General features: G+C 52.1%; 6 protein-coding genes across 19 annotated transcripts; 2 read left to right on the top strand and 4 right to left on the bottom strand.

Moving 5' to 3' along the window:
* Window positions 1-5,389: 5,389 nt before the first annotated feature.
* Window positions 5,390-10,650, bottom strand: HEXIM2 (HEXIM P-TEFb complex subunit 2). 4 transcript variants are annotated; one of them, XM_055408084.2, is made up of 3 exons: window positions 10,494-10,650; window positions 9,681-9,775; window positions 5,390-6,367 (listed from the first exon to the last, which is right to left on the bottom strand). In XM_055408084.2, the coding sequence occupies exons 2-3, from the start codon at window positions 9,750-9,752 to the stop codon at window positions 5,588-5,590; spliced, it is 852 nt and encodes a 283-aa protein (XP_055264059.2). In that variant the 5' UTR covers window positions 9,753-9,775; window positions 10,494-10,650; the 3' UTR covers window positions 5,390-5,587. The 4 variants fall into 4 exon arrangements, with proteins under 4 accessions (XP_055264059.2, XP_055264060.2, XP_055264061.2 ...); XM_055408085.2 differs by having other exon boundaries at window positions 9,681-9,778; window positions 10,494-10,642; XM_055408086.2 differs by lacking the exon at window positions 10,494-10,650 and adding an exon at window positions 10,239-10,378.
* Window positions 10,651-17,749: 7,099 nt separating this feature from the next.
* On the bottom strand, window positions 17,750-19,757 carry HEXIM1 (HEXIM P-TEFb complex subunit 1). Its single transcript, XM_055408078.2, has one exon. The coding sequence runs from the start codon at window positions 19,085-19,087 to the stop codon at window positions 18,125-18,127; it is 963 nt and encodes a 320-aa protein (XP_055264053.2). The 5' UTR covers window positions 19,088-19,757; the 3' UTR covers window positions 17,750-18,124.
* A 3,669-nt stretch (window positions 19,758-23,426) lies between these two features.
* On the bottom strand, window positions 23,427-30,541 carry ACBD4 (acyl-CoA binding domain containing 4). Of its 7 annotated transcripts, XM_088829171.1 has the most exons (11): window positions 30,403-30,541; window positions 30,200-30,298; window positions 29,905-30,024; window positions 29,500-29,620; window positions 29,333-29,417; window positions 28,941-29,061; window positions 28,631-28,717; window positions 28,253-28,389; window positions 28,076-28,151; window positions 27,253-27,392; window positions 23,427-24,173 (listed from the first exon to the last, which is right to left on the bottom strand). In XM_088829171.1, exons 3-11 carry the CDS (start codon window positions 29,990-29,992, stop codon window positions 24,048-24,050), a joined length of 981 nt encoding a protein of 326 aa, XP_088685297.1. In that variant the 5' UTR covers window positions 29,993-30,024; window positions 30,200-30,298; window positions 30,403-30,541; the 3' UTR covers window positions 23,427-24,047. The 7 variants fall into 7 exon arrangements, with proteins under 7 accessions (XP_088685297.1, XP_088685294.1, XP_055264054.1 ...); XM_088829168.1 differs by lacking the exon at window positions 28,631-28,717 and having other exon boundaries at window positions 28,253-28,323; window positions 29,905-30,038; window positions 30,403-30,540; XM_055408079.2 differs by lacking the exon at window positions 28,631-28,717 and having other exon boundaries at window positions 28,253-28,323; window positions 30,403-30,540.
* A 1,403-nt stretch (window positions 30,542-31,944) lies between these two features.
* PLCD3 (phospholipase C delta 3) lies at window positions 31,945-53,170 on the top strand. Of its 3 annotated transcripts, XM_055408073.2 has the most exons (15): window positions 31,948-32,210; window positions 43,954-44,115; window positions 44,232-44,460; window positions 44,826-44,955; window positions 45,795-46,023; window positions 46,498-46,699; window positions 46,869-47,013; window positions 47,818-47,970; window positions 49,227-49,370; window positions 49,518-49,668; window positions 50,428-50,544; window positions 51,402-51,568; window positions 51,715-51,850; window positions 51,963-52,112; window positions 52,311-53,163. In XM_055408073.2, the coding sequence occupies exons 1-15, from the start codon at window positions 32,060-32,062 to the stop codon at window positions 52,394-52,396; spliced, it is 2,352 nt and encodes a 783-aa protein (XP_055264048.2). In that variant the 5' UTR covers window positions 31,948-32,059; the 3' UTR covers window positions 52,397-53,163. The 3 variants fall into 3 exon arrangements, with proteins under 3 accessions (XP_055264050.2, XP_055264049.2, XP_055264048.2); XM_055408074.2 differs by lacking the exon at window positions 51,963-52,112 and having other exon boundaries at window positions 31,947-32,210; window positions 52,311-53,170; XM_055408075.2 differs by lacking the exons at window positions 51,963-52,112; window positions 52,311-53,163 and having other exon boundaries at window positions 31,945-32,210; window positions 51,419-51,568.
* A 4,981-nt stretch (window positions 53,171-58,151) lies between these two features.
* On the bottom strand, window positions 58,152-88,628 carry NMT1 (N-myristoyltransferase 1). The gene is made up of 12 exons (XM_055408076.2): window positions 88,466-88,628; window positions 76,929-77,037; window positions 74,192-74,336; window positions 67,511-67,629; window positions 66,842-66,933; window positions 65,869-65,985; window positions 64,934-65,104; window positions 64,059-64,167; window positions 61,079-61,249; window positions 60,331-60,498; window positions 59,204-59,341; window positions 58,152-58,508 (listed from the first exon to the last, which is right to left on the bottom strand). The coding sequence occupies exons 1-12, from the start codon at window positions 88,594-88,596 to the stop codon at window positions 58,488-58,490; spliced, it is 1,491 nt and encodes a 496-aa protein (XP_055264051.1). The 5' UTR covers window positions 88,597-88,628; the 3' UTR covers window positions 58,152-58,487.
* Window positions 88,629-88,812: 184 nt separating this feature from the next.
* On the top strand, window positions 88,813-116,403 carry DCAKD (dephospho-CoA kinase domain containing). Of its 3 annotated transcripts, none has more exons than XM_088829172.1 (5): window positions 88,813-89,018; window positions 107,496-107,718; window positions 108,354-108,557; window positions 112,672-112,759; window positions 113,314-115,961. In XM_088829172.1, coding segments are annotated over exons 1-5 (618 nt in total). In that variant the 5' UTR covers window positions 88,813-88,916; the 3' UTR covers window positions 113,315-115,961. The 3 variants fall into 3 exon arrangements, with proteins under 3 accessions (XP_088685298.1, XP_055264046.1, XP_055264047.1); XM_055408071.2 differs by lacking the exons at window positions 88,813-89,018; window positions 113,314-115,961 and adding exons at window positions 96,963-97,092; window positions 115,968-116,403; XM_055408072.2 differs by lacking the exons at window positions 88,813-89,018; window positions 113,314-115,961 and adding exons at window positions 97,016-97,092; window positions 115,968-116,403 and having other exon boundaries at window positions 107,603-107,718.
* Window positions 116,404-121,896: the final 5,493 nt, after the last annotated feature.

Genomic DNA, 121,896 nt, shown 5'->3' with positions numbered 1-121,896 from the left:
CAGGACACAGCGGCCAACTGGGGAACCAGCTGCTCAATCTGGCCCCTGCCAGGTCAGCCCTGTGCAGTCCTTTCCTTCCCCTAGATCCACAAGCTCCTTTCTCTTTGAGGGGGCAGGGATGGAGGTTCAACCAGGGAGAAATAGGTGAACTGAGCTCCATGGAAGGCAACAATCATATCTCCCTCACTGGGGGAGGCAGAAGACAGGCTTCTCACACCCACCTGCCTTAAAGACTCGGGGTCCAGACAACCCCTTGGTCCCGATAGGAGTTGTCATCCTAGGGAAGCCACTGGAGGACAAAGATGAGGTGGGGGGGGGTGCGGAGAGAGGAACTCCCAGGAACCACCTTGGTTTATGTGGTTTAGTGGCTAAATCATGTCTGACTCTTGGTGACACCATGGACTGTAGCCTGCCAGGCTCCTCTGTCCATGGGATTTCCCAGGCAAGAATACTGGAGTAGGTTGCCATTTCCTCCTCCAGGGGATCTTCCCCACCCAGGGATCGAACCAGGGTCTCCTGCATTGCAGGTGGATTTTTCACCAAGAATTTACCAAGAATCACCTTGGATTGGAGCTATTCACTTCAGGATTACACAGTGTTCCACAATGTAGTAAAATTTGTAGCTGCTTCCATTTGAGAGCACCTCCCACACAGCTGGCATTTTGCTAAGCCCTTAACTTACATTATCTCTTTGAAAACAGGAGGACACTGTGGTCAAGAGTTCCAATACAATCAGACTGAACCAGCTGCCACTCCAGTGCAGCAGGAGTTGTGTGGCCTTGGGCAAGTTTCTCAACCTCTCTGAGCTGAAGTTTCCTCATCGCATGCCTCTGACCCCAAACTCTGCGGTATTACACCGTCCCCTGGGGCCATCTTCACTGCCTGGGCCTGGCAGGAGGGAGCCAAGAGGATCAAAGAGGAATATTTTTCAGGTCAGGCTCCACAATCCCAGACAGAAGCCTCCAGACAAGGGTATGATCTGAAGGCTGAGGATACTAGACTGGCCTGAAGTCCCCCAGCCCTGTGAACAGGGGAGGGGAGGCCCCTGAATTAGAAGCAGAACTGGGATCTATCACACACCTCAGGGGGTTTCCCAGGTGGCTCAATGGTAAAGAATCTGCCTGCCAATGCAGGATACACAAGCGATGTGGGTTCAATCCCTGGATGGGGACGATACCCTGGAGGAGGAAATGGCAATCCACACCAGTATTCTTGCCTGGAAAATCCCAGGGACAGAGGAGCCTGGCGGGCTACAGTCCACAAAAAGTCAGACACGACTGAACATGCACACAGGCCTTGGGACTCCTGGTCCAGTGCTCCCTCGACAATAGGCCCTCAGAGAATCTGTTTTTGACATACAGGCCCCAGGCGACTAGGTTTTTCCTCTTTTCTCTACCCCAGAATACCTAGAATAAGTAAATCCATAGAGTCAGAAGGCAGATAGGTGGTTGTCTGGGCTGGAGAAAGGCGGGAATGGGTATGGGGCTTCCTTTGGGGTTGATGATGTTTAGAACTATTGCAGATGGAGGTGGCAGTTGTATACACTGGGAAGATACTAAGTGCCACTGAATTGTTCTCTTTAAAATGGTTGATTCTATGTTAGGTGAATTTCACCTCAATTAAAAATAAGGGTGCCTGGGTTTCCCTGGTGGTCCAGTGGTTGAAAATCCATCTGCCAATGCAGGGGAAACGGGTTCGATCCCTGCTCCAGGAAGATTCCACATGCCCAGGGGCAACAAAGCCCGTGCTCCACAACTACTGAGCCCATACACCTAGCGCCCATGCTCTGCAACAAGAGAAGCCGCCACAGTGAAAAGCCTATGCCCTGCAGCTGGCAAGTAGCCCCGTTCGCTGCAACTAAGGAAAGCCCTTGTGAAGCAACGAAGACCCATTGCAGCTAAAATAAAATTAATTAGTTAATTTTTAAAAAAGGGTACCTGGGGAATTCCGCAGTGCTCCAGTGGTTAGGACTCTGCACTTTCACTGCTAAGGGTGCAGGTTCGATCCCTGGTCAGGGAACTAAGATCCCGCAAGCCACTAAGGTGCAGGCAATAAATAAATATAATAAAATTTAAAACCATAAGGGTTCCTATAGGTACGAGATTACAGGAAGAGCAGGCAAGTGCCAAGGGGGGAAGGGAAGGTGAAGGAGGGCCTGAGCTGTGAGGGAGGGAGAAGGATGTTGGAGAGTTGCTGTGGGGGAAAGTCTTGAGGGAGGGGGCTTTCCTAGGCTGCCGGGTAGGGGGGCCTGGAGGATGTAGGTGGTTGAGGAAGCAGAGCTGGATCCTGTCAACTTGGGAGCCACTGCCCTTTAGAGGAAGGAGGGAGAACCAGGAGAGGGAGTGCGGCAGGCGCTTTGAGCATTTGCTTCCTCTCAGACTTTAGACTGGAAGCTCCTGGGGGTGGGGGCAGGGACCTCATCTTCACTGTTTTTAATTTTCTGAGCAGAACGTCATCAAGGTAGGCAATTCCTTTAGAAACCCTGACACCAATGGAATGAAATCAAACACGTTAAGCAACAGGAAGATCACCCACCGCTCGCCCACACCCTCACCGGGGAAGTGAGGCTGGCACTGGGCTGAGTGCGGGTGCTACCTCCGAGCAGCAGGGGGGCTCCTGAGACTTCCCAGGGCCAAGAGGCTACCCCTCACCCTTGCAGGCCCCAGAGCCCCCAGAGGGCAGCACCCACCGAGGGTCTGGGATGGGGGAACAGGGCTGGCTGAGCACCTTGGGCTCCTTTGTCAGACCCAGGAAGGAGAGTGGGGGCAGCTACAGGAAGCAGGGGGGTGAGGAGCTCCCTCCGGAATCTATCCCCCCACTTCCCTCCCCTCCGGCTTTGCACAGCTCCTGCACATGCTCAGTGTGCCCTTGAATTGGGTTGGCTGGGGGAGGGCATTGACTGGCACCCCCACTTAAAGGGCCAGTGCCATCCTTGCCTGTGCCCAATGGGGCAATGGGACCTGGCCACCCTCTTCACTCACACTGAACGACTTCACCTGGACCCCCATCCCCCTTTCCTGGCAAGCTCCTCCTGCCCTGTCACCTCTTATTCCCTGACCCCACCGCAGGCAGGGACTGTCCATTGGACACAAGGGTGTCCACCTTGGGTGGGGAAGAAAGAAGGATCCCAGGCAAGAGATGCAGTCTCTCCTGGGAACTACCTGCCCCTCTGGGCCTCCCTCCCCCAGCCCAGGAAACAGAGAAGGTCCTGGAAAGCAAATGAGCTGGAGGGAATGAGGCCCTCAGCATCTGCTCTAGAAAGGCCTGGGGAGGAGAGAGGAGGGTCCAGGCCCAGTTTGCCCAGCAAACAGAGTGATGGGGGCTGTAACCTGGAGTTTCTTCACCGAAGTGGGCTCCTGGGAGAGGGAAAAGCAGCAAGGCAAAAAGAAACCACAGCACAGAGCTGGCTCCACCCAGTGCTGAGGGTTAGGGGCACTGAGGTCAGGGACCCAGATGGGAGTAGGGAGTGATACTGACTCGTCACCAATCCTTCTCAGCCCCTCCTGACACTCTCCCAGCTCACACCCTTCTCCTGTTTTTTCTGTTTTCTTGCCCAATCCTGGGCCCCACTAGCCTTGGAGAAATTATCCACCTCGGTGTGACCCTGACCCAGAGCCCTTCAACCATTGTGTATGTGTGTGTATATCTGTGTGTTGGCATTATGGCAGCTTTTCGGGTCTCCAGGCTCCTCAGCTCCTTGGCCGAGAAAGGCCAAACTCTTCACCTGTCCCCTCCCCCAAGTGCAACTCCTGCCTGCTCAGGGACACGCTGGCCCAAGCTGCCTCCTGGACACACCCCCAGCACCCTCTCCCTCGACACTGCACCCACACCCCTCCCCCTACACTCTCACAGTCCTCTGGAATCTTCTCTCCCCTCCTAGTTACTTTTACACACACACACACTCACACACACACAGGCCTCCTGGTGGGTAAACAACTCTGTCCTGGCCCTGGCCCTCCCCTTTCCCTCTGGCTCCGTGCTGAGGAATGCAGCCACTGGGAGGCTGTCTGCGCCCTGCCCAGGGGCCTTCAGGTCCTTGGCGAGCACCCCCACAGAGGAAGGCCAACCTACGGCCAGCTTTCCTGGAACCCAAAAGTGGCTTCCTCTCTGAGCCTAGGGCTTTCCGTCTGCAAAGTGGAAACGATCATTCCTCCAGCCCTTTCCTGACAGAGCTGTCTGGGATCAGAGGGGAGAGGGCTAAGACTCTCAGCCAGGGCTGGGTCGGGGGAGACCCCAAAGATGGGAGATTCTGCCCTCATAAAAACCCATCCTTTCCTAGAATCTGTTCTGGCCTCGCTTCTGGTAGAAGACGCTGGCGAGAGCTGGGTGTGGCAGGGTAGAAATGAAAGTTATCCTGGCAACACACGGGGTTTGTCAACATTTCCATCCCAGTAGCTCCCAGGCCTGAGCCCTTCTCTCCCCCAGTGTGGCCTGTCAAGATGAGTTTTCCTGAAACGGAGGTTAGGCTGGGCCAGCCAGGCTTCCACCGCTCCCTGAGCATGGTGGCAGAGCCAACACACGCTGGTTGACTAACTTCCCCTCCACCACCGCAGCCTGACACTCTGCAGCCACAAGAACAAGAGACGAGGTGCCTGGGGAAGGGTGGGTCTGAGTGTGAGGGGGTGTGTGAGCTCACTTTGGAGCCCATACTGCTGCTGTGTTGGTGACATATCCGGGCTGACTCAGCTCTCTATCAGACAGACAGGTGAGGGGCTCACCTCCGAGGGAATTAACCACACAGGTGATTAGGCTAAAGGAGCAGGGATGCACAGGTGCACAGCAGGCCTCCAGCTCTGCTAAGGATCAATCCCCTGTCCAACTGGCCTTGGGGTTATTTTCCATCAGGAGAAAATCTCCCTTGAGCGCTTACGCCTAAGTGCCCTTCTCGGAGGTCAGAGGGCAAACCTGACAACTCACCTCCTGCCCAAGCCCCAGCTAAGAGATGTGGGGGGTGGTGAGGGAGACTGTTAAGACAAGGAGACACAAGGTCCCCAGACCTTGTCTAGCCCAGCCCTTTACACTGTGGAGAGAATAGGGAAAACACAGGGAGCCTGGGAAGAAACCCTGAAGAAACCCCTGGCCTTGAGCCCAGGCCTTTCTCCTCCAGGGAAACTCCCAGTTCCTCAAGGCAATCGGGCATCTTAAGTCAGGCTCTGGCTGAACCTGGTGGTTCCCTCCCTCCTCTGCCTTCCCCTCTCTAAAACCTTCAGAGCAGTTGATGGTTCCCAGACACACAGAGCAGATTTCAGGCAACCAAGACACCGAGAGGCCCCCAAGGCAGGGGTCTCCCAGGCCTGAGGCAGCCCCAGGCCTCTCTGGGAAGAACGGGCTTTGATTCTTTCTCACAGCAGCCCTAGTGAAACCAAGTCAAAACCTAGTCATTCCCATGTGATCTCACCAAAATCATTTAATTCCTTTGTAAAAAGTAACATGACAACCAAGAAAATTGTGGACAGGACAGGGTAGAAGCCTGAGACTGTATTGGCTGTTCTCAGGGAAAGCAGAGGGACTGAGACCCGTTTCCCTGAGGCTCAGCTGGCCTGAGGGTACACTCCTTGAGTCAGCCCGGCTGGGGCAGGGGGCACTCCTAGCTGCCCGGCTGTCCACCACGGCGGCCGCCTTCTTGGTTCCACATCTCATTCTCCTGCCGAAGTCGCTGATTCTCCGTCTGGAGCCTCTCCACCTCGGCAGCCAGTTCCTCCACCTGGCAACAGGGGCGCCAGCTGCTGCATCCCCGCAGCTGCCGCAGCCTCCTCATCTCCTCCTCGGCCTGGGACAGCCGCCTCTCCAGATCCAGGTACTCTCGCACCAGTTCCTCCTTGCTGCGGCCCTGCAGGCTCTCGGCGTGATACCGCTCGTAGGCCTCGGAGAAATCCTTCTGCTGGAACTCCCCACGAGCGCGGCCCTGCCCATCACTGTCCCCGGCCTCACTCTCCCCGCTGGAGCCTGGGTGGGAGGCCCCCTGGGGCACATCCAGGTTGGGCTCCTCAGGGTCTCGGTCGTTCATCAGGAACTGGGTGGTGTTGTAGGGTGCCACGGGCTGGCCTTTGGCGAACATCTCCTCTCGGACTCGGGAGGCCCGCTGGCTCTGCCTCTCATCCCGCTGTTGCTTCTCAGCCCAGCTGAGCTCCACGTAGGGCCGCCAGTGCCGCTTGCGCTTTGAAGGCCGACGGCGGTGCTTCTTCCGGGCCAGCATGGCCTCTGGGCTCTGGGCCTGGGGACTCCCACCATTCCAGCCCAGACCACCACCAGCCCCAGGAGGGTCTTCCTCCTCTGAGTGGCTCTCCATCCGAGGGGTCAGGGGCCGGGAACCTCCAGGGTCATGAGGCTCAGGGGATGTTCGGGGGCTCCCACAAGTGCCAGAGATCTAAAGAGAGAGGACAAAGGAGGAGGAATCACAGATGGCCTCTCCCCCATGGTGGAATCCTTCTCTGTTCACCCAGCCTCAATCCAACCTGCACGCACCCAGCTCACTTGGTCCCTCTCTAGCCTCACACCTTCTACAACCATCTGTCAGTTTATGGGCTTACCTGTCTACTGTCTGTCCTCTAACCCTCCCCAAGCAAACTCATGCGGAGAGCCAGAATCTTGCCTGCCTATCTCATTCTGTAATTTCAATATCTGCAACAGTATCTGGCACAGAGTAAACATTCAATAATCTGAAACAGGATGGAAAGTCGCTCATGATGTATTTGCTTGATCAGAAGCCCAAACAGCACTTGCTCTTCCCTCTTTAGAAAGCTTCTCTTACATGGATGGACCCAGAAATTATTATACTGACTGAAGTAAGTCAGAGGAGAAATATCATATGACACCCCTTATATGTGCAATCTAGAAAGAAATGATACAAGTGAGCTTACCTAGAAAACAGAAACAGACTCACAGAAAAAGAACTTTTGGTTGCTGGGGGAAGGATGGTAGGGAGGGATAGTTAGGAGTTTGGAATGGACATGTATACACAGCTATATTTAAAATGGATAACCAATAAGGACTTACTGTCCAGCACATGGAATTCTGCTCAACGTTATGTGGAGCTTGGATGCAAGGGTAATTTGGGGGAGAATGGATACATGCGTACAAATGCCTTGTGTGTGCTGAGTTGCTCAGTTATGCCCAACTCTCTGCAACCCCATGGACTGTAGTCCGCCAGACTCCTCTGTCCATAGGATTTTTCAGGCAAGAATACTGGAGTGGGTTGCCACTTCTTTCTCCAGATTTTCCCGATCCAAGGATCGAACCCATGCCTCCTGTGTCTCCTGCACTGCAAGTGGGTTCTTTACCGCTGAAGCCCAGGTGACGCAGAAGGTAAAAAACAATAAATCTGCCTGCCAATGCAGGAGGCATAAGAGACATGGGTTCTATCCCTGGGTCAGGAAGATCCCCTGAAGGAGGGCCTGTATTCCATCCAAGCCAGTATTCTTGCCTGAAAAATCCCATGGATGGAGGAGTTATAGCGTCACTAACAGCTGAACACGGCTGAAGTGACTTAGCACAGCACACACACATGTATTGCCAAGTCCCTTTGCTATTCACCTGAAGCTATCACAACAGTTAATCAGCTATATTCCAAAACAAAATAAAAAAAAAATTAAGAAGAAAACAAAAACTTACCTTTCAGGCAAAGCTAGTTTCCTGGTAAATGACCTGTACTGTCCCACAGAACCCCCCATTCAGAAAGGCCCCAAGCTTAGCGCTTTGCTTAATCTCTGCTGTCATTGTCTTGAACTTCTTAGTAATTTTGAATTAGAAGCCCCACAATCCATGTGGCCAATCCCGCTTCCAGCTATCTGCATAGCTGATTCTTTCTCGTCCCTTAAGGTTTAGTTCCAATGTTAGGTCTTCAGAGGCCCTCCCTGACCACCCTATCTATGTGGCCCCGTCCTCCCCTTCCTAGTGACTCCCTGATACGTGACAGTTAGTGTCCCACTTAGCATTAGCACATTACCATTTACCATCTTTCTCTCCCCTAGAAGAATGGGTCCTGTCTGTTCAGTTCACCACTGTGTCACTATGCATGCCTCAAGGTGAGTGTTCAATAAATATATATTTAATGACATAACCCCAGAAGAAGGGGGTGGGGGAACCTAAAAGATATCAGAACACGAGACTCTCTTTTCTGTCATTCCAGGGTGAATGGAGTGTATTTATTCCAGGCAGAAGTTGGTATCACTCTTCTACAGGAGGGCCAGGAAGCACTAGGGAGAGGAAGGGCCAATCTCCAGTCTGTAGCCCAGAGAATTCTAGAACTTATCTAAGAGGTGGAAAGGATTCTGTCTAGAGTGTGTGTGTTCAGGGCATCTGTTTATCTCTGTCATGGTGAGGGTGGGAGTACTGAGTGTGGGGGGAGGGGAATGAATTGTTAGAAGTTTGTGGTTTGGGGAACTAATAATAACTACTAGCATTAGAACAGTGTTTTATAATGTTTAACACATTATATGTTATGTTCAGGGATATCTGAGCATGGGTCTATACAAGCATAGGGTTTGTCCTGGGAGGTGGACACGGTCCTCTAAGAACTGGAGGTGTTAACATGCATTTGGGAGACCCCGAAGTCCTCTTCGTAATTTGGGATGGGGTATTTTAGGGGCGTGTGTGTGTTGTTGGTTGTGTTGTATTATTACTCTACCTGCAGAGAGAATATCAATCAAGAGTGACAGGCTGTGTCCCCACCAGTGTCTTGGGCCAATTGAGAAGAGCTTCTGCTCCATCCAGGAAGAGGCAAGGCTACTGGGAAGTCTGAGGTGGGGGGCTCACTTGTGTGTGCACAGTCATGCACCTGTTCCCAGCCCTCAGCAAATGTCCTGCAGGAGCTCACCCCCACCCAAGCCAGCCCTGCCCTCAGCCCCACATGCCGCCTCCCTCCTAAAGGCCTGTCCCTCTGCCACCATTACCACTACTGCAGGTAAGCTGTGTGATCTGGATGAGTCATTTGCCCTCTCTGAACCTGACATGCCATGAACTCCAAGTTAAATAAATCCAGAAAATAGACTGGAGGTAGCTAGGTATGGAGGGTCAGAGGGCAAGCATTCCCTCCTTACCTATAGGTGGCTGTGGACTAGGGAAAAGAATGGGCAAGGTGGGGACAGTGAGACAGCACATAGGTTGGGAGGCTTTGGGCTCCTGCTGTTGATCAGAAGGTGATGTTCTCTGAGGGCCTGATACAGTCTGACTCTCCCCTCTCTCCTGGGTGATTTTCTACCCCCTAAACCCAACCTAAGTTATGAACCAATGGCTCAAACTCTTCTCCCTGCTTCAGACTTGGTTCTCAGCCTAGACAAAAATGCAAGGCAGGGTTCTGTTGTTTAAGGCCCTAAGCTTAAATCCTAGGTCTTCTGCTTGCTGGCTCCATGATTCTAGAAAAGGCACTTCAGGGGACTTCCCTCGCAGTCCATGCTTCCACTGCAGGAGGAAGGGTTTTGATCCCTGGATCCTTGGTGGGGGAACTAAGAGCAAAGGCTGCCTGGCCTGGGCAAGAGGAGGGGAGGTGTGGGAGTGGGTAAGCATTGACAGAAAAGTGTTTTCTGAGATAGCATCTGGCATGTTGCTCAGTGCACAGTAGGGACTCATTTAAAAAATACTGGTTTCCCAAATCCACCACCACATCTGAGACAAGAAGCCACAATCCTAGTTGGCAGGATCCACCTTCAGGGCACTAAGGTGGTTGGGAGAATGGGGCTTACCTTAACCTCCTCCCGGGCAGCTGGTGGCGGTTGGTTTGGAGAAGCCACCTTCTTCTGTTCCCAGTCTTTCATCAGAGGCCTTTAACTAGTGACACCTGCTTTAAATAACACAAACTTAAGTCCAGAAGGAGAATTTTCAGGGAAACTCTGGCTGCTCAGCAAATTTTTACCAAGGCAGCGGCAGCCATTTTGTAGCATCAGATCTACACACCCTCATTTTCAAATAAAGGGCCGGAAGGCTGCCTCCACCCTGGTTTTCACACCTCCAAGCAGGGAGTGGGTCAAATGGGGATCAGGGAACCACCTTTCCAGCCCTGTTCCTTAGGTCCCAGGCCAGGGCTTACATCTTATTCTCCTGAAAGTCACCGAGGCCAAAGCAAGCAGCTAGGCAGCTACAGAGGAGAACCAAAGAGGGAGAAAAGACAGCCTGGGGAGGCGAATATACAGCAATGATCTGGAGAGGCAGGGAGTGGAGTGGGTCAGTGGCTCTGACAAGCCTGAGGAGGAGTCCTTTCCCCACTGCCTCCAGAGGCCCCCATCTTGACTGCAGCCCCCCACCTCCATTCCGCGCTGGGCTCCAAAAGTCAACGCCCCAAGAGACATCACTCAGACCTGGGCCCAGTCTGGGACTGAGGCCCTTTCATCTACAGGGTTTGGCCGGCTTCCCTCCTCCTTCTCAATGGGAAACAGAAGAAAGGGGAAGTGATGTCTTCGCGCTAGACAGCTGGGAGGGAAAGCCAACTGGGATAAGGATGGATTCCTTGGAAAAGGGGAAATGATCCGGGAAGAAGATTTTGCAAAGGCAGAACTGACCTATTTGCTGTCAGGGGCTATGCACAGGACTACGTCTGTGTGTCTTTCTGTGCGACCGCCTGTCTGTGCAATTCCCAACGCCTCAGCCCTACCCACTGCTGCAGCTCGGGTGAAGCCGCTCAGGCACTGAAGTTGGGGGAAGGGGCTCTTCCCCGGGGCACCTCCCCCCACGGCCCCGCCCGGCAGCGCGGTGCCTGCTGGGGACTGTAGTTCTTCTAGCTGGGGAAGGGGGATCAAGAGACTGTCACGTCAACAAGCACACAGAAAACTCAAAACCCATCTACCCTTTCGCGAGCGGCATCCCGCGTTCATCGATGCCTCCTTTGATTGGTCCATTCACCTGTCAATATTCTCCCGTTCGTCAACGATTCGCTGTGCGGAAGCACAATCAGACCCGCCTTCCCAACTCAATTAAAGAGTTCATTGATGGCGTTAATCTTTACCGGGCAGAAAATAGATCCGGCTGAAGGGGGAGGGGCTTGGGCGCGGAGGTATCCTCGGCCCTAGAGGAAGGCGACGAGAAGGATCGGTGGCCGCCGCCGCCATTTTGGGCTGGGAGGAGGCAGCGGAGGGACTCGCTGCGCAGTGAGAGCACCCCTTGGGGGGTGGTCCGGGCGCGGGGAGAGGCCGGGCCGAGTGGGCTGCCTGAAGTGGCGGCGCCGGGAGACGGCGGGGAGTGGGACCGGGGGCCGAGGGGGTGAAGGCTTGAGTCTCTCCGGCCGGGCCCGGTCCTCAAACCGTCCCGGCAGCCCCGCAACCTCGCTTCTCACAGAGGGCGGGGTTCTTGGGTAATTACCCCAAATTTCCCGAGACCCCAACTGGGGAGAGACCGGGTGAAACGACCAGCCTTTGCCCCTACCACCGGGGCTCTGATCCTGAGGCCGAACTCCGCTAAGTTCTTTCCCCACCCCCATGCGGCCTGGGTATGGCGGCGAGGCCCGGTGTAGCGGGACCCCCACTTCGATGGGCATGGTGGGGGCGACGCCACATTCCAAAGACTGGCGCCGCGGGGGCGGGTGGAGGTTGCAGCCCAGGCCGCGCGTCTCTTTGGCGTGGCAGTCAGCTGGAGGCTCCGAGGGCGGAGAGCCAGGCGCACCCACCATCTCCCCCATTGCACCAAGGCCACCCCGCGTCCAGGGCTGTGAAAAGGAACAGCCTTCTTCCTACTGTAGCAACCACTAATTCTCCCCAGGGACCAGCTAGATCGCGGCACGTGCAAATCTCTGAGAGCTCTTGCCCTCGAGATTCCTTCTGTCCAGCCCCGATTCTCAGAACGACCTGACCTCGCACGTCGTCAGCCGCTTTGGGAAACTCCAGAAGTGTGCTGTTCTACTTCTTTTGAAAGTTTAAACCAAAGGGGGATGGGGTTTTGCCCTTTGCAGAGTTGGGACACAAAGTAACTTGGGAGTCGCCATGGTTCTGGGAATAAAAGTGGAGTGGCCCATTTCAGTTGCTTCAGGAACATCTGTTTGCATTTTGAAATCTGAGCCATAACTTTTACCAAAACCTTTGGAGAAATGGCCGCCCTCCTAAAGGAAAAAAAGAACTAATTCCAATATAATTTTTATACTACAGATTCTTTTCAATTTAAAGAACTTTTCTCCCACAAAGGAAACAAAATGGAATATCTTGCCATTAATGCATTGTTAATAGGGAGCCTCTGTTTTGAAAGTCCAAGTAATTGAAAGTCACTTCTGTGGATCCCAGATGACCCCCAAAATAGAAATTGCAGTTTTGAGCTACTTCATATGTGTGGTGTTTGAGGGAGTAGGGGAAACCTGCTTTGAAAAAATAAACCACCTTTTATTACAGTAGTAGCAGCTTCTTAAGGGTTGAAGATTAATGTGAAGTTCTTTTCTTGAATTGGAGAAGAAACAATTTTGTTTCTTACTGCTTGAAATCTAAATTCAGAAAGATTCATAGCTCAGGGGTTGCTTAATGTTGTTGCCATAAAGTCAGTTAAAATTATGCCCAGGTAGACTGAAGTAGAGATAGTGACTGGGCAGTGAACTTTTATCTGAGCGTATCTTGCGGTGAAGCTCATGGTTGATTACAGATGGTCAAATCGTTCCTAAGTATTTGGCCTTCATAGCAAAGTTTTTTTAGAACTGAAGTCCTGTTCCTCCTATTAGTAATTTTTTAAGTTGTCAGAGTGACAACTCCAGAGCTTTAAAAATAACTATGTTCTGTTTTTCCCCCTGGATGTTTTTAGAGAAAGTCTTAGAACTGGATTGCCAAAAATTACGATCAACTTTGATACATTCTTAATCTAAAATATGGGCCCCTTATCCTAAATAAAGATTCAGTACACTTGATTCATGCTGTAGGTTGACTTGGCCTACCTCATATTCACTTTACAAACTCTTCAAATCAGGAGAAGATACCAGTTTGGAAAAGCTGACACTTCAGTTGGTAGGAACAGTCATAGCTGAAAGGGGCTTTAAAGCTTATCTTTGTGGTGCAGTTGTCAAGAATGTAATGATGGAGGATCTCAGACTTGTGATTCATCCTCCATTGTGAAGTAATCTAGTTAAACATTTGGAAGCTACTGTGCCAGGTGCAGAAATTTTACTCATAAAGGGGAAAGCTTATAGTCTTTTAAGTATGACCCATACGCTTTTCCATCCCTTGATTAAAAAAGTTGGGAATAAAATAAGTTTGTTAATGGTCCCTTGGTTACCTACTGAGCAAAACACAGGACTGGAAGTTAGGAACTCCCAAGTTGTAGTTCTGTGTGTGCTACCACAGACTTGGTTCACTTGGCCAGGAGCCAAATCCTGAAGATGAGGCCAAACTGGTCATTTTGTTGCTGAGTCTATTGTTTCTCTAATGTTCAACCAGACCTTCAACTTCCTTCTCAGCTCTCCTGTTTCAGATGAGTTGCTTTGTGGTTTATGACAAATTTGACAAACTTTATATGCCTCAGTTTCTTAATTTGAAATTGGTATCAATGCAGCCTCCATCATAAATACCTTGAATAACTACTCTAGTGGCTGTGTAAACATTTACTTGTTATAACTTAGTTATTTGGGAACCTTAGAACTTCTGCTTCAAAGGATATTTGGAGCATTTGGGAGGCCTGCTTTCCCAAAGTGTGGCTTTGGTTGCCATATTCCATCCAAATAGTTTGAGTAAGGGTCAGTCTCTCAGGGTACCAAGCAGTTGTTACCTTGAGTCCCGAATGGCTTACATTTGCCTAATGGCCAGCTCCTGGGACTATTGACTGTGTATGAACAGGATTCATTGACAGGAGTGATTCTTTACAGCAGCCCTGTTCGGGATGAAAATTCTTACTTCTGAACTATTTGATTTCCACATTTTTTAACTTCGTGTTTAGTCCTCATCATCCTCTTCTCTCTCTCTTCTCTTTTTAAGTTAAAATGTTTGCTGTTTTAAATACACTTTCAGTAAGCCCTAGAGTGGAAGGTAACTGACCTCTTTGACATGTCCTTCCATCTTCTGGTTTGGTCCTCTGCCTGAAAGTTGTCCTGGGGTTATCCAGGTATGCAGAAGTGCGTGCTTAAAGCAGACTTCAGAACTTCAAATTAATCTTTTCTGACACTCTGGAGGCTAGGACAAGTTCTACTGAGTAGCTTGCAAGAGCAGTAATGCTATCGTTTTCTCAAATTGTTGTGCATGGAACACTCTAGAGCTCTCACATTTTCCTTCAGGAATATCATCTTTGCTTACCGTTGACCCAGAGTTGTTTTTTAACACTTCACAGTCAGTGGATGTATCAAATAGATCTGTCTTCAGATGAGAGTTTACAATACTTTTCAAGTTTTTGTTATTTTTGGAAATTTTTAAGCCAACTATAAGTGTTCTTGGTGCTGTGTTGAGGGAAAGAATCACACTAGCTATTTCAGAAGACTTACCAGCCGTCTCTGGTAGCAGCCCAACCATTTGAAAGAATTTCGAGGTGTGTAAAGATTTGTTGGTAAACTACTTGGATTATCCCTGCTGTTACCAGTGTTATATCATTTGTCATAATTGGATTGCCTCTCAGTAAAGCCCAGGAAAAACTTTATTCAGGAGGATTTGCGAGAGCTATGTTATTTATCTGCCTTTGTTTTTTCAACAAGAAATGAAATGAAGTTGTAAGCTTTCCAACATTCAAAGACAACTGGCAGGAATTGGCAAAATATTGAATCTTTGCTTTCTAGACCATATATTCTGTCTTACACAGTGTGACTTGCCCTTTGGTCAGCAGATCCCACTATTCAGGGCCTGAATTTGACATTTTCTTTTAGAAATCACTTTTCATTTCTAACAACAGCCCATTACACTTTACATGAGAGAAGATAGTAAAGTGGAATTTTATTACAATCTTGCTTGAGAAATGGAGAAAATAATTTTTGAAAACCCACAAACTCAGGTGTACATAGGTACAAATATAGTACTCTTACTCTTGCCAGCTTTTCCATCACACTGTTACGAATATTTGTTCCTAGCTGTTGGTGTAAGTGGCCGGGGACACCTATAGTACATTATCAAATATTTGGCTGAACATTGGTTTTCTGAAGTAGACTATTGTGCATTTTGCTTATTTCCGTAGATTTCTTTGATTTCTCTTTTGAATTCACCAGGATAAAGTATATTTATTTGCATTTCCCCAAGCAAAGGAGTTTTATTTTACTCTGAACAAAGTGAAAGTTAAAATACTGATCAAGTGGGCAATTGCTCTGGTCTTAAGAAGAACCACTGATAATATCAATGGTACCTTACTCTTGTATAGACTATTTTCATGCTGTCTCTAATCCTTGCAGTTGTGTAATGTAGGCATGGCCCCATTTTGCTGATGAAGAATGAGGCTCTGAGGGTGTTAAGGCTATAACTGCTAGTATATATCAAAGGTAGATCTAGGAGCCTGGTTTTTTGACTCTTTAGTCTGGTGTAATTTTATGTTTCCTCTCTTTAGAAAAACCTTGTCTATTTTTCAGAACTAAACCAATCTGAAAGTCCCTGGCTTTCCCACTCAAGCAGAAATCAGGGATCTATCTTCTGAGGGCCACTTTAGGTTATAGGTTAGCCCAAGAAAAGTTTTCCTTAGCTCAAAGGAGGATTAAGCTGCCCAGTCAGCTGTCTCCAAAGTTTGGGAAGTGCTTTGCCCTTGCTGGACACCCAGACCTCAGTAAAAGAGAATGACTGAAATTGCTAATGTGTAAGCATGATCTTTTGAACAGCTTATTTAAGTTCTTTAGCAGAAATACCTTTAGTGAATGGCTGGAGTGGACTTGAGGATCGTTTCTCATGATCCTGATAGTATAGGGAATTCATTTTCCTCTGCCCCGGCAGCAGTATGCTAGTTAAGTGTTTCAGTTAGAAAGTGTTGATAGAAAATTGAAATTTTGCACAAACAGCATCATTCTAAGAACATTAAATGCAATAAATACAATAAAATGCAGGTGCCTTTGAAAGCAAAATTCAGAGTTGCATATCTCAAGGTAAATCAAAGTAAATTATGACAATTACTTTAAATTTGTATAATTTTAGAGACTGGATTGAATTTGTCTCCTAAAACTTAAAACACTTTTTTTTTTTCCTGATGATCAATGCCCTACAAGTCTTTCTAAGACTAATAGGAAAACAAGATCTTTATACTTAAACCTATCTTGCTAAGAAGAGGTTCTGAAATCCAGAGGCCATCAATGCTGCATCCCATGTAGTGCAGTCAAAATGAGGCTCCTGCTTGTGCACCGTAAAGCCAGAGGGCAGTGTTGCTGCTTTTCCAAGCAGCCGTTTCTGGGACTCCTGTATGACGTCATGGCAGAAGGAAAATTAAAAACGCAAAAACTATTTCAAAATAGACTTTTAATGTAGTTTTTAGGCCAGAGAAAAAGCTATCATACATTGTCTCCAGTGGGCCCTCTGCCAGAATAGGGCCACCTCAATCCAGCTTTGAAGGCCCTGAGTCAGTCTTAACCGCCATAATTTCCCTTGATTCATGGATTCATGTATGCTTCTCACGCATCATAAGGCACATTTCACTCTTGAAGTTCCCACCACCTCCACTATTTCATTTAGGTGGGAAAGCAAGCTTCCCAATGGGAGTCCCCCCCCCCACCCAGGGGTTCTTAACCTTCAAGAAGTTTGAGAATTTCATGATTCTCTAGAACCCTCTCTCCAGAAGTATCTACACGTAATACAAGTCTACATACAATTCCATGGGGCTCATGGACCCCTATGTTTCTAAGGCCCCCTGTGTTTCTAAGGAACCAGGTGAAAGAAGCCTTGTGCTAGTGATTTGAGCAATGCATCTGGTCTAGGGAAACACAGAGGGCAGGTAAAGATGGGCTGGGTAATCGTAACAGGAGGGAACAGTCTTACAGTTTCTATTTTGACTTGGGGGCAGAAACGAGTTCCCAGGGCTTCCTGCACTTTGAAGAGTAGAACTACTCAAGGACTAAGCAGCTATCAGTACAGTTTAGAAGACTGAGAATAGAGACTGTATAGGGATGGTGCAGGGCTCCCACTTGGCCCCCCAAGGACTTAACTTAGCTCAGCCAGAAGCTTTATATTTTATTTGCAGTGAGGGGGCATTTCTAATTTTAGTTTGAGTTTCATGGAAAGGTGGACAGCTCCTATTCCTTTTCTTGGTATAGGGAGCACCTAAGTATTGGGCGTTTAGGGTTAAGTCCTTGGAATGCCCCAAATGGTCATTTTCTCTATAAATGCAATATTCACTACCTCTGAATATTTTAACATAAAGAGCTGCCTCACTGTTTATTCAACCATTGCTTGCACCAAGAAAGCAAGATAAGTGCCTTTCCCAGGCATCCAAGAACTTCCAGCCTTACTGGGAGGAGGAGGGGGAATTACTAAAAACCCACTTGTAGGAGTGAAATGAGGCTGTCAGTTGTCCAACCTGACAAATGGCCAAATTAGGTTTACATTTTTGTTAATAGACTTCTGAATGGCTATTGAGAAGCAGAATTAAATTTTAAGCTGCTGATCATAGTTACTTCCTACTCCCGAAACACCCAACACTGGTTTATTTTTCCAGCATCAAGAAAGAAAATGAAGGCACTAGAAAACAACACACTTAAGTATTGAAGATAATTAAATCTTTATATTTTGCTGGAACTGTATATTGTAGCACACTAAAACCCATTCAAGGGAAAACTGGGCAAACTGAAAATTCTCCCCTTAAGGTTTGTTTTTGAAAATGGACAAATTAAATGCTTCCTTTACCCCTCCCCCCAGTGCAGTCACATAAATTAGTATTTGAATTAGCTCTAGAAATCACACAAACTATGTTACATTTACAAATATTTATTATAACTAGAATGAATTTAATGGTTCTCAGATTTGGCCACCTTATAGCTCCATTTAAGGAGATTTTTAACAGAAAACTGCATTATAACCTGGTCAAGTTACTTACACATTAAAAAAGAAAACTCCTAAAAAGGAAAACAAGGAAAGCAACCCTTCAGTTTCACATAATTAAAGAACAGGAGAAAGCACACAAGCTACATCATAGCTAAATTGACCGAACCAACCAAAGCCAAGGGGATTTCTTTTCTGATTATGTGTCATAAAAAGGTCCACTGTCTTATATACACATGTATATAATGTTACATTCCATCACTGTAAAAAGTCCCCTTTGCCCCCTCCCCCGGAAAAGTTTCAGTCTAGTCTCCAAAGTTGGACAGCGGCGCTCGCTCCTGCTGCCGGTGCAGTTCGTTCTCCGTCAGCAGCTGGAGGTTCTCCGCGCGCAGCCGGTCCAGCTCCAGCTCCAGCTCCCGTACACGCGCGTCGTCGCCGTCCAGCCGCTGGCTTTCCAGCCGCAGCCGATTATTCTCGTCCTCCATACGCGAGAGGCACTTCTCCAGCTCTAGGTACTCTTTGATGAGCTCCTGCTTGCTCATGTTCTGCAGGCTCTCCGCGTGGTACCGCTCATAGGTCTCCGAGAAGTCCCGCTGCAGAAACTCGCTGCCGTCTCCTCCCATCCCGTCGCTGCCCCCATCCTCCTCGCCTGCTTCTTCCATAAAGTCCTCATCGCTGGTGTCGTCGGATTTGGCAGCGGCCCGTTTGGGATAGAGGCCGGTTTTAAGATCCGGCTCCTCCTGGTCGTGGTCATCCATGAGGAACTGCGTGGTGTTATAGGGAGCAACTGGCTGGCCCTTCGCGAACATCTCGGCTCGAATCCTCGAAGCTCGCAGGCTCTGTTTCTCATCGAACTTTTTCTTCTCCTCCCAGGTCAGCGTATAGTATGGTTTCCAAAGTCGCTTCTTCTTGGAGGGGCGTCTCCTATGTTTTTTCTTGCCCACCTGTCTCTGCTGCGGGGGAGCTCCGCCAGCGGACAAGTCGTCCCCATTCTGGCCCTTCTCACCCGCTTCCGGACAGCTGGATTCTGGGCAGACCTGGGTCTTAAGGGGAGACGGCTGGGGTTCCAGGCTCCCTTCCCCCCCCTGCCCTGGAGAGCCACCCGACTGGGGGGACGCTCTCGATTGCCACCTACTGTCTTCCTCCGGCACCCGCTCCTCCGCGCCTGGGGGTCGATCAGGGTTCCGTTCTTCATGGACAGCAACAGCACCTGTACAGTTGCTAGTTTGAGGCTGGTGCTGATACTCTGACAAGAGTGGCTCGGCCATTGCTAATAGAATCTTCTTCTCGAAGTTTGAAGAATGTTGGCTGTAAGTCCTTAAGGAAAAAAAGGTTTGCTTTTCTTTGCAAAAATGTCCAACACAGTCCTCTTCGGTCTGTAATTCCTGCAGTGATGCCTTTAGCCAGTCCTTCTGTCAGCAAACTCCAATTGCGATTTGGGGGCGCTCAAGTCAGTAAAGGGTTAAGCGCCCAGAGCGCGGCCAGATAGCGGGTCCAAGGGGGTACAGCAGCAGGAACAGTACGTAATGTGCAGAGGGGGTGGGCTTCAAGCCTTCCCGCAGACTGCCCCCGCGATCGAGAAGTTGGTGGGCAAGAAGATTAGGTTAAATCCAATGGGTTAAACCCAGCCCCGAAGGGGTTAAAACTACCCGATGACGCTGACTCCGAGGGGCCGGATCCACAAAGGGTTAAATCCCCTGCCGCAGAGTCCACAAGGGGTTAAAGTCCCAAAGCCACCTCCTCCCACTTCCACGGGTGTCGCTCCAAGCGGAGCTCCCCGTTCCCTAGGCCCGGCCGGAGCCTCAGCCGAGGACAGACAAACTCATCTCCCCTTTGGCTCGATGCTCTGCTCAGCTCAGTTCTCCTCCGCCTCCTCCTCCTTTTTCCTCCCTCCTCCCCCTTCCGATAGCTCCTCTTCCGCCTCCTCCCCCAACTTCCCCTCCCAACCTGCCTCTCCACCTGCCAACTTCCAACTGCTGCCTCCCAGCCCTCTGCGCCCCTTTTATATAGAAGCCGGTCCGCCCCGCCCATGCGCATGCGTGACTGAGTCCCCATCACAGGAAACTGGGAGTCGTAGTTCCCATCTCTCAGGCCCGCCGTCTTCGAGCGCCGTGCGACGTAGCCAATCCCAGGGCGCGTAGGGGGCGTTTTCCAGGCCGCCTCCTTCCATCGCTGATCCCCCGCTAGAGAAACGTGAGCGCCCATTGGTCAAAAGGCACACGTCTCGCCGAGGAAGGGAGGCCAATCGCAGAGAAGATGGGGCGGGTTCTGGACCATACCATTCTGCTTCAGGAATACAAGAAGATTCGATGGCCTGTGAGGGCCTGCACAGAATATTTTTATGAAAAGGTGCGTCTTAAAGGTTATTATCCTATTCTGTTCTCAGCGGAAAGGTTCTGAAGATCCTAAACATTTGTTAATTTAAGCGAGAATGGTTTATTCCTAAAAAGTAGTCCCTAAAGTGTAAACGAGCATTTAATTATGTAAAGAGAGATGTTGGCCCATGGCTACTAATTCTCGATTCTTAAGATTACAAGAATGGCTTCAAGGTGTTGATTAGTGACTGGGATTGACGACTGCGGAAGGATATTGTGAACACTTTTTTTTTGGTAAAAAAAAAAGCGCATGAAGAGGTAAACAAATGAATAAAAAGTGCCGCCTTAAAGGGACAGCGTGACTGCTTTACGGCAGCAACCTCTGACTAGGCCTCGGAAGATGAGAAAGCAGGTTCGAGTCCCGGGTGACGTCCACCCCCGGACTACGCTGGGACCCTTAACGGAAAGTGGCGGAGTCCCAGCCCCAGCGTAGTCTTTCATGGCCGCCCCCGCCCAGGGGCTGGTGCAAAATGGTGGGCCGTGACTGATTTCTCTCGCCGGCGCCGGAAAGTGCTGGGTGTGCGCCCTGGGATCCCCCGAGACCCCGGGATGTAAGGCCTTTCTTCCCCTCTCCCTCACCGGGCCTCAGCTTCTATCTAAGAAAATGGCCTCCTGGGGCCCTCTTGGTCTGTTCAGTTGGGAATCGACCATGAAATTTTCCTGAGCCTGGATGGGAGTCCAGGGCAGCGGATGAACCTCTTTGTTGGGGGAGGGGTTCGAAATTAATACTGAGTTGAAATAATCAACCCCGGCTACTCCAGAGAGAAGCCACAGACTGGAAAGAATTATCTACTGAGGCTCTTCCTCGTCAGTGGACGCTGGGCAACACCGGCAGGGAAGCAGAGCCAGAGGCTTCTCCGAGGAGGAAACCTTGCCCAGAAATGGGGGCAGAGGGATTCTGGCCCAGAACTGTGGGACAGATTCATGGGAGGCGGGAAGGCGGCGCGCGACGTAACTCTCCTTGTGAAAATTCTCCAGATTCCAGGCTTCCGCCCAAAGGACAGGGGCTGAGGGCCAGGAGTAGCCGAAACCCTCCACTCAAACCACTTAGGTCTAAAATCTTTCACGCTGCAGTCCATGGGGTCGCAAAGAGTCGGACACTACTGAGCGACCGAACTGAACTGAAAATCTTGTAATCTCAGTTTTTCCCATTTGCCACACACCGTGACTCTTCTGTTTCTTCATCAACAGCCCTGTCTTATATTCGAACCGCTTTTCCCCGCACAGCGTTCCTTTGCACACAGAACCATTTGCCCCTCCGCAGCCCACTGAGTTAGGCAGGGTAGGGATTCTTGTCTCCATTTTAGAGATAAGAAATCTCTAAAGCTCAGAAATTAAGTGACTTGTCCAAGGTCACATGCCAATTAAGTGACACTTTAAGCTAAAGCGAAGGTCTCTGTGACTCCGTGCTGTTTTTCTATCACAAACACAAAAGTCCCTTTTTTGTAAGAACTCTGGATTTAGTTCCTTTCCATCTGCAACACTTTCAGCAAACTTCTGGCCCTTCTTTCTCTTTCCTTCTCTTTTTTTTTTTTCCTCACCTGGAGGCATGTGGGATCTTACTTTCCACGAAGGAAAGAACCCGGCTCCCTACAATGGAAACACCGAGTCTTAACCAGTGGACCGTCAGGTTAATCTCACATTGGATAAGAAGGCACAATGATGAGTAAAATTTCATCCCCGCTACTCAAGGACTGTGTAGAGGCCATCAAACCTACGGTAAGCCAAAATAGCAGGTGATGAAAATCCTGGTAGGAGCTTGTGAGCCAAGTTGCTTAGGAGTTGAGAATTGTGTACAGGTGTCATGGAGGAGGTGACTTCGTGGCTGTCTAAAACATGAAGCATTTTCAGGCAGAGTGTCATGAGCAGGACATTTATGACGAGTAGGCGTCTTGTCCCAAGACAGGACTTGTCAGGGGATTCAGGAGTGGTTTTGTGGGAAGTTGTCATGGGCATGCCCAGAGGGAGAGGCAAGCAAGAGTGACCCTGAGGCACATCCAGATGTTTTGAGATAGAACATCCTAGCCTGTTTTCCCTGAGAACTCAGGTCTTTCTGAAAAGCCTGCCCCTCCCCTGTGCTGCTTCATCAGTCATGCAAGAAGTTTCGCAGGAGCAAGAGCTCCTCAACAGTGAGAGCTCCCTGAGGAAAAGTTTTTGGAGAGAACTCGACTGGGAGTCAGAGCCCTCCAAATTGTTACATTTTTAGACTCCAAGGACTCCTGGGTACCCTCAGTCGGGATTTGGAAGGTACAACTGAGCCCCTCAGTCTGTTGGGCTCGGTTGTATGGGCTTATTTGTTCTATTAGGGGAGGAGTGGTCAGACTGACAGGTTGTGGAATTCCAGAATTCTATAACAAGAGGCCACGCACCTTGAACTAGCTAGGCATTTTGTCATTAATGTCTTGGTCATTAATCCCCAGGACTGCCTTATGGTGAAAAGGTCTTCATCGCTATTTCACAAACAAGGCAACCCAGGATTAAAGCAAAGAATCCTGCCGAAGTCACACTGCTAGTAAGCGCAAGTGGTGGCGCTGGCTTCCGCTTGCATCCCCAGCACCAGTTTGGCCCCTCTTCCATTGCCCTCCAGTTGTTCATCCTTAACACAGGGATTAACTCAAAGTTTCGTAGCCCCAGCAGCCAGCGGCTCCCAGAGTTCTCTGCTCAGTTTGGCACTGGACCCACCCCGACGGGAGCCGCGGGGACCACGTTCCCGCCGTCCTTGGCCTTCCAGAAGGTTCCCCGGGAAAGCCCAAGCGCAGAGGTCACGGAGAGAGCAGCTGAGGAGGGGGAAGCGGGCAGTGGGCACTTCCGGGGCCCGGATCTCGGCCCGCGACCCTACGCCTGGCGCGCGGAGCAGGGAGTAGCCGCCCTTCCCTTCGGGCGGGAAGGGAGCCTGGGCCCGAGCCCGCCGGACTCCTCCCGCCGCCCCTTACTCGCAGCTTTCCCCCGCAATCCCCACCCGCGACGGGGCAGGGGGCGGGGCCATGGCCCCACCCCCGGCGGCTGCTGGGGCCCCGCCCAGAGCGCCCCCAGCAGCCGCTCCGCCTCCCGTGCAGACCCGGGGCCGTTCCCTCCACTAGCCCCGGGACGGGGAAATGCTCCCCCTGGAACGTCGGCCGCTGGCGTCTCGGGGCCGTCCACGGCAGCAGTGGGGAGGGGGATCACAGAAGGGACCTGAACCTCGCGCGTCCCGGACGCGCTTTCCGCCTCACTCCGTGGCAGCCCAGACGGCAGAAGATGAAGGTTTTATTTAGTGAAACACTCTTTTGTAAGTGCATCTTTAGTGAGGACGTCCAGAGTATTTCTGCGGGTAGGGCGGCCAGCCAAAAGGAGCTGACTGCCCTCCCCCGGGGCCAGCTCTCTCCGCCTTTCCCCAACTCGGTCTAGCCTCCTGGCCTCCCTCCCACAGCCCGCCAGCCAATCACTCTTCCAGGGGCCCGGCCGAAGTCCCAACTTGCCCAAGAGCTGAGCCTCCTCCTCGGGGAGACGCTGGGTTGGGAGAGGAGTCAGGTGACTCAGAGGGTGGGGAGGGCAGAGGCTGAGACCCGGTAGCTCCACCCCTGGATCACCCACCCACCCCAAACCCGGGACTTGCTCCACAAGGGCAGTCTCCCCAGGGAGCCTGAGGTGGTCGAAGGGGAGAGGAGGGACAGTCCCTGTGGAGCTGCATGAAGAGTAGGGTCTTATCTGGCCCCGACACGAGGAAAGGGGTGTCAAGGCGAACACTATTTCGGGCGGGAAGCGGGGTGAGAACGGGGGTTAATGCTGTTCTCCTAAACCCTAGGAAGGTTCAGGGCACAGCAAAACACAGGGCTCATAGCCCCCTGTTGGCTGCAGACTCCTCCACCGAGAGTCACCTCTTCTGGGTCCGAAACTGTCGGAAGAGCCACTGGACGATGAAGGGCCACAGGAGGAAGAAGATCAGCGTGGGGCCAGAAAGCCTGAGGGGCCAAGGCCTGGCACTGGGTGGGGGCATCTGCTGCCAAGAGGAGAGAGTCAGGGGCCAGCCCAGGCCTCAGCTCAGGCTAGGCCCTCCTTAGGGACCTGCTTACAGAACTCAAGTGGGAGCTGCTACCTCCCTCTCCCCAGTCTGAAGATTGGGGCTCCCGGGTTTGTCCCTGAAACATTGAGCCCCAACTCCCTCCCCTATCTTCCTCCTACGGCAATTCAAGGTGCCAAAAAGAGTGGAGGAACTGACTCAGAGGTCATCTCCTCTGGGCCACGAAGCCTGATATGGCCTGAAGACCCCATATTGTAAAGGATGTGCCACATTTCTAATGAAGACCCAGGGTGTTCAGATTTTAGTTTCCAAATCCCATTATCTGTTGAAAGGAAGCAAGGCTCCTTGGAGAAGTGGTAGATTTCAGGTCTGGAGCAGGGAAGGTGGAATTGAATGTGGGATGTCTTATACTGCTGCTACTGCTGCTAAGTCACTTCAGTCGTGTCCGACTGTGTGTGACCCCATAGACGGAAGCCCACCAGGCTCCCCCATCCCTGGGATTCTCCAGGCAAGAACACTGGAGTGGGTTGCCATTTCCTTCTCCAATGTGTGAAAGTGAAAAGTGAAAGTGAAGTCGCTCAGTCGTGTCCAACCCTTAGCGACCCCACGGACTGCAGCCTACCAGGCTTCTCCATCCGTGGGATTTTCTAGGCAATAGTACTGGAGTGGCTTGCCATTGCCTTCTCCGACTACCAGTTGCCAACTCAGCCCCTAGGAAGTAAGAAAGCTGTTCAGGATTAATGAGATCATATTACAAGAGTGTAGGACCCAGCTAGAAAGGGAAAGTGAAGTCACTCAGTCAAGTCCGACTCTTTGCGACCCTGTGGACTGTAGCCTACCAGGCTCCTCTGTCCATGTGATTTTCCAGGCAAGAGTACTGGAGTGGGTTGTCATTTCCTTCTCCAGAGGATATCCCCGTCCCAGGGATCGAACCCAGGTCTCCCGCATTGTAAGCGAGACGCTTTACCATCTGAGCCACCAGGGAAGTCCTAGAAAGTGAGGGTCTTACCAAAGTTCTGACAGTCTGGGCATCAAAAAGAATGATATGATTGCAGTTGACTGAAATACTGAGTCTTTAAAGTCCATAAATTCATAAAAGAGTAAGTTGGAAATTTATCACCATTGAGGTGGCTGTTAAATCAACTCCTTACTTTAAAAACAGATAATTAAAGAGAAAGAATTAAGCACTTATTCTGCCCTTCCATAAGGTACCATATTTCAGGGAAATACTAGATGGTCAGGGAAACTACAGAAAAATGCCAGCTAATAAATGTTAAAGGAATCATAGAAAAGTCCACATTTTTGCAACCATTAACTAAATTATTGATCCAAGCAAGGATTATCTATCACTTGTCAAAAGCTGTGTGTCAAATGGGGCTGATGGGGAACTGGGACATTCCCTGGCTCCAAGTGGTGGAATCAGACTGTCACCCCTTCATCCCTGCTGTGATCCTCACTAGGAATATGCGTGGTAGGACATCCAGTTATGTGTCTCTTGATGTGAAGAAAGAATATCACCTCTGATGTAATCTGGTCATGTAATCTAGCCACTCCAGAAGTGGTATAGTCTACAGGACTACTGTCCAGTCTCCATCAAGTCAGTAGCAAGGATGAGGGACTGGTCTAGACTAACAGTCTTAAGGACAGAGGCTCCTGGCCTGGACAGACAGAGAAGCTGGAAAAGGCGATTTGAATCTGGACTGTGTATTTGACTGTTGGCTCAGACGGTAAAGTGTCTGCCTACAATGCAGGAGACCTGGGTTCGATCTCTGGGTCGGGAAGATCCCCTGGAGAAGGAAATGGCAACCCACTCCAGTATTCTTGCCTGGAAAATCCCATGGATGGAGGAGCCTGGTCTATGGGGTTGCAAAGAGTCAGACACGACTGAGCAACTTCACTTTGTGTTTTTGATGATATGAAGGAATTGTGGTGTGAGATAAAATGTTTTTGCTAGGCAGCAGAGTGTTCTTATTTTCAGAGATGCAGAACCAGGTATCTCAGGGTGGAAATATTCAGCAGATAAAATTAGTAAAAGGTAAACAAAAAATATTAGTAAAACCTCGGCGAGGCAGGGGTGAGTGTTGAAATGTTAGCCACTGTGGATCTGAGGAAATTCCTACCAATTCCTCTGTGCCAAGGGGACAAAGGGTCACCTGAGTGATTCCTTCATATCCAGGACTTCAGCCGTCCCCTGCCCCCACTGCTCCAGGCTTCACAAGAACAGACTTATTCAGAGTTGATGGTGGATGCCAGCTTTGGAGGGAGATACAAGTGGGGCCACTCCCAGCTCCATCACTTAATAATAATGCTAATAGTAACAGCGAGCCCCATTCGGAAGCATCTACATGCATTATCTCATCTAATCCTCACAGCAGCTCTGTGGGGTTCTTCCAGGCTGTGTGAGTTACTTCCAGGCCCTGAGGTAAGTTATTCAACCTCTCAGAGCTTTAGTTTCCTCATTTGTAAAAGGAGAATGAAAAGAAAACCTATTTCATTGTTGTGTGTGTGTGTGTGTGTGTGTAAAATGAGGTAATGCAGGTAATATGTCTGGCACACAGCCGGAGCTCCAGAAATGGCTGCTCTTATTTATTTTGCAGAAGTAGAGGTGTCAAGGGGCAAGCAGATCTAGAAGTCGGGAGGAGGGAGTGAGGGGTGCAAGGGCTGAATGTGAGGGGAGGGGAAGACAGTAAGTCTGGGAACAGAAGTCCTGACGGAGGGGCAATAGGGACCCCCTCCAAGCCCCAGTGCAAAGAGCAGACAGGTTCTGGCCTCTCCAACTGTTGGGATTCCCTCTGTCCTCAGTTGGTTTCCCTTCTGGCATGGGGTGGGGGTATGAGCAGGAAAGGAGGGCTTCTCCCACTCTGCCTTCCAGGCTGGAAGCACTTTAGACCCCCTGACTTCCTGGCCTGACCCATAAGCCACACCATTCTCTGGAGAAGGCAGAAGTGTGGGCAGATAGAGGGGGGTACAAAGATAGAAGTGGCTGGCTGAGGAGTCCAGCATAGAGACCCTCAAAATTCTGCCCCAGTCTTGCCCTGGACCTTTGGAGGGGGCTCACCTGCTCGGGGGGCATAGGCATGCTCTCCAGGCTCTGCAGCCTCCCCTGGACGTCCCGCATACTCTCCTGCAGCGCACGGACTGTCCCCACCAGCCACGAGTCCAATTCCTGGGGCCCCAGCAGGGGGCCTTCCAATCTCCCTGCAGAGCACAGACACACAGGGAAGGGGATGCAGGAAGCAACTCAGCTCAGGGCAGGGCCAGGGAAGAGTCAGTAGAATGCCATCCCTTGTGCCCAGTGTGAGCCTTATAAAGTCCATGCATGCAGCTAACGGACTGCCAGGGGTTCAAACCCCAGCACCACCACTTAGCTCTGTGGTTCTGGGCAAGTCAGTAACTTCTCTAAGCCTCATTTGTCATCTGAAAATCATGTCCTCTCCCTCACAGGGCTGCTCGCTCTGAGGAATAAAGGAGATAATATTTATGAAAGTGCCTCTTACCAGACGTGGCACACTGGAAGTTCTAGGAAGAGATAAGGCAGAACTCAACTCATCGTCCTCAGAGAGTCCCATATGGGAGACCCCGAGAGAAAGGATGCCTCCCAAGGCCATGCAGGTGTAGATGTGAGAACTGGTCTAGGAGTTCTACCCCAGCTGCTCTGACTCAGTGCCAGCCAAGGGCACAGACTCCTGGTGGCCCTTGGAGAGGAGGCCAGGCAGGGACTTTGTTCCTCCTGGCCAGTGTCTGGCTTTTGGCAACCCTTCCTGGGCAGAGGCTGCTCTCTCTAGTGCCCAGAGCTGGACTTTCTCCTCTGCCCATGAAGGCAGTCAGGGGAAGGCCCCAGGCACTGGAACCACGGGGCAAAGGGTCAGATAGGGCCTCACCTTTCTCTGCAGGAGGCTCGGGGCTGTTTCTGGTGTCAATTTCTCCTCCCAGGGCGCCTCTTTGCTCTTCCCCAACCTGCAGAGAAGAGTCACAGAGTCCACGGAGAGGCGGGTGGTGGTGGGAGCAGCCAGGGCCCAGTGGGGTGGGGAGAGGGAGGGGATGGGAGTGGGTCTTACCAGCTCAGGCTCCAGCTGCTCCACAGAATCACAGAAAACTTCGGAGTCCTGGTCCCTGGGTGGCTGGGACTCTGAGGAGGAGGGAAGTAGGGCGAGTGGTAGGAGGGAAGCCATGGAAGGAGGGGAAGGGTGTGTACCTGGGCAGAGGCACCTGTTCAGGGGACCCTCAAGATGCTACCACAAGAGGCACAGATGGGTCCCTGAGAGGACAGGGATCCAAGAACCTACCTCTGGCCTTTGGGAGCACAGGGGGTCTCAGTGTCTGTGGGCATGAGGTGTGACAGGCACAGCGCAGCATCTAGCCTGCTCCCCTCCATGCTGCCTGGAGGTCCTCCCACCTCTGGCCTGGCCCTCTGCCCCTCCCGCCCAGACACGGACCTGGGCTTGGGGGTGCTGCTTCCCTGGGGAGGCAGGAAGGCTCTGGGGCAGCCTCAGCCTCCCCATTCAGTACCTGCCCTTCCCAACCTGCGGAGACAGCACGCAGAGGTGGGGCTGGAAGAGATCAGGCCCCTGCTCCCCAGCCCCATCGAGCCAGGGACTCTGTCTGAGACCTACCCCATCGGGGCGCTAGCTGGGGTCCTTACAGGAACATCTCTAGAGCCCTCTGCCTCCAAGCTCCCCTCCAATTGAGCAGCCCCCTAAGACAGTTCCATCAGCTTTTGTGGAGCTCCCAGCCTGGGGGCCTGACCTGTGACCCTTCTCAGGAATGTCTCCGGGGGCCTCGGCATGTCAGGGATCACCTGGTACAGGGGCTCGAAGTAACCAAACATGTCCTCTGCCACCTCGCCCAGGGGCACTGTGTCGATCACCTGTGCGGGAAGGGGTCTAATGGGGAAAGGCTGGCCCCTCCCACCACTGCCCTCCTACCCCCTTGAGCTGGGCCACCTCCGCCCTGCTGCTGCCATCATATCCCTCCACCTTGTGCCCAGTCAGGAACCAGAGTCAGGCAGGGGCAGGGGAACAACATGAAGGTGGAATTCCCATAGGTGTATCAATGTGCAGGAAACATAATGGGGGAAGGGGGGCAGGTCACCTGGCTGAGAGCTTGGGCACAGGGAGGAGCCTGCAGCCTCTCCCTACCTTCTGTGCCACCAGCTTCATCTCGGTAATGTAGGCGGACATGGCCTCCTCCCTGCTCATCTGGCCCAGGCTGTTCCAGGCTTCCCTGGGGGTGGGGGTGGGGGCAGAGGGCTGTGAAAGGCTGATTGACAGCTGGGGCTTGTTTGCCCAGCTGATGGGAAGCTCACCATTTGTAACGTCCGATAGGGTCCCAGAACCCAGGCTGGGGTATGAGGCAGGGCCCCATGGTAGCCTGCTTGTAGTAGCTGTAGAACCGCAGCATCTCTTCGTAGGAGGGGCGGTAAGAGCCTGGGCAGGAGTTGAGAAGTGGAGGGGGACAGTATCACTCCGAGCTCCGGGAGGATAGAGGCGGGAGGAGAACCACCCCTGGCAGGGTGGTGGAGGGTCTCTCTTGGTGGGGGCAGAGATGGTGAAGGGTCTCACTCAGGAAAGACAGACAGGGGCAGGTGGCGGAGGGGAACCCCAGGACAACACATGCAGAGACTTGTCTGCAAAAGTTGCCAGGATCAGAGTCTCCGGGGAGGCAGACGCTGGTCATCTGAACCCCCAAATGCGGGTCCCCGTGCCCTCACCGTTCTTAGGCAGGTTCTGAATGACGCTGACTGCGGCCTGGAACTGTTTCTGACAGTCCGGTTCTGGACTTTCATTTTCGATACCCATCTCCAGCCCTGGGACCCTACTTATGGGCGACTCTGCAAGAACAAGGCTGTGGGTGAACAGTTTCCAGGCTCCTCCACCCTCCTCCCTGGCACACGCCTCTGTAAGCCACTGGTCCACTTTCCAGAGGGGAAAACTAAGCTCTTTAGAGGCCTGAGTGAGATGCCCCGGGAGGTCAGGAGCTGCGACTGAGGAGACTCCTTTCCCTACCCCAAGGCAGCGTGGGTGTGACCAGGGTGACTGAGAGGGCCTCGGTGTGTGGGTCAGGTGGCAAGGGTCGTGGTGTCTCTAGATGCACATCTTCGACTCCTAGACAGGCGAACGGGCAAGCCGAGAGGAGTCAGGGCGGGGCGAGCAGTCTCCCACCCCAGCCTCCCATACCCCGGCTCAGCCTCTCGGCGCCCAGCACTCACCCTCAGGGCCCACTGCCCGGACACCTAGGTTCCCTTTCGTCACTAGTCGGAGGCTTCCTACCGACCTCCGGGCCGGGATGGGGACGCGAGGCAAGAGAGAAAACTTACGCCAATCAGAGAGCCCGTTTCAAATTTCTTCTATACCACAACCACTCAGCGCGGCCCTTTCAAGATTATGCAAATAGTTTAGTGGTGCCTCTCCAGATCAGGCGGGGCGAATCCGCGGGTTGGCTCCCCGATCCTGGACGGCCAGAGGCGGGAGAAAGCGCCCCCTGGTGGACGTCGTGAAATGACGCTGTCTCTTGCGCCCCCTGGTGGAAACCGCGTAGTCAGGTGAACCCAGGCCCCGCAGATTCAGCCCTTCATTTACCAGACCCTGGGGATAAAACGGGAATCAGCTCTTGAGATCAAGGGTTCTGCAGATGGGACATTGGAGCAGAGTTTTGGAAGGCCTAACAGTAAGCCAGGAGAAGAACGAGGAAGGTCATTCCTGGAGGAAGGAATTGCAAGATCAAAAGTACAGAGGAGAAGACTAGATATTCAGAAGGAATATCCAGAGAGGATATTCTTGGAGACGCAAGCCAGTACGGACGCAATGTATCTGAAAATGGAGTAAAGCAGTAGGTGGCAAATCGAAGTCCTGATAAACTTGCTTTATCTTTGGGATGACATGCTCCCGGACGCCGCCGAGTGGCGGTGTGCACCCAGCTCTCCGTCCCCGACCCAGGGCACTTGCTGCAGAAGAGGCAGATCACAGCACACCCCTTGCGCACAAATACGCTGGTGCTTTCTTATGTAGTAAGTGCACGCGTGACACGGTCACCAGAACCCGTGCTCGACGCTAACCCACGCACTGATGTCAAGGACACCCACCCGACGTGCGGTGGCTGTCCCGGGACGATCAAACGCCCGGTGGGGGGTGTCGACCGACCCAAGCGTCCATCGGGGACTCATCCCCGGTAGAACCAGTCAGCTTCGAGTCTTCTACCCCTTTGGGGGCGGCAACTGGCGGGGAGCGGAGAGGGTTAACCCTATGACGTCATAGCCAGAGCCTTCTTCCTTCCCTACCTTCGGTCAGTTCCCGCCCCCGCTCCCCGCTTAACCCTCCGGTTCCGGCTTGCCTGCCTCCCAGCTCTGCTCCTAAGCCCAGGACTAGCCGACCCTCGGACCCGATCCCCGCTGAGACCTCGGGCAGGACGGGGAGGGGGAAGCGAAAGGGGTCCTGAGCCCAGGCCCGGGGAAAGGAGAGGGTGTCTTGGCGAGACGGCTGCTCTCGCCCCCTCCGAAACCTCCCCCAGCACCAAGGGGGCTCCGCCTAGGGCCGGGATCCCAGGACCGCTCGGAAAACAGGGAGGACTCGGGAGCAGAGGGCGAACGCGGAGACTCGGGGGCGCGGGCCAGGCCGCCTCCCGACTCGTGCGCCGGTGCCCCGCTCCCCACGAGGGTCACCGCCCCCTTAACCGCCGCCTCGCACCGCCCCCGCGCCGTCCTCGGCCCCGCCCTCTCGCTCCAGGTCCCTCCTTCCTTGAGCCTCGTCCCTCCCTTTCTCCCTCCTCCCGACACCTCCTCCTCCAGACTCGCTCCCGGCGCCGCTAAGTTTCTCCGCTCCGTACCGCGCGCTGACCCCGGGCCCAGCCCCGGCCCCGGTCCCCCGACCATGCTGTGCGGTAGCTGGAGGAGCCGCCGGCGGCAGCCCGAGGAGCCCCCGGGCCCGGCCCAGGTCGCAACGCCCGTAGGGCTCCCGTCCCCGCCCGCACCCCACGACGGCAGCATCAAGAGGCCCGGACTGCGGGCGCTGAAGAAGATGGGTCAGTGAGCGGCCGGGGTGGCTCCGGGTGGGCGCGGGCGCGCCTCGGGGGCGCATCTTGGGAAGACCGGGGTTTTCCGGCGAGCCCTTCGTGGGCTTCCCAGTAGGGATGTGGGGAGTTTGGCGAGAGAAGGAAGGCCAGCGCCGTTCCAGCGTGGAGCGGGGTGGAGTGTCACACCTGGGGTCACCCGAAGTCCCGGGTCTGAGCGAGGCTCCCAGGACGACTTCTGGGAGTATGGAGTGGGAATCTGGACGAGGGCTGCGGACTGGTCCGAGAAGGTTGGGAGAGTAGAAAGGGAGAGACAGGCTTAGGATGCCCGTCACCCTCTCCCGGACACCCTGTGCCTTCTAGGGTCTTCGAGTGCTCAGGGCATCCTGGATTCTTGGGCCCCTTAGGACATGAGAGTTGTAGAAGAGGCTGGCATCTCATGCCGACCTTCCAACCCTTCAGTCCCCACTGGGATTAGAGCAGCCGCACAGCACTGGTAGGACTGGTCTAACTGGTGAGAACACTGACCTTTGGGTCAGAAAGCCAAAGTTGTCTTCTTAGATTTGAGGGAAGTCATGGGGGAACGGAATGCAACTGTGGTTTATCAAGCATCTCCCAGATGCAGGCCAGCACTGGGTGGTTAGGGATGTGGTGCCCATCAGTCTTCCTCACCTTCCTGAGAGGTAGGTGGTATAATCCCCATTCCACAGATGAGGAAGAAAAAGTAAGGAATTTGCCGGTGATGTAGAGCCAGTAGAGGGCAAAGGTTGGCGTGTACCCCACACTGCCCCTGGCACCCTCTCAGAATCTGGGCAAAGCGGGACTGAGTCGGGGTTGGCTTGAATGAGGGGGCGTGTGTGTGAAAGTAGTTTTTTTTTTTAAATTTTTTATTAGAAAACTGAAATTTACAATGTGTTTATATCACTCACTGAGTACATGGCATTTAAAAACAACATCATTAAAGAAAGATAACAAAAATACAAAGTCTTAAAACCTACGGGATATGGAAAACATTATCCACTGAGGCCTTAAATGTAGTAGACTTTACATAAAAAGGAAAAGCAATGAGTATACAAGTATACAGCCAGTTTAAGAAGTTAGCAAGATAAGCAGAATAATCATAAAGAAAAGAAAGCACCTAATACATACCAACTTTTTAGTATTTATTTTTATTTATCTTATTATTTATTTGGCAGCACCAAGCCTTAGTTTGTGGCACGCAGGCTCTTTAGTTGTGCCATATGAAATCTTTAGTTGTGACACGTGGGATCTAGTTCTCTGACCAGAGATCAAACCCTAGAGTCTTACAGAGTCATACCACTGGACCATCAGGGATGTCCCTGTGGGAGTATTTTACAGTGTAAAGTACTGTAAAATTGAAGTGGTGTAGGAGAACTGTGGTCAGTAGAATAGTTAATGATGGAAAGGCTAGAGGTGGGACTGAGGGAATAGAAGGACAGGGTTGCCTGAAGACCTGTGTGAATCTTTGGGTAAAATGCAGAGGTCTTGCTTGCCAGTCTTACTTTCTCTTACAGCCACAGGGCATGTAAGATCTAGTTCCCAGACCAGGAGTTGAACCCATGCCCCCTGCACTGGAGGTGTGGAGTCTTAACCACTGGACCACCAGGGCAGTCCTTCTGGTCTTACTTTCTCTGTCCTCCATTGTTTGTGTTCTTATTTCTACCTCCTTTCATTTGACCTGAATTTGTTGAGCGCTATGTTCTGATCACTGTGACTGGCACTCTCCTTAATAAACACAGAAGACATGCTCTCTGCCCTACACTTCATCAATCACACATGCGTTCAACCAGTGTTTATTGAGTGCCTATAGTATGCTCTGCCCTAGGGGTTCAGCAACAAACAAGACAGACAATAGCCCTGGCCCTCAGAGAGCTGAAGCGCCAGCAAGGGTGTCAGACAACGAAACCAAGAAACAAGGCTCTGAAGGATAGAGCAAGAGGCTGGGGAGCCCTGACTGCACCCCGGAGCTGGAGGGAGACTGGATGAGGCCAAAGGGGAGAGGCAGGGGGAGGCTGGATCCTTGAGGCCCCTCTTTCTCCGGAGGGTGTCAGGAGCTCAGGAAAGGTCTTAGACAAGAGGAGAGCAGGAACTGTGTAGGGTAAGGGTGGGTTGGATGAACACAGGGGTAAAACAGAGAGCCCCACTGGAGGGAGCAGAGGGGTCAGTTGGGTAAAGTGGTGGGGGGAGGCTCAGATGTGAGCTGTGGAACCAGAACAGATTCCAGGACTATAGGGAGGTGGACTGAGCTGGACTCTGCTGTCGGTGGGATCTGGTAGATGTCTCTCATGGGTGGCGGTGTCATCCTCTGGTTTACAGGAGGGTGGTGGAGAGAACGATGCCCATGGGGAGCTGAGGTGCTGCGGAGACAGCCAAGGGCTGGCGTTAGGCCAGAGAAGCAGCCCTGGGAGTCAGCCGCCCTCGAGGGTTACGTTTTGCCATGGGAGGGTCGAGGTGACAATCCTGCCCACCTGCCTGTCTCCTCATTCCGCACACATTTGCCAAGCCCCATGGCTCAGATCATAAGGAGTCTGCTTGCAATGCGGGAGACCCAAGTTCAATCCCTGGGTTGGGAAGATCCCCTGGAGAAGGAAATGGCAACCCACTCAAGTATTCTGACCTGGAAGATCCCATGGATGGAGGAGCCTGGCAGGCTATACAGTTCATGAGGTCGCAAAGAGTTGGACACGACTGAGTGACTTCACATCCGGGTGCTAGGGTGTTGTGCCAGGGCTGGGGCTTCAGAGATGGAGAATACCTAGCCCTGGAGGAGTGGACAGTCTAGGAAACATTTGTAGACAAGTAATTAGTGCTGAGCCCAAGACTCAGTGCCCTGTGGCTGAGTAAGTCTGCACTGGAGTTCCGGGCACCCTGTGACAATGACACTGTTGGGAACTATGTGAGTGTCAGAATGTCACCTGGGCACCCTCCCTCCCCGCAGCTGCTGCACCATCCTGCTGAGTGACTGCCTTCTGAGAGAGGAATGTCAACTCCATGGGGAATGCCCCTTCCCCAGACCTCGCTGAGTCCAGGAACAGGGTGGAGGCGAAACCCAGGTGTCCTGGGGCCCAGCTGCTCAGGCCCACAAGGCCAAGGCCTATGTCTACCACCCACGTGGCTTTCAATGCGACCCCTGTGGCTGCTGCCTCTCCCAGAAGGATCCTCAGGGCTGCGCCTGGTCACTGCCTTCGCCACAGCCCTTCGTGGTGGTTGGGTCGCTCAGACATATCCGACTCTTGCGACACCATGGACTGTAGCCCATCAGGAGCCTCTGGCCATGGAATTTCCCAGGCAGGAATATTGGAGTGGTTTGCCGTTTTCTTCTCCAGGGAATCTTCATGACCCAGGGATAAAACCTGAGTCTCCTGCATCATAGGCGGCCTCTTGACAGCAGTAGATTCTTTATCAGCTGAGCCACCAGGGAAGCCCCACCCCTTAGTCCAACAGAACAGATTTTCTTTCAAATCAGGTCAAGAGGCCAGGGCAGGGAGTGGCTCAGAGTCAAAGGCTCAGAGGGACTCAAGGAAAAGAAAGGGCTTGGAGGGCCATACTGGGGGGAACTAAGATGAAGGGGGAGGGAGCCAGCCCCCATATGAGTGGAAGTCATTTGTGGAGCACGGGATCCAGCCTGCTCCAGCCCCCTGGCCCTGGGCTGGGCTGCTGGCCCGACCTGTTCCTGGGAAGCCAGGGAAGAGTTGAGCCGAAGAGGAGCCAGGAGCACAGCGCAGTGCTGAGCACACAGCAGCCCCGATCCTGTTTAATCCTCTCCATCCCCGGGGAAGGTGCTAAGCTGTCCCCATGTGACAGAGGAGAGGCTCGAGGTGGAGGGGGAGAAGTCACCCACCCAAGGCCATACGGCTAAGAGGCAGCAGTGTCTGTCTGCTGCCAAAGTCATCATTGAATGATGGCTCTTTATTGCCTGGGTTCCTCTGGTGGCTCAGATGATAAAGAATCTACTTGCAATACAGGAGACCCAGGTTTGATCCCTGGGTTGGGAAGATCCCCTGGAGAAGGAATTCAGGGAATTCTTGCCTGGAGAGTGCCATGGACAGAGGAGCCTGGTGGGCTACAGTCCATGGGGTCACAAAGAGTCAGACACAACTGAGCAACTAACACATACATATACATACAATTAACACCTTTGTAACTGTGCTATTGCTTTTCACATACTAGCTCATTTAATGTCACAACCATATGAAGTAGGTGGAACCATTAGCTTCATTTTATTTTAAAATGTTTATTTATTTACACCAGGTATTAATTGCGGCATGCAGAATCTTTAGTTGTGCCATGAGATCTCTTAGTTTTGCCATGTGGGGTCTAGTTCCCTGACCAGTGATCGAACCCACACCCCCTGCATTGGAAGCACAAAGTCTTAGCCACTGGACCACTGGGGAAATCCCTAACCTCATTTTTCAGGTGAGGAATCTGAGATAGAGGTTCAGTAACTTGGCCTGGGATTCAGAGCTCGGAAGTATTTATAGCTAAGAGAGGATTTGAGGATTTGAACCCAGGAAGTCGGCCCAGAGTCGAAGCTCCTAACACAATGAATGGATGAGTGATTTAAGCCTGGTGGAGAGAGACCCGCTACAGCCCTCCCCCATATTGGCTCTTCCAACCTCCAGGGGGTGTGCTCATAGGGCTGCCCCCCAACATACAGGATGCCCAGTTAAATGCACTTTTCAGATAAACCACACATAATTTGGGACATACTGATACTAAATTGTTATTTGTTGTTTTCTGAAATCCCCATTTAACTGGGCATACCGAGTTTTGCCTGGCAGCCCTACCACCCCAGAGCCCCAGTTGCTCCACCCCCCATGCCTAATCCCCTAGAGCAGAGCACTGAGTGGGCAGAAGTTGCTCGCTTCCCTCTCCAGTCTGCACACACCACCAAATGCCACGGGGCAAGCGTGCTCTCCCCACGGCCTGCCCAGAACATGTCCTGCAGGGTGAGTGGGGCTCCCAGGACGGAGGTTGGCAGCTGGTGGGGGGGTCTTCCGAGAAGCCCCTGGTCCAGGCAGATGCCTGGCCTGGGTGGTGGGGAGGGCTGGGGTGTGCCAGGCAGGGCCGAGGGGCTGGCTCTTTCCTGCATTGTGGCCCCCTCACCTCTTCTCCTTCTTCAGCTCTGGGGAGCCCCTCTCTACCATCTCAGCCCCCAAACAGCCTTCACCCTTGGTCTGGCCCTGCCGAGAAAGGTGATGCCACCTTCACGGCACTGTGTCCGCCTGGAGCAGGGGCGCACCGCCACCCTTCCCTGACTTAGTTGATGTTTCAGGGAGCATTATGGATTCTGACGCTGAGCTCCACTGAGTTCTGGGCTTGGGTGTGGCAGCCAGCCTGGGTGAGGGGGACTCGCTTGGTGCCCAAGGTGTGGGGCTGCCTGCTGGCTAGGGGATTTGGGTTGGAAGGTGTTTGAGACCCCTCACTGCCGCCTGTCCCCTCCCAGTCACCAGGAAAGCTGCTCTCCTCCTGCCCCCGTTGGCATGAAGCTGACGGCTGTCTGTCACTCTTGCCTGCATGTCTCACATTCCTGCTGGAGTCCCGTGTGCCCTTCCTGAGTGTGCGCTGGTGCGCATGCGCGCACACACATGCACGCGCACACAAACACACACACACCCTAGTTTCCATACCAAGCGAATCACCTTCCTCCCACCCACCGACCGCCCCCCAGCACACACACACAGGCACACACGCCACATATGCATACACCACCCTACACACACCTTCAGTCCTTACACACCCTGGCCTCTGCATATACACCCCAGTGACCACACAGTACCTCCCACCCCGCCCCCTACACAGTCCTTACATCCACCCCTGCCTTGGGCCACCCACACTGTTCAGCATACATGGCTTGTCCCCTTTGACCATCAACAGCCCATCTATGAGAAGGGTGGAATTTTTTTTTTAACATTAAACAAAATTTTTTTTTTTTTAATGTATTTGTTTTTGGCTGTACTGGGTCTTCATTGCTGTGCGAGGGCTTTCTCTAGATGTGACGAGAAGGGGCTACTCTAGTTGCGGTGTGCAGGCTTCTCGTTGCAGTGTCATCTCTTGTTTCGGAGCATGGGCTCTAGGGCGTGTGGGCTCAGCAGTTGCAGCTCCTGGGCTCCAGAGCACAGGCTCAGTAGTTTTGTGGCACAGGGGCTTAGTTGCTCTGCTGAGTGTGGGATCTTCCCAGATCAGGGATTGAACCTGTGTCTCCTGCATTGGCAGGCGGATTCTATTCCACCGAGCCAGCAGGGAAGTCCAGAAGGGTGGGATTCAAGGGCCAGAGATGAACTCAGCCTCCCACAGCTTCTTCCAACTCTGTCGCTGAGGCAGATTCCTGCCCCACCCCCAGCCTTGGCCACAGAACCCTTCTGGGCCCCCCGACCTGAACTGAACTGCCCAGGCCGAAGGTGGTCACTGGGAAAATGTGGGGCTGTCCGTTTCCCACCACCTTCCGGGCCCTCTCTGGGGGCAGAGGTGAGCCTTCAGCTCAGGGAAGCTGTCTGGGCCCGAGCCGATGACAGTGGGCTGAGCAGGAGACAGAACCAGCTGGAGGCCATGAGACTGAGGAGCAGGTGTGGAGCAAACTACCCATCTTCCTTCCCAGGCACTGCCTCAGTTTCCTTCTTCTTTATCATTTATTTCAGGCTCCCTGTGGACAGGCCCCAGGTGGATTAGGGTTCAGCCCCGTAGAGCCCTTTGGGTGAGCTCCCTCCCCAATTCTCAACACACTCCAGCTCCACCACTTACTGACCCTGCAACCCTGAACAAATTTATTAGCTGCCTCTCTAACAGCTTTATTGAGAATTAATTCAGCCATTTAAAGTGTATGGTGGTTTCTGGCATGCGTGCTCAGTCGCTTCAGTCGTGTCTGACTCTTTGCAATCCCATGGACTATAGCCTGCCAGGCTCCTCTGTCCATGGGGTTCTCCAAACAAGAAAACTTGAGTGGGTTTCCATGCCCTCCTCCAGGGGATCTTCTCTACCCAGGAACTGAACCTGCATCTCCTGCACTGCAGGTGGATTCTTTACACACTGAGCCACCTGGGAAGCCCCTCCTGGCGTATTCCATTATTATTATTATCATTATTTTTGGCTGTGCCATGTGACCTGTGAGATCTTAGTTTCCCCACTAGGTACCGAACTCGTACCCCCTGCATTGGGAGCACGGAATTCTAACCACTGGACCACCAGGGAAGTCCCTTTATTTCTAAAAATTGTTCTAAAATATATATAACATAAAGTTGGCCATGTAAACCATTTTGAAGCATATAATTGAGTGGCATTAATTACATTGACAATGTTGTGCTCTTTCCAAAACTTTCCCATCACCCTACACAGAAGCTCTGTAACCATTGGGCCATAATTCCCTGTCTGTCCCTTTCAGAAATCCCTGGTAACCTCTAATTTGCTTTCTGTCTCTGAATTTTTTTAATTGAGGTATAATGATATAAAATGTTTCCATGGATTTGACTGTTCTAGGTACCTCATGTAAATGGAATCGTGTGTTTGTCCTTCTGGGTCTGGCTTATTTCACTTAGCATAATGTTGTCAAAGTTCATCCATGTCGTACTTTGCAGAGATCAGACTTCACTCTTTATGTGGCTGAATAATATCCCACCAAATGGATAGACCACATTTCACTTATCCATTTATCTGCTGATAGACACTTGGGTTGTTTCCATCTTTTGGCTACTAATTGGCCTCATTTTTACTACTATTATTTCATGATTGGTCCCCAACCTGCTCGGTCGAGGTGGCCATGGTGCTGGCCCATCCCCACTCCAGAAATGGATAGATAGGCAGAAATGGATAGATAAAGAACCCACGGAAACGGCAGGAGGTGGGCCCCTTGAACCTGCTCCAAGCGAGTAGGAATGAGGGCCAGGAAACATCTGTGGGTTTGGGTCTGGCAGGGCTGAAAAATGTGTACTGGACGGCTCGGCGGAGGGCCAGGCCCCTCCCAGGGTCACTGCCCAGGGCTTGGGCCCTCCTCCCGATCTCCCCCCCTTATCCCTGCCCCCCTTGCCTGACAGCCCATACTTCTCACTATCCCGGGGTTCAGCAGCTCAAGCGATGGAGAAACAGAGCGACCACCCAGGTGCCCAGCACCCGGCCCAGCCTGGCGCTGTACCCTCATTCTGTGAACTCTTCCCGCTGGCAGTGTGGTCCGAGGGGCAGCGTGATCTGGGGGCCCTTGCTGGTAGGCCGGGCAGAATGGAATGTCACCCCTTCCCGAAACAGGTTCTTGGGGAGCTGGGGTGAGGGCCAGGAGCCGGGCCCCCCTCGACGTGGGAGTCTGTCCCCCTGGGGGGCCGGTCAGGAGCCCAGGCTGCCTTTCTCCACGTTCTGTTTGCAGAAAACTCTGGACAAAACAGGCCCTGGGTGACGGTGACTCACCTCCATTTCCGGCCTTAGTCATTCACCAGCCCCCCTCCTCTCCGCCCCCCAACTCTGGGCTTGGCATCCCAGGGCTGGCCGGGTCAGGGGAGGTGGCTCCAGCTACAGAGCTTAGTTGTCATGGAAATGAGAAGTCCCCTTTCCCATAGCTGAGAAGGTGGAGCAGGGGTGGGCTCAGCCCCGGTGGCACTGCAGGGCCCCCTGACTGCCCTGCCCCCCACCCTCAGAAAGAGAGAATGCAGAGGTTGCCCAGATATGAGAATAGGGCCTGAGGGTCTGGTGAGTCTCTTGGCCTGGCACACGCCATGTTCTAGCTCTTTGTCTGGAAGCAGGAGGGTTCCACCTCCCCTTCCTGGCTAGGTGGCACTGAGTGGGCATTGACCCTTCCGGAAGGCCACAGTCCCGAGGACAATGGGCCTCTCTTCCTTTCTTTATTTTAAAGGGAGACCCCTTGGAGCCATTAGAGTCACAGATTGGCCCCAAGGGGGACCACAGACTCTTTTTATCTATTTTTTATATATTTATTCAGCTGCATCAGGTCTTCGTGATGGCATGGGGGAATGTTGTTGCATCATTCTGATCTCTCCTGGCCACACACAGACTCTAGTTGCAGCACAAGGGCTTCGAAGTTGCAGTTAGCTGCTCCAGAGTGCACGGGCTCCATAGCATGTGGGATCTTAGTTCCACGGCCAGGGATCGAACCTGAGCCCCCTGCATTGCAAGGCGGATTCTTAGCCACTGGACCACCAGGGAAGTCCCCATAACCTCTCAAGGATGGCAGGTTTCTCCTCCTGCCTCTGAGTCCATGATTCTCTATCACAGTCTCTCTCAAAGTCAGAAGGTAGATTTTTTTTTCCCCCGGCTGCGCTGGGTCTTCGTTGCTGTGCGGACTTTCTCTAGTTGCTGCAAGAAAGGGCTACTCTTCATTGCGGTTAGCGGGCTTCACGTTGCAGTGGCTTCTCCTGTTGTAGAGCAGGGGCTCTAGGGTGCAGGGGCTTCAGTAGTTGCAGCACATGGGCTCAGTCTTGAGCGTGCAGACTTAGTTGCCCCGCAGCATGTGGAATCTTCCCAGACCAGGGCTCGAACTTGTGTCCCCTGCATTGGCAGATGGATTCTTAACCACTGGACCATGAGGAAAGTCCCACAAGGTAGGACAGATACCCAATATACCGATACCCAATCCCCAACCTGCACCTGTTGAACGAGAATCTCTGGGTCATGGGTTTCACAACCTCTCCAGGTGATTCTGACGCACAGCCAGGGTTGAGAAACCCTGACCCACAAGGCTGCTGCTCAGAAGTCAGGACAGATGGCTCAGGGCTGGGACTAGAATGCACTTAGTCCCCCAGCTGTCTCTCCATCTGCCTCACCTTTCAGAAAGCACCGACTGCAAGCCTGGCTCTGGGACAAGCCCTAGGGTGAGGACGTCCCAGTGCTTCAGTTTATTAAAAATCCATTGAAATTACAATCTAGGTGGGGTGATTTAATTAAAGTAAAAAGTGTCGTTGGTGGTCAGGAAAGGGGAACTCCCATTTGAGGATAAATCAGAGAAGGCTTCCTAGAGGAGGTGGTATCTGAGCTGGTTCTTGAAGGACTCTGATAAGAAGAAGAGATGGAGAAGGATCCTACAAAGCTCCCAGAGAGAGGGAGAGGCAGTCGCAGGGATTTAGACTTTATTCCTCAGGTCAGAGTTTGCAATCAGGCAAGCAGGGTCCTTGAGGGATGGACAAAGCCTGAAACCAAGCCCAGTGCTGGGAGCTTGTTAAAATAAAAGGAGGAAGAGAGGCCCACTGTCCTGTTTCCTTTGGCACACACAGTGGTGTTTTGGGGGTTTTATTTCAATTTGATTTAATTGCCAACACTGAAAAATTTGGAGGCATCACATGCAAATTCAGATTCCAGTTCTCTGGAATCTCTGGGCCCACATCCACCCCTGGCTGGCCCTGTCCTTTCCAAAGGGCGTGGACCCTACAGTTTGACTGGTTCCCACCCATTCTGTTGTCCCCTGGCTCACAAACTTTGTTTTTGACCCCTGCTGAGACACATCCAAGCAAAGGGTGTGGCCCCTCGGAGCAGGCAGCAGCTTGACTGAATTTGGGATTTTGCGGCAGCTACTATCGTGGTCGCCACTTTATGAATGGAGAACTGGAGGCTTAGAGCAGTCACAGGGTAGTGCCACCATGGCCGTCTAAGTGTCAGAAGTGACAGAGCTTGGATTTGACTCCCTGAATCCGGCTCTGTCCTAGGTCCCCAGGCCCAGGGTGGTTGCAGGGAGGGGCAAAGAGGATAGAAGAAGGAGCAGAGGGGTCAGTGTGCTGGCCAAGGGTGAAGATGCTGGAGCCTGACCTTTAGGGTTTAAAGCCTGTTTCCACCACTCCCCAGCCATGGAATTCTGGAAGTTTCTGAAGCATCTCTGCACTTGTTTTCCCCTGTATTAATACATGAGTGGGGTCTGGCATGTAAGCAGAAGTGGGGTCTGGCACAAGTGGGGTGCCTTATAAGCATTTTGTCATATTAAGGAAGAGGGATGCTATGACCAGAGAGCACATGGGGTTGTGACAGTGTCTGGACAAAGGGGATACCCAGTGTCTGGACAAAGGGGATTCAGGAGATCATGCTTTCTGCTGGGCCTCACCAGGGCATCTGGAGGTCAGCCCCAAGCTGGCCAAGCAGGGCTGGGCCTGGCCTGCTTGGTCTGAGACCCTGGAGCCAGAGTGACCTCCTTGTCCTTGAGAAAGCAGAGGTGAGGAGCTTGGGTTGCAATGAGAAAGATTTAGGTTGGATAGTGAGACTACCCTCTTGATGATGGTTGGACGGAATGAGTCAGAAAATTCCAGGAGATGGTGAAGGACAGGAAAGCCTGGCATATGCTGCAGTCCCTGGGGTCGCAAAGAGTCGGACACGGTTGAGCAACCGAACAAAAACAACCCTCTTGATGGTCAGAGTTTTGTCTCAAGGAAAAAGGCTCTTGATGGCTGATTCTGGGCTTGAAGCCTGGAGGGCAGTGGCAGAAAAGGTGACCTTTAACAGGCCAGAGCCCCAGGCCGTGCCTTGAGCAATAGCTCTGTTCTGAGGCCTCCAGGGGAGGCTTGGGAGGAGGGCCAGCCTGTTACTGGCACCCCTTCCAGGGGGCCCTGGGTGGGACACACCGGGCACAGGCCTTGGGGCCAAAAAGCCTACAGCCAAAGCCAGTTCCGTGACCTGTTACCTGGAGAGGAATAGCCACCTGGGGAAGCCCGCCCAGACTTGGGGGAGGATGCTTCTCCCTGCTGGGCAGCGGGTTGAGGGAGAACGTGAGGGCCGGGCCAGAGACCAGGGTGCCCATGGCCTCCCATCCCCACAGGCCTGTCGGAGGATGAGGACGTGTGGGCCATGCTGCGGGGCTCCCGTTTCTGCAAGATCCGCTCGCGGACGTGGCAGAAGGAGCGGCTGTACCGGCTGCAGGAGGACGGCCTGAGCGTGTGGTTCCAGCGGCGCATCCCACGTGCGCCTTCGCAGCACATCTGTGAGGCGGGACAGGGGAGGGCCTGGGCAGGCTGGGGGACAGTGGTGGCCTGGGGACAGTGGCGGCCTGGCCTCATCGCCCTGACCCGGCTGCGCGCGGCCTATTCCTCTCCACAGTCTTCGTCCAGCACATCGAGGCCATCCGCGAGGGCCACCAGTCTGAGGGCCTGCGGCACTTCGGGGGCGCCTTCGAGCCGGCACGCTGTCTCACCATCGCCTTCAAGGGGCGCCGCAAGAACTTGGACCTGGCGGCGCCCACGGCCGAGGAGGCGCAGCGTTGGGTGCGTGGTCTGGCCAAGCTGCGCGCACGCCTCGATGCCATGAGCCAACGCGAGCGCCTTGACCAATATCCTCCCGGGGGAATGTGGCAGGAGGGAACGGAGGGGGGCCAGCCCGGTGCCGGGAGGACTCCCAGCTCCAGGGGAGGCGTGGCTCCGCTCTTAGGGGCCCTGAGATTTGAGACTGAGCCCTTGTCTTCAGAACTGAGGGTGGCAGCCAGGCGTCCTCTGGGGAGCCCGGGTCACAAAGGATGCGCTCCTACGGAGCTCAGGCAGTTCACAGGCTGAGAGGAACGCACAGTTCCCAAACTGGGAGCCCCCAGGTGGGAGGGGGTGAGTGTGTGTGTAGTCGGGGGAGATTGCCTATCTGTCAATTACCTGGCAGCTGGGGGCGGGGCCCAGCCTCTTGTGGGTATTTCCTGAGCACCCACACCTGGATCCACTCCTATCTGCACCGGGCAGACTCCAACCAGGACAGTAAGATGAGCTTCAAGGAAATCAAGAACCTGCTCCGCATGGTCAATGTGGACATGAACGACATGTACGCCTACCGCCTCTTCAAGGTGGGCACCTGCCACCACTCTGACCTCTGCCTCCCCCAGCCATGGGAGTCCTCGGTTCCCTTCCCCTGCCCCACCCCCACCCCAGGCTTTTGTGGAGAGCGGCCTCTTTCTGCAGAAAGGCTGCATCTGGGCCTTACTCCATCTTTTCACCCAGGGAAGCCACCGAGCCAGGTTGGGAGCCTGGGCCCAGAGCTCCTTCCTCACCCTCAGGCAGAGCCCGGGTAGCGAGGACCTCGGGCTCATGGGCATACACGTGAGCACACCCCCTCCACTGTGGCATGTGTGGCAGCTCCACACGTGACTGTGTACACCCTACGTGTTGGAGGGGCCCACAGGGGTGGGCTCTGCACCCGTGGCCCAGTTGGAGCACGCGGACTGTGTGGCCTTGAAGGACAGGAGGGTCACAGCACCTGTACTCCTGGACAGACAGCACCACGTGGACCGCACCATGTGCATTCTCAGTTGTGTGTTGCTCGTTGACCTTGGTGTGAACGTGTGAGAACAGCACCGCATACACACCAGAGCGGGGGTTCCGGCACAGAGGCTCAGCCCTGCCTGAAGCTCACAGTTTTTCCTCCCCCATCTTGATTCTTGGGGTAGGCAGAGGGATAAGCCCTGAGCCCAAGAGACTGTCTTTAGAACTCCAGCCCTGCGATTTAACAGCTGCGTGAGTCTGAGTGAGACCTGCGGCCTCGCCAGCTCTGCTTTTCCACCTGTGAAATGGGAGACACCACCTCAGCCATGGTGGATGATGGGAGTGTGTTCAGAGCATGGGTGTGAGAGCACCCGGCCCTCCCAGGGTGTCGCCCTCCTCCGAGCCTCTCCCTCCTGCCCTCTAGGAGTGTGACCGCTCCAAAAATGAGCGGCTGGAGGGGCCTGAGATCGAGGAGTTTCTGCGGCGGCTGCTGAAACGCCCGGAACTGGAGGAGATCTTCCATCGGTACTCGGGAGAGGACCGCGTGCTGAGCGCCCCTGAGCTGCTGGAGTTCCTGGAGGACCAGGGTGAGCGCACAGCCACGCTGGCCCACGCCCAACAGCTCATCCACACCTATGAGCTCAACGAGACAGGTGAGGAAGGGTCTGACAGATGGGGTTGGGCCCAATGCAGCCCGGGGCTTGACGTCTGACAGGTCTGGCTTCCCAGCTAAGTGGGCTCTGCTGTTCCTGACTCTGGGCGCCGTCTTGGGCAGCTCACCTCACTTCTTTGAGACTCAGCCACCACCTCTGTAAATTGGCATAGTAACGTATCTTTCCTCACAGGGTTGGGTTGAAATCAAATGGCATAACTTGGGAGGCCCCTGGTGGTCTAGTGGTTAAGATTCTGGGGTTTCACTGCTGTGGGACCTGGGTTCAATCCCTGGTCAGGGAACTGAGATCCCAGAAGCTGTGTGGCGTGGCCAAAAAAAAGAGGCATAACTTATGTAGAGTCCAGTCAGTAGACAAGTGCTCATTATTACTAAGTTGAGTGAGCTTTGAGATTTTGGGGGCCAGACATAGGTGTCCGTGCGTGGCCTGATGCTCTCTTCTGCCCGTTTTCTGCAGCCAAGCAGCATGAGCTGATGACACTGGATGGCTTCATGATGTACCTGTTGTCCCCTGAGGGGGCTGCCCTGGACCCGGCCCACACTCGGGTGTTCCAGGACATGGACCAGCCCCTCGCCCACTACTTCGTCTCCTCTTCGCATAACACCTACCTGACCGACTCTCAGATCGGGGGGCCCAGCAGCACCGAGGCCTACGTCAGGTACCACAATGCAGGGATGGTGGGGCTGAACAGGTCTGGGAGCCAGTTTGGGGGTGATAAGAGGCTCAGATCCCACCGTGGGCTTCCTGGGGCCTACCTGGAGGCCTGTCCGTTGCCCTGCTCTGTGCCACCCACAAGATGCTTTGTCTGTCCATCTGTCTGTCTGCAGGGCCTTTGCCCAAGGATGCCGCTGTGTGGAGCTGGACTGCTGGGAGGGGCCAGGAGGTGAGCCGGTCATCTATCACGGCCACACCCTCACCTCCAAGATCCTCTTTCGAGATGTGATCCAGGCAGTGCGAGAGCACGCCTTCACGGTAAGCCCTGGGACCCCCACACTCAGCCCCAGAGCCTTGCTGGCAACCCCAGCTGATCTCAGTCCTTCCAAAAGAACCCCCTGAGACTTCCTGGTGGTCCAGTGGTTAGGACTCCACACTCCCACTTCAAGGGGCATGAGTTCAATTCCTGGTCGGGGAACTAAGATCCTGCATGCTATGCAGTGTGGCCAAGACAAAAAACAAAAGAAACCCCTGCCCAGAGACTCACTTTCACCAAGTGCTGCTGGGACAGCTGGCCAGTGGGGTGGAATAAAGCTGGACAAGAGGCTCCCTTCTCCCACCCTTACTTTTAGTAATTGTATGAAAGTCGTAAAATTTCCAGAAGAAAACCGTGTGGGTACGGAAGGACATTTTAATCATGACTCACAAAGAGGAAATCATAAAAGAGAAGCTCAACATTGCACCTGCATAAAATTGCCACATGTGTCAAGCTATAGGAATCTTTCCATCAACAAATAATGGGCTGGGACGAAAAGTGTGCAACCTAAATGGCATGGTCGGTGTCATTAACATATAAAGAGCATTTATTAAAAAAAACATTCCTGCAGCCACTCTCAGCTCCCCAGACAGTCCACCCCCTTCCCCGGGGCCCCAGATCTGACCTCTGCCCCTCCATGGACACACTGACCCAGTGTGTCCCACATCCACCCTCTCAGTCTCTCCCAGAGTGGGTTCTCCAGACGTCTGCCTGCCTGTCCTGAAGGGGGTGGGGGACTGGGTGTAGCAGGGGTCCTGGTGGGGGAGGGGCAAGTGTCTCTGAGCTGCTGCCCCTCCCCCTCACAGGTGTCCCCGTACCCCGTCATCCTGTCCCTTGAGAACCACTGCGGGCTGGAGCAGCAGGCTGCCATGGCGCGCCACCTGCACACCATCCTGGGGGACATGCTGGTGACACAGACACTGGACTCCCAGAATCCTGAGGAGCTGCCGTCCCCAGAAGTAAGGCTCTCAGACCCCCAGCCTGGGTGGGGGGAGGGTCTTGCTCCAAGGTCGACTATCCACCTTTGATCAGGACCCCTCTCCTCTGTCTTAACCGTCTGTTTTTTTTTTTGGCTGCCTTTTGTGGCATATGGGTTCTTAGTTCCCAGACCAGGCATTGAACCCATGCCCCCTGCAGTGGAAGTGCGGAGTCTTAACCACTGGACCGCCAGGAAAGTCCTTTCTGCCTTAACCTTCTCCTGTGTCACCGTTCATCTGACGTCTGGCACCCTGTGGTCTTGGCACTTGTCTACCTTCCATTTTGACTAGATGCCTCCCACCCTTGCCCCTGGCCTGCGAGGCCCTCCATGACCTGGCCTGACCTCCCCACTCTGCCTCCTGCCCTCAGAGTCCCTGCGGGCTTGGTGGTTCCCTTGTTTGACATTGTCTTCTCACCTGGAGCTCCCGTCCCAGCCACCTATGCTCACCAAGCGCCACTTGCTCAGAGTCTAGCTCAGTAAAGGGCCTCTTCCTGTGGCTTAAGCAACTTCCTCAGCGCTCTGGCCAGAAGCGGTACATCTTCCTCTCTCCCAAACCCCAGAGCATTTTATCTGCCTCTTCAGGACATTGATCCTTTTGGGGTTCTTGGAGGAAACTCTCCTCCTACTTCCAATCCCAAATTACACAGGGAATCTGGGTTCACCTTTGTGTGTGATTTGACTTTTTTTATTAGTATGAAAAAAACATACATATGATAAAAGAAAAAAATAGAGCATACACAATGAAAAATGGATTTTCCTCCACTCCTGCTCCCCTTGTCCTATTTCTGAAGAAGTGATCACCTTCAATGGTGTCTTGTATATTCTTCCAGAATTTTCCATGTGTCTGTATACCTATATACCTGTGCATAGTGATCTTCTCTTTCAAGTGGTAGACAGAGAAGATCCTGTGAACACATGTTCTACCCGCACTTCTTTCATGTGAGATCTTTTTTGAAGAGAATGCCTTCTCTTTCAACCCTGAGCTGCCTTATTCATTTTATTGGCTGCTTTGCAGTATTCTGAGGCTTGGAGGCATCTCATTAGCCAGTCCCCTGTGGATAGGCCCGTAGGCTGTTTCCCTCATAGGTTTTTTCCTGTTGGAAACATCACTCATGTGTGTCTTTCCCCGCCCACCACCCCAAGCCAGCCCCTCACACAGTGGCGTCTGAATGATGGACTGACACACAAAATGATACGGGCGCAAGACAGCTTCATTCTTCCATGTTGGATCCACAGAGGCTGAAAGGCCGGGTCTTAGTGAAGGGGAAGAAGCTGCCAGCCGCTCGGAGTGAGAATGGTCAAATCCTATCAGAGCAGGAGGAGGAGGATGAAGAGGAAGATGAGGAGGAGGAAGTGGGGGCCATAGAGCAAAGGCGGCGGGTGAGTGGGCCTGACTGGGTGGGCCAGCCTGGGCTGGGCAGGCACTGTGGAGCTTGGGGACAGGTGGCCGAGAGAAGGGAGGTGGGAGGACCAGGGGGCTGGAGCCGGTGGGTGGGGGGCAGACCCCTGCTGAGGCTTGTCTCCCAGGCCAAGCAGATCTACCCAGAGCTGTCGGCCCTGGCCGTATACTGCTGTGCCACCCGCCTGCGGACCCTGCGCCCTGCCCCGGTCCCGCCCCAGCCCTGCCAGGTCAGCTCCCTCAGCGAGCGCAAGGCCAGGAAGCTCATCCGAGAGGCAGGTGGGAGCCAGGACATGGGGATTCTGAGGCAGGAGGGAGGTGGGGACTGGCAGACTCCAGGTGGGTGGGAGATGCTGACATTGATCTGGAAAGGAGAGTGAAAGGTCTTTGGGGGCCGTGAAGAGAGGGGCTTAGGGAATGAGTGCCCGGCACCGGGCCAGGTATACGTGCAGGAAGAGGGCACTGGGGCGAGGGAGACTGCTGTCTGCCTTCACGGGCTCACAGCCTAGTCCAGGGCAGTTCAGGGTGATCCACTGGGTCTGACAGAGGCTGGGGGAGTCCTGCAGCAGGGGGAAGAAGCAGCCGGGGGAAGAAGCAGCCAGGCGAAGAAGGGGAGGGGACTTCCAGACAGGAGAAGCAGGTTGTCCCAAGGCCTGGAGGTGTGACGTACACTGAAGGGTTCCTGGAACCCAGGCGGGGCTGGAGGAGTGTTTGTGGATTGAGCAATGAAAGACTGGGGACTGCAGCCTGGGGCCAGGGGCTCCACCCATGGAGTCAGGAATGTGGGGACTCTGGGTGGGATGCAGTGCCAGTCTGCGGGAGGGGGTCCCTGCACCTCTCTGGACTTCAGCAGCCTCCTCATGAGGACCCCCCGCCCCCTCATCAGCAAGAATGAGGAAAGGGGGCAGTGGGAGCTGGCGATGGAAGTTCTGCCTCTGGAGGTGGCGGGGGGCGGGGAAGGTGGCTGACCGGCTCTGGCACCCAGTGAGCCAGTGATACCCCAGCGGCCACCACAGTCCCACCCCACCTCTCCCCCAGGGAACAGCTTCGTCAGGCACAATGCCCGCCACCTGACCCGTGTCTACCCACTGGGGCTGCGGATGAACTCGGCCAACTACAGCCCCCAGGAGATGTGGAACTCGGGCTGTCAGCTGGGTGAGTGGGGGCAGCGGAAGTGGGGGTGGGCAGGGGGCCATTTTGTGGGGGTGCGGCTCTGGAAGCCATGGAGGCCCCAGCAGGGATGGGCCAGCACAGCTTCCCGGAAGTCAGAAACAGGAGTCTCAGTCATAACAATTATTGAAAAACTTGTCAACAGGGTAGGTGGGGAAACACAAATCAGGGTTGTTGGTTCTTGCCAGTGTAAAATCTCAATTTTTTTATGAAGGTAGAAATTAAAAGGGCTTCCCAGGTGGCGTAGTGGTAAAGGAGCTGCCTCCCAATGCAGAGACACAAGAGACGCAGTTTCCATCCCTGGGTCAGGAAGATCCCCCCAGAAAAGGAAATGGCAGCCCACTCCAGTCTTCTTGCCTGGAGAATCCCATGGACAGAGGAACCTGGAAGGCTGTCATCCATAGGGTTGCGAAGAGTTGGACACAGCTGAGAACAGAAAAAAACTTCCACTTCCTTGTGCCCCTAACATAAACACACACACACACACACACACACACAGAGGCAGTCCCTACTAAGTCCACGCTGACGGGAGGGGGCTCTGGAGGACACTGAGCATCTCAAAGGAGAGGAGTGTGCCCCTTGGGGAAGCTAGGGGAAACTCTCTCCGGCCTTGAGGGATTCCAGCCATGAAGTGGCTGATAGTGGGGCTGGGTCCCTTGCTGCCATGATGCCCCCAATCCATGGTGGGGTGGTACTCCCACCCAGGCAGCGGGACCCTCTCTGGAGAGAACCAAGTCCTCTCCATACAAATTCTGTCTGTGGGGAGGGCAGTGAGCCCCTGAGACTGAGCAGTGAGGAGAGGGCCACTTAGAGGCCCTGCCCTGCCCCTGCTGTGTCCACAGTGGCCCTGAACTTCCAGACACCGGGTTACGAGATGGACCTCAATGCTGGCCGCTTCCTTGTCAACGGGCAGTGTGGCTACGTCCTGAAACCCGTCTGTCTGCGGCAGCCCAACACCACCTTTGATCCTGAGTGTCCTGGGCCCCCCAGGATGACTCTCACCATCCAGGTCAGAGGCCTGGGCCATGCCCTGCCCGGGGTGCCCTCTGTGGGGGTGGCACCAGCCGAAGGAGGAGAACGGAGGCCTGGGGAGGGCCCGGGAGGGTGGTGTGAGCGCCTCGGGCCAGGCTGCAGCCCCTGCTTCTGCCCGCACAGGTGCTGACAGCACAGCAGCTGCCCAAGCTGAACGCCGAGAAGCCCAATTCCATCGTGGACCCTCTGGTGCGCATTGAGATCCACGGGGTGCCCACAGACTGTGCCCGCAAGGAGACCAACTATGTGCTCAACAATGGTGCGTGGGGGCCCTGCTGGGGTGGGGGGACTAAGGCGGACTGCAGAGAGTGGAGGGAGGTGCTGGGTGGGGCTGGCCCTGCGGGCTCTTGACTGCCAGGCCTGCGCCCTAGGCTTCAACCCTCGCTGGGGGCAGACCCTGCAGTTCCAGTTGCGGGTTCCGGAGCTGGCGTTGGTCCGGTTCGTGGTAGAGGATTATGACGTCACCTCCCCCAATGACTTCGTGGGCCAGTTCACGCTGCCTCTCAGCAGTCTGAAGCAGGGTTGGTGGGGGTTGGTGGGGGTGGAAAGGGATGGGGGGGTCCCGGCCTCCAAGACCCTGTTCACTGGGGCCGCCCATTTCCTCCAAGAGCCTGCCGTGAGCCAGGCCACCCCAGGGGTGGGATGCGGTCTGCACCCTACATGCCTGGCCATGCGGGGCGGTGGACAGAGAAGCTGACGCGGGGCCACTCTTCCCGCAGGGTACCGCCACATCCACCTGCTTTCCAAGGACGGGGCCTCACTGTCACCGGCCACTCTCTTTGTCCACATCTGCATCCGGGGCTGAGCCACCCTGGGTTCTGCATCCCACGCCCTCCAGAGTGGACGGGGTGATGGAAGACCAGCCCCTCCAGCCTCCTGCTGAGCCTGCCAGGCTCTGGCCTCAACTGGGTGCTGGGGGCTGCCTGCACCCCTCCTGAAGAACGGGCAGTTGCTCCTTGTCCGGGCTATGAGATGGCCTCAGCCCACCTGGTCGTCGTGGCTTATGAAGAGCCAGGCTGGTGCTGCCAGAAGACTGAGGGAGCGGGACTTGGGAGCCCTCGGCCACTCTCTGCCCCCCAGCGGAGCCATCCCAGCCTCCTTCCCACAAGGAGTCCAGCCACCACCCGCCCCCTCCCCCGGCATTAGCCACCTGCTAAGGCCCTCCTTCCCTCTCCAGCTCTTGAACCTGAGTTCCCTTCCCCTGTTAAAGCAAGGAGGGTGAGGGAAGCTTAGCTCTGGGGAGACCTAGGAGTCGGTTTCTAACTTGTGTCTTAGAAGAGCCCTGGAGAGGTCAGTAGAACAAAATAAAGAAGCAAGTTTATTTTACCACTGCCACCCGCTGAGTACTGCTGAGGCCACATCCACAGGCCTCGGGGAGGGCCGGGCAGAGGGAGTGTCCCTTGGGCCTCTTCCCACATCTGGGCCATTTGTCTAAGATGGACAGGGTGCTGAAGGGGCTGCCACAGCTCAAAATAGCCCTGACCTCTCTTGACTCTGAGCTGCTGCCAGCATCACAAGACTGTGAGGACAGCGGTTCACAAGGCCACCCCCCGAGAAACACACCGGGGATCTGGAATGGCGAGGGGGGGCTTCTGCCAGGGTGCAAGTGTTGTAGCTTTAAAGGGGGTGGGGACAGGACTCTGAAGGACTTTAGACAGAATCTTCCCCTTCCAGGCTCAGCTGGGTTCGAGGCCCCTGTTTCTTCAGTAAACGAATCCCAGAGACCTGGGACTCTCCTTCTACCAGCCAAGCAGCCTTTTTTGGACAAAGGCCTGCGAAGCAAAGGGCTGCTCAGGTGCCCCTAGAGATGCTGGGAGAGCGTGCCCAGACTGCAGATTACAGAATCTGGAGGAAATCCATCAGAAAGTGACTTTCTGGGATTAAGCATGGAGCCCTGGCATCTGGGGTTCCTTGAAGCAACAGGACCAACACTGAACAAGCACAGAGCTTGGTGCCTGTTTCCCGGAGGGCGGCCCGGGGCTGGGCTGGGTTGCCGCTGGAAGCTGCCCCATAGAACCCAGGGCTGGGCTGTCTCCACCTTCCTGCCATCCTAGGACCTGATGCAGAAAGTGATGGCCTCACCCTGCTCTGTTTACACTAAGGAGGGCATTTGGTTCTGATGAATCTGTGCATCTGAAAGAAGACAACTAGACTCTGAAGGGGCCCAGATATCCACCACCCCCATCCAGGAACCATGAAGGAATGGGCCAGAAGTCTGGGTGCACAGTCTCAGGGCTGTCAGAAGAGCCAGGCGGCCACACTGCAGCCCCACGGTGGGGGCAGGGTGAGGCCCCAGGTCCAGTGTGAGGGTATGAAGAGCAACTAAGTGTTGTCCTGCGCCCACAGGGCCAGGTCTGGTCGGGGTCTGGGCCGGGGGTCCTGTGTCAGGTGAACCCTGGCCACCAGACTGAGTTCCCCATCCTGCCTCTCATCTCTGGTTTGATGCAGCAAGAGGAAGGGTTTATGGTTAGAAGAGCCCCAAAGCTGGGAAGAGTCTTTAAGGCAATAAAGTTGACAGGAACTGATTATAGGAGGTAAAGGCAAAGAAGAAACACAGTTGATAATTCTTAAGACCGCTGGGCAGAGACCACCCGCAGGGCTATGGTGTTTTTTTTTTCCCCAGCCCTGAAGGCCTGGAGTGAGCTGGTCCCAGGTGGGGAGAGACCTAAACTGTAGGTCTGGGAGGGTCAGGGAAAGGCTCCAGGGATGATCCCAGGGGCAGCAGGACCTCTCAGGCTCTGCTCAGGGCCCAGGTTCCCTGGAAAGGGGGCTGGAGGCACCAGCCATGTGTGGGGGGCAGAAATGGATGAAAAGGTCCACAGGAAGAGAACAGGGGTCTGAGCAGACAGTTTAGATATGTTCCTCAGACCTTTCCTGGGAAATTTTCTGGGTTCAGTGGGACCTGACAGCTTGCAGTGTTAAGCACCCCTGGAGGGGTCTTCCTTGGTGGTCCAGTGGTTAGGACTCTGTTTCCAATGCAGGGGGTTCAGGTTCAATCCCTAGTCTGGGAACTAAGATCCCACATTCTGTGTGTCAAGAAAATAATAATTGAAACACCCCAGGTGACTCAAAAGAACCACCTGGCTCCTGCCCTGCCAAGGGAGGTGTGACATTCTGGACAGTGGGAGGGGCACTGCCTGCGCCCTGTCAGAGGAGCCCCGCTGATCCGGACTGAGGGGTGGCTCTGCCAAGGTCCCGGGTGCTGGCCCAGAGCCTGGCTGCTCCTCTTACACAGAATAAACCCGAGTCAGTCCCGGCTCCTCACTGGCGGGTGGGAGAGATTAGGGGAAAAAGAGCCAAGCTGGCCCTCAAAGGGTAGTCTTGCCAAAGGAAAGTATTCAGAAGTGTCTCTGGTCACGAGGGCCTTCCTTGCAGGGTGAGAGGGCGCTGGCCCGGACTGGGGACTCTGGGCTTCCACTGCCACCTGCTGACCAGAGGAATACCAAGAGGGCAGGAGGGTGTGTCCAGCTGCTTCCTTTATTAGAAACAAGTGAGATGTACCAAGCAGAACAACAATGCATTTGGTATTTCTTCCCCCACCCTGGAAATGGATGCCCCTCCCACAGTCCAGAGCAAAGCCAAGACACAAAGGTGAAGCCTCCCCTTTCCCCGATCCCAGAGGCGGATGCCCGGCTGGTAGTCAATCAGTATTTTTGAACTGAACTGATCTGAATGAAATCTTTCCCCACAGCCTCCCTAAGGACAGTCTGTTTGCAGGCCTGCCTTCCCCTGACAGTAATAACCCGAAGCCCTGGGTCTCCTCTGGTTCCAGGGCAGGCGGCCAGGCCTGAAGAAGGCAGCCGGGGGTGGAAAGGCCCTGGCCAGAGATACGCCCCGCCCCACCCCTGGCCCAGCAGCCACCCTCTCCCGGGCTGCAGCTGTGAAGCTATCCAGGCCTTTGGGCCATCCCTTCAGTTGGGGAAATGCTGGTCATCTTTGGGCAAAGAATTCAAGAGCACTGGGACACCCACCCTGGGCTTCAACTGAGCCAGCAAGTGGGCGACGGCAGTTAGAATGGAGTTGCAGGCAAGGCCTGAAATTTTCCATTAACCTAGGTGTTGCAGTGGCTTGATGTAGGCCAGGCTTCAAATAAGACAGCAGCATGTTCGGAAGTAGGCGTGCGTGGGGGACACAAGCCCTGTGCCGACCTCAGTCCAGAGCTGAGGCCTCCAGTATCCCCAGCTCTCTCCAAACAGAGATAGGAGGCCATGGGTCATTCCAAAGGCTGGAGGTAAACATCAGGAACCCAAGTCTGAAAGCCAGCACTGGAGGCAGAGGGCAAGGCCATACCCGGGAGGCCCACTATGAGCAGCGGCCTGAGGCAAGTCCCAGCTGATGAGCTTGGAGGCCCTGGGGTCTTCCCCTTGCTTGGTTTAAGCCAGTCACGGCTCCACCATCCTGCAAGGCCCCAAACCCCAAGCAATGGTTCTCTCTGAGCTCTCTGACCAGAAGTCCTGGAACGGGTCGAGTGAAGGACCTAGGGAGTGCTTGGGCAGAAAGGAGATGAAGAGCAGCCGCTGAGCTGACTCCTGCAGACCTGTGGGTGGCGCTGAAGGCGGGCAGGGCCCCTACAGAGGGCGACAGCAGAGTCCACGGAGAGACCGCAGGGAGACACTGGGAGCTCCCCAGGCGATCGGTTTCTTCCAGAGCGGGCACGGGCCTCACAGCTTCCATCCCATGACTTCAGTCACCAAGGCAAGGCTCACTCCTGGGGCCGTCGGGCACCCCAAATTTCAGAGGCAGCTCAGGCCAGGACCTGGCCCAGAGCTGAGCAAGCCTGTGACAGGGAGCCTGTCCAAGTTCCAGTCTCGCCTGAGGTGGGAGAGTCGGGAACTTTGTTCTCTGACATCTTTAGAAGCACGCACAGGGTGGGCTGCTCTGGGCCGTAGGATGCCATGTGTCTGATGTCTATGTGGCTGTGTGGGCAAGCCCCTGCCTCTCTGACTCCCGCCGTCTGTGGAATGCAGTGCACATCTTGCTGAGAACAGCAGCTTCTTTGGTCTGGGTATCTTGGAGTCAAGGAGTCAAAGGTCAGCCACAATGGAGGCCTACAGTTTGCAGCACAGGGATGACGGGGAGAAAGGAGCCCCCTTGAGGCCTCTGATGAAAGTGTGATCAGTGGAGTTGGGGGCTCCGTATGCAGAAAGCCTGGCCAGCAGCCCTGCCTGGGCAGGGGCAGCACGACCCCATCCCAACTAAGCACGCGATCCCCTCCAGCTCTGGGAACTCTGCAGAATCAGTCTCTGGCAAACCTCACCAGAGCCCACAGCCTGCAACACAGCCTTCCTGGCCCGTAGAACACGGTTTCAGTTCCCACAGCTGGGCTGAGCCTGGCCTGCCGGCTAAGGGCTTCCTTCCCTCTACAAGTAGAGGTAAAAGCAACCAGAAAACGCCCCACCCCACACATCATACCATCCACCCATTGACCTCCTCCTCCTAGAGCAAAAGTTACATACAAGTCTGAATATGAATTGCTGCTGCTGACAATTCATAGCCCAACCCTCCCCAAACCACTTGGCTGAGCACAACCGAGGAATGCCTACATGACAATCACGTGACTGGAGCCTCCATTATTTGGAGGGCCACAGGCAGCTTCAGTCACCATCACCACCGCCACCGCAAAAATCCACAGCACATCATCAGTGGAAATCAGATTCCGACAATGGCAACAGGAAATCAAGTCTGTTGCCAAGTGCAGACTGGCATCTCACCACCACTCCCTGCCGTGACCTGCAGGCTGTGTGTCTTGGAAAGGAGCAGAGACGGCTAATGGACTGGAAGGCACCGGCCCAAGTCTGGAAACCGAGGTCCGGGTATCAGCCCCACGCCATCCTTGTCTAACCAGTCTTGTGGGCATCAGGGTCCTGGTTCTTTGCTCTAAGATGAGCTAAGCAGGGCCTGCACTGACAGTCTCCACAAGGTCCCAGATGCTATACAAGGAGGTCAAAGGTCTCCGTCATACTGCCAGTCACCCCAGGCAGTGGAAAAACAATCTCACAGGACTTATCCCTGTCATATAAGATTGGCAACAGTTGGCTAGAGAGCCTGGATGTAAAAGTCAGTTGTTGGCAGGATGACCTCCTACAGGGAGCAGGCCAAGAGGACTAGAAGAGGGAATTGGATTCATGAAACGCACTTTCACAGGTCATCCCTGCTGTGCAGGTTCAGGACGCAGAAAAGGTGCGGACCCTGCAGGAGTGCCTCGGAGTTGGGTCTGCCCCAGCCAGGCCTCCACCTGCACTTCCCAGAGAGCGCTGAGCCCTCCCCAAAGCCCTGTACAGCCCCTCCACCTGACGCTGACATCGCCAAGCCAATCAACTCAGCAGATTCAGAAGGGGAACTGGGTAAGACTCCCACATCCTCTTTCTCCTGCTCCCCTGAGAAAAGTCCATGCCTGCTTTCAGAAGGAAACAATTCACTTGTACTGATATGTGTTTGTCGGGCACTGGCCTTAAAGAGTCGAATTTTGAGGAATGATCTGGATTCAGTTTTTCATTAGAGACCAAACATCCTTGTACATTTGGAACATGAAAGATATTTAAAATATTTATATATATATATATATAATATATATATATACTTTTATTATTCACCCGTTAACTCCATAATATGCCAATCACAAGCTAGTTTTCAGCAGTTACATTCCCTTGATCGTGGCTGCATAACAATGCGATTATTTAGAAAACAGGGAGACCAGAGACACGGCCAGAGATGACATCTCGCAGCCTACGCCATTGCAATACAATCATCAAGTTCAGTGGCGGTCTGTAAAGCCGGTTCAGTTCTGCTCCCCTTGCCAGGGATTCTCACGTTTGTGAAAATTGGACCAACAAGTGGTGGGGTTCCATTTCCTGGTAATTCTCAGTGGCTTTATCCAGAATCTCACTGGCAACTGGTTACTGTAACACCAGCCCAACCTAGGAGAGCCAAGAGGGGAGAGGCAGCGTTGAGGGGACAGCTGTCTGGACCTCCCCACTCCCCACCCAGTCCTGAAGGTCCAATGACGGAGTCTGCAGGGCGCTACTGTGCTGAGTGAGCAGACTCCTGGGCTCTCAATCTCCGCGTGACGCTTCAGACATCAGAGCCTTTATCTGAGGCACCCTGAGGAATACTGGGCACCAGGCTGCACTCCAGTTCAGCCGTCAGGTACCCTCTAAGTGCGGGCTTCCCCTGGCCCTGAGCTGCCCTCTGGAGCTGGTGGAGGAAGGTCCATGCTGGGACGAGGGCAGCAGCCCCTCGAGTCCGACTCTCTCTTGCTGGCAGACCATGGGCGCGTGACTGGCCAGTGTCCTGGGACAGTCCCAAAGCCCTGTCCCACCGGATGAGGCCACTCACCCGGTGGGAGGAGAGACTGGAAACAACCTTCCCACTTCCGGGTGGCTCAGGGGCCTGTGCCCTCTGCCACCCTCACACCTGCTGCTGAAAGGGGAACACCGCCCCTGCTTGTGAAGCCACCAGATGGAGGGGACTCTTCCAGGGCCCAGACTGATGCTGGACCCCAGACCCGAGGCCCTGCTTCTATTACAGATGCCAACACCTGACCCGGGTCAGCCCCGCCATGGGCCCGGCTGCCAGGGAGCGCGGTGGGGGGCGGTGCCCAGAACGTACATACCTTCTCCGCCCCCATGCTGGGGCACTTCCAATTGTACAGGTAATACTGTAGGTTGCCATCCCCAATGCCGAACTTGAGCTTCTCTAGGAAGGTTTTGTTCTCCATGAGATCCAGTGCATTGAACACGTCAAACCCTTTCTGCGGGGCAGCAGGGAGAAACGAGGACAGGTGAGGATGGGTGGACGCCGCCTCACCTTCCTGCCCTCTCTCTTCTGTCGTATCAGAACCGCCCCGCAGGCAGGCGGCCAGGACAGCGATCTGCCTTCAGAGGCGCCTGCTGCTTCTGTGGACATCCAGACTCCCGTCAGCGCCCTGCTCTCCAGTGGCAGTTCTCATGACATGCTGAGTGCCACCTTACCTGGCCTCTCCGCAGCGTCCCCCCCCAAGGACGCATTTGTGCACCCACTGTGCATTTGTGCACCGCCGCTCCCATTGCTCCTTGCTACGCTTCCCTGAAACATGCTCGTAACTTCCACAGTCCTCTCTGGAGACCAAGCCCTGGACCTTTTCCTGAGAGAAGGTGACTCCCATGAGCCTCACTGCTCCCCCACTCCCTGACGCCCCAAGTCCCCGGCCTTGGCGCACCAAGGGACTTTATGACATGTGACTTGCTTCTCTGAGGCTGTGACAGACTCGATCAGGGCCTGGATGGTCGCTGGTGGCCGGCACACAGTGGGCCAGGCTGAGGGCAGGTAGACCCCACGCGGCAGGGCTGCCGGGTGACCTCTCAGGTGAAGGAGAAACCTGGGCCCCTCCCCGCCATGCTCTCCGGTCAGCGGCTCTGATGACCCATCACAACAGACACCACCAATCTCCCCATTCCCACGCTGGGGAGGTCGGAAGGAGAACCCCTCACCTCCCCGTGCAGACCTGGCTATTCAGGCTCCTTGGCAGCGCCTCCCGTGAGAACAAAACTCACTGAAATAAATCAGGAGTTCAATGTCTTCACCTGGGGTGGACACTCCGTGCTCCCTCCTAGTTTCTGAGCTGCTGGCTGGAAACTGCTCGGCTGCTCCCAGAGTGAAGCAAGAAGACAAGGAGGCTTTGAAGCCCCCGGCCCAGGAGTAGCTACTGCGAGCCGTGCTCAGCACCGCCCCGCCGCCCCTTCCCTCTGGTCGGCTCCTCACCATTTTGGCGAGAACGAGGGCATCGCTCATGAGGTCTAGGAGAGGGGTCTGAGTGTGAACGTTGTAGAAAGAGTAAGCAGCCTTCAGACTCTTGTGGGTCGGGTGGTTCATGATGGTGGACGGAAGCGTATAAAAGCTCAGGAAATCAGTCACCTCCCCGTTTGCATTCTGATGGGAAGACAATACAGAAGGCAGGGTCACACCAGCACAGGGACTGTGCACATTCTGTTCCCATTGCCCTCCGCCACCCTCGGGCAGCTCTGTCCCTCCAGATGAATGGGTGGAAACTGAAACAGGATACGCAGGGAGGAGAAAACACATCAAGAGGGAACCTGAGGACAGAGCTGGGAGGAAAACCCAGGCTAGGCCGGGGGTTGACTCTGCCACACTCCTTCCCTGCCTGCAGCACCAGGGCTTTCTCACAGCTCGTGGCCCCTCAAACGTCCGGCCAGCTCCAGACCAAGCAGAGCTCACCTGACCAAGCGGGGCTCAGCTCTCTCTGCTCAGGGTCAGCAGTGGGGAGGGAGAGATAAAGGGCTCACGCCAGGTCCAGAAGAGCTTTTTTCAGCAAATGCAAGCTGCAACTTTCTGCCTTTAGTGGGGACCAAGCACAGGTGGTCCAGGAAGTCTAGGATGCCAACTCTCTGGTCAACTGCTCTTCAGTGACCGAGCCTGGGGATACCCATCACTGAGGGAGAAGGCCTCCCTGTCCAAGAGGCAAAGGCCCAGAACATGCATCCCCACTCACCTCCACCACAAAAGTGTCAATGATATTCTCCTGGGGATAGAACCAGTGTTCCACCTCCTCCTGGCTCATGACAGGCGTGAGGTGGAACTGCTTCAGGTACCGGCTGAGGAGCTGGTGCACTATGGGAATGTCCTTTTTTTCCATTGGTCGTAGTCCAGCTGTCTTGGGAGACTGGAAGAAAGAAACCAGAGAGCATGAGCTGTGCTGGCCGCGCGCGCCCTGGCTCCCTCTCAAGTCCTCCACGGACCGAAAAACTCAGGCCGTCTCCCTTCCTACCCTGACCCTGAGACTAATCCCCCAGGCCCTCAAGACAGCCTCCAAGATCATCTTAGGCAGCTCCCTCTCACCCGCTGTCCACATCCGCAAGCACAAGTCCCGCCCTCACAGTGAATCTGGCCCTTTCCCTGCTGGTTAAGGCTGCCATCCTTGGCTAAGGCTGTTGTGTCAATCTCTTATCCACATGGCCAAGGCTGGATTCCTAAGAAAACACAGCCCATCACAGCCCTGCCTGCTCCAAACACCCCAGCACAGAGCCCAGACCAGGCACCCTCGGAACCAGTGGCTGTTGTAGCTGTGATCGTCTGTCTCTCTAGCCCAGGAGCGCTCAACAGGAGCGATTTTGCCTCTCAGGAGACATCTGACCATATCTGGAGATGTTTTTGGGTTGTCACATTAGGGGGAGGGTGGCTACTGGCATGGAGAAACCAGGGATGCTGGTAAACATTCTGCAACATACAGGATGGTCTCCTTGACCAACAATTACCCGACCCAAAGTGTCAACGGTGCCGTGATGGCGAAGCCCTGGCCAATGCATGGATGTGCTCAAGTGGGTCCAGCCCAGAGCTACACCTGGGCCTCCCAAAGGCTTTCTTAGCTCCCCACCTTTGAGCCTCACAACCTTCTCCCGCTCAACTGCAGCTCATCTCTTTCTGCGCTGCTCCATCTCCTACCGACTTAAAGCACCTCACAGACAGGCACCACGGAGCCCCGGGCCCAGCAGAGTCCACGCTGGACGCCCACCAGGGCACCGTTGCACCAGTAGCACCCCCGGCAGGACAATGATGCCAGTTAAATTCAGAAGAAAAGCATTAAATTCCCAGGACTTAATCCGCCAGAATCCCACTCCATAGCTGCTTCTCCTTAGAAAATGCTTCAGTGGAAAAGAAGCCACGTGATGCTCGGGAACAAACACTGTGGCTGAGGGAACATCCCCAAGGGCTTAATACACAAAGGTGAAAAAAATGAAAGTGTAAGTCACTCAATAGTGTCCGACTCTTTGCGACCCCATGTACTGTAGCCCGCCAGCCTCTTCTGCCCATTCTCCAGGCAAGAATACTGGAGTGGGTAGCCATTCCTTTTGCCAGGGGATCTTCCCAACCCAGGGATCGAAACTGGGTCTCCTGCATTGCAGGCATATTCTTTACTATCTGAGGTGAGGTCAGCCAAATCTGAAAATGGGGTGGAGTAAGTTTATATGGGGCTTCCCTGGTGGGTCAGTGGTAAAGAATCCGCTTGCCAATGCAGGAGACAGGGTTCAGTGCTGACCCCTGGAGAAGAAAATGGCAACCCACTCCAATATTCTTGCCTGGGAAACCTCATGGACAGAGGAGCCTGGCACGCTACAATCCACGGAGTCAGAAAAGAGTCAGGACACAACTTCACGACTAAATAATAACAGGTTTACATACCTCAGTCACTGCCTGACACAACTGCTTCCCAGTGTAAGACCTGTTTTATTTTTAACTTTATATTGGAGTATAGTTGAGTAACAAAGTTGTGTTAGTTTCAGGCGAACAGGAATTGCTTTTAAAACTGCAGCTCCAGAAACTCCAGCTGCCAAAATTCCTTGCTAAACCTGATGTTGCCAGGGAACACTCACTGACCTTATTTTTACCTGGCACCTCCTACAGTGACACCCCAAATCCTGGACTGAAAAAGCAGCCCTGCTGGGGTTCTTCCCCACAGGCAAGGAGATCCAGAGACATTCTCCTGGCTGCAACACCACTTAAAAGAACGCTGTCTGCCTAGCAGGCGGGACCAGTCTATCATGAGAACAGAAAGGAGGGGACACTCATTGTGGCTCCCTAGTCTGGTCTCCTGGGCAGTGCCTAACTGCTGCAGCGGGCCCTCCAAACTGGACCCAGTCCAGGGGTGGGTCAGCCCTCAGGTCAGCAGGCACCCAGTGGCGTTGCTGACCCTGCCTGGAAGGGCTCTGAGGGAAGAGAAAGGACTGTAAGACCCAGGCGCATCCATCTCACTGGCAAACCAGGCAAACCAAGGCCCAGAGTTGAAAATCAGCTCACTGAAGCTGCCCGGTCCTTTAGCAGCAAAGTCTGGGCAGGACTGAGCTGGAAATCTCGGCTCCCCTCGCGGGCTCAGTCACCCACCCCCAACCTGACTCAGCAGAGGTAGCAACAGACACTCTGTGGCTCGTTTACACTGGTCCTGGGATGGGCTGCAGGACAGCGAGTGTATTCCTCTCTCCACTGTGCTTCCCTCAGGCTGAGATTACAGACTAGGTATTCTCTGGGTCTGCCAACAGATGGCAGAGGAGCGAGCCCAGGTGCAGGCTCAGGAAAACAAAGTCCAACTAAAATAAAACCCTGGTGGCTCAGATGGTAAAGCGTCTGCCTGCAATGTGGGAGACCCGGGTTCGATCCCTGGGTTGGGAAGATCTCCTGGAGAGGGAAACGACAACCCACTCCAGTACTCTTGCCTGGAGAATCCCAAGGACGGAGGAGCCTGGTAGGCTACAGTCCATGGGGTCACAAAGAGTCTGACACGACTGAGCGACTTCACTTTCACTTTCACAGATAAGAGAAGGACAGAAGGGAAAAGGTTAGGAATTGGGAAACTATGGGCTGGGCTGCTTTTCTGGTAAGAGAGCCCCCTGCCCCTGCCCCTGCCCCAGGCCCCGCCAGGCTCTCCCGGCCTCCCTCCCTCCCTCCGGCTCCTGCCCAGGCCCTGGGGCCCCACTGGCCTCTGGCAGTCGGTAGAGCTTCATGGTGCGCTGCATGGTCATGTTTCTGCTCAAGTGAGAGAACTTGACTTCAATCAGCTTCCGGGGATTTAGGGACCGATGCCAGTACCTGTGGGGACAGACCTCCAGTCCTCAGAGGGCTGTGGCAAGTCGCACTAAGACAACCTCTCCAGACGGCCGGCAGGTGGCGTGAGAGAGCCATCCGGCCCCACTTGAGCCAGCCTCGCCCAGGAGCTCCACACCCCACCACGGTGAGTGCAGAGCGGCCACAGCTCTTCCCATATTTGGAATCAAATCAGTGGAAAAGACCTGAGGTTCTCCCAACGTCCAGCCTCTGCCTCCCTCCTCTCTGGCGCCTAACTGATGTTTTCACTTTAGAAGTTCTTAAGGCAGATCGTACTCAATGGTTCCAAAGAACTTTCGAAGGCAGTGGTTTTGCTTGGTTCACACAGAGGTGAGACATGCTCTCTTTGGCCCACATAATATTCAGAACAAAACTGAGCCACTCATTTAAAACTATAGAACATTTACCATCAAGAACCAGATTTGGGCTCATCCTTTAAAACAAAACCCCAGCAGACTGACCCCCTGCAATTTCCACATGGCAGGAATCAGAGGGAGCTAAGAAAGCCTGAGCCCTTTGGACAAGGCATGCGCTGTGCAGGCCGTCGTTCCTACAGACTTCCCTTCACTCCCTGTGTGCCCCACCCAGCTCCTGTGGGCACCACCACCCACCTTTTCAGACACCAGAGCAGCAGATGCTCTCGGCCATGCACTGAGCTGAGGGGCAGAGCTGTGATTCACGGTGACACAAGTTCCCCAACTAGAGTGGGCATGCCACCATTTCTAGAACCTTTCCAAGAAGAGGTTTATACCTGCAGGTGCCGACAGGCTTTGGTAACACCACCCCGGCAGTGTAAACAGCTTGGAAGATGCCCTCCAGGTGAACCCGCCGGGTTATCTCACGGATCAGGACTGGAGCCACTCTCTTGGAGCGCAGCTTCTTGTGGACACACAGGAAATTGATCTCTACCATCTTCTTCTCTCTGCAGAGTCAGGAGAAAACCCAGGGTGAGGCCATCCCTTCAAGCATGGGAGCCCCGTGTAGGGAGCGGGGCCTCCAGCACAGGCTCGTGTTCCGGCCCCACCTGTGCTCAGCAGCCAGGAGTGGAATGCCCTCCCATCGCCCTGCTCTGATGCACCAGGCAAGGAACCTGCTCTCTCCTCAACAGACTCTGCTTCCAAAGGTAAGTGGGACTCAAGCAAACTCCTTTATTTAAGGCACCACCAGCATCTTCCTGGTGAAGTCCCTGGAGCAGGCTGAGGGAGCCCCATCTTCAGCCATCAGGAACCCCACGGAAGTCAAGAGCTATTCTATGATTTCAGGGGTTCTGACTCCCCCAAGCCCAGAAGGCTGTGGTAGATAGATGGTTCTGACATTTCCAAAGAAATGAAGAGCAGAGCTCGAAGGCCCCACGACTGTGGATATGAGTCACACCAGCCCACTTCTAGGTGACTCGAGCATGGTGACGCGTGACTGGCACAAGTGCCAACATGGAGCTGGTCAGGGAGTGGGTCGGCCCTCAGGGTGGACCCCTTCCAGCCCAGGTCACAGACAAGAGATCCAGCAATAATTCAGAGCAAGACAGGCAGTTCCTACTAAGAATTGCTATTCCTAGGAACCCAAGCTCCCTCCCTTTAGGGGAACTTCCCTCCTGCTTCTATGGAAGGCATGTATATGATTTCCCCCCAACTTCCAAGACCAAGCAGGACGGTGGGGACATGGGGCGAGGGTGGCGCTGGTGCTTACGTGTCATAGATATGGATGTTTGCTGGGATGGCGCTGATGAACCCAACCAGTTTCCGACTCGAGACCACTCGAACCCCACAATGCCACTGGGGCAGCCAACCAGGCGGCCGGAGAGCCCTGGAAGAGAGACAGGAGCTGTGGGCACAGGGCTGCCTGCCAGCGGGCTCGGCAGACTGTCTGGCCCCACCACTGAGTCTAGCTCTAACCTCATGCCACCACCTCCCTGGGGAGGGAACAGCTCAATTCTCTGAAATCCGCTTTCAGGCCAAATCCTCCTGGACACCAGTGGGACCAAGTCACAGCCCTTTCTTGCTGCTCAGTCCACTTGGCCTATTTACCCAACCCAGGGCTGTCACACTGAAGATTTCATACTGATCCAGTTTCTTTGTGCTTACTCAACTCTGACAGCCTGAGCCGGAGCCCCCAGCCTCCTTGGCTCCAAATCCAGCGGGTCCCGTGGTCAGGAGCCGGCTGTGGAGCTCTGGAGCTCTGGGCTCCATCTCCTCCCCTCTTTCCACTCAGGCGGTCTTCCTTTCCCTCCCCCTTCAGACAGGTCCCCTCTGTGCCAGCCTTATGCCCTACCTCTCTGGATATTAAACGAGGCCGGGAAGGGGAGGGGGTGCTCAGCCAGGCAAGGCCATTTTCATATAACCGAGCATGCTCAAGAAACAGACTGAAAATGACCCTCTATTCTTTTAAATCTTAGCAGTCTCATCCCTCCTTCCCTTCTTACCTAAAGTCATTATACAACAGGCGATTTTTTCTTCTGGGAACCAATTCCATAAAGGAATTTCTCACCCAGTCACTGTGCCTTAAATAAAGTTTCAATTCTGAGCTCCACTGGAAGCAAGTCTCAAAAATCACACACTGATTTGCCATTAAAAGGTTGGCACTTGGAGGAGAGATGAGCAATCTGGTGCCTTGTTTTTCTGCTCTGTGATCTCAGAACGGTAGGAAAGTCCTTACAACTCACCACAAAAGAAATTCTGGGGAATAATCAAATCGGAACATGTTGTCATCATCTTCCACATAGTTCTCATTCAGGAGAGTGTAGAGTTCTTTCAGCTGCAGAGAAGAGGAGCCGCCTTAGAAGTATTCTGCCAGATGGGGGGAGGCGGAGGGGGGGACCAACGCCAATACCCTGGGGCTCCAAGCTGTTCGGGACAAGGCAAACTACCGAAAACTCTATTTAATCTCACAAATCCTTTCCATCCGGGCACAGCAGGGACTCCTGGAACAAGCAATCTAGTGTTTAAGAGGAAACTGAGTCACCGGGGGTAGAGGGGCAGACTTAAGCACAGGAAGTATGGCAGGCCAAGATTGTCATCCAAGTAACAGAGCACTCCATCACTAAGAGAAGGGACCGAAAGAACGGACGAACAAGGAAAATGAAAGCGTGAAAGTATCCGCCTTGGGGAGCTAGCTGCAGGGGTTAACTCTCAATGCACCAGAGACACCGTAAGCTCTTCAGGCGGAGCCGTGGGCAGATCCCAGAGGCAACAGATGGGAGGGATCTGCTAGCCCTACTTGGCCCGGCTCTTAGAAGAGTCCTCGAGGAAGGCCCAAGGAGAAGCCATCATGGCTGGGCTCTCAGTGAACGTGGTGCCCTGTCCATGCTGGTGGTCAGCCCAGGCCTACTCACCACACCACGGTCCCCCAGGTCCAAGGCGTCCCAGGTGAAGCCCTGGGGCAGCGTGTAGGGCTCCTGGCGGATGTTGTCTTTGTCAGGCTCCACAGGACCATGTGTGTTCACAACTTCTCCTGCAAGTAGAGCATGGTCATGAGCTTCACCGTTGGCTTTCTTGGGGAGGGAAGGGAATCAGCTCAAAAACTGACCTCAGCAAATTCCTCCTGTCCCCAGGAGCCCTCCATCCGAAGAACACTCTCTTCTTGGCAATAGCAGACCATCTCTCTGGCTACCCTTGGCCCCTAACTGAGGGCCATTCGTGGCCAAACTTCAGAACAATCCTGGGAGCCAAGGTGGTTGGTGTCTTGGACCTTCTTTTAAATCTCCTTTTGGTTACTAAATGACAAACGTGTATCTTGACTAACTTGGCTTCCTGCCTCCCAGCTGGTGTAAAGTGTTGTCATGGCTCTGGCCCAGGCCCATAGATCTGGATGGATTTATAAGGAGTTGCAACAAGGCAGCTTTTGTGTCAACAGCAGTGACAATGTACCGGGCCTATTCCTGAGCTGGACAATGGCATCCAGGCGCCGGGCTCTCTCTGGGTCCTGCCAGCCTGGGCCTTCACTGACAGGGGCCAGTTAACTGCAGCTGCCAACTCGGGCCCACGGTGTTTACAGAGCCCTGTGAGCACCTCTGGGCTGAATCACTGAGCCTACACCACACTGCAGGGCAGTGACCCCCTGACACGACATCCCCAACCAGGATAGACACCCCTCCCCTGTGCAGTACACAAGGGGATGCTGAGAAGACAGAGCCTCGCTTCCCAACCCCAGCCAAACAACACCTATCTGACAGAACTCGGACGCATCAGCCGCATCATTTCAGTCCCTGGAATTATTTGGCCCTGGTAGTTTCTACAGTTCAGAGCTTATTCACTCATGCTCACAACTCAGAAGAAGGCAATGTTTAGTACACTTTAAAAATGGAGTCTTCGGGACTTCCCTGGTGGTCCAGTGGTAAAGAGTTCTGCCAATGCAGGGAATACGTGCCCCATCGCTGGTTGGGGAAGATTCCACATGCTGTGGAGTGACTAAGCCTGCGCACCAGCTTCTGAGCCTGCACTCTAGAGCCCGTGCTCTGCAACAAGAGAAGCTGCTGCGATCAGAAGCCTGCGCACCTCACCAAAACTAGCCCCGGCTCGCTGCAACTAGAGAAAGCCCTTGTGCAGCAATGAAGACTCAGCACAGCAATAAAGAAATAAAATTTTGGGAAAAAAAAAGGAGTCTTTGAAGAGAGAGAGCAGCACTGACATATATACACGACCATGTGTAAAACAGACAGCTGGCTAGTGGGAGGCTGCTGTTTAACATGAGGAGCCCTGCTCAGAGCTCTGTGACGACCTCCAGAAGTGGGGTGGGGCGGGGGGAGGGAGGCTTAAGAGGGAGGAGATATACACAGTTCTAATGGCTGGTTCGAGCAGTTGTATGGCAGAAACCAATACAACATTGTAAAGCAATTATTCTCCAATTAAAAACAACAAAAATTAAAAAAATAAATAAATAAGGAGCCTTTACAGAAGACCCACTGAGTCCACGGCTCCCAGCACAGGGCTCTATACATTCTTGTTGTTCAGCTCAAGCTTTTACTGATGGTCAGACTCCTGACCCAAACACACCATTCTAACGTGTAACAGGCAACTGTGGACCCTCCCAGGGATGGATCCATGGGGCAGGTGTAGTGGAAATGACTGCATCTGGCCATGAACCAAGGACAACAGCATCAGGACTGACCATCCAACTCTCGCCCAGCACATTTACTGAACACCGGTTGGCCCTCATGCACTAGGACAGGGCTGTGAAAAGGTCCCTGGCCTCACAAGACATACCATCTTCTGGAGAAATAGTCAAGAAACAAGTCATAACCAGTGTGCTAAGGGTCAAAGACTGCAAACAACAGGCAATAATGCGGTCACAGCAGGGAAGAATCCGGTTGACTCCTGTTTATAAGCTGCTCTCAAGTGAAAGATTCCTTGGGAGAAAGGCTACATTTTTCTCCCCTAGTTTAGAAACTGGCCTTTTGATTAATTCATAAAGTAGCCCTTGTGAATTAATTGACCAGAAGTCAATCCACTTTAATTTCCTTACCATGTATAATTTTCTGAGGCTAACAAGCCAAGGGCCAGACCCCTAGGAAACACCACGGATCCCTACTCTAGTCTTGAGTAGGTGCTAATCAATTTTCCCTATCTTGTTTTGAGTTTATACCCTTTTTTTAAAACTTCAGAACCCTTTTATCATTCTTCCCCAAGATGATCTCACGGACAAGATACCAGTGATCCTCCCCACCAGACGACAATAGTCTCAAGGCCAAATCATTTCATTCAGGCTGGCTACCAGGTCCTGCCTGCACCAGGCACTGCCATTTGCACCTTCACCATCTGTTCTTGGAATCCTAGACAGTGCCAGCTCTGGGGCAGGAGCTGGTGAATGACACGGATGCAGGTCCTCATCATCATGGGGCCCAAAGAGACAAAGCAAGCAGGCACTTGCCACTCAGCATAATGAAAGTCCTCAATAATCAAGTATGGGGGGATGAGGAGATGGAGGAAAGACCTCTCGGAAGAAACATCTAAAGATGTGACCTCAGGGATGTTTCTGGTGGTCCAGTGGTAAAGATTTCGTGCTTCCACTGCAGTGGGCACAGGTTCGATCCCTGGTCAGGGAACTAAGATCCTGCATAAAAAGAAAAAAAAGATGTGACTTCAAGGATAATTAGGAATTAGGAGGGGCAGACTGGGTGGGGCAGGGAGGGTGGGTACACTGCAGGCAGAACAGAGTCAAGACCTGGAGATGACAGGAGGAGAAAGAAACTAGGAAACGAGGCTGAAGAGAAGAGAGGGGGCCAATCGTGGAGGGCCCTGCAAGCTGCAAGAGGCTGGGCTTTATCCTGAGGGCTGTGGGACACCCTGAATGGGTCTTTAAGGGGGATGGGAGGGAGCAGTGACATCCTGAGGTCCGAACTGTACAAAGAGCACTCAATAAGTGCTTGTCAACTGAGTGAGCTTGTATATAAAATAATCAACTGGTAAGTCTTGACCTGTGTGTTGACAAACTGGTTTGCATAGGTTATCTCAAGGCTATTCACCATCTGCAAGACAAAGCTGACAAAGCAGAGTGAGAGGAAACACTGAGAAAGCAGAAGCCGCTCAGAGCAGACTCGCAGCCTGGGGTGCTGGCAATGCTGAGAGCGGCCCAGGGGTCCTGCCCGCCACCTTCTACTGGCTCACGGGCATCTCTGGCCAAGAAGGTGGGGGCTGCTTCTTAGGGGGCAGAAACGCAGCCAACCGCCTCTGGGTCTCCATGAACCGGCTGTGGAGGACACTGGGAACTCTAAAGACAAACCTGGGCTTTCAATGGTTCCTTTCTGTACACTCTACCCCTAAACTCTCTCTGCCTTCAAGCACCACAGGGCAACTGTGAAGGACTTGGGAGAAAAGAATGCGAGATCTGGGAGACCTCAAGCCAAACAAGCAGGACAAGGGAAGGACAGTGAGGAAACCTCTCTTTCAGGGCCCAGGGCAACCAAGTCCAAGTTTGCGCTCTCCCTTTCTTTGGTAGAGTTACTCTCTAAACTAATCTAACTGTGGCCAAGATTCCAACCCACTAAGGTCAGGCAAAGAAAAAGGATTCCTCATCCCTCCATCAGTGTGGGAAAAGGGGTGACTTTTAAAAAGGAGAGTGACACAGTCTGAAAAGGGGATGACAAGCTGATTCGGGCACACAAGAGGACTGTTATCAGCTGAAAACACTGGCTGTTTAGAAGCCTTTCAATGGTGAACTTCGGATGATTGTAAACTTGAAATTAGGAGGAGGATTTTTAAAGAATTCTGGGTCTCTTGAAAGTGTTAGTTGCTCAGTCGTGCCCGAGTCCTCTGCGACCCCATGGACTGGGGCCTGCCAAGCTTCTCTGTCCATGGAATTCTCCAGGCAAGAAGACAGGAGTGTGTAGCCATTCCCTTCTCCAGGGGATCTTTCCAACCCAGGAATCACACCAGGTCTCCTGCATTACAGCCAGATTCATTACCGTCTGAGCCATGAGGGAAGTCCCTAGGTCTCTTGAGTGGAATACAATTTATTTCTAACTCTCCCCACAAGTCGGGGAGTGCGGCAAACACAGGACACTTGATATGATTGAGATTCACAATTACTAGCCCTCATTTAAGTGGAAAAAATGAAAGCAAGAAGCTATAAATGACACCACCCAAAGGACACTCAGAAGCAGAACTAGGGTGACACCTCAGCGACGTGGACCAACTGATGCCTGTGATGCAGTACTTTCTATCAGCTAACTCAGACACAGAGGAGGAATCCTTTATTTGGACTTGACTGACCTGAAAGGCAGACTGGCCAGACACTCGCAGTGACCCCTCTTCCAAAGAGTCCCACGCTCCACGCTGCCACAGGCACGGGGTGAGGAGACAAAACTGAGCCGGGACGTCCCTGCTGGTCCAGTGGCTGGAACTCACAGCTCCCCATGTAGGGGCTGGCGTTCAGTCCCTGGTTGGGGAGCTGGATCCCACATCCCACCACGAAGGTCAGAGGTCATGCATGCCTCAGCCAACACCCAATGCAGCCAAATAAACAGTAAAAAAAAAACACCAAAAAACTGAACCTCATTGCCCCTTTCCAAGATCATCCAGGTCCCAGTGAGGAGTACTGTGGCTTTTTCATAAGCTTTCTGAGAATAAAACTGGAGCACCCTCTAATTTATGGGTGGAGAAACTTTGGCAAACAACAAAAAGCAAAAGAGTCGAGGCAAAAGAGACTCCATTGTCCTAACCTGCTTCTTGACCAGGTGCCATGTCTGTGAAGAATAGAGTGAAGTCACCCATTTGCAAGTTCTTAATGAAAAATAAAATCAAACCAAAACTCCATCTGAAAACAGCAAAGATGGAGGCTTCCCTGTTAGTCCAGTGGCTAAGACCCCATGCTCCTAGTGCAGGGGTCCCGGGTTTGATCCTTTGTTGGGGAATAAAGATCCCACATGAGGCAACTCAGGAGAGTTCAAACGCCGCAACTAAAGATCCCACGTGCCACAACTAAGACCCAGACCAGTCAAATAAATAAAGATAAATAATAAATATTAAAAAAAAAAAAACAGTAAAGACGCATGGCAGCTCCCTCTGAATGTCTCTGTGTAATCCACTCAGAGGTGGAGCACGTAGCTCTTGATTCTTCCTGGGGGAGTGGTCACTGGGACCCGTTACTAGTAATGCCCAAGTAACAGCATTTGTTGCTCAGTCGCTCAGTTGCGTCTGACTCTTTGTGACCCCACGGACTGCAACATGCCAGGCTTCCCTGTCCTTCACTATCTCCCAGAGTTTGCTCAGATTCAAAAAGGTTTTGTGACCCAAAGCCTTGCTGGAGGGTTTAGACAGTGGCCTGGAACCTGGATGGCCTGGGCAGCCCGACAGACCTGGGGGATGGGTCAGGACAGGGTTCTAGTCAATAGACTTCAATAAAACAGTGCCTGCTGCCCGTTCACCACCCATAACCACCCGGGCTGCTTTGCTATCCACCCCGTAGGGGTACATCTCAGCCTGTTTCTGGACTGTGACTAAGCTGCCCGCGAACCATATGCTCCAGAGCAGAACTTCTCAAACTTTCAAAGTGGATGCAAACCCCCTGCAGGTTCTGATTCTGCAGGCCTAGGGCCTGAGCGTCTGCGTGTCTACCAGCTCTTTAGCAATGCCCGCCCACCCTGCTGGTTGGAGGGGCACGCTCTGGAGCAGACGACTCTCCTTGGGCACAGACGCCCCCTCCCCTCACCAGCCTTCCGCTCTGCCCCCAGCCCTCCTCCCCACCACACACGGTCAGCTCTCACCGCGTCTCTGGAGGGGAGTGCTAACACTGACAGCCTGAAGGTCACCTTCAGTTTGTGGTTCACACATACTTTTCTTTTTAACATACCTACTTTCCCAGCCACACAGAAAATAGAAGTTGGGCTACCGATGGGTTCCGAATCATGATGCAACCTCTACAGAAACTTCCTGGCAATAACGCCCTCTGCAGTCACCATGGAGGCAAGCTGTGGCTGGGTGTCAGCAGGCATCTCTAACCTGCTACAACCAGTCCCTTCTGGAATGCTCTTATTTTCTGCCCATCCCATCCCTCTGAGAGTTCATCATAGCTTTTTGATGAGGTGCCAACCAAACCTGTATACGGTAGTCCAAGTGTTAAACCATAACCGGTAATCAAAATGTCAAGTCATTATGCATTCAGTCAGCACAGCACACACTGTCTGAAAGACAAGGGGACGAGGCGGGGGACTGGCCCATTCCGGATTAAACACTTGCCCAGATATACTAGGCAGTCTCTCTATAAAATCTGTGTGAAACAATATATACATGGGCACACGTCCCCACTCATCAAGTGCCAAGGCACTGTCTTTCTTTGCAGATTTATAATGCATGATGGACTAAAAGGACCATTGTTTGTTCTCCATATGGGCCACTGTGAAATGATAAAGTCCCTGAACAACAGTCTTTTCTGAACTGCATTGGAAAGACTACCCTCTAAAAATGGACACCAAGGAACAACAGGACTCTCTTGTCCTCCCCCACAAATCCTGCATGAAACCTTTAGCATGGCTCAGGCACTCCCGTGCCCTCTCCTCGGGAAGAAGGCACATACATACCCAGTTTGGGGACAGGCTGCGTGTCCCAGAACTGGTAGCTTCGCTTGCTAGCCTCCTCCATTGTTTTTGCAGGTCCCTGACCCACTGAAAAAAGTTCAATAGCCTTCTGTATTTCCTGGATCCTCTCTGCTGGCAAAGAGTTCATCTGAAAAAGACAAAGTTGGGGAGAGAAAAGGTCCATTATGTTAATAAGCATTTTTGATTTATTCAAGTTCAGGAGTTAAGGGAGTACAACTCAGAGAAGGGGTGTGGCTTCTCAGAGGTCAGTTGCTACAGGACAGCTGGAAAGAGTGACTGATGATGAGCCGTGTGGTGGGTGGGTGCTTCCCACAGGGTTTCTCCTCTTCTTAGTCTTATGATGTTTGATGGCAAAACCTGGCTTAGTGTAAAATTTCAAACAATGCAGCAATGTAAATATATATACACAGAAGGTAAAAGACCCAACAGTCCTGTCCCTCAAATATAACCTTTGTCATCAACAGTCTTAAATTTGGGAGGTATGGTGGGAAAAGGCAAATATAATCTCAGACTTTTCTGCATACAAGTTCCAAACCCATACACGACTTTCAAAAACTCGAATGGCGGAGTATTATTTTACTGACTGTTCTTCTTTAAACACTCTATCTTACAGACCATTCCAGGGGGTCACGTGGACCTGCCCATTCAACAACTGACCTATAAGCACAGACCATAATGTATCTGGCCAACCTCCTACACTGGGCATTTGGTGATTCTGGTCTTCAGTTTGACAGACAGTGCTGTAATGAACTTTCTTCTGCATCTATTTTTTGCTCACTGAATAGGTCCTTCTGCAGGATAAAGTTTAAGAAAGGAAGACTGCTGGGTCAAAGGGGATGCACATTTGAGATTACATGTATTATCAACTTACTCTTTAAAAAGAGAATATCAGTTAAGAAAACAATGAACAGTGTATGAGAGTATGTTTCTCAAGACTCTCACCACTAGATTTACCAAATCTTAAACTCTGCCAATCTAAGGGGGGAAAATAGTTGCTTTAATTTTCATTATAAGTTGAACCATCTTTTCATATAAAAACCTTTTTCTTTGTGAATGGCCTGCTTATTTCATTATTTTAAACTGACTTATGTAGTGCAAGTAACTGCCCACTTTGTTATCTTTTGACTTTTTCAGAGAAGTTTGATAGTTGTCACTTTTTCTTTTATGGCTTCTGGGTCTTATGTCCGGTTTCAGATTCTACAAATACCTTGAGGTTCCTCTAATACTTAACTACTTCTTCTTTTCATTTAAATTGTAAAGGAAAGGGAGACTACAATACACGTATATTGCTCATTCCAGGGAGGCAGAACTCGGGTGGTTTTCATTTTGTTCCTGTTGCTAGGTTTTTCCCTACACTCCCTATTATGCATGGCATCATTCTCATAAAGAGAAAAACAGAAGGGCTATGCAAATGGTGTTTTGCTGTGATTTTCTAATTTTGAAGTGAACCATTTTGATAAAAGTTTGAGTTCAAACCCCCAACGGAGTCATCCAAACACCCACCCCCAGAGAAAGAAACAAACAAGAATCCCTGAAGCAGAAGTAGGGCTTGGGCTTGAATTCCTGACTGAAAGACCTGGGTAAATCACTTCCTCACATCTTTAAAACGGGAAGACTCCCACCTACCTTGTAGAGAAGTTGAAGGCACCTCATTAATTTAAACGATGTGCCCGGCAAGAACCTAGCTAGCCAACATGGTAGCCAACAATGGTGACTTTTTTCATAGTGGGTTTGGTATTGAAATATTAAAAAAACTGCTTGAAGCTGTCATCTCAATAAGGTAAAAGATTTGAGGGGGAGTATAACTTTTGAGGCATAAAGCAAAGGGTGGGTATACTGATGAGACTAGATTTTCTGTGAGGCTTGTAAACGGAGGTAATGCTAAGACAGGAATTATGGATTTGTTTTGAGCTTCCTCCAGGGCCTGCTTTGAAGAGGATAGCACTTATCTGAAATAAAAGGTTTTCTTTTTTTTTTTTAAAGAAACGTTAATCTTTATTTCTATATTCAATGTCTGAAGACCAGACTGTGTGTGGCATATGGCATCTTAGTTCCTGACCAGGGATCAAACCCATGCCTCCTGAATTAGGAGCTCAGAGTCTTAACCATTGGACCGCCAGGGAAAACCTAAAAGGTTTTCTTTTCTTAATGCTGTTTTATTTACGAAACAAAACAATCCTCACTCACACTTCTGTGTTTCGTGTCCATGTGTCAGTCTTAGCCGTAAGCTTTAGGTCAGCAGTTCTATGGAACTCGGAAATGGGCTCTGTGGGGGTCTCAGTTCTCAGTACTGTGACTATGGCATCAAGAGAATGCTTGACAAACATAAAGGTCTGCCTTAAAAAGAACAGACCTTCATTTTCATAGTGGTGGGGACCGAAGAAAGAAAAGGCCAAGAACCACTACCCCAGGCCACAGCGGGGCTGTCGTAAGGGAATTACTCTCCGGCACCTAGCACAGCACCACATGCAGTTATGCACCTGTAAATTCTGAGGGGGCACTGCGCTTGGGGGTCAGTGTCTAATCTGCTGTGCCTTTCAAGGTAGAACGGCAGTTTCATCACCTAGGTCTAGGGCAGCAGGGGAAGCCTACCCCTCCATCTTAAACTAATAGCAGTGGAGACTGGCAATCTATTACATTGTTCCCATGTATTTATCCCAATGTGCTCTCTTTCAAAAAAGCGACTCTCAGGCCCAAGAAAACAGAGCCTCCTTGTTACCTTCACAGGCTGATCCTGGGCTGAATCTGTCTCGCTGCCTTTCTCTTTCTTCTTTTTTTGTTTCTTTTTCTTCTTTTTGGCTCCTGTGTCATTGGCTGGACTCAAACCACTGTAAGACAAAGTAAATACTGATGCAGGCTTTTTAAAAAATCATCTGTTTTGAGCTGCACTGACAAAGAGCTTTCTGTGGACCCAGACCTTCCTTAATCAAGCCTGTGGGCTTCAGAAGCAGACCAGAGAATCCAGGCCCCAAAAGGGGCATTTGGAGAATGCCAGCAGACACAGCTCTCCTCTCCATTCCCACCAGGGAGGGAGAGTGCCCAGGGAGGGAGCCATGTGCAAGGAACAGCCTGTTTGTTTGAAAGGACCTCTTCTGTTCTTGCTTCTATTTTATGTGGTTTATTTTATTTTTTTGGCTGTGCCGATTGGCTTGAAGGATCCTAGCTCCATGACCAAGAATGGAACCTGGGCCCTCAGCAGCGAAACAGTGGAGTCCTAACCCCTGGACCACCAGGGAATTCCAATGGTTCGTTTCCTTTAAATTGCCAGGTTGCCTGCATCAAAGGTAAATGTAATTGTTAACAGGGCATTCATGTTACCAACTCTTCCTTAGAGTCCAGAATTTAAAGGGACGACAGCCCAAAGTGATCTTTTGGAAACTCTTCCTCACTTCCACTTCCCCCATCCTGCTGCACTGGGTTCTCTGAGCTGCCCCAGCTGAACCTAAGACACAGGCAGTTCTGGAAGGGAGGAAGGAGCAAGGAAAAGGGCAGCTTAATGTTGCTGTGCTCTGTGTACAAAATTGTCAAGTGATCATGAGAAATGTCTAAATCAGGCCTGTAGGATAGAGGCCAACGGTCAGCCGGCTCGACTGGGTGACCCCACCGGCAAAACCCAGCACTAAGAATCATGGGAAAACAACAACAATGAACACCCAGCCAGCCCTGCTCAGAAGAGATTCACATGGAACATGTGTGTGCGTGTGAACCACAGCAACGGGGATTTCCTCCTGCTGCTTTCATTCTGCATGACTCACCCAACGAAGGAAGCAAAAACAATTTCTTAGCCACATTTAATTGTTTTCTACAGGCTTTTAAAAAATTGTATCGCCTCTCAACATTTCTACTGAGACACAAATCACGTATTACACTGTGTTTTGCTAACATTTTTTTCATTTATTCACTCCCAAATGCTTTCTCCCAATTCTTGTTGAGTTTCGGATATTAGTTTTGATTCTGGGTTTCCCTCATTTTATTGATGAATTTTAAGGTTCACTTTGAAGCCTGCTTTCCTAATCACTGTCAAAGTTAAGTTCCTGCTTTTCAGTGATTTTGGCATTGTCAGACTGGGAGTAATACCGGACTATCACGCTGCCATTCTCTCTGGAAATTTTCCGTTAAATAATTGAAAATAAAGGGCTTCTCTGGTGACTCAATGGTAATGAGTCCACCTGCCAATGCAAGAGAGACAGGTTCAATCCCTGGTTCAGGAAGATCCCACATGCCTCGGAGCAACTAAGCCCGTGCACAACTACTGAGCCTGTGCAAGCCTGTGCCCTGGAGTCCCAGGAGCCGCAACTATCGAGCCCACCTGCTGCAAGCACTGAAGTCCCGGTACTCTAGAGAAGTCACTGCAATGAGAAGCTGGCACAAACAGGACTACAGAGCAAGCCCCTGCTTGCTAGAGAAAAGTACGAACAGCAACGAAGACCCAACACAGCCAAAAAAAAATTTTTTTTAAAGAAAGTAAAAATTAGGAGTCCAATCAAAGGGTACCGTAAACCCTAATCTGCAGATCAGCTAAGTGCCGGGTATTGTTTTAGCTGTATAGGCTAGATAACCAGTTTTCAAAGAATTAAAATAGTATAAAATACATTTTACACACCATCGTGGTAAGTACGGAGAAGGCAATGGCAAGCCACTCCAGTACTCTTGCCTAGAAAATCCCATGGATGGAGGAGCCTGGTAGGCTGCAGTCCGTGGGTCGCTAAGGGTCGGACACGACTGAGCGACTTCACTTTCACTTTTCACTTTCACACATTGGAGAAGGAAATGGCAACCCACTCCAGTGTTCTTGCCTGGAGAATCCCAGGGACGGGGGAGCCTGGTGGGCTTCCGTCTATGGCGTCACACAGAGTCGGACACGACTGAAGTGACTTAGCAGCAGCAGTGGTAAGTACTATTTAAGCTTTATTTTATAATTCAGAAAGGCTTCATGGTCTTAAAGTGCCTGGGGGTTATTATGATATTAACTCTCATCTCCAAGTACGTGGTGTAGGGAGCAGGCAACGTGCTGCCATTTCCTGTTGCAGAATGTCTTCAGGTTTCTGTCTTCCTGGTCCTGGCCGGAAGCACTCGCATCCACACTTCATGACCTTACACTTGGACTAAAGGAATCCCCAGCCATTCCTGGATCTCCCTGACCTCACAAGTGCTCTGCCTTATCCTAAACTCTGCACAGCAGTGGGACTCGCCAAAGTGAAAATGGCTTTCCAGGAGTCCCTCCCAAGCTTGAAAGTCTACGGTGACAGCGGCTTCTTACTCTAGAAGGTATCCGACCCAGCCTTCCCCTTGGCCCCTCACATTCAGTTCCCATCTAGCTCATCCACTCTCACCACCACTGCTCTGGAATAAGTGTGCCTGCACCCGTGGGGCGGAGAAGGCAATGGCACCCCACTCCAGTACTCTTGCCGAGAAAATCCCATGGATGGAGGACCCCAGTCCGTGGGGTCGCTAAGGGTCGGACACGACTGAGCGACTTCACTTTCACTTTTCACTTTCACACATTGGAGAAGGAAATGGCAACCCACTCCAGTGTTCTTGCCTGGAGAATCCCAGGGACGGGGGAGCCTGGTGGGCTTCCATCTATGGGGTCACACAGGGTCGGACACGACTGAAGTGACTTAGCAGCAGCAGCAGCAGCACCCGTGGGGCCAGGCCTCTCATCAGGCCCCTGGTGCAGAGAGACTGAAGTCAGAGAGATCACGTCAAGGCTGGAGGTTACTTTATTCCCAGTGTAAGGTCATGAAGTACAGATGCAAATGCACTTCCTAGGTATCATACCAGTGGGACCCAGAAGGCACAACACAGAAAGAAAACTGATAACACTGAGAGGGGGAATAAGGCAAACTCCTTAAAACTAGAAGCTCAGCAAAACGCCCAAGGCAAAGAACAGGAACTCTGAAGCCATTTACGAACTGGAGATAAAAGTTTTCCTCTTATTATCTCGATTTTGATATCGTGCACAGGTCTGTTTGCAGTCTATGACAACTCCTCTGTGGTTTTCTGATTCCAGAGACATTCTCACTTCAGTCTCAGGATTATGAGGTTTAACAGCTGGTTGATGGTAGGAGACAAAGCAGGGTTCCATTGCTGATACAATTTATAAGTCCTTACTCATTTCAGCTTATGGAATGAATTCTCTGGTCCCTGTAAGTGAATTACCAAAAGAATTTTTTTTTTATGGGAAAAAAGCATCAAAAAGATTAAAGTGAAGAACTGCTGCATATTAACCAGCTGGACACTTACTAAACACAATTTCACATAAGGAAAATAGAAGGAATTACTCCCTCCAACTGTAGACATCTTTTCACATGGGCGAAATCCCTAAAAAGTTCCCTTCCTGCCTTTGTTCTTGCTGTTCAGTGGAAGCAGCCATCTCTTCACAGACTCCATTTCTAGGGAAGGACCTTGGGCTGAACTCTTGTTCTGTTTTATGCATTACAAGTGCATAATACAAGTGCCTGGCAAACTCCAAGACCTAAACTAAAACCAGAGAGCTAATTTCATTTTCCTTGTATTGGCTTGAATCTGCACGTGCAGTTACTGGGCTACGATCCTGTCTCAACCTGTACATAAAGAACACGGAGAGGAGACACTTGAAGAACAAAGGGAAGTTTAAAAGAAAAGTCAGTCTCTGAGCGACCAGGTACTGAGCCACCTTCATGATAGCATCATGAGCTCATCATGGTCTCTCAGTTAACAAGTCAAACAGGAAGACAAGTGACTCACAGAAGAGACTTCCAAGGAGCCCAGGAGGGTTAGCTCTCTACATGATTATAATAACTTTAATCATCCGTAAGAAACCAAACCAAGCTCAGAGGCCTTGAGAGTAGGTCTTAGGAATATTAGGGGTAGCTTCTTAGGAAGCATCTTAGGAAGCCAATACCATTTCACAGAAGGATGGGCTCAATTCGGATTTAGGAAGAACGAAACCAAAGGACCCCATGGAAGCAAGACTGGTCCTCCTCAAAAGAATTTGGCTTCATTTTAAAGGGACCTGCACTGGGTGGGTATCCCTGGGTGTGCTGGGACTCTGCAAATGAAAACAAAAAATCTCTCAGAGATCTTACTAAACCTGTCAGTCACCCTAACATACTTCAAAGGGATGGGCCAGCACCTTGGAATACGGCAAATCAAAGTCCACCTTTGCTTCATTTGGTTCCAAAATAATGAGCAGAGAATTAGTGAAATTGCCAGCTCTTTTTTTTTGGAGAAGGGGCTGTTTGCCTGCAATGGAAAAGGAGACGGGAGTTCACATAAAAATTTTGGAATGCACATTCTAAATTAAAGCTGATCAACTCATTAATGACTAACCTAGCAAGTATGGGGTAAGTGAACAGAATGACAAAACCAGGAACAAGGAAGAAAAGCGATCATGAAATGTCATTTTTAAAGGAAGGTCAAAATATTCTAAGTTCAAACAAGTAAGAAATCCTATGGATGCCTGGAAGAAAGTCAGGGTTGGGGGAGGAGATGGAAAAGGAACCTCAGTACTTATTTCTAGAAGCAGAACACAGCATTAGAGTGTGAGCGTGGTGGGAGGGAAGGGCAAGCTGACAAGAACAGCAGCGAAGCTCTAAACAACAGGAGCAGGCTGGGTCCACGACTCAGGCCTCCTCTTAATCCTGCCGATGCCAAAGTCCACTCAAAGGTGCGGGGCTGTGGGACAGAAAGTTGTTATCCTGGAAGCTAAACCACCGGGGCTGGAAGGAGCTCTCAGGGCCATCTGGCTTAACCTGTTGTTTACAGAAGAGGAAACCAAGGCCCAGGGGCGTGAGGCATCAACGAACAGACTGGAACCCAGGGACAAGTCACCAATCTAAGGACCTGGCCCACTCGACTCCCAATCACTGAAGCCTCATTCCCTGTGAGAATTTATCTGAGAACCTTCAAAAGCCCTAAACCAAATTTCTGTGTGACAGATGCGCAGATACTAAAGGCAAGAAGGAGTGTGAGCCACATTTTATCCAGGAAGCCTCCTCTGACTACTCCAGCTCTCGTGCTCCTCGAGGTCTGTCTCTTTTAAGGTTATGATCTCCCGTACAATTTAATACTTTACATATAATAATGAGTTGCTGCCTGGCTTCCCAATGAGATAAAAAAATTTTTCCTTAGTCTAGGGACCCCATCTTACACAGCTGTTTCTCACAGCATCCCTAGTTATGCTGAGCACACAATTGAGAGTTCACCAAATACATGCTTGACTGACGCTTTCCAGGCGTTAACAGACTAAAATAAAGCCCTGAGAAGCTAGAGCCCAAAAAAGGGGCAACAAAACATCTTCAGCAATATTTCCAGAGGACAGCTGTGCTAATGTTCTGAGAGTGGTAGCGATGCGAGGCTCTTTTGAGACACTGTTTGAGATTTTAAATGATCAAATTTCTCATTCAATTTTCAACTCTCTTATTGTCTCCTCCCTCCTTAGGACAAGAGTTAAAACAAAAAAGCTCCATTTTAACCATTTCCAATGGTTCCAATGTCTGAAACACAGACCATGGGTTTAGGTTTGATTATGAGAGCAAAAGAAAAAAATAAAAGAGTTCAGAAAAGGAAATTCACAACTTTCGGTTACCTGTTTGCTACCTCCTAGAAGTAGAATTAAGCTGGAAGTTAATTTTTTAGGCTCAAATTCAAAATTTCCAGAGAAACTTACTAAATAAATAACTAGCCTCTAATGTCCTTCTGAAGGAAATGGCAACCCACTCCAGTGTTCTTGCCTGGAGAGTCCCAGGGACAGCGGAGCCTGGTAGGCTGCCGTCTATGGGTCGCAGTCGGACACGACTGATGCGACTTAGCAGCAGCAGCAGCAGTAACGTCCTTCTGATGCCACTTGTAGACATCAGGAAATTCTTCTGCAAATCAATTTTTTTCTATTTTTTGGCCACACAGCAGCTTGCAGGACCTTAGTTCCCCAACCAGGGATTATACTCAGGGCCACAGCAGTGAAAGCGCTGAGTCCTAACCACTGGACTCCCAGGAAACTCCCCTTCTGCAAATCAATTTACTCCTGAGGTGTGATTCACCAGCAAGCCTATTGGTAGCGTATTCAGAAGACCCAAACCCAGGTGAACGCGGTGGTGTTTACAAGGGGCACAGGTGGAAACCACGTGGTGTGGATCAGTATAGCTGCCGATCCTCTGAACTGCTGAGGCTGCAGAGTCACTTAATGCCATCCCCCAAACTTTGCAAGCTCCCACCGTCAGTCACTCACAAAAAACTGCCTTTGAGTCCTAAATGATCGTAAAAATAAAAACTTTACTACTGCTGTCAAGGTGCCCAGGAGGCCTGTGAAAAGAACAGCAGGATGGGAAAGGATTACCAAAGATTGTTTTTACTGCCACCCTCTGCCCTCCCTGGGTTAGCCAGAGTTTTGGGGGTGAACCAGCCAATCCTGCCATGAAGGAAAGCTGGTTTTTTTCAGGTGTCACAAGAGCCCTGATACACTAAGTAGTTCAAAATGGGAATGAGATGGAAATGTAAATTCTACATACTCTGGGTTGGTCTGGTGAGCTAGACTGTAACCTGGCAACTCCAAGGTCAAATCAGATGCAGTTCAGAGACCATTTTCAGTAATTTTCTGAGTAGGGACTCGAAGCCTGCAGCAATTTCACACATTGGAATGACTCTGAAAAAGATACCAATCTATCAAGGACAATTTAAAGGAGCCAGCCACCTCCATCACCCACTGGTTCCCTAGTTTGGGAAAGTCCATGGGTTACTGAACACATTCAAAGACAGAATGCACACTGCTGCAGAGTCTGAAGGAAGGAATCAACGCAAGTAAGGAAAAGAAATCCAGCAAGTTCAGAATGGATCCTCCTGGGTGTCAAAGGGAGAGGTGGATTGGCAAATCCCAAGCCTCATTCAGTTCAGTTCAGTTCAGTCGCTCAGTCGTGTCCGACTCTTTGCAACCCCATGAATCACAGCACGCCAGGCCTCCTTGTCCATCACCAACTCCTGGAGTTCACTCAAACTCATGTCCATAGAGTTGGTGATGCCATCCAGCCATCTCATTCTCTGTCGTCCCCTTCTCCTCCTGCCCCCAATCCCTCCTAGCATCAGACTCTTTTCCAGTGAGTCAATTCTTCGCATGAGGTGGCCACACACACAAAAGCTAAATCAGTCTTTATTAGTTAAGTCTACACAAGATAATCCATGTAAAGGATTTTAGCACAGGGTTCAGCACAGTCACATTAGCAACAGAGAACATTTATTGACCACTTAACAACAGTGAAGCCTCCTTAGCTCTCTCTCAGCAGAGGAAAAAAATCTGCAGTAAGTACAGACCTTGTTGAAGAATATTAGTTTTGTTTTTGCTTTGGTGCTTTTAACAGACAACACCATATTTTGTGGGCCTAAATGCAACTGTCACAAGAGTACCTCATCCCTGGGGAACTGGAAGAGAGGCTTGTAGGGCAGAGATTTCAGACAAAAGGTTAAAGAGGAAGAGCTGAAGCAGCAACCTCCTAAAGTTACCGAATCTGTGGTCCCCAAACTTATGGACTCTGCAGGGAAAGGGTTAAGGGCAGACTTAGTAAAGCTGGGACATTTTACAGTGAGCACATTAGTTAAACAATGTGAAAAATCAGCAAAACTGCTTTGCCATGAGCAGCAGTCTCCCAGAAATAGGCTCTCATTTACTTTTCATTTCTTCTGCTTTCCAGCCTTTTCTCTTTGAAGCAGCTCTTGATTAGTTTCTTTTTAATTGCCACTTAAATGGGAAATAAAATTAGAACACTTATTTGATATCAGTGATGAGGCTTCTCTTTTCATTTCTGCTTTGATCTAGTTTTGAAGAACCAAAAGCTGATGGGAGAAATTAAGAAAAAGGAACTAAAAAGATTTCTTCCTTCTAAGGACCAGATACAGCTATAAGCCATCAAATAAATGTGGAAAGAGCCACTCTTGGAGAAGCTGAAGAATAAAACAGAAGAAAGTAAGGATAGCTTTATGGAATTCCATTCAAAAAGACCTCTCTTTTCTCTTAAGTTTCTTCATAAGGAATAATATCGCATCATCAGGAAGTAAGAAAAACTTCTAAGAACCCATTTTAACCTGTCCCCATGGAGTAAGAGAACAGAATGGGAAACAGACATCCCTGATCAAAGTGTTCTTGACCAATGACTTCCCAGCATCTCAGTGGTATTAACGACATTGCAAAATAAATTCCAACAGCATTCTAACAGCAAAACAGTGTAAAAATTCTTTCCCATTCCAAAGCATCCAAATAAACTTTGTTATCTCACAATTAAAATCTACTGCCAGCTGATAAGGTTTATTCTTCAGCGATAAATCTCTTACTAAAAACAAGCAAGCAAATTAAAATCCTATAGATGAATCATGACCCGCAGGGGGATGTAGTATAAAGATTATTTTAGCCTGACTCTCCACTCAATTAACTGCTCAAGGTAACTTACACCAGGTAACTGGGGGGATTGGGCTGAGGATAATGCTACCCTCCTTTCTTTCCTCAGTTCAGTGGATTTTTTAAAAAACAGAAAAACTATAAAGAGATACACACTCACATGCACACATCTATACTATAGATGTATGCCTGTGAACATGTGTGTGCTTTTATGTATACATGAAATTTATACCAGCCAAATGTTTAATTATGGAAGAAAAAAACTCAGGACTAGAAAAATTAAGAACTAAAATACATAAAGAAGGGACATAAGAACCAGCACCAATGCACTTCCTATTATTCCAGTCCATGAACGCAGCTCATTTCATCAGTGTAAAGCACTGAGCCCATCCTGAAAGAAAGGCCCAAGAGAACAAGGGTTGGTTTGAACGATCATTAACTTTTATTGCATATTGTCTGTTAGAACTGTTAGCATCAAAAGGAGATATTTTGGTTCCTCTACACTTTGAGTACACTTAAAATAATATTAAGAAAAGACATGCAACATTTCAAAAAGCCAAAAAACAGTGGAAAACTTCCATGACAAAACTGAAGGATAATTGATTTCTGTGGGTACTTCACAGTAACTATAATAAGGCTTACGAGACTTATTTGGGAAAAATTAAGTGTACACGTGAGAAAAATCTGATATCCTTCTCCTCAGTGAGGAAAAAGGAAGCTGCACTAACACTGGGCTACAAAGTTTTAACATGTCATTCATTCATCCAGCAAAGAGTCACGAATACCCACTGACTGCCAGCCATCTCAAAGACAGCATTCCTGTTCTGAAACTCCTCGTGGTCAGGTAAGACAAGCCTGGATACAAATGTTACTGAAGTACTGTCATGATAAAAGCTACAAAAAAATACAGTATGTGATGGCCTAAGGTGGAGAGGGTTGGGGGGAGGACAGGGCAGATCTGAAGAAACAGAAGGGGGAAGGCTGCTTCAGATGTTATCTCATGTAATCTGGACAACTGGAGGTTAAATAACTTTCCCAAGGACACAGGACTATTTAATGTCAAACCAGGCTTTGAACACAGGTTTGAATGATTCCAAAGTCTATGCTTTTCCCATTATACTACACAAAACCATTTCCTTCTGACAATTAATGGAAAAAATGTCAAGTCTATCCCAGATTCCAAGTGCCAGAACTAGACTCTGCCCTTCAGGCTGGGTCCTCTGTTTTTCACCTACGACCTCCAAGCTCACTCATACAGATCTCTAGATTTGGGATACTAATAAACTTAATTTGTTCACCCAGCCCATAACCATGCACTTCCAAAGAGTTTTTTAAGGTTACCACTTTGTTGTACTTTAAATAAAACACAGAACTTTGCCAAACAGTCCTGCAAAGTGATTCATAGATTACAGGCAACAAAACCAACTAACAAGCTACAGACACTGGTCAGGGCAACAGTTTAGCACTGAAAACTAAAAGCAACTACACACACAGCAAAGATGAAGTGGTACTTTCACTTCTGAAACGAGTCTCAAATTCAACAACTCTCACATGTGATTGGGGTCTCTACTCAAAAAGGGTCACTTTCCCTCCTTCCTGTTTCTAGTTCCTCTTTTTCAGCTCTTCCTTTCTCAGGAATCTAGAAGTTTTTATTACATTAGATCTGTGTGCAAAAGAACACAGTCCTATAAAAACCAAATCTGACAAGCTTCCTTCTCCCCTACATCTTCCTGTGGTTTTAAAGCTGACTGAAGAACATAAAGCTACATCTTTTAACCTAAGCATTCATCACAAGCCACTTATAAGCTACTTAAATAATCCTTTGTTCTCCTATCACCTCAAGGTAACAGAATCTCTCTTTAAAGTTTATCCAAAGACCTCAACCTTCCACTTTTACCTCCAGGAACCACCAACCGATTGATTCAGCAAACGACAAGACGGCTACGAAAATCAGACTACCAAAGACTCAGCCAAAGTTTTACATCCAAGAGTCTCTCGTGACTTTCCGTTAGGAAACATATATACAGATAAGGAGAGTGAGCCTCTGCACCAGCCACTGTACAATGGGAGGAAAGAGAAGTGATCGGGTGTGGCTTAAATTTGGAAGCTCAAAACTCAAACGTCTGACGCATTCCTTCTACCCGAGGAATAGTTTATCGGAAGCAAGACCCTAAAGTACAGGAGACGCAGTATTACACCACTTCCAAACTGTCCAAGGAAGCACCATCACTCAATTTCTTGAAGCTCGAAGCTACTTCGCAAAGTTAATAGAGCAAAGATATTGAAAGACCTAACTGTATGTTGCTTGGGAAACTTATGGATCATTTGGAGCAGCGACACCATATACATCAAAATATTATCGTACAGTAATTACATAGGGTTTATAAGGTGAGTTTAAATCTTGGGATTCTCTAGTAGTGACATTTTTACAACATAATTATGGTTGGTGTAGCCTGATGAATTTCCTCCTTGAAGGTGAACTGCAGTGAAACGTTTTATTATTCGTTTACTGCTAATCATGTTGTTCATACACCACCACTGTAAGTAACATTCCTTTTGAACTGTACTGTTAGATTGACCTGTGTTGTGGCATCGAAGGCCATCGTCCAACATGCTCTTTTCCCCGGACGCGCATGAGCCACATTACGGGAACATTACACAGAAGAACTTTTATATAATAAAAGTATTGAATGTCTCTGGGCCTTAACATACTGAGCACCCACCCCTGATAAATGACAAAGACAGCAACCAATCGCCAGACAGTATTCCAATGTCTCAGCCAATAGGAATGTGGGGGTAGGGCTACACTAAGCTCCCGGTGACTTCCCCGCACCCCAGAGACCCAGGTTGTGGCGGACTGGATGGGAATTGGACTCCGAGGATTTCGTTACCCCCGGTTGTAGCTGTGGTCCTCCTCGTTCTCGCAATCGCTGCAGTGCTCATGGCCGTTTCCATTCCCTGCCATCATCTGCGGCAGCGGAGGTGCCGGCGGCTTCACTGCTGTATCACTCTCGTCCGCCATCTTGAGTTGCGAGAGCCGGCCTCCGCGCCTCGCTACATGGGGGGTTCCTATTGGACAAGGGGAACTTGCACGATATTCTGGGTTTTGTAGTTTTTGTGGCGAAAGTAGCGGTAGCTAGGAGCAGGTTATTCCCGGGAAACAGGAACAAGGTGGACTACAATACCCAGAAATCTAGAGAGGAGGCAGTCGTGGGTGGGGAGCCAGCACTATCCGGAAGTTCTGGGAATTCGGCCGCGCGGGAGGAAAGAAGGGACGGAGGTTGGCGAGGCCCACGCTCCGCCACCCGGGCGGTCGCGTCGCATGCTGGGAGTTGTAGTTCGATGCAGTTTAGGGTTTTGGGCGTGGGCTCCAAAATCCTAGGTTTGACCTCAGCCGGCTCTGAGCCGTTATTGGCTGCCGTTAAGGACCGTTACCATTCTCAGGTAAGTAAGAGGCCTTGAGGCCTGCGGCTGCGACCCCCTGAAAGCCCAAATGCATGGGATTTTCTTGGAGCTCCCTTCTGCAAGAAGCCAGGTTGGCTCCTGGCCGCCTTTCCTCGCTCGGGATTCTGGGCGGCCCGTGGTCTTTGGTAGATCGAGGCCTCGTGAAAGGCGGTGGATTGTGATGTGCGGAGCACTAATCCTGACCAATGACATCTGACTGCTCTGTCAGGCCTTAGCCCTTCTTGGCCTGAAGCTCTTCCCCACACAGAGCCCCTTTCATTCCCCGCAGCAGCCCTCCACAATCACTCAATTACTTACTGCCATCTTCTCAACAAATCTAGAAAGTGGGCGCTATTCCCGTTTTTCACAGACAAGAAACTTGGCCCCCAAATTGGTGGGTAAATTGGACAGTCTAATAGCTAATAAGTGGCGGGGGTGGAGTGAGGGGGAGGCGAGAAGTATACACATATGGATATGACTTAAACTCTCTAAATTCATTACCACCAAAGTCCCATCGTCTCATACATCTACCCAGGTAAATCAGTTATTAGAAGGTAATTTTGACATCTTAAGCCATTTTTAGCCTTGACTGAATGCTCCAGTCCTTTGGGTCTCACCCCTGTGGTTGAGTAATCACACCGGAGTGTTGAGGCAGAGCCCAAAGACATGGTTACCATTCCTAGAGATTTTCCATTCAGCTTGGGTTATGTGGGTGTTGAGGGAAGGACAAGTTCTTATCATCATGGAGCTGCATGAAATGATCCAGCCAAAAAGGGAAATGATCTTGCCTTTGGGATACTCTCAGCGTGGGAAGAGGAATAGAGTGGGAAGAAGTATTTCCCTTCTGACTCAGGGAAGCAAAACAAAAGAGAGCTAAATATAGTCAATGCTTGATCTTATACCAGTGGCTACAGCAGAAGTGTTAATAATATGATCCAAAGCAGCAGGTAACCCGCAATCATTTATATTTGACTTTGGAAGGCAAAGACTCCTGCTCAGGCTGAGAACTGTTACCCTTTCTTGTCTCTCTGGGGCCAAGACTGTGGTCAGCAGGATGCCTTATATGCAATGCAGGCAAAAGGAAGCAGTCAGAGATAATAATAAAGTCTTACATGTGTTAGATAGATTTAACTTTTCTAAGTATTTCAGTTATAATAGCTCATGTGACTTTGTGAAGGAGGCTTGAAGAAAACTGTGCTTGGAAAAATTTAAAAAAAACAAACAGCGATACCTAGTTGCAGACCTTGGACCAGAACTCATTTCTGGTATTCTATTTCCCAGCCCTATATTTTCTTTTCCTACAGATTTGCAGAGGCTGAATGAAGGCTAATGAAATGGGACTCATGAAGAGTGATTATGGTGGATGATGGTGCTGGTGTCTGAGGCCCCTTGCCATTCTTACAAGCTAAAGCTTTAAGTAAGACACTCTGCATGGTATTTTACTGCAAACCAAGCAGTTTTGACCCAGTGGAGAGCTTTTCTGGGAGATAGGCAAGCAGTGTGACTGAGGTGACGAAGCTCAGAATGCAAGTATGAGTCCAAGGTTCTGGAATCCAAGTTCAGTTCAGTTCAGTTCAGTAGCTCAGTTGTGTCCGACTCTTTGCAACCCCATGAATCACAGCACGCCAGGCCTCCCTATCCATCACCAACTCCCGGAGTTCACTCAAACTCATGTCCACAGAGTCAGTGATGCCATCCAGCCATCTCATTCTCTGTCGTCCCCGTCTCCTCCCATCCCCAGTCCCTCCCAGCATCAGACCCTTTTCCAGTAAGTCAACTCGTCGCATGAGGTGGCCAAAGTATTGCAGTTTCAGCTTTAGCATCAGTCCTTCCAATGAACACCCAGGATCGATCTCCTTTAGAATAGACTGGTTGGATCTCCTTGCAGTCCAAGGGACTCTCAAGAGTCTTGAATCCAAGTTAGAATCTTCTAAAATTTTAGATTTTATAAGATTCATGATTTCTCTATAGTAAAAATTTAAATTTTTACGTTTTTAAAAAGAAATTAAAAAAAAGGAATTGAGTATATGTGACACTTCATTTGTTTTTTCTTTTTTTTTGGCCATGCCACATGGCTTATAGAATCTTAGTTCCCCAACCAGGGACTGAACCTGACTCTGGCAGTGAAAGCACCAAGTCCTAACCTCTGGACCAGCAGGGAATTCCCAACATCTTTTTTAAAACTTTATATTTACTATTTTTTTTAAGAAATATCTTTTTTTTTTTAATTTATATTTATTTGGTTGTACTGGCTCTTAGTTGCAGCATATGGGATCTAGTTCCCTGACCAGGGATCAAACCCAGTCCCCCTGCATTGGGAGTGCTGAGTCTTAGCCACTGGATCACCAGAGAAGTCCCCAATACCTTTTTTTTTTTAATGTCCATTTAATGACTGAATTTTGCCACATGTGACTTCAATGCCTGAGCTTACTTGAATGTCTAAGTAACTCAGCGTGTGTGCCACAACTACTGAAGCCTGAGCAGTCCAGAACCTGTGCTCTGCAACAAGAGAAGCCACTGCAGTGAGAAGCCTGAGCTCTGCAACAAAGACCTATCACAGCCAAAGATCAATAATTAATTTTAAAAATGAAAAAAAAAAGGCATATAATCCTGTGTAATTTTTCAATTAAATCTTGTTCCTTTTTTTCTGAGGTAAACACCCCCAGCTATCCAAGCTCCTCAACACACTACAGTGGCACTGCTGGCTCTTCCTATCCACCCATTCTGGCAAGAGCCTCACACGAGTGAGCGAGGTACAGCAGGCCCCAAAGGATGGCTGAAGGATGTCCCTATAAACCTCTGCAGATTCTGGAATTTACTCCTAGTGTGCATACCTCCATTATTCCTTCTCAGTTATTTTTGGAGACAATAGAATATAGTCGTTAAGAATATGTTCCAGACTCTTAACTCCCTGGCTTCTAAGTCCTGGCTCTGCCTGTGACCCACCAAGTCACATAGGCAAGTCACTTAACCTTTCTGAGTCTCAGTGTCCTCATCTGAGACAATGCACACAAAGCAGTAAAGTGTTTTCCCCTCCCAGAAAGTCAGCATCACTCCTGGTGATCAAAAAAACCTTTCTCATGATGTCCATCACAGATCAAGGTCGTTGCTGTGCTCCCAGCAGATCAGAGATCCCTTTCTTCAGATGGGCCTAGGAAGGCATGAGCCAGGTCACCTTCATGATTCATTTACCCAATCGCATGGAGCACTCATGTCCTAACGTGTCGGGCTCTGTGGCAGAAGGTAGACAATTAGGGATAGACCAACACAGTCTGCTCCCTGGGTCCCCTCCATCAGTTGGTACGTGTCTGGTCTGACAGAACACAGTGCAGAAAAGAGTTGAGGGGTGGCCACAGGATGTAGCAGGAGCCTAGAGGTGGAATCCTTAACCTGGGGACGGCTTCTGGAGAAGATGGCTGAGCTGAGTTTCGGTAGCAGAAGCAGACAGACTGGATGGACATCCTAGGCAGAAGGTATGAAAGTGGGTGCTTTGGAGGTATCACAAAGGAGAATGATGTGGCCAGCTTGGAGTGTGAGGAGCATTTTGGAAGTTGAGACCAGAGAGGCAGCCAGAAGTCAGACTGGGAAGGGATGCAGCTGCCATGCTGCGAAGTTTGGACTTTACCTTGAAGACTGGGAGCCACGGAAGGATTTTAACTGGGGAGAAAGATGATGCAGTTTTTGTTGGAGAAAGATCATACTGGGCAACATCCTGGCTTTCCTAGGGAAGAGAGCTTTTCTCCTCTGAAAAACAGGGCTAGTGGACTCGATTGTGAAATAGGGGCTGGAGAGATGGTCTTTGGCAGCTCCCTGTCCCCTCTAGAGCTCACGCTCAGAAAGGGCATCCTTTCTCCCTGTGACAGTCCCTTGTATTCCAGGTCCCTGGACCACAGTGGGCCCAGCTTTCTGCTTGGTGCTATGGGATTTAAGAGAGTGCCAAGTATTCCCTGCCCAGAAGGCACTTCCAGTGAAATCGAGAAAACCAGGCACACTTGAAACCAAAATAACAAGGCCTGACTGAGTGTGATTAAATGAACTGGATAGATAAGTTAACTGAAGATGGGGGTGGGGTAGGCTCTGGAGACCTCTGGGCCAGGGTGGTTAGAAAAGGCTTCCTGGAGAAAGCAGGACTCAAACTGGGCCTTGGAGGCAACTTAAGCCCTGGATTCCCCCATCATGATCGTTTTGGGGGGCCCTGTGGACCCAGTCCTGAGCTGGAGTCACAGCTGCAGTTTTACTTTTTTAAGTGTATTAATTTTTAAAATTATTTATTTACTTGGCTGCACCAGGTTTTAGTTGCTACATGCAAACTCTTAGTTGTGGCACAAGGGACCTAGTTCCCTGACCAGGGATTGAACCCAGGCCCCCTGCGTTGAAAGCGCCAAGTCTTAGCCCCTGAACCACTAGAGAAGTCTCCCTGCAGTTTTACCTTTGTTTGTGTGGTTGTTCAATTTGCAACTATTTTCCCCCAAGACCCTGTGTTCTATGAAGACAGAACAGGTTGGATTTTCCTCACTTCTATATCATTTGGGCCAGCACACTGTTGTTTTTTGTTCTTGTTTAACAAGTCATGTCCGATTCTTTGGCAACTCCATGGACTGTTGCCCGCCAGACTCCTCTGTCCATGGGATTTCCCAGGCAAGAATACTGAAGTGGGTTGCCATTTCCTATTCCAGGGGATCTTTCCCAACCCAGGGATCCAACCTATGTCCCCTGCATTGCAGGGGGATTCTTTACTACTGAGCCACAGGGAAGTCCAAGCCCTCAATTAATATTTGTTGGATTAATTAATGTATGACTGGGTAAATGAGATAGTGAGAAAGAAGGGACAAGGGCTTCAGGATGTGGAAACGTTGCAGACAAGGGGCAGAGGCAGGAACATATGGTATGGTGACCACTAATGTGCATAAAGCACTTTATTACTCAACAAAAATGAGCTCACACGGTACTGTCTCGTTTGATCCCTACCATCAGTTGTTTTGTTTGACCCTGTGCAGTAACAGGGCTGCTATAATTCTTGTTTTACGATGAGAAAAACAGAAGTTCAATGATTTGTCCAAAGTTTCACTGCTACTAAGGATGAGCTTGGACTTGAACCTGTTGTTCTCATGCAAAGTCTAGTGCAGTAACTAAATTGCCTTCTTCCTTTGCCTTTCCCAAGGGGGAACATATGGTAAGACATATGGTAGAACATATGTTTGGAGGAGTCATCAGGGGCCAGGTCACAGAAAGCCTTGAGTTTCAGGTTCATCTTCAGAGTTTGGACTTTATCTCCCAGCTGGGAAGTCTTTTTTTTTTTTCTTTTAAGCTATTTAATAAAGAATAAATATTAATGATATTTGTGAGGGATAGTATAAAGTTAATTGCATATTAATATTTATTTAAAATAAATATACGGAAAGTAAGTTTAATTTTAAGAACTGAGTCAAAGACCCAGGAGTCAAAGGAGTCATCTCTACTGGACTCGGAGCGTACCAAACAACTTGAAGTAGCTCTGTGGTCTGGGCGTCATGCTAGATGCTAAGGACACAAGGGTGACTGAGATACAGGTCATTATCAGGATGAAGTGAGATTGTGTAAGCAGTCCAAGCCAGCTCAAAGTTTATTACTGCCATCCAAATTAACAGAGCATATGTGTTTGAGCTGAAAAAGTTCTTGATGACATCATCTCAAAACTGCAAAGACAGAGCTTCAGTTCAGAGGAAGTTCCTGGGTTGAAGCCCCTGAAGCTGCCCTTCAGCCTCCAGGATCATCCCAATGCAGAGATGCAGCTGCTGTTGGCAGATTGGACCACAAAGATGGCTAATTAGAGCCCCCACTTGTACATCGCTAGCTCACAATACTGTAAGGCAGAATCCGGGGAGGGGGTGAAGGATTATCTTGAAGGGATTGCCTAACAATACCCCCCTAGGAAGAGCTTGATACCCTGGGGGAGGCGAAGGCATCTTATTTCTATCACTGCGTGGTCAGTCATTGTTACTGATGGGGATGAGGGGGGCTGGTCTGGGTATCCTTCTGACGTGACAGAAGTAGGCAAGAGGTTGAGAACAAAGTGAGGTTATCTGAAAGTTGTTTAGTCCAGGAAGGAGACTGGCCCATGACTCTGTGGATTAGAAGAGATATTACCTAAGGAAAAATGGCCGAGATTGAATTTCAGAGACATCACGAAGCTGTTTGGAAAGACAGTGCGTTCACTGACACTGGACTTGTCCAAGTAGAGTAAGCAGAGATGATGTGGAGGAGACTCAAACACTGAACAGGTGTTTGGACCAAATGCCCCTTTGATCATGAGATGCAATCCTATTCATTGGGTGTTGTCAGTCAGTGCTTCTGACCTCAAGAAGAAAGGTTTCAGGGACTGGAGTGATCAGAGGAAGATGTTGGATTACTTCTTCCTTCAATGTATTGGATCCCTCGTATGCTGGACACTGGGCCAGGCACTGAGGACACGAGTGGTGAAGACAGACAAGATTTCTGCCTTGAAGCTGAAAGCAGAGATACACTTTAGGAAGAGGGAGAAGGAGGCAGGGTAGGAGTTAAGGACCACCTACTCATTTGAAAAGACCCTGATGCTGGGGGAAATTGAAGGCGGGAGAAGGGTATGATAAAGAATGAGATGGTTGGATGGCATCACCGACTCAATGGACATGAGTTTGAGTAGGCTATGGAAGTTGGTGATGGACAGGGAAGCCTGGTGTGATGCATTCCATGGGGTCACAAAGAGTTGGACACAACTGAGTGACTGAACTGAACTATATGTGAAGCACCCTTAGGTGCTTTTATGTATTTTCAATTCTTTCAGCAAGCAGCACGGTAGCCAATATTTGCACTTTAAAAGAGCAGAGAGGCAAAGTGACTTGGCTAGGGTTGTAAGCATAGAATGAGCTCCATAGCCAATGTACATGGTAAACGGATTAACCTTTATATGTCAGCTTCCACAACTACTGAGCCCTCATACCACAACGAGAGAATCTATGCCATGTGCCACAACAAAGGATAACACGTGCCACAACTAAGACCCTACACACCCAAATTATATACATGTATATTTAGTGTCAGTTTCTGGGAATTCCCTGGCAGTCTGTTAGGGGAAGCACACTGACTAAAACGGCCCATCCTAGCCAGGCACCATAGTAACCATTTGTGTGAGTTGTTTTACCATAGGAGGTCCAGGTAAGGAACACGGAACTAATAAGCCATCATCAACCAAAAGAGTTCGGGAAAGGTCTCCAAAGGAGACACCACATGTCTGACCACCTCCCAGAATCCTCCTCACTGGCATCCATCTCGGCTGAACAAGGAGTCCGCCAACAGGAAGGACTTCTGAGTCAGAATGATTGGCTAAGGACGACACAATCCCATCACCATGAAACCAGAGACTGCGAGCCACATGGCAGAGCAGTTTGCCTGAGTTCCTTTTCCGACTGGGAGCCCTTTCCCAATAAAATCTCTTGCTTTATCAGCACATGTGTCTCCTCGGACAATCATTTCCAAGTGTTAGACAAGAGCCCACTTTCAGGCCCTGGAAGGGGTCCCCTCTCCTGCAACAAGTCCAGTGGTTAGGATTCTGCATTTTCACTAACGAGGGTGGAGTTTAATCCCCGGTTGAGAACTAAAATCCCACAAGCTGCCCAGCCAAGCCAAAATAAAAACTGGGGATGGTAATGGTATCTACCTCAAGGGCTGTGAAGATTCAATGAGAATGCCTACAGAGTGCTGTTAAGACTCGGCAGTAGCCACTACCATGGCTATTGTTATCACTGCCCAGAGGCTGCACAGCTAGTGGTGGCCAGTCCTGAACTTCAAGCTAGGTCCCGCCTGCCCCGCGTTTCTTCCAGTTTGGAAATGTAGCGCCCACGGCGGAATAATCCTGCAATCCCCACCTGCCCAGCACTCTAGGGAGGTGCGCCTTCCGGGTCCCGCCCCCAGCCGCCGGCCCCGCCCCCTTCAGCTGGCCGGACGTCCGGTCCACGTGCGGCGCTCCCGAGGCCCCGCCTGTCTTCAGAGAGCCGCCCAGTAAGCGCCTCTGAGATTGGGCCAGCGGCGGCGGCGCGAGCTGGGTCGGAGACCCAGGGTACGTAGCGCGTCGCATGGGCAAGTGGGAGCAGCCGGACCCGGGGGAGGGCGCTGGCCGGTTTGCGGCCCCTTGGGCCGCTTTGTCTGCTCTAGCATTCAGGCCACTGGAGGGCTTTGTCCAACCTGGAGGCGTTGTGTCCAGGCGCGGTATTCTCGGCGCAGTAGTCGTGCTGGGCTGGCGTAGAATACGCGTTTTTCTTTTGAGCCTCAGTTACAGTTTATTGAGCACATACTATGTAGCTGCTCTTGCTCAAACGCTTTTACCTCCGTGGCTCGTTGCCTTGACAACAACCCTACTAAGTAAGGTGATGTTTTACCAGTTTTAGAGCTGTGGAAACTGAGAAAGGTTTACAACTAGAAAGCAGTGGAAATAGTGAATTTAAACCAAGGTTCAGGCCAAAGCCGCTTCCCTCGTAGCTCACTCGGTAAAGAATCTGCCTGCAGAGTGCAGGAGACCCGGGTTCTATCCCTGGGTCGGAAAGATCACCTGGAGAAGAAAATGGCAACCCACTCCAGGGTTTTTGCTTGGAGAATTACATGGACAGAGGAGCTTGGCAGCTACAGTCAATGGAGCCTCAAGAGTCGACCCGATTTAGCGACTAAATAACCACCCCCGGCACTTCAGACCTTTGTGGTCAGATCTAAGTTTGATTTTTCAATCCAGCCTCTGCCATTTCCAGTTGTGTGACCGTGGGTACCGCTCCGACTCTTGTTTGCTCACATGAAATATTGGCTTGGAGTTCCCAACTCTTTGCATTGATGAAAAGGGCAGCCTACTTCTCTCCCCACTCCTTGCTTCCCAAATGGAGGCGTTGGCGCCTCTGGCACTGAGTTTGTTTACTTAATTATGGGGAAATTTTTACCCGAATGAACCTTGACATTAAGTCCTAGTTTTAAAGTTGAGGAAATGGAGGGCTTTGAAATGTGTTTTCTTTGGGGCCCGGAGTGCCGGTTTGCCCAAATAAGTCAGATGGATTTGGCAAGGTGCAGACAAGCCTGGGGACATGGTGACATAATAGAGATCTGGCTATGGGACAGCCTGGTTGGGGTAGTTTTCCCTTATGAGGGCCCTAAATTCTCACCAAATCCTCTTCTGTCTCTTGAGCAAGGTCTGAATCTGTCCTCATGGGAAGCCTGTCCAAAGGATCCAGAAGCTCACTTAGTGCCTGTGCGTTTACGGCTGAAGGCAGGCCAGCAGTAGCCGCTGAGCTCGACTGAAGGCAGGCCAGCAGTAGCCGCTGAGCTCAGCTTCCTTGCCTTCCTGCCCACTCTTCACATTTTTAAGTTGCTAAAATTTTTCTCTGAAAGTTTCAATAGTTGCAAAGGCTGTGATTTCTGGTCAGTTGTAAATATTGACATCTTAAAAATGAAACTGTCAAGGCACTTAAGTCTGCAAAGGAATGTAAATACCATAGTGATTTGATTTTCCTTCATCCTTGGAAAAGATTACGTGAACCAGCTTTTACTGAACAGTTGAAATTTTACATGTTCCTTTTTCCTCCTTGAACTCCTATTTCCACTTAATTTCCTCCACAGAATTTCTTTTTCTAGTCAAATCAGTTTTATACTCAGAAGTCTTTGGTTTGTTTTTCTGCTCTGCTACAAAAATACTTATAAAAACTAAAACATTTTTGAAAATCGTGTTGTCATACTATTAAATATTTTCTTTTAGATTGAGTTCCAAAATTGTAAAATATAAAACTGACCAACTAGTTTTGATCATTGTTAAACCTAAGTCTTATTTGAAATGCTTCTCTTAATAAGCTGAGTGGAATTTTTCTTTTAATTCATATATGTATCCCTGTATATTTGCTAGAATTGATCTCATGTGATCTCAGCCTGCAATGGCTTTGGAGTGGGGCTTGGGTCCCAGCCACAGGTTGAGGCTGGGTCACGGCACAGAAATCACTGGATCCTAGCCACTAGACCAGTGGTCAGTGACCAGAGCCTTGGCCCTTCAGCTCTGCAGAAAAGAATTTCCACAAAGACGGAAAGTAGTGAAGCAAGTATTTATTAGGAGGAAAAAGAATACAGTACGTGTGGCTAGACACACGGGGCAGACTCAAAGGGAGAGTCCCTGAGTTGCTGAGTCTCGCCCTCGTGGTAGTTTGAATTACTATTATGGGGTGTTTCTTCCCCATTTCCTTTGGCCAGTCATTATGATTTGCCTGATTCACAGTCCATATTTGTTATATCTTAGGATCCTTCCATGTGGGCATACGCATCTTTTAGCCAAGATGGATCCTACCGAAAAGGCATCTGGGTAGATCATCCCTTGACATGATTCCCCTTTGGCCTCCTAGGAGCCTTTTCTGCCCATGTGTGTTCAGGGAGGTCTCCTGACTTCAGGAATGACAAATATGTGGTCTCTGCAGGGTCCAGCCTTCTCCCTTAATTGTCCTGCTATTAAGGTCTTGGAATTTTTTGGTCAATAGAGAATGAATCTCCAATTTTTTTACCCTGGGGGGTGGGGGTGGGGGCATCTGCCTCCTGCCTCAGAATGAGCAACTAATCCTAACCCTGCTTACCCATGAGCTGGACATTTAGCTGTGTGCTTCGTATATTCAGGGGCTTCCCTGGTGGCTCAGATGGTAAAAAATGCCCGAAATGCGGGAGACCCGATTTCGATCCCTGGGTCGAGAAAATCCTCTGGAGAAGGAAATGGCTACCCACTTCAGTATTCTTGTCTGGAGAATTCCATAGCCAGAGGAGCCTGGAGGGCTACAGTCTATACGGTTGCAAACTGAACGACTATCACTTACACTTTGTGTATTCAGTAGATGCTTTTTGAGGCCCTTCTACTTACTGGGCCCTGTTTTAAGCACCTTATATACAATAGTGCTCAGATTCTAGGGAGAGAGGCACATTACGTCAAATAATCATGTAGACATATTTGAGGGGTGAAAATAAGCACAGTGAAGAAAAGTGGAACATGACGGAAACAGAGGGGCGCTACTTTATATATTCAGGACAGTCTGATTGGGTGGCAGTGGGACAAAAAGGGGAAAGGGGCCTTGTGACCTTTGGGAAAAGGGTCCTGCATGTGGCGGGAACAGCCAGCGTGTCCACAGGCCCGAGGTGGGAGGTGCCCAATACAGTCAAGGGGCAGCAAGGGGCCAGGGTGACTGGAGGGTCTCATTTGATGGGGGGGAGTGGAAGGAGGTGCCCAGAGAGGCTGGAGCCGAGTCTGTCCGGAGACACACAGGAACTCTGAGACGGAGAGGTGATGTGATCTGACTTAGGATCACACTAGCTGCTGTGTGACCAGCAGACTGTTGGGGAGCAAAGGCGGCAGCAGATCACTCAGAAGTCACTGCAGTGACCTGGGAGCCAGAGGCGGGGCTGGGGGGAACCAGGCGTGTCTGGGAGGTAGCGCTGGCAGGGGGCAGGTGGGTTGGATGAAGACTGTGAGAGAGGAACCAGGAGGATGCTGAGGGTTTGGGGTTGAGCAACTGAAAGGACGGAGGTGCCTTTCAGGGAAAGGGAGTAGACCACCGTCACAGACGTGTCACACGTCGAGTTAGGAAAGATGAGGTCATGGTGGCATATGGTACCTCACTCAGTCCTGAAGAAACCCCTGTGCTTAGCTGTTATTATTATTGACCGCGCCATGCAGCATTCAGGATCCTAGCTCCCCCTCAGGGATTGAACCCAGGTTCCCTGCATTGGGAGCTTGGAGTCTTAACTGCTGGACCACCAGGAAAGACCCAAGTAGTCATTATTAATCCCATTTTATACGTAAGGAATGGAGAAGGCAATGGCACCCCACTCCAGTACTCTTGCCTGGAAAATCCCGTGGACGGCAGAGCCTGGTAGGCTACAGTCCAGACACAACTGAGTGACTTCTCTTTCACTTTTCACTTTCATGCATTGGAGAAGGAAATGGCAACCCACTCCAGTGTTCTTGCCTGGAGAATCCCAGGGATGGGGGAGCCTGATGGGCTACCGTCTGTGGGGTCACACAGAGTCGGGCACAGCTGATGTGACTTAGCAGCAGCAGCATACGTAAGGAAACAGAAGCCCACAGCGCTGAAGTATATTGCCCGAGGCCACACGGCTGCCATCTCAGTCCAGGCCCTGTGACTTTACAGCCCCTGAGGTTTGGCCTTCCCTGTGATTATTTTTCTGTGTGAACACTAGCATAGTTGTCCAGTCCAAACAACCTCCCTGTCCACCCATAAAACCTCCCTGGAGCAGTGGTGTGTGCCTGGAGGGGGCTCTAGAAGAGAGACCTGCCTTCCCTTGGTGTTGGCAGGGCAGAGGGAGAGGCAGGTTGAGCGCCACACCTGCGCTGGGGACTCCCTCCAGCTCCTGGCAACCTGGAGGAGGAGGTGCTGACTTAATGTAGGTCCAGCGGACGAGGAGAACTGGACTCAGGTTTAAACAGCAGCCTCTCACCAATAATGAAAGATCAGGAGTGGGGAAAGTGTAGATAAAAATAGCACTTACTAGTTAACTGGAAAACAGTATATTTTTGCAACCTCTGGTTCCACAAGAAAATAATTGGGTCCCAAAGTAGGGAACGACTCGTTTTCATGAATGATTATATTGATCATTGGAGCAAAGTGGATACACCCGCTTTGGAAAGTAATTCAAAGGAAAGGCTTGTGGCCGCAGGGTGAAATCCTGAGAGACTGCAGAGGAGGAAGGAGGCTGAGGTTAATGAGGGAGCAGACTCCTGGCCCCAACCGGCAGGTGTGGGGCTGTTGGTTGGGAGACGCAGAACAGGAGAACTCACTCCCAACCAGGCCCCGAGCTCTCCTGAGGGAGCAGAGTGTCCATTCACATATCACTTCCTTAATCTGCTTGAAGCCACTGGGTGTTCTGTTTATCTCCTCTGTTTCCAGGAAGGATTTACTAGCAGTGAGCAGTGTGTTCTCATGGACAGAGGAACATGCTGGGAGCCTCCCCAATGCTGATGAAGGGAGAATGTGACTCCAAGTATTTCCTGTCCCCTTCCCTGCTCATGGAGTTGTTCTGTCATTCATTCTACGATGATCATCAAACACTATCAGAATGAAAGGGAGCTTTGGTTGAGAGCTCCATGGGTGCTAAGTACTGTTCTCAGCGCTTTACATGTATTAATTCATTTACTTTTCATGGCAACCAAGAGTAGGGATCCTTAGCTTCATTTTACAGATGAAGGTTAAATAACTCAAAGGAAGGTTAAATAAGGTGACCAATATCACTCACCTGGTGAGTGACAGACCCTGGACCCTGGGCTAAAGGGTCGAAGCGCTGGACATGGCTTGTGGCCTTGTGGAGCTTATTTTATTTAACATCATCATGCAAACAGAAGTGCAAAGCCGGGTGGGCACAAGGGAGGAAAAGGAAATGAAGTGGTGAGAGGTGTGAGGAGCCTAATTTGGGTTGGAGGGGACAGGCTGCACTGAGAGAGGTGACCTGCTCCCTCCTGCCGTCAGGTTCTGACTCAGAGTGAACACTCTGGTCCCTCAATTAAAGCAAGGACCCCTGTCCTTCCTGATCCCCTCCCCTACTTAGCACTGCTTCACATACTGTGAGCCTGCTGTTTCTGTACCTCCCCAACTGTTTCCTTCAGTGGAGTGTGACCTCCGTGGGGGCAGGCGCTCTTGTTCTGAACAGTGTCTGGTGCCTGATTGGCTGAAGGGATGACCAGGAGGTGAGGGTGGCGGACAGGGGAACCACAGACAGGGAGGCTCCGAGGTAGGAAAGAGCCTGCGTGTTCAGGGCCAGGCAGCAGGCACACGTGACTAGCACAGGTGCAGACGAGGCGTGATGGAGGGGATGGGAGCGGGGGTGGACAGTGCGAGGTATCACAGGACCCAGAGACCTCTGAAGTCGAGGAGGAGGAGAAATACAGCGAAGGTTTTAGACGGGAATGACAGGAGCAGATGTTCACCTTAAGCCAGAAGGACTGATGCTAAAGCTGAAACTGCAATACTTTGGCCACCTCATGCGACGAGCTGACTCACTGGAAAAGACTCTGATGCTGGGAAAGGTTGGGGGCGGGAGAAGGGGACGACGGAGAATGAGATGGCTGGATGGCATCACCAACTCTGTGGACATGAGTTTGAGTGAACTCCGGGAGTTGGTGATGGACAGGGAGGCCTGGCATGCTGTGATTCATGGGGTTGCGGAGAGTCGGACACGACTGAGCGACTGAACTGAACTGGCTGCCTTGAGAGAAGCGAGGCAGGGACTGGGGGGAGGGGGTGCCAGGTCACGGGCTCCTGCAGGGGCCTAGGGTGTAGGTGGCTTAGGTTAGCAGGGTGGGCATTGTGGACTGAGAATTCCCCAGATGGCACGGGGCCGTCTGGAGGCCCTAAGAAACCCTGCCAGGGTAGAGTCCGAGAGAGATCAACCTTCCCCAAATGTATTTTCTTTGTCGTCTCTGGACCATGAGGTCAAAACCAAAGGGCCCAGCGGTAGTGGAGCACAACAGAATTCCATCGTCACCTCACAGGGCTGAAAACCCCCCTCTCGGACCCCAGTCCTACCCTTTTTACTCCCTGCTGCCTCCCATTGATGTGGAGAGGAGGAGAAAAGATTGGATGTGGCTCCCCGCCCCGCCCCGCCTTCGGGATCCCAGGCCGGGGATCAGTTCTGGAATCCAGCTCCCACTCACCGGCTTCTCGTTGTCGCAGTGGGCCTCGCTGTTGTCCTTCCTTCTCCAGCTAAGCCAACGCTCTGAACAGCTTTGGGTGCTGAGGAGGGAGATGGCCGGCCACCAGTGGGCGTGTCATTCTTTGGTCGTCCTGGGAAGAGCGCTGGACCACAGGAGGGCAGGAAAGACACGCCAGCGTGACTCACAGCCTACCCTGGGGCTGCTGCTGTTCTTCCTGCTGGAAGTCCAGCCCCACGTTTACAGGTGTGGAGGCAGAGGATCAGACGAGGCCAGGCGTTTGGGGCTCCGCTGTTTCTCTCTTCGGAGCGCTTCCCACCTTGGGCCAGGCTGCCGAGGAGGCCTCCCAAAATCAGAGCTAGTTTTCTGGCAGAGTGCAGAGGCTAGAACCAGGCCTCTCAACTCCAGTCCACGGCCTTCCATTTTCACCGGGGTTCTGGTGTCTGATTGGCTGGGACGCGAGTTCCCGCCCTAGATTCAGAGGCAGGGGGCTAGGGTGGACACTGGGTTTCTTCTACACTTTTTCTAAAGTGTCACAAGGGTTTTAGATCACAGCCAGCTTTAGGATGGCAGTGCAGTAAAGGGAACTGGAGCGGATTCTACAAAGTGATGATTTTTGAGCCACACCAGGAAGAGGATGTCAGAGGTGGTGCTCCAGTAGGTGCCTAGGATGGAGCTACGGGGCGGGTCTGGGTGGGACCAGGGGCCTTACTTCCAGGCAGCTTGGAACCTAAACCTTTCCTCCCTGCTGAGCCTTGAGGGTCCGATGGGCCCTCAGGTCAGGGCGGCTCCTGGGGGCAGATGGCGCTCCCCAGCCCCAGGGTGAGTACCATGTGACAGCTCCGTCACCTGCCAGTGCTCTCCTCTTGGCTGGTTTCATTTGTTACTGTCTGTCTCACCAAGCTTTCCTGAGGGGCAAGACCTGTGTTTCGCTTTGGTTGCTGCAAAGCCCAGAGGGGCTCAGTCAGCCGTCTGTGAGGGAGCGAGCTATGGAGGGGCTTATGGGACTGGAACAGCTGGTATTTGCCTGGCCCCTTTAAGCCAGGGGCTCACAGCCTTCCCAGGCATGCACGCCTCCATCCCCTCGCCCTTCCCAGCAGAGGCCAAGCTGCTGTGAGTCTGTTTCTACAGATGGTCAGCTAGGGCCCCAAGAAGGGGAGATCCTCACTAGGTTACCCCAGGAGCCAGGAGCAGACACTGAGCCTGTGCCCTGGTGGTCATCCGTTAGACTCAGCCCCCTGTTCTGCAAAGGGAAAACCAGTGTGATCATCAAGAAATCATTTTTCTTTGGCCCCTGCAGACAGACGCACCCTCCTTATTTCGTCTTAATCTAAATGTAAATTAATTTCCCATTCCCTGAGTACATGAAGGTAGAGGTCTGGACACAGAGTTAGGAGCCCCGATTTCCATCCAGGCTCTGCTTTTAGCTGTGATCCTGGGCAAGTCCCCTCTTCTCTGGTCCTCAGTCCATACTATCATAAACAAAGAGCCCGTCCCAAGCCCTGTGACACAACAGAACCCCCTGGGTGCCTCCACCCCTCTCCCCTGAGATCCAGTGCAGTAGGTCTCCAGAAGGGTCCTGTCCTGTGTACAGGCAGGAGGTGAGGTCTGCTCAGCCATGTGGTCTTCCGGGCTCCTTTACCCAACCCAGCAAACTCGGGCGACCAGGTGGCAGTGGCTTGCTCTCACTGATGAGGTGTCAGGCCCCTGTGGAGAAGCCGGCTCCATCCTTTCCTTCAGCTGCAGCACGTGCCTCCAGGCGGGTCTTCAGCAGAAGAGAAGACCCAGGGCTTTAGGGACAAGAGGAGACCGTTGGGATGAAGAATGCCGCTGTTGGGTGTTCCATTTCATAGCATCAGCTGAGTGGACCAAAAAAAATTCTTTCACAGCTGAACCCTTACCTCCTCTTTTGTAAGCTCTGGGGAAACCTACCTGAGGGTGACTCCAGTCTCAGAGATTGAGGAGCAGTCTTTGTAAACAGTTTAATAATTTAGTCAGAACTCCATTTGGATGGTGACTAGTGGATATTTTCCTGTCTCCATCTCAGGCTTCCCTGCATGAGAATGAACCCAGGCAGATTTCAACTTCTAGGTTGGTGTCACCCCGAGCCAGCCAGCCCACATCCGAGCAGCCGCCTCCCCATCATTGGTGTGACCTCAGGGGAGACAGGCTCATTTCAGTATTGTTCAGTCACTAAGTCGTGTCTGACTCTTTATGACCCCATGAACTGCAGTACCCCAGGCCTCCCTGTCCCTCAGCATGCTGGAGTTTGCCCAAGTTACGTCCATTGAATCAGTGATACCATGCAACCATCTCATCCTCTGCCGCCCTCTTCTCCTTTTGCCCTCAGTCTTTCCCAGCATCAGGGTCTTTTCCAGTGAGTTAGCTGTTCATGTTGGGTGGCCAAAGTATTGGAGCTTCAGCATCAGTCCTTCCAGTGAGTATTTAGGGTTGATTTCCTTTAGGATTGACTGGTTTGATCTCCTTGCTGTCCAGTTTGAAAGTATCAGTTCTTGGGCGCTCAGTCTTCCTCATAGTCCAACCCTCACATCCGTACATGACTACTAGAATATAAACTCAAGCGAAGCGTGATCAGGACAGTAAATCTGTTGTTTAACCAAAAAAAAAAAAAAAAAAAGTCCTGTGACAGATTTCAAGGTCCTGGAAATGCTTCCTTTGACACTTCTGAAGGAAGAATGAGAGACCTGGCCTTCCATATAATTTCTCCCAGCTTGGCAACAAAGTCCAGGACATGGTAACCATGTTTACTGAAAATGCAACATGGCTTAAAATCTACCGTGAGAGAGTCTGCAGTTGCAGGAATGGAGACCTACTTTCATGAAAGTCTTTTCCTTTCCGTGCCTTGCCATGTGAGCATGACCCCCAGCGTCCACCCTGCACCAGCACCCCACCTCCTTTCCTGGGCATTTACCGTGTGAGGGGTAGTGCACTCGGGGCTATAGATGCATTTTCTCAGTCAGCCTGCAGTTTCTACACACCGGCCTTAGGAGGCAGGTTCTGTCATCCCCTTTTTATGGATGAGAAAACAGGTTCCCAGAGGCAAGCGATTGCATGGCATGTAAGTGGCGGAGCTGAATTTGAAGGGATTCATGTTTCTAGCCTCTGGGCTGTATTGCAGCTTCTCCGTCTGAGAGCCGCAAGTCGCGACGCCAGGTTTAAGGCTGTCTCCCCGCCAAGCCTTTCCTCACTATTCTTGGCATGCTTCATCCTTCTCCAGACCTTGGGCTAAGTGGCCACCCAGCCTGCCTGCCACTGGGCTCCCGCCTGGGTCACTTCTTCGATGAGGAGGAGGGATTATTCCTCTCAGTCCCAGCCGGCTGCCAGGGCTGTCCCAATGCTAGCGCTGGGGCACACGGGCAGGCCGTTTCCTCCCGTGAGCCCCTTGTCCAGACGAGGAAGTGGAGGCTGGCGGCATCTGGAGAGTGCCTTGGGTTCACCCCAGAGGGACTGCTGTCCCTTTCCTATGGGACGTTGGCCCTCAGTGGGGTATCGCCGCCTCCAGAAAGCTCTCTCTGCTTAACAGCACTTGACCTTGCTCTGCCTGCTCAGCGTTTTGATGGCTAAATTTACAGTGTTTGCCTTCTTTGTGAATGTTTTTAAAAGAATACCGGAGTCCCCTCATGAAAGAGTTTTCTGTCTCGGCTGGATCCAGAGCCCCTGAGGCTCAGGCTGTGGCACTGCCTGGCCAGGTTGTGTCTCCCTCGCTTTGCCTGCCTTTGCCTCACCTTCCCCCAGCCTCTTGGCTTCACGCTGACCAGGCCTGCTCTGTCCCACAGGCAGGTCCTTCCGGCGTTCCTGTGGAGGATCCTCACCACTGGGGAGCTTGGCCCCTAGTGACTCCAGGCTCCTGGTTCTCGGTCTCAGCGACCTCCCTCCTTCCTAGGAAGATGTTCCTGGTGGGCCTGACAGGGGGCATCGCTTCGGGCAAGAGCTCGGTGATCCAGGTGTTCCAGCAGCTGGGTTGTGCGGTGATCGATGTGGACATCATTGCCCGGCACGGTGAGTTGTGGGCACAGCTGTACCGGCAGCTCCTCTCTGCTTCCTTCCTTCCATCAGGCCTCACCATCAGGCCTTTCCCATCAGCCTGGTCTCCTGCTCCCGCCCCCTGTGGCCTCCTCTCGTCTGCTCACTCTTTCCTCCCCTTCCCCTCACCCCATGACCAACACGAGGGATTCTGGGTGCTCTGGTCCCCTCCCTAACTGCTTTCCCTCCTCTGATTTTTAAAACGTTATTTATTTATTTCTGGCTGCACTCAGTGTTCGTTGCTGCACAGGCTTTTCTCTAGTTGCAGCAAGAGAAGGCTGCCCTCTGGTTCTGATGCACAGGCTTCTCACTGCAGTGCTTCTCTTGTTGTGGAGCACGGGCTCTAGACACGCGGGCTCAGTAGTTACGGCGTGTGGGCTTAGTGGCCCCCTCAGCGTATGGGATCTTCCCGAACCAAGGATCGAAACCACGTCCCCTGCATTGGCAGGTGGATACTTAACCACTGGACCATCAAGGAAGTCTCCCTCGTTTTTGCTCCAGCTGAAAGAAGCACCCCTGGGTTGCCCCATCATTTTGCCTCCAGCCCCTGGGAGTCCCCTTGTTGGCCTGGAGGCTCCAGAGAATGACCCAGGTTCCTCTTCTTGCCCCAGTTGTCCAGCCGGGATACCCCGCCCACCGGCGCATTGTGGAGGCCTTTGGCACTGAGGTCCTGCTGGAGAACGGTGACATCGATCGCAAGGTCCTGGGCGACCTGATCTTTAACCAGCCCGACCGGCGGCACCTGCTCAACAGCATCACCCACCCCGAGATCTTCAAGGAAATGAGGAAAGAGACCTTCAAGTACTTCCTCCGGGGTAAGTTCCGGACCTGGGACCAGGCAGGGCAGAGCCAGTTCCTCCAGGCACGAACCCTTCTGTGCAGAGAGATTGTCCATGGAGGGAGGAACCAGTTTTCATGCAGACTGTTGAATTCACTGTGCTCATTGGCATCCCCTCTGCAGCCGGGTACCAGCCCCAGAAAGATGAAGTGATGTTCCTCAACTCTTAAGGGAATGGACAGTTTAACGAGAAGAGGCTCTTGAGGCTTTAGAGCCCTGAACTCCAGGAAGCTGATTTTTCTCATAGGGGTAGGAGTAATAATGATGTTGTGGTGGTGGTTTAGTTACTAAGTCTTGTGTGACTCTTGTGACCCCATGGACTGTAGCCCACAAGGCTCCTCTGTCCATGGAATCCTCTAGGCAAGAATGCTGGGGCGGGTTGCCATTCCCTTCTCCAGGGGATCTTCCCGACAAAGGGATCAAACCAGCATCTCCTACACTGCAGGCAGATTCTTTCCCACTGAGCCACCAGGGAAGCTTCAGGGAATAATAATAGCTGATGAATAATGGAGTCATAAGACCAGAGTTTAAGTCCCAGCCCTCATGGTTTCCAGCTGCATGACTGTCAGAGTGAGCCCACCCCTCTGCCTGTTTCCTCCTCCTCAAAGTCAGGCTAATAATACCATCTTGAAAGTTCTTAGGGACTAAGAGTCCACACCATGACTATGGGTCACCAAGCAAACGTAAACCATGGTCAGAGTTGGTGCTGGTTGAGCTGCCTGGGAGAGTAGGTTTGCAGGGTGGAAGGTAGGGAGGCTCCAGCATGGCGGGCTGGCAGGGGTAAATTCCAGTGCAGGATAATCCTTCAGGGCTGGGCCTCAGTGGAGAGAGCTAGCCGGGCATGTGCAGGGCCAGCCAAGTGATGGGGCAGATCTGGAGGAGGGGAGCATATTTGTAAAGCAGGGTCTGTAGCAGCCTTTTTCCCAAGCTTTACACTGCATTCCAAGCATGGTTCTTCAGGGCGGTATGGGGTAGGGGTGGCCTGATCATTACTGTCCAGGATGAGGTCAGCCCCCAGAAGGGGGAGAGCCCAGAGTGGTGGCTTGGGATCAGGTGACAGGCTGGCCCAGGGCCCTGAAGAGCTGCTTGCCAGCTTTTGGGATGTGGAGCCTCCAGCCCAGGCTCTGAGTTGAAGGCCTGTCTGCCGTCAGTCACGAGGCTGAGACTTTGCTTCCTGGAGGCTATGAGGAGCCTTCGTGCTTTTTTCTAGGCTTTTGCACTGTGATCATGGATTCTCTCATGCATCAGGTTCTCATGAACAGAGTGGGGACCTTCCCACCCGACCCCACCGCCCTGGCCAGTACCTCCCTGCCGAAGGAAAGGGATGAATTGACAGACAGCCTTGACATTAATACTCCCTTCCCTGCCCCGGAGCCCTGGCCAGGCAGGAGCTGGTCTGGGTGTTCTCCCTGTCAGACCAGCTTTTGATCTCCATCTCCTTGTCGCAGGCCTCTTCCCCCACCGCCTCCCTCAAGGAGAGTCTCTGGATTCTTGCTGCCTTTGTCCTGCCTCTTGTGTCTGTGCCAGGACCCCTCCTGTCCTCCCCTGCACTGTGCCCCCCCAACCCCCTGCCCCCGCCCCTCAAGCGGGAGTGGAGCCTGCTGCCTTTCATTCCTGCCCTTTCGAGATCTCTCCCAGGCCAGGCGTGAGTACGTACGTCTGTAGGGCTTCAGGGCAGCGGCAGCTCTCCCCTCGTGAAATTACGCATCGGATAATGTCACCCGCTCCAAAGTTCTCCCGCTGTGTCATCTACCCAGCCTCCCCTCTCCCCAACCACCACCACTTAAATAAAAGCCAGAAAGCTCTTTTCAGCTCGATAAGGTGAAAAATGGGGACGACAGCTGTGGCTTCCTCAGTCCCAGTTTTCCCCTGATGAGTATAACAAATACAACTGTCAGAGTTGGTATAATCAAACGTCAGATAAGATCACCAGCTGTTGGGAGGTCTCCGCGTAGGCAGATGGATGTCTTAATAGAGTCAGGATGGTTTGCAGAGCTTATCAAGCAGGAGCGATGTGACAGCTGAATAGCCCTTTGCCTGCGAACCAAAGAGCTGGCCGCGAGCTCCCGAGAGGGGCCGAGGAGAAAGGACAGTGACGGGAGAGAAAGGGATGGGAGCGGAGCAGAAAAGGGAGATAAAAGGCCCAGGGAGGATCTGGACTCGGCTCCTGCTCTGGCTGGAGAGGAGCGGGGAGCCCACACTGCCGGCCTCCTTCCTCCAGAACACTGGTAATGGTAGTAATAGCAACTGTCATCTGTGGAGCCTCAAGCAAGGGTCTGGGTGAGGGGGAGCTGAGTGGCTTACAAACTTTTGCTCTCGTAGTCCTTACCATCTTCCTGTGAGGCGGGTCATCCTTTCACCCACCGACATAGGCGAGGCTTGGTAAGGGGGCCAAGGCGTCTCTTGGGCTTCCTGAGCATCGAGCCCTGAGGAACAGGAAACCCAGAGGCTTGGGTCACCATGTCGCCTGAACCACCTGGAGCTCAGCTCCCCTATGACACCCCTGGGATGGTACCACGTGTGGTTGGAAGTGTTCGCAGTGGAGCATCGTCCAAGCCAGGCAGGCATCTCTGGGCCAGAGCCAGCACCCAGCCCTTTCTCACTGCTCCTGGATCTGTGCCAGCTTGTTGTCACTTACACAGTGGTCACTGGTGTTGAGAACTAGGAACCCGAAGTGTTTCTGGGTGAGTAGCTCAGGGACGTGTCTGCTCACTGTGAGGGTGCCACCCCCTTGACTGGCCTTGGCTTATATTGGCTGGCCAGAAAGTTCATTCAGGTTTTTTCATAGGATGTTGCAGGAAAGCCCAAATGAACCTTTTGGTCAACGGAATAGTAGGTGGTTTAGACAGCGTCTTTAACCCCGCGGGAATGGTTCTGTAGTATTAGTCATAACCACCCCACCACCTCCAGACCAGTCCATGCATTCCCTGGCTGCAGCTCTCCCTCTGATGCCACGAAGCAGCCTCTTTCCTTTGGGGTGGCTCTCACTGCCCACGTATGAGTTTTTGGGGAGAATCTATAGATAACCTTGCAGGACTCTTCAGCAGGGAGTCAGGCTTGGACCTGGCTCCTGGGGGAAGAACCTCTTTTTTTTTTTAATTTAATTAATTTATTTTTGGCTGTGCTGGGTCTTCATCGCTGCTTGCGCTGGGCTTTCTCTAGTTGTGGCAAGTGGGGGTTACTCTCTAGTTGCGGTGTTCAGGCTTCCCATTGTGGCGGCTTCTCTTGTTGCAGAGCACAGCCTCTAGGGTGCGCGGGCTTCAGTAGTTGCAGCACATGGGCTCAGTAGTTGTAACTCTTAAGCTTGAGAGCATGCGGTCAGTAGTCGTGGCATACTGGCTTAGTTGCCCCTTGGCATGTGGGATCTTCTGGGACCAGGAATCAAACCCATGTCCCCTGCATTGGCAGGCAGGTTCTTTACCACTGAGCCACCAGGGAAGCCCTTTTTCCTCTTTTTTTGAGGAAAGGTGGGTGAAATAGGGCAGAAAGGACCCAGCTACTAACAGAAACTCTCTCCAGTCTCCTGTAATTCGGCTGTGTCATCTCCCTGTTCAGAAATGGCAACTCTTTGGCTTTCAGATCAGGGGAACTCGACCCTTTGTGACTGCTTTGTCAGCTTCGCCTCACTCTGCTCCAGGCCTCCACTTCAGCCAGAGCCGCTCCCATTCCTGGAACCCTCACCTCCTCCCACCTCATTTTCAAGTCTCAGAGGTCCTACCTTCTTTTCAAGGCCACTACAAATGCCATCCCTTCTATAAGGTCTTCCTGGATCATCCACCCCAAAATCACTTTCTGCAGCTTTTGTCCTGAGTGGCATTGGAGCCAGCTAGCATTCAGGTTATTGGAGAAGGAAGTGGCAACCCACTCCAGTATTCTTACCTGGAGAATCCCAGGGACTGGGGAGCCTGGTGGGCTGCCATCTATGGTGTCGCACAGAGTCAGACACGACTGAAGCGACTTAGCAGCAGCATTCAGGTTATGCCTTTCCTTAGAAGGTCTCCCTGCTCTGCCGGGGAGCTCCTGATGGTGGGGAACAGTGGTTTTGGCTCTTTCCCGGAATTGAGTTTGTACATTTCCTGGCCTCTCCCCAGGATACCGCTACGTGATTCTGGACATCCCCCTGCTTTTTGAGACCAAGAAACTGCTCAAGTACATGAAGCACACGGTGGTGGTATACTGGTGAGTGTGTGGCACGGCCTGACTCAACTGAGGCTGGAAAGGAGCACCCCCGGGATAAGGCGCATACCTGTGACATGACCCATCGCATTCTACCCTTCCCCCACGTGGTGACCAGGAGGCCCAGGGGGTTTGGGTAGCAGTGCCCAGAGCCTGCAGAAACTGACCTCTATAGAGCCAGGCCCAGATATGCCTGGGGGTGGACGTGGGAAGTGATGGCCGCCAGGTGTCTCTCTAGTGCTTGGGAAGGGCTCCCCCTGCTGGCTCTTGGAGGCCATTTCAGCCCAGATGCTGGGCCCTGCCCTGGGGGACCATGTTCTTATTCAGTGGTTTCCTTTTCCCTCCTGTAAAGCTTCTCCACTTTCCAGACAGCTCCCACGTCAATTTACTTCTCAACATTAGGTAGTCAGGAAAGGAGTTGATACTTTTGGGGTATAGGAAACTCAAGGCAGGAGTTACAGAATTTGTCTAGGGTCACCCACTGGCAATATGTATGAACTGAAAGTTGCAGAGAGGGAGCTGTCAGAACTCAGCTAAAGAAGGTGCTTTGTTCTCAGAATCCCTCAGGACGTGGAGCAGACTGGCATCCAGGTTTGGCAAACAAGAGGATCAAACTGTCAGAGAAAATGAGTCATAGTTCCAGTGGGGGGTGCGTGTAGATGAGGCTTCAGGGTGTCTCTGCCTTCCAGAAACTTCCGAGATGCCACCCACAGATACAGCAGACACAGAGGTGGGCCCTTGGCTCTGCAGGTATTTTGGGCACAGGGTGGCTCTCAAGAGACTAATGCAGGGGAGGCGCCTGGAACACTGGAGACAGGGCCTGGAGTGCTTAGCACCCCCAGCATCACCCTGTCTTCCCAGCTCCTAGCCCTGGGCTGTCATTTAAAGGCAGGCCAAACCTACTGAGCCTGGAGCAGGGACTCGGGCATCCTCTTCTCTCCTCCACTGGCCTGTGTCTACCCGTGTAAACCTGCAGCCTCTCTGGGTTCTTTGTTCACTGTTTGGGAAAGACTGTCAAACTGAGGCCAAGCAGGCTCCGTGAAGACAGAATTCTCTCTGCCTTGAAGTTTTAATATAATTCCAAACTTTGTACCAAGGGATCAGGGGGAAAAAAAACACCTCAGAGTATAATGTTTAAGTGAAAGTGTTAGTTGCTCAGTCGTGTCTGACCCTTTGTGACTCCACGGACTGTACCCTGCCAGGCTTCTCTGTCCATGGAATTTTACAGGCAAGAATACTGGAGTGGGTTGCCATTCCCTCCTCCAGGGGATCTTCCCAACTCAGGGATTGAACCCAGGTCTCCTGCTTTGCAGGCAGATTCTCTGTCCTGAGTAAACAAATTAGGACCTGGTTGCATCTGCAGTCACCAGGTGACTCAGGCCTACGTTTCCCACCTTACTTCTCCCATGCTTTCCTTTTGCCAAGAGCAGAGACAGCTGTGGCTCCTGGCAGATAGATGGGGCTTTGTGAATTTGCCAGCTTCCCAGGAGATCCTCCAGCCCCACTCACTGGCCAGAGCCTTCCCAGGGTCCCGGGTACCATACATCCCCCACTGTTATCACATGTGGTTGTATGACTCTTGAGAGATACCCAGGAGATAAATGAAAGATTATCTGTCTTTCATAAAAGGAATCTACACTCAACAAAAATAAGTCCATCCCCACATGGACTCCTTTAACTGGCAAACTACCCCTTGGGCATTTGAGCTAATATAGGGGATTTACCAAAGTGTGATTATACCAAAACGTGATTATTTACTTTTTTGAGGAGCTTGCCAGTTGTGGGGTAAATGTTTGGGCAAAAGTTCCCTTACCCCAAACAACATCAATCCTTAAACTAACCACATGGGACTCTCGTTGAGCTCCAGGAAGGGCCGTCGGCAAGTTCCGCCTTCACATCCCGGGAGGCCCACTGGTCTCAGCCTCACACTGTGAAGGATGAGTGCTCACTGGTGGCCCCAAGCCATCTCCATTCTCTCAGCCAGACTTTCCCAGCCGCAGATCTGCAGAGTCCCTGACAAGGATTGCATAGTCCTTGTTCTCAGCCTTGTTCTCACCCCACGACCTTGAGAACATGCTGTCCTTCTAACAAAGGAAGTCAGAAGTCCTACCAACTTTTCAAGGCCAGTACCAACGCCACCTTTATACAAGGTCTTCCTTGATTGGTCAACCAGAAATGACTTTCTGCCGCATTCGGTCCTCAGTGGCTTTGGAATTGGCTGGTGTTCAGGTTATATCTGTCCTTTCTGTCTTCGCATCCCAGGAGGTCCTCAGGTCTAGGCCACAAGTAGACTAAAGGGGCTAAACTGTAGTCATCAGATCTTCCCATCTTATAACTGGAAAAACTCTGGCCTAGTGGCAAAGCAGAGAGACCCCCAGACGGCAGAAAACAGCTGCTGCAGCCTTTTCCCACCTTGTTCCCATCTAGGGACTTAGGCAGTCAGAGAGCTAGGGGGCTGCTAGAGATGACCCTGCTCCAGAGGACAGCTGGACGGCGCCTGTGTAGCCAAAGCAGGACAGGGAGCTTTCTGGGGAAGGACCAGGCTGTAACATCAGAGCAGGCAAGAGAGGCATTCTTTGTATTTCCTCTGGAGCTGGGAGACGGTGCTGCTCGGCCTACTGTGCACTGCTCAGTCCTGTCCCAAGGGCCAAGGGAAATACAGTTCTCAAGTCCTTGCTCCTGTTGGAAGCACGTTGGGGCATCTCGCTTCTTCCATGGCGTCCAGCCCAGTGGCCACCATCTCAGCACAGTCCTTGTGCTCTGAATGTGCCGGGTGGGTGTGGGGAGACAAGGAGAGGGCTCTTTGTGGAAGCCCAGGAAGCTGATTTTTATGCCACAGGCCCTGGTCTACAGGGGAACTGCAGGAAGCATTTAGCTTGCAGACCCAGGCCTTTCCGTAAAGGTCATCCATCCAGGGATGCAGGATGTCACTGATTCCAGGTAACCAAATCCTCCCAACTTAAAACCAAGGAATCTCGGGCCTGGTAGCCAAGCAGAGAGACCCCAGATGGCAGAAAACAGCAGCTGCTCCTCTTTCCCCTCCCCATTTATACTAAGGGGCTTAGGTAGCCCACAGCGGTGCTAGGGTGCTCATGAAGAGTGGGGTGAGGTGGGGGGAAGCCTGAGCTTCCAGGGCTGCCCACCCCTGTAACAAGGGAGGAGGAAGGCCAGAGCCTACAGTGCCTGAGCAGCCCTTCTGCCTGGTCTTTAGTGACCGAGACACGCAGCTGGCCCGGCTGATGCGGCGAAACAACCTGAGCCGCGAGGACGCAGAGGCCCGGATCAAGGCCCAGCTGCCCCTGAAGGACAAGGCCCGCATGGCCCGCCACGTTCTAGACAACTCGGGCGAGTGGAGCGTCACCAAACGCCAGGTGGTCCTCCTGTACGCGGAGCTGGAGCACTCCCTGGAGTACCTGCCACTGCGGCTCGGGGTCCTCACGGGGCTGGCTGGCATTGTTGGTCTGCTCTACCTGCTCACCCACTACCTCCTGCCTTCCCCCTAGCTGGACCCTCCAAGGCAGGAACTCCTGGGTCTCCATCTCCTCAGAGGCTGGAACCAGATAACAGATGCATCGGGTTTCCTCCCAACCCCTCAACACACGCACTCTGGATCTGGGCTGGAACCCTGCCCTGGGCCTGCCTTTCCTCTGGGCACATACTGCATTCTGTCCGAGGCAGGGAAACAGCCTTCTGTCAGCAGATGCTCCTTTCCGCCGCCCCCAGACCCCCTTCCTCTGGAACCCCCCACAGAACAGTGTCCATGAGAGGGTGTGGCAGTAACAGTGAGAGACTGTTGTTACTTTCTTGTGGGTGGGAGCGAGGAGCACTCTCAGGGGCCATCACCAGTGTCTGCAGCTGGGAGGGTCTCTGAGCCTGAACCGTCTCCAAGCACGTGCCCCATCATGGCCCAAATGCCCTCTTAGTGGACATCGGGGAATCAGTTTGGACCAAAGGCTGCCCCCTTCAAGCAGGATTCCCCCGTAGACTGAAGCCCTCAGCCAGGATACAGTAAGGATTCGCTTATGGGCAATGCTATATCCGGGCAGAGGCCAGGCCTCTTCTGAGATGATCTGCCATCCCCTCGTGGGATTTTCCCGCACTCCCTGCAGCCCGCTCCCTGCCCCCTACCACTCTACCTCCCTGAGCTCTGGTGGTCCACACGCACCTGGATGTTTCTTGCCTCTGTGCCTTTGCCTTGCTGCTCCCCAATCCAAAATAACCCTCCCCCCACCCCCTACCCCACACCCGGTTACCTTCTAGCTCAGGCACCACCTGAAGCTCCAGGCGGGGTTAGGTGCTCTGGGTTACCACCCTGCCACCACCACCATGTTTTACCTGAATCCACAGTATAATAATCAACCAAAAGCTGGTTAGTCTCTCCTCCTAGACTGTGAGCCCTTTGCGGGCAGGAACTGTGTCTTATTCATCTCTGTTCCTGGTGCAGAGCCTGAGTTGCCACTGGTGCTGAATAAAGTGTGTTGATCTGAAATGCCCCATGCTGCCACTGTACCCCCAGCATCACTGACCAATTGAGGTTCCCAGACTCCGCTCATACCATTGGTCCCACACTAAGACCTGGGCCCATCACTCCCCCAGCCCCAGAAGGTCCATTCGCCCTCTTGACTTCATCCGGGAGGATTCAGCCACGTCCTAACGTACCTGTGTGAGAGGAGTGGAGGTGCTGGGGCAGCCTCACATCCACGTACTCCATCTTCCTTCCCCAACCCAATTAGACCAGTGTGGACATCAGCTTCCTCTTGCCAGAGCTGGCAGACCTGCTGATGTGTTGATCCTGTGGCCAGCAGCCTATTAAAGCCAGAAATGAGTGTGACAAATGGGACTGCTGTGGTGGCCATATTCAGTGCCCCCTTTCCCGAGCTGCTTATACTTTAGAGACTAGCTCATTAACTCACTGCAAACCCAGGAGGGGCCAAGGTTCGTCAAGGAAGCTGCAGAGTGGTTCCAGGGCTGGATGAGAACGGCAGAGGGTGGCTGCTTCTGCGGTTTGAGACCCGGCAAGAGGGGGAAAGAAGGGAAGGTATGGACCCCTCCCAGCACCATTACTCCAGTCATGGAGAAGATGGCACCTCATGAAGACCTGTGACATGCTGACACCACTGCATTATGATACATGGAGGTAACAGTGATTATTCTGATTCCCTGCTCAGAGGGATGATCTGGTTTAGGTCAGAGCCAAGGTTCAGAACTCTGCCCGCTGTGTCCCAGGGCCTGCCGGAAGGAAGCAGACCTGGGATCCCTCTGGCCCATTAGGCTGTCTCCTAGCTGTGTGACCTGTCTTCATGTTTATATCAAAGAATCTAATATGTGGAGGACCTCGGAAACCCTTTGCAAACCGTAAGGCTCGAGTTATTTTCTTCCCTGCCCCAGTATACCGAATTGGATGCAAGAAAGTCAGAGGATGGCCAGTCAGGAAGGTGTGGAGAAAACGCCATCCCGACCTCCTCTCCCAGGCTTGGTGGCCCAAGGCGGCCTTACAGGAATACTACTTCCTCTCGGGCATCACTGCGTGTCTAGGTCGCTCCGGAGTCCCTTCTTGGATAAAGCAAGAGCATGGCCCCCGCCCCAGCAAGCCCTGGTCCCGCTCCCCGGCGGCATCCTCCGCTCCGGCCGGCAGGTGGCAGCACCCGCCCGGATTGGGGTTGGGCTTCGGCGGCCGGCGCTAGCCAAGCAATCACTAACTTTCTCCCGGTGGGGTTCCCGTCTCTCCTCCCGGGCCGCGGCCGGCGTCAGACTCCCCGGCAGCGGCGGAGGCGCGGGCGCGCGGCCGGGCCCGGGGCGCTAATTAACAAGCCGTGCCGCTCGCCGCGTCCTCTTGGCTGGAGCTGCGGGTCCCGGGCGCCGCGGGGCGGAGGGACGTGTCCCCATTCCACCCCTGTGCCAGGGTGACCGGTCTCCCACCCTCCAGCCGCGCGCTTGGGCCCTGCTGCTCTCCGTTAACCCACTTGCGGCCTCACCACCCCGGCGCAGAGCAGTAAAGACGCCGGCAAGGGCTGCAGGCGTATCGACCTCCAGGCCCGGGATAAAGGGGACATGCAGGCCCCTAAAACCATCCCCAGGCCCAGGCCAGCCCTAGGGTGCTTAGCAGAGCCTTACTGTCCACAGCACCTCCCGCAGCTGTCTGCTGAAATCTCCCAACTCTGAGAAAGTGCAGGAGGCAGAGCTAGAATTTGAGGATCAAAGGTTGAGCCGCGAAGGCCCAAGTAACCAATAGGCATAATCCCACGCTCCGGACCCTTAGTTCAATGCCCCGCCCACTACCTGCAGTGCCTCGGTTAATGACGCCTCGGGTCTTTATATAGGAGTTATCGGTCAACTCTTCTTCAGATGTTCAGCCTCTCTGTCCTTGGAGAGGGTGAAGGGAGGGGCAGGGGAAGGTTTAGGATCCTCCATTGAGGAGCCACCAGGGCTAGAAATTGGATGGGAGGGGGACAGCCAGGGCGGCTGTGACAAAGGCACTCCAGATCAAGAGGAACCTGTCCTAGAGGCCGGAGAGGGAGCTGGGTGGCAGTGATGACCCGAGGCCACATGGGATGGACAGGAGACCCCAGAGATGGTCGGTGAGAAGGAGGAAAACGCAGGCGGTGCTGAGGCACTGTGGGCCGGCCCTCTGACTCCTTCCTGGAAAGGGGAGACTTGGCTGATAGCTCCTCCATCTCACCGGCAGAACTGAGGCTGCACCCAGCTGGGCCCCAAAGAGCCTCCTCCCTTTGCTCCCCACCACTCAGATTCCAATACAATTTCCAGCTAACCAGCATGTCGATAGAACAAGTCAGGCAGCCGGATTGCTGGCCAATTACAGGAAATCATTCTGCTCCACAGCTCAGCGCCCAGGGAGAGGGAGAGAGGAAGGGAGGGGATGTGAGGGAGCAGGCACCCAGCTTGCAGGCTGGGAAGGGGCTCTGGCTCCGGGTGGGGCATGCAGTCCCCAGGGAGGGACTGGGGTGAGAGAGCTGGGGTGGATAGGGAGGCTTCTGGGGCTGGGGGTGTGGGCCAGGTTCTTCCTCATCAGAGCTCTCATTTGTGAGAGCCACAAAGATGAGCGCCAGGAGGAAAGGTGTCTGATTGGAGTAGAAGGGGGCAGAAGTGCAGATAGTGAGATCAGTTTCCTCCAGAGTCTGTTGTTTGGGAATGAGGTTGGTACCCAGGCCTCCCTGGCCCAGGAGAACTCTGAAGGATCATCCCAATACCTGGAAGTGGGGCCCACATGGGCAGGACCTGTGCTTCGCATCCAGCCATGGACCACGGGGTCCACATCCTCCCAAGGGGATCCTGGGGGGACAAGAAGAAGGGGTTTAAAGAGGAGGCAGGGAGGGAAGGTGCTGCAGCCTGCAGCTGAGTGGTCCAGCAACAGTCTCACTTGGTGAAGGGATGTCTGGAAGCATCCTTCAGGACTCCAGAAGGTGGGACACAGAAACATGGGAGGGGACAAAGTCTTCCCCGCTTACCTTCCCAGCGCCTCTGCCTGGTCTTCAAGAAACTTTCACTCCTCTCAAAGGGCCCCCCTCCCCCTCTCTCTCCATCCATCTGAATCTATCCCTACCTCCCTTGATGAGCCAGATGCCTGTTTGTCCCCCGCCCCCACTCCCACCTGAATCCCTCATCAATCTTTCCCAGAACTGCCTTAACTACCTCCTGGCCTCGACACCCAGAGGTCCCTCTGATTCCTAGCACCAATGATTAGCTCCTTTGAGCAGTGCTGGGCTCTATCCCAAAGTAGTGAAAGATCCTTGACTTATAGGAATTTCTCCAGGGACTAACTCCACCCAGCGACTGACTACTGTTGCTCTGTTTGTCTTGAACCCCAAAATGAGTTAGGGGTGACCCAGTGATCCCTTCCCCTGCTCCAGGCTGTAGCTACCTCCCGGAAGCCCCGTCCCCGATTTCTCAGCATCTTTCTGCTCCTTCTCCCCATTCTAAACTCTCTCCTTCAAACCCCCATCAAAGGTGGGGCCTGGGTTAAATTCACCCCCTCCCGCTACCCCCCCACACCCCCACATCCCCCCTTTGTCATCCCAAGGATACACAGCCAGGCAGACACCCCGGAGAGAAGATAGATCTCTGCACCCCGTGCCCCAGGCACGCAGCTGTGCTCAGGAAAAACGCTGAATGAATGCAGTGGTGGGTGCATTGAGAGGGAGGGTCAGGGCCCTGGGGTCACTCCTACCCCAGGATCCCTGCCCGAGCCCAGAGGCTTGGACGTCCGGAATGGGGGTGTTGGGGCTGGCCCGATTGTACAAAGCAGGCGCCCTCGGCTCTGAGAGACTCAGATCAAGCCGCGACTCGGACCTGAAAGAGTCGCCCTTCGCAGGCCCTTCCTCGGGCGCTGCCTCTCGCGGGCCCAGGGCCCAGTGCTCGGCGATCCGGAAGAGGGCGCCCCTCCCGCCCTCGTCCTCGGTGCCCCCGGCCGGGCGCGCAGCGCTCCGCCGCCCACAGGCTCCGCGCCATCGATCGGGCCTCGGGGACCCGGGCGCACCGCCCCTCCACCCCTCGCTTTTCGCTTTTAATTGAAGTTTGTTTGAGCAGAGTGCAGAGCGGGCAGAGGCAGAAACCAAATATTTAGTTGCTGCAAATTGGCACCTCCAGATCAATTACCCGGCCCGTGTCAGGGCCTGCGCCGCCCCCAGCGCCCCGCGGAATCTCAATGCCGGGCTGCCCCCGCCCGGGCGGCCCGCGCCGCCCGCCTCCATCCCGCTGCACGTTTCTCATCAGCTCCAGCCATACATCACCCGTGGCCGCGAGGGGAACAGATTTTCAATGGGAAAAGTTCCCCGGGAGGGTCCTCGTTGCTGATTCCCGCCGCGCCCTGTGCTGTCTGCCCTCCACCCGCCCCCCACCGCCCCGCCCGCCCTCAGCCGGCCTGTCAGATTAGACGGGAACAGCCCGGGAGGGAAGAGTGAGATAAAGAGGGAGGTCCAAGGCAAGGACTTTGGGTCACATGGATTGCCCAACCTTAGTAAGTCCTCTTATCCTCTGAGTGACTCAGGAGATGTTCCTTATGCTCCTTGAACCTCAGTTTCACCACCTGTAACATGGGGCTCAGCCTTCACCTTGTGGAGTTGTTGTGGCGGGGGGGGGGGGGGGGGAGGGGGGCAACACTGCAAAGGGGCCTTACCCGGCTC

The sequence above is a fragment of the Moschus berezovskii genome, chromosome 20 (genome assembly GCF_049115385.1).
Source record: "Moschus berezovskii isolate FMDL1 chromosome 20, NW_MosBer_1.0, whole genome shotgun sequence".
In the NCBI taxonomy this organism is placed as follows: Eukaryota; Metazoa; Chordata; class Mammalia; order Artiodactyla; family Moschidae; genus Moschus; species Moschus berezovskii.
The sequence above is the reverse complement of the archived record's forward strand: the minus strand, read 5'-3'. Positions and strand labels throughout refer to the sequence as shown.

Bases quoted from the DNA above. Each gene is read 5' to 3' on its own strand.
- HEXIM2 (XM_055408084.2), bottom strand. From the start codon at position 9,752: ATGAAAGACTGGGAACAGAAGAAGGTGGCTTCTCCAAACCAACCGCCA. The intron at 6,368-9,680 runs GTAAGCCCCATT...CTCTCTCTTTAG, and splicing joins CTGCCCGGGAGGAGGTTAAG to ATCTCTGGCACTTGTGGGAG.
- HEXIM1 (XM_055408078.2), bottom strand. From the start codon at position 19,087: ATGGCCGAGCCACTCTTGTCAGAGTATCAGCACCAGCCTCAAACTAGC.
- ACBD4 (XM_088829171.1), bottom strand. From the start codon at position 29,992: ATGGGTATCGAAAATGAAAGTCCAGAACCGGACTGTCAGAAACAGTTC. The intron at 29,062-29,332 runs GTAGGGAGAGGC...CTTCCCGCACAG, and splicing joins TGAAGCTGGTGGCACAGAAG to GTGATCGACACAGTGCCCCT. The intron at 28,390-28,630 runs GTCCGTGTCTGG...GCCTCTGCCCAG, and splicing joins AGCAGCACCCCCAAGCCCAG to GTACACACCCTTCCCCTCCT.
- PLCD3 (XM_055408073.2), top strand. From the start codon at position 32,060: ATGCTGTGCGGTAGCTGGAGGAGCCGCCGGCGGCAGCCCGAGGAGCCC. The intron at 50,545-51,401 runs GTGAGTGGGGGC...CTGTGTCCACAG, and splicing joins GAACTCGGGCTGTCAGCTGG to TGGCCCTGAACTTCCAGACA. The intron at 52,113-52,310 runs GTTGGTGGGGGT...CTCTTCCCGCAG, and splicing joins TCTCAGCAGTCTGAAGCAGG to GGTACCGCCACATCCACCTG.
- NMT1 (XM_055408076.2), bottom strand. From the start codon at position 88,596: ATGGCGGACGAGAGTGATACAGCAGTGAAGCCGCCGGCACCTCCGCTG. The intron at 65,986-66,841 runs GTGAGTTGTAAG...TCTCTCTTCCAG, and splicing joins TCCCCAGAATTTCTTTTGTG to GGCTCTCCGGCCGCCTGGTT. The intron at 59,342-60,330 runs GTGAGGAGCCGA...GCTGCCCCGCAG, and splicing joins CCCTCGTTCTCGCCAAAATG to AAAGGGTTTGACGTGTTCAA.
- DCAKD (XM_055408071.2), top strand. From the start codon at position 107,607: ATGTTCCTGGTGGGCCTGACAGGGGGCATCGCTTCGGGCAAGAGCTCG. The intron at 108,558-112,671 runs GTAAGTTCCGGA...GCCTCTCCCCAG, and splicing joins CTTCAAGTACTTCCTCCGGG to GATACCGCTACGTGATTCTG. The intron at 112,760-115,967 runs GTGAGTGTGTGG...CCTGGTCTTTAG, and splicing joins CACACGGTGGTGGTATACTG to TGACCGAGACACGCAGCTGG.